The 144,179-nt window shown below is 38.0% G+C and overlaps 1 protein-coding gene across 1 annotated transcript; it reads left to right on the forward strand.

Annotated features, from left to right (window-relative positions):
• Positions 1-2,230: 2,230 nt before the first annotated feature.
• On the forward strand, positions 2,231-76,929 carry hip1rb (huntingtin interacting protein 1 related b). The gene is made up of 32 exons (XM_079419093.1): positions 2,231-2,495; positions 26,721-26,784; positions 26,906-27,048; positions 28,508-28,564; positions 28,672-28,758; positions 34,740-34,816; positions 35,505-35,566; positions 36,225-36,365; positions 36,505-36,562; positions 39,316-39,391; positions 39,525-39,683; positions 39,813-39,865; positions 40,007-40,079; positions 41,393-41,576; positions 41,661-41,749; positions 41,853-41,969; positions 42,053-42,154; positions 51,285-51,479; positions 54,601-54,748; positions 54,876-54,962; positions 55,074-55,181; positions 56,084-56,220; positions 57,564-57,674; positions 59,754-59,812; positions 59,930-59,960; positions 60,206-60,268; positions 60,504-60,604; positions 61,541-61,646; positions 63,018-63,141; positions 63,255-63,316; positions 70,876-71,109; positions 74,561-76,929. Exons 1-32 carry the CDS (start codon positions 2,403-2,405, stop codon positions 74,567-74,569), a joined length of 3,210 nt encoding a protein of 1,069 aa, XP_079275219.1. The 5' UTR covers positions 2,231-2,402; the 3' UTR covers positions 74,570-76,929.
• Positions 76,930-144,179: the final 67,250 nt, after the last annotated feature.

Raw genomic sequence — 144,179 nt, forward strand, 5'->3', positions numbered from 1 at the left:
ATGGCAGATTTGGCATTATGATTGCTCAGATTGCCTGTTAATCAAACTCCCGGTGAAGGGTCAATTGAGCAGCCAAGGTTGGGCAAAGTTTAGAAATAACTGGGTCTAAAAAAATTACTGCAGTTAATGCCATATGCTGAACTTTCACACATTTCTTTAAATAGATTTTAAATTATGTAAGGTCTTTGTGTCATTTGGAGCGACCACTCATCATGTGGTGCGACCAATAATAGCAATAACTGTATTAAATTAAAAAGAAATTATCCAATTTCTGTGGCTGAAATATTAATCACTGCTATAGTATGCTTAAGGTATTTTAAAAATATTTTTCTCAGTTTTATGCAATTTACAGAAAAAATAAGTCTGCTAACTACAATTAAGAAGGCAACTCTGAAATTATAGAACAAAAATATGAGATCATTATGTACAAAAACTCAAAAGAAATGCAAATACTTTGTTTGTAAACACTTCAGTTACTGAGAGCATCTAAAAAAATGTTAAGCATGTTAAGGAAATTACTTAATTTTAATATAAATCATGGTCGCACCACATGACATTTTTTTAAGGCTACGGATGATTCACCTTGCCTTAAAACACTAAAATCACTTAATTTAAAATGTTAATATGAATTTGTGTACACAACCTTCTTAATCTACAAAAGATATTGTTTTTTGTATTTTAAAATTTGCCTGTCGAAAATCCTTACACATCAATGACCCATATATATATATATATATATATATATATATATATATATATATATATATATATATATATATATATATATATATATATATCTGTATATGTGTGTGTGTGTATATATATATATATATATATATATATATATATATACACACACACACATATACAGATATATATATATATATATATATGTACATATATGTGTCAGTCCTGTGTCTTGTTTCCCCCTCCTCTCGTGCCCATATTTGGCCTTCCTGTATCTGTCCTCGTTTGTCATCATTAGTTCATTTGTCTCCAGCCCTGTTAATTTCCCCGCACCTGTTTCTGTTCTTCCCTGTTGATTTCCTAGTGTTTATAAGCCCTGTGTTTCCCTGCCCCTGTGTCCGGTATTGATCGTCATCTATGTTCGTCTCTCCCCAAGCTCCTCGTCTGTCTGTTTCAATAAAGGATTATTATTATTATTATTATATATATATATATATATATATATATATATATAAATATATAAATATGGGATCAGTAAGTTTTTTAAGGAAGTCTCTTATGCTCAAGGCTGTATTTATTTGATCAAAAATACAGAAAAAAACTGTAATATTGTGAAATCTTATTGCAATTTCTAATATTGGTTTCCTATTTTAATATACTTTGAAATATAATTTATTTCTGTGGCACAGCACTGAATTGTCAGCATCATTACTCCAGTCTTCAGTGTCACATGATCCTTCAGAAATCATTCTAATATGCAGATTTATTATGAGTGTTGAAACTGTTGTGCTGCTTCATATTGTTTTTTTTTTAACATGTGATACATTTTTCTTTGATTCTATCTATCTATCTATCTATCTATCTATCTATCTATCTATCTATCTATCTATCTATCTATCTATCTATCTATCTATCTATTTTTTATTTCTGCATTACTTTTGCTATGTTCTCAACTACAACAATTATTTGGTAATCCTAGTGTCCTGTCACTATCTGTTTTTCTTTTTTTGTTTGTTTGTTTTGTTTTGTTCTGGCAAAGAATTAAGTCTGACAGTTCTCTCCGAACTGGTACCATTGTTGTCAGCATAAGTCTGAGAATAAATGTCAGTATAGTCCTATTTAAATTATTTGGTTCACCATGCTCACGTGTTGGTCAAAAATTGTCTTTATTTATTTTGTGGACAGTCATCTGTGCAACAATAATTATCACTTTGATAACAAAATCTTTCATATTTTTATTATTTTCCCTATTAATAGCCTGTTTTGGGTAACTCGATCAGACTTGCTGGATATCTTCACGGAACATAATGCTTTTTATGTAACGTTAAAGAGAAATAACGAATTTGTTAAATTTCAGTACTTATTTATCCTGTACTACTGTATGCGCGTATGACGTAAAGGTGTGACCTTTGTGGCGATTCATCGTCTATGAACTGTTTTGTCCTAACGTGAATTTAAGGGGTATTAAAACGCGCATTATTACTCCTCCCACAACAATGCTGTAACGTTAGTACGACTCAAACCGGCAAGAAGTCACGAAGCCAGAACAGGTTTTTCTCCATGTCCTACTTAGGGTCGCGGTGTTCCTGATATAACCCACCAGAAAATAAACCTCACACAGCCACACTGGATTGTCAAACGACGAACAATTGGAGTATAACACGCTTTCGATACGCAACTATTTGTTATTAATAAAAACCGTGAGCATATAAAGGATGAATTCAATACGTCAGGTGCCTTCGCGGGTAAAAAGCAAAAGGACAGAAACGATTTTAGGAGCCGAGAGGGAGCATTTCGAAAAACAGCAGGTATGGTAACCTGAATAGTTGATCTGTTCTGCTGCCATGCTAATGGATGCTAAGCGTTCCCATGTGTACTGTGCTAGCATTGACTACATTTTACGACATAATATGGTGTACACTCGCATAATACGTTATTGTGGACATTATTTTACTAATATTAACACTTGCGTAGGCACTGTAAGCTACATAATTGCGTATTTCCATAAGTGCTGATCTTAAAACGTAAATGCATTGACGTAAGACATAATTAATTTATTTAATGATTCATACTTGAGTACTAAACTGACTGTCGAAACGAAACAATTGGTTTTCAAACAACTGGCAAGACCAGTTCATATTGACATAACGTCATCCGGGAACTCGCTGAACCTGTCCATACAACTACGTTGCCTACAAGATGAAAAGAAATCCAGTGTTCAGCGCGTAATGTTAACATACGTCTGCAATGATTATTGTTCATTTTAGACCAGCACCATTTTAGACCATAAAGCATCTGACAGACACATTTGTGATGCACATATGCCCTGTAAAAGTAAAAATAAATGGTGCGATGCGATGTAAAATATAGATCAAAGTAAAACGCAACAGACGTTTGTCCTGGCCATTTGATTTCATAGTTGTTTGCAGCTCTTTTAGAGATGTAGGTTATAATATAAAGTAAACCACCATCATCTTTGTCTATTCTTTGCCAAATTAAATCAACCAAAACAACAACTTATGTTTACACAGACTCATGTTTTTATCTTCCTATTCCAAAAAAAGGCATATTGATGTATTTATGTATTAGGCCTATATTTAGAATCTCGAGCCAGTCAAGAGAATTAATTAAGAATCCCTTAATAAGACCCAATTGAATAAACAACAACAACAACAAAAAAAAGAATCATATATGGGTCATTGAAGTATAAGGATTTTTGACAGGTCAATTTTAAAATACAAAAAAAAAAAAATATTTACTGTAATTGTTCAAACATTAAGAATGTTGTGCACATAAATTCATATTAAAATTTAAAATTAAGTGATTTTTTCATCTAGATGAGTTGTGAAATGTCACGTGGTGTGACCATGATTTATATTAAAATTAAATAATTTCCTTAACATGCTTAACATTTTTTTAAAAAATTCTCAGTAATTAAAGTGTTTAGAAACAAAGTATTTGCATTTAATTTGAGTTTTTGTAAATAATGATTTCTTATTTATGTTTTATAATTTCAGTTGCCTTAAATGTAGTTAACAGACTTATTTTTCCTGCAAATTGCATAAAACTGATAAAAACGTTTCAAAAATACCATTCACTTAAGCATACTGTAGCACTGAATCATATTTCAACTACGGAAATGAGATTTTATTTTTATTTTAATAGTTATTGCTATTATTGGTCGCACCACATGATGAGTGGTCGCTCCAAATGACAAAAATACCTTATATCATTAAAAATCTATTTAAAGAGACACGTGTGAAAAGTGCAGCATGTGGCATTAACTGCAGGCATTTCTTTAGCCCCAGTTATTTCTGTACTTTGCCCAATATTGGCTGCTCAATTGACCCTTTCGCTGGGAGTTTGCTTAACAGGCAGTCTGACATATAATGCCGAAAAACAAACCAGACAGGAGAGTAAATTAACATCGGTGGGTTTGAACTTGAAAAATGGTGTGTATTGACATCTTTTCACGGTTGAAAGAAGATACCTTCTGATGTTAAGTCATGATTATTTCATGCTATGACTAGTAAAGATGAAGAGATTATCAGTTCATGTGCCGCTTGAACTGAGGCGCTACAGTGATCTGTCACTACATGTTAAAGAGCCACAAAACAGTATTTGTTGTTTGAATTTATTTTTAAAAATGACAAATTTGAGGCTTTGTTTCATACTAAAAGTAACCAGCTCTGTCTTGTCTGTCGATGTCCTCTTTGCGCTGTGATGTATTTTTCAATGTGTGGGAACATGATTTGTGGCATAAAGGTCCTTTGCAAAAGGTTAGTTTAGAGTAGGCCGAGGTTGCTGGCTCAGGTTCAGAGATGACAACATGAACATCTTTCTTATAGTAGAAAATGGCTTCTGGAGTTTGTGCTAGACTGCAGGGTCAGAATTAACATGCTGCCTATGGTGAGCGTTTATTTTACTTTGCATGGCAGTATAATCTGGTAGAAAAGATTAAAATAGTTATTAATAAATAAATGATAAATTACTAATAAATGCATAATTACCAAACTAAATATACATGCTCTGAATTATTATAATTTTATTTTATATAGAAAGATTAAACATAATCTGAAATGAACCAAATTGCATAAAAAATATTCCAAATTATACTAAAATAAAGTATTCTATGTATATAAACCATCAATTGAATATAAAAGCAAAAAACTTCCAATCTGGGACATATATCTATAATGGAAAACATTCTGCAGTGGTCGCACCACATGATATTTTCAAATTCAATCAAAATCAAATTTAGTAGGTGTGTTTGACTTGATGCGGCGCTGCGCAGGACCGATCTAATGGTTGTCTTTGGGCTCATTAATCTATTATTAGTTGCAGAGAAGATAGTTTAGGCAAAATCTCATGTTTATGTATATTCAGTGCTGTATATCAGAGCCTGCCTTTGTACTTTTGACTGAATTGCCTAGCAACTTTTATGATGGCTGTTGTTGTTGTTTATTGAATATTATTATTAAATAATATTTTATATAAATAATATTATTTAATAATAGTGTTTAGTATTGAGAAACGGTGCATGTTCGTGATGGCGATTTTAGTTACATTGTTCTGCCTTTAGATGGCGACGAGACTGTTTTTATGAGTCAGCAGTAAAGACTTTTACATTGAAAAGTTATAAATGCTATAAATGGAAGTTATTTTTAGTTTCAACAACAGGTTGACACAGCAAACAAATGCACTGAGCAGCAAAATCATCCTTAACAGATGAAAGGATATTAACGTTACGACAAAGATAACTCTTTCCTCAGCAGATATTCAAACTAATGTTTATCGTGAATATTTGAATCCATGGCGGAAGGAAGTAGTTCACACAGAAGAGGGCTCTTAAAGACACTCTGTTGTTATTTTTTATGTATTTACACACTCAAACTGTTGTATAAATCACACTCGTAGACGCCAAAACACAGCCATGCCGATATACAGCAATAACTCATGTCTACTCGTGTGAAATTTTTATATATGTATATATGTGTGTGTGTGTGTATATACACTGACCAATATTATAAACGCAACACTTTTGTTTTTGCCCCTAATTTTCATGAGCTGAACTCAAAGATCTAAGACTTTTTCTATGTACACAAAAGGCCTATCATAGATCTTAGATCTTTGAGTTCAGCTCATGAAAAATGGGTGCAAAAACAAAAGTGTTGCGTTTATAATTTTAGTCAGTGTGTGTATATATATATATATATATATATATATATATGTGTGTGTGTGTGTGTGTGTGTGTGTGTGTGTGTGCGGTGTCAAAATTAGCGCGTTAACGCAGGCGATTAATTTTTTCGGTTTAACGCGTTAAAAATATTTAACGCAGGGGCAGAGCTAGGGTTATCCCACTCACAACGGTTTCTGCCACTTTTTCTCTTGACAAGAAGTGCTTTTATTCAGTCACAGAATGCTTTACGACCACATCAAACGGGAGACATTTCAGACGCGTGCTCCACTTAACTCCAGCACCAGGCGCGAGTCAAACGAGTGCGGAAACAGTGCTGTGCTCGCAGCGCGTGTTCTTCTATTGCACGCACAAAGGTGCCAGCGCGTGCTGTAGCCTTTATCATTTCATATCAAAGTGCGAAATAAACTACGTGCATGCAATGTCGTGGTCCGTTAAGTCATGATGTTACCAAATAGGCGATTAAAGCTGCCTTAAAACTGTGCGTGCATGTAATATATTTAATATGAGTAACATTTAAGAACATGTCTCTGAAATGGTTTTCAAAACTGTCCTGGAGCAGCCCAGCACTCTCTCACTCATCTAACACACCCGATTCAACTCGTCAGTTCATTAATAGAGACTAGAAATATTCTCAGAAAAATGATTGCAGGAATCTCATTTTTCATGGTATCATCTTCAAATTGGAAATAAACCCATGAGACATATGACTTTCAACCCATTACTTTTCTGGATTGCTCCAGGACTTATTTCATGTATTTGTATATGAAATAAAAAAAAAAACATTCAGTGTGGTAAAACATTTTTCAAGGCACTTCAGTGTCTATAACTTTTGATCTTTTTGAGCATTATCAACTCTGGATGATGGATAGTAAAGCCTAGAGTGTCTTCTTCCCAAAGATACCTAAATTGTGTGTGTAGCACATTATTGTCAGGAACTGTTACCATTTTAATTTAGGTAGGTCATTTTCAGCTGTGCTGGCTAACAGGTTAAATTAGGCAATCAGGATTTTATATAAAACTTTTGAGGCCACAAATCTCAGTAACATTGTCTGCTCTGTATCACTTCAGTGGCAACCTTGCATGCCAAATGGTTAGGGTTTTTTTGTGAGCTGGCCTTTGTGAGATCTTTTGTATGTGACATGACAGGTTCTTCCTGTTCTATTGTCTTTTTATTTATTTACTATTTTTACCTCCATCATGTTCAGTGTGTTTATTTATTTACTTAATAGGTAAATACTAGTCTATAGTAAGTAATAGCAGTTTGTGATTTGATTTTGTGAGTCATTTTGAACAGTTCCACCAAATAATGCTACAAATGAGCTGAATAATAAATTTTTGCCCTAGAAGTAATAGTATATGGCTATAAGTAATTAAGTGAAATAAATAAATGAATGAATGTTTACTGAGGTAAGTCCATCAGTTTTGTTTTGATATTTTAAATAGGTATTTCATGTTGGTCTCTGAATAACAGCTATAATTTCCACGTTATTTATTAAGTTGTTATTACAGGAGAGGGGTAGAATTTGTGTGTGACAAGGCATCATACATTTGGTTAATTGTATGACAAAAAAAACACACACACACAAGATGCTGGAAGGCTGCAATTGTTATGTTAAAAAGTTATGCAGACCCGAAAATCAGGTTTGGCAGGTTCTTCTTCCCTTTAATGTGATTTGTACTCCACACATCAATGAAAATAAACTTAAGAGCTGACAGTTAGATGGTAGTTTTGTGTTTCTCTTACAAAAAAAAGAAATATAAGCATTAAATATTTTTTTAGAATGTGCTTCCAGTAAGATATGTAAGTCGAAGGGATAGTTCACCACAATTTAAATCCTGTCATTATTTATTCACCTTCCCAACTTCTAGAATTTCCTTCTTCCATTAAATAGTTGTTAGGCAGAATGTTAAATGACTGACAGCCTCAGCTACCATCCACTTTTACTTTTGTTTGTACAATGAGTGAATGGTGACAAAGGCTGTCATTCTGTCTAACATTGCCTTCAGTAAATGAAAGTCATACAGGTTTTGAACAATACAAGGGTGAGGGTGTTATCAGATCTTTTTAATAAAACTATTCATTAAAATACACAAAACATCAAAAATTATCTGACACACAAAAAAAATTATTTTCTTTTCTCACTGACAAGTCAAATATGCCACAGCTCTATGTGTTTTGTGTCAGTTTGCTGCACCTCTCACGTGAGCCGACCCTGCATTGACAAATGTTTCCAAGCAACAAGTGCCTTTTTGTTACCGCTCTGTTAAGCAGCTATACAGAGCTTGTGAATATATGTAGGCCTCTCATAGGGATGTCCTTGCACATGTTACTGTACTCTCAGTGCAGTCTCAGTGTAGGTTGCGTCAGTAGATGTGTCAAGCATAAAACGTGCCAAATAAATATGCAGTTAATCCACTGTGATGTCCCCTAATGGGAGCAGCAGAAAGTCAGTGAGAGATTGTATGGATATTCTTTTTTCAGGTGGATTAGATGCTGCACATGCAGAGGAAGTTACCTAGAGAAAGCAGGGTGTATGTGTATACAGAATGTCATTGTAACAATATAGACATTACTGTAATGATATTTAACATGTGTGTAATATTGCTGTGGCTAGGAGGAGGATCTTTAGGAGTTATTAATGGTATGTTGAAAGTAATTTGTTTATGCTTTTACACTTTTAAATTGGCTTTTAATGCTCGATGGTTGAAGAATCAGAATCAGAATTAGCTTTATTGCCAGGTATGCTTGCACATACAAGGAATTTGTTTTAGTGACAGTAGCTCCACAGTGCAACAGAATGACAGCAACAGGACAGGACACAGACCATAGAGTGAGTAAAATAGTCACCTCATTGTACCCAGTTTTTGAAAATGCTTATTGTGTTCATAGAGCGAACCTTTTGCTAATTGTTTACAGTGTAAATGGAATTTACTCCCATAATTTGGGCAAAGCATCATGGGACATAGGAAAAAGGTGGATACACTATATGATGTTATTTTCACATGTTTGCACAATTGAATTATCATTAGTAATCAGCATATGACATGATTTTTTAGCAGGAGGATAGTGTGTATAAAATTGCAAAATGAATATTCATCAATCAGTCATTTTGATTTTAGTACTTAAGTACATCAAACATTTATTACTTTTGTACTTTTACCTAAGTAAATTTTAAAAGGAGTACTTAATACTTTTACTGGAGTAATATTTTATTAGGGTATCTGTACTTTTACTCAAGTACTTGATTTGTGTACTTCATCCACTTCTGCATACAAGTGCTAAAACATAACAAATGGTAGCAGTAAAACAATAAAAGGCCCCAAGGACCATACATTACAGCACTTTTACCATAGATAAGAGGTGTTCCTAAAAACACAAAACAGATTGCAATATGATAACCAAGTACATAAGACTAACTGTTGGATTATACTGTCGGTTTATAATTACCAAACAACATTAAAATAGATTGCAATCAGGTGTGTGTATTTCGACTATTTTGTAATGGTTTTGAAATACGGCTAAACAAACCATTTGAAAATGAAATATAGGGAAAACTCTATGGATTCTTCTGTGAGTATGCAGTGTTCTTGGCAGTTCTTTTCCATAAAGTAGGTTAGAGTATGCAATTCCTTAACTGAGAACAGTGCTGAGACAAACCCAGTTCTGGTTCAGGTTTCCTTCAGTGTTGGGTGACTGGCGCCTGTTGTTCAGTGACCCAAAAAGACAGTAGGCAAAATGAGAAGCATGTGAAACATTTAAGTGGTGTTTGCAAAGACAACATCACTATTATTATTTCACATTTTAATATTATCTCACATTCTTATGGAAAATAGTCTTTAAATATCACTCTATAGACTGTAGCTACGGCTTATCAACTATTTAGAATACACTAGCAACTGTGCAATGCTGAGAAGTTAGCCTAAACTTTTGTACAGCGAACTCAAAACATGTTCTGGCCAGGGTTGTATGGAAAAAGGTTGTTCCGTAACAGCTGTTGTGTAAAGTTCCTATTATCATTCAAAAAATCCATTATTATCCCTGTGCCGAAGAACAATAAACCCTCTTGCCTGAATGACTATCGCCCAGTTGCCCTCACATCTATAGTCATGAAGGTTTTTGAGAGACTTGTAAAGAGCCACATCTGCTCCTCCATCCCTGATACTTTGGACCCTCTTCAGTTTGCCTATCGCCCAAATAGATCCACGGACGATGCCATTTCTCACGTTCTCCACTCTTCCTTCACACACTTGGACAGCAACAATGGGAATTATGTAAGGCTGCTATTCATTGACTATAGCTCAGCTTTCAACACTATAGTCCCCATCAAGCTAAGATCTAAACTCACAGACCTCGGCCTAAACTCCTCACTCTGTGACTGGATTCAAGACTTCCTCACCGGCAGACCTCAAGTGGTGAAAGTTGGCCAGTTCACCTCAAACTCCATCACTCTGAACATAGGAGCCCCACAGGGCTGTGTCCTGAGTCCCCTGCTCTACTCTCTCTACACGCACGACTGCGTGTCCTCTCACAGCTCCACATCTATTGTCAAATTCGCTGATGACACTGTGGTTCTGGGCCTCATCTCCAACAACGATGAGACCGCATACTTGGATGAGGTAGAGAGACTCACATCATGGTGCCAGGACAACTGTCTCTCTCTGAATGTGAGCAAAACTAAAGAGCTGATCATGGACTTTAGGAAGAGACAGCAGCAGCCGTACTCTCCTCTCAGGATCAGTGGGACCCCTGTGGAGAGGGTGAGTAGCTTCAAGTACCTCGGCGTAAACATCTCCGAGAACCTGACTTGGACTACACACATCCAATCACAGGTTAAGAAAGCCAGGCAAAGACTGTACCATCTGCGACAGCTGAGGAAATTCAGGGTCTCACCAGCAATCCTGAAAACTTTCTATTCAGGGACCATAGAAAGTGTATTGACTCAGTGCATCTCAGTGTGGTATGGAAACAGCTCCAATCAGGACTGCAAAGCACTACAGAGAGTTGTGCGCTTAGCTGAGCGCATCTCAGGGTCTGCTCTCCCCTCTCTGCAGGACATCTACCTCAAACGCTGCAAAAATAGAGCTGTTAAAATCATCAAGGTCTCTAATCACCCTGGTAACCGACTATTCACTTTGCTTCCATCTGGTAAACGCTTCCGTAGCCTGATGGCAAAAACTGAGAGACTTAGGAGGAGCTTCTTCCCCCAGGCCATCAGGCTCCTAAACTCTAACTCTGTGTCATAACATCACTTGACTCCATGTAAATATCACCATATCAATAAGCTATTCATAATTTTTCTCTACCTCATACTGCTGCTATTCAAATACCCTGTACAACTTTTTGCACATTATTTTTGCACATTCCTCTTATTACTATTTAAGTCAACAACATACTGACCTGCACATTTATATTATATTTTTTATCTTATTTTATTTTATTATTTTATTTTATTTTATGTTTTGTACTTCTCCTTCTTAATATTTGTATTCTATATAATTGCACTGTCCTTGGAGCGGACCTGACCTACATTTCACTGCTGGTTATACCCTGTATAATTGTGTATGTGACAAATAAAACTCTTGAATCTTGAATCACGTGTGACCTAGCAGTGTCAATAATGGCACTTTACTGCCATTCACAAGTCCTCTCCTGTGGCTGCTGCAATTGTCTTTAGCACACACATGCCATATGTGGGAAAAAGCCATGCTCAGAATCGATTCTGAACATGTTTTTTTTTTTTGGGGGGGTGCGGGACGCTTCGGATTCTAAAGCATTTGATTGGGCAGAAAGTTTGATGAGAAGCTGAAGTGCAGGGTGATGTAATTAACCAAATTATTTTTTAATTACCTCATATGTAAAGAGTTATACAATGCTTTAACAACTTATTAACCATAAACAGTAACTTTAGACTAGGTCATGAAAAATAGGAAAATGTCATTTAAGTGCTTTAAACAAGAGATTAAACCGATAATAATATATATTCTTTTAAAATTCCCGATATTTAAGATTTTTGCCATTATCGGATATAAGTTTTATAATATCGGATTTACTGATATATACCCTGTGGATGCTTTGAGACTTGAGTGCAAGGCTGCCATTACGCCACTGTATGTTGAAGAGAGATGAGTCAACAACAGTAGTGTGGATGTGAGGGCCTGTTAGCAGATTCCTATTCATATTAGTGATATAAAGTTAGGAGTTTTGTTTTTGAATTTATTCTGTATCTATAATCTGCTGCCTAGGTTTTAGGAGTGTGAGAGATCAAACTCAGGAGAATTCATATCTGTTGGAAGTTTAATTATTAGTACTGTATATAATACTGAAAATATTGTAAATGTCTAATGTGTTTGTAGGATATTTTTGTATTGCTGATGATTATTTTGCATTGTAGGGTCTAAGATAATACTATTATCATATATATGTGTCTGCGATATTCAGATGTCAAGTGAGTCTCACTCCAACCAGGCAATCAAGGTTGACAACCCTGGCCATAACACTTAGCATATGCACTTACACCATCAAAATTAATGGTCACTTAATTCTGAAGAATTATTTCATTTACAATTGTGGCTTGTTGTCAGTCAGTACATATTAATATTTTTTGAAGGAAATTACTCTTTATGGACCAGTAGGTCGAATCCACCTCCCGTCCCCCACCGGAAATGGATGGTCCCTTCTCCCTGGGTCACATGTCTCAGGAACATTTCGAAGCCTGCCAGGGGTTCTTAGTGCCCTGAGAACAAGCTGGCGGTGCCACCTGCCTGCGAGTGGTGGGCCGTTGTTCAGACCTGATTGCTGGCCCGGGCTGTTGCACGGCCTCAGCAGTCCTTGCAGGTGATGAGCAGAAGAAGGCTGCTGCTTCAGGGGTGCAGGGCCTGCCCCCACCGAGCCAGGATGTGTTTGATTGCCTCTGTCTTCTTCTTTACCATGGAGAACTGCTGTGCAAATTCTTCCACTGTGTCACCATATAGACCAACCTGGGAAAATGGGTGTGTTAAGAAAGCAAATTTTCTCGGCTTTCCACATCTCAGCCATGTTGAGCCACAGGTGGTGCTCCTGGACCACTCAAGTCCAATGCTTTTGTCTGCCCAGGCAAGCACTGCCACCTTTTCAGTTTACCTCAGATTGAAACTCAGCCCCTGTGGAAACTTGCTCAGTCGAGGCATCAGTTTCTGATGTTGCTCATATGTTGCTCTAAAAACTAGGGTTGTGCGATATGGACAAAAATTCTTGAATTTTTGTTCGATTTCGATTTTAATCACGATCTTGACACAAAAAGACATGCTTTACAGTTATAAATGCATTCTGTGTGAATTTGAAACATATTTCCAAAGGAAATCAATTAGAACTTTACCAAAAAGTTGTAACATGTCTCTAGAACAGACATATGGCCAAAAAAAAATAAAACAATTTATATATACGTATATCTGAGTAATCAAACCAACAAAACAACCTAGACCAGTGCTTCCCAAACCTGTCCTGGAGGACCCCCTGCCCTGCACATTTTGTATGTCTGCCTAATCAGACACACCCAGTTTAGTTCTTGCAGTCTCTACTAACGAGTTGATGAGTGGAATAAGGTGTGCTAGATAAGGGAGACATACAAAAGGTGCAGGGCAGGGGGGACCTCCAGGACAGGTTTGGGAAGCACTGACCTAGACTAAAGTCTCTCAAATAACTACAATTAGAACAGCGGCAGAATCTAGCTGCTTTAAATGTTTAAAGGTTTTCTGCTAAGAAAACCAGAATGTCCACCATTTCTGGTTTGAAGCATGAACGTTGGCATGTCACCACATTCCCTCCAGTGCTAAACACCCTCTCAGATGGTGAGCTTGTAAATGGAATGCACAGATATTTTTGTGCAAGCCTGCTCAATCTTGGGAAGTTAATTTGATGTAGTTTCCACCATCGAAGAGGATCTTCCTCACTGTCGATAGAGGGAGTAAGTAGGTAGCTGTTCATCTCAGAGGCAATGGCTTCTTCAAGCTGCAGAGATGCTGGCATGGCTGAGACGGTCTTAAAAAAGCTGCCCAGCTTTTTTGCTGATGAAGGTAGAACTGTGTCTCCCTGTGGTGCTCTCAGAATCCACTGCATCCTATGAGAACAAACATAACAGACAATAGAAAAATATTAAACCATAATTATGCATATTGACCTGTGACACTACCACTCAATTTACCCATACACCAACTCACCTTGTGTGATACCTCTTTCATGTCAGACATAACCTTGGCCTTGATGTTTGGAAGTTTGTCTTCAGCGATGTAATTTGTCTTGAATCTTGGATCTAGGAATGACGCCATATCCAGCAGTTCTTGGCTATCTTCATCATGATAATTTTTATTAATGTACTCAAGAATTTTGGATTTTATTGTGTTGGTCAGGTCAGAATCCTCATCATTCACAGCCAGTATCTTTGTGTTGAACAGATGAAGAACTGGCTTCAGATATGACACGCTGACATATAGTCCTCGCCAGACAGGGCATCTGTGAACTCCTGCTGGGGTTTCAGTGCCTTGCTCACAGATTCAAGGACATCTGTGTCCTGCCATTGTGGAACCAGGTGTCTTGTTTTGCGATCAGCTGAAAGGATCTGAGACAGAGCCTTCTGTTGTTCCAAAACTCGTTCTATCATCCGTTGCCTTGAGTCCCACCTTGTTGGGCACTCTTGTTATGAGTGCATGCTTTGGAAGCTGAAGTTTTTCCTGGGCTTCAGTTAATGCCACCTTCTTCTTCCAACTATGAGAAAAATGCCCAACCAACTTTTTGCACAAACCTGTGGCTCTGGAAATGCGAGAGTCGTCCTTAACTGCATTTTCTAAAAGAAATAAATAAGACAAAGTGCGTTTAAATAAAAAAACATTATCATTTAAATGAAAATCATCTTATATCAAACCTTTAAATAAGAGAAAATTGTGAAGTTATACACAAAAATAATTACATTTGAATATACAAAAACCAAATACATTTGAAATTGCTGTTAAAACTAACTTTTTGTTCTATTTATTACTAATAATGATTACAATACTGATTACATTATTAATGATGATTGCAATATTTATGGCTGTGTAGAATACAATAGCACCTCCTAATGTAGTAGTCTGAACATGGATCCTATTTCAATAACTTGATTACAAATTTAGAAGCTATTACAATGACTAAAGATTTCTAAAATGGACACTTTTATGTGCATTACATTTTTCACTAACGAAAACAAGCAGGATAAATTATCAGATGAATAATGATATTGCCATTAATAAATTACATTTTCATATTTTAAAGTAAACTGTATATGTAATGAAACTTACCGATTGCAAGATGCAGTCTATGTCCAAAGCATTGTAATCTTGTCCATTTGTTTAGAGCGACAGCCTTCACAATGTTCGATCCGTTGTCTATGGTGATTGACACTTGCTGCTCCTCACAAAGTCCCCAGGAAGCCAGAGAATCTCTCAAACCCTGAGACAGATTCTCTCCAGTGTGGTCATCAGGGAAGTATGACGTTTGTAAGCATCGGCTTTTAATTTCGAAGTCATCATTAATAAAGTGCACCGTTAAACTTAAGTAAGGCTCCGATGTTCTGCTTGACCACATATCTGAAGTAGTTGCGTAGTATTTCCCTTTTTTTAACTCCAATTCAACGCTGGCCTTGCATTTGGAATACATTTCAGGGATGGCAACTCTTGAAAAATAACTTTGTGATGGCAGTTGGTATCTCTTATCAAGGGTCTGTATCATTTTTTGGAAGCCGGCTTTACTGACGATATTTGCGGGCACCATATCTTTGCATAAATGATACGTGACAGCGTCGGTTATTTCTTTATGCCTTTTTGAACTTCTTTCGTATGGTGTGCAGCTCGCAAATGCCTGTATTATTGATTTTTGTTCACCTCCTTCTGAATGTGTTTGGGATGTACTTTCGTTCATGTCCAAGGATTGTTTTGCCATGCATTGGTCATAGAGCTCTTTGTGGCGCTGCCTCAGGTGTTGAAATAGATTTGTTGTGTTACCTTGTTTTGCCGCAACAACAGATTGACAGGCAAGCACTGCCACCTTTTCAGCGTTTACCTCAGATTGAAACTCAGCCCCTGTGGAAACTTGCTCAGTCGAGGCATCAGTTTCTGATGTTGTTCATATGTTGCTCTAAAAACTAGGGTTGTGCGATATGGACAAAAAAAACCTATCACGATTTCTTGAATTTTTGTTCGATTTCGATTTTAATCACGATTTTGACACAAAAAGACATGCTTTACAGTTATAAATGCATTCTGTGTGAATTTGAAACATATTTCCAAAGGAAATCAATTAGAACTTTACCAAAAAGTTGTAACATGTCTCTAGAACAGACATATGGCCAAAAAAATAAATAAATAATTATATATATGTATATGTGAGTAATCAAACCAACAAAACAACCTAGACCAGTGCTTCCCAAACCTGTCCTGGAGGACCCTCTGCCCTGCATATTTTGTATGTCTGCCTAATCAGACACACCCAGTTTAGTTCTTGCAGTCTCTACTAACGAGTTGATGAGTGGAATAAGGTGTGCTAGATAAGGGAGACATACAAAAGGTGCAGGGCAGGGGGGACCTCCAGGACAGGTTTGGGAAGCACTGACCTAGACTAAAGTCTCTCAAATAACTACAATTAGAACAGCGGCAGAATCTAGCTGCTTTAAATGTTTAAAGGTTTTCTGCTAAGAAAACCAGCATGTCCACCATTTCTGGTTTGAAGCATGAACGTTGGTATGTCACCACATTCCCTCCAGTGCTAAACAGTGTAAGCATCGGCTTTTCATTTCAAAATCGTCATTAATAAAGTGCACCGTTAAACTTAAGTAAGGCTCCGATGTTCTGCTTGACCACATATCTGAAGTAGTTGCGTAGTATTTCACTTGTTTTTACTCCAATTCAACGCTGGCCTTGCATTTGGAATACATTTCAGGGATGGCAACTCTTGAAAAATAACTTTGTGATGGCAGTTGGTATCTCTTATCAAGGGTCTGTATCATTTTTTGGAAGCCGGCTTTACTGACGATATTTGCGGGCACCATATCTTTGCATAAATGATACGTGACAGCGTCGGTTATTTCTTTATGCCTTTTTGAACTTCTTTCGTATGGTGTGCAGCTCGCAAATGCCTGTATTATTGATTTTTGTTCACCTCCTTCTGAATGTGTTTGGGATGTACTTTCGTTCATGTCCAGGGATTGTTTTGCCATGCATTGGTCATAGAGCTCTTTGTGGCGCTGCCTCAGGTGTTGAAATAGATTTGTTGTGTTACCTTGTTTTGCCGCAACAACAGATTGACAGGTTTTGCAAATTACCTGGCTCTGTGATAAATCATCTCTCCTGTATTCAAAGTACTCCCACACCACAGATGTTGATTTTTTTTTTTTGGGCACCAAGTCCTTATCCTGTTCTGACCTCATCTTCCCTGTTTCTGTAACACACTATCTGTATATGCCCGGTCTGTTCTGTTCTGCATTCTGATTGGTTCGGATAGCATACTGCGGGAGGTTGGAGCCGGGCGCGCGGAAAAAATCGTGCTATAAAGCGATTTAGAAATCGCGCAAGCTCAAATCGCGATTTTATTCCGATTTCGATTAATCGCACAGCCCTACTAAAACCTTATATACCTTTCAGCATTCATAGTGCCATACAAAACTTGCAAGCTGCCCATACGGTATGCACTAATGCACCCCCATACCATAAGAGATGCTCGCTTTTGAACTGAACACTGATAACACGTTGGAAGGCCTGCCTCCTCTTTAGCCCGGAGGACACAGCGTCTGTGATGGGCATCCAACAAAAGTCTTCGTCCTTGTCCCTTATATACAGAGATTTCTCCAGTTTCTCTGAATCTTTTGATGGCTATGCACTGTAATGCATATGCACTGGCAATTTGACATTGAGGAACGTTGTTTTTAAAGTATTCCACAATCGTTTTTTACGCACTTTTACAGATTGGAGACCCTCTGCCCATCTTTACTTCTGAGAGACTCTGCCTTTCTAAGACATCCCTTTTATACCTAATCATGTTACAGACCTGATGTCAATTAACTTAATTAGTTGCTAGATGTTCTCCCAGCTGAATCTTTTCAAAATGTCTTGCTTTTTCAGCCCTTTGTTGCCAATTTATTTGAGACCTGTAGCAGATATCACATTTGAAATGAGCTCATTTAGTGGATAAAAGTGTTACATTTCTCAGTTTAAACATTTGTTTATAGAGAACATTATGTTCTCTATGCTCTATTGTGAATAAAATATTTATTTTTAAAGAAAGAAATACACACCTGCTAGAATATTTCACAAGTTTGTTTGCCCTGACTTTATTTATTTATAGCTGAGAGATGAAAACTCTTCAACTTTGGGTAAAACACAGTGCTTGTAACAGTTTTTACTCAGCTGTAAAATAAATGGAGGGGCAGGACTAATTCTACACTGACTAACTATCCTACTTGTACAATGACTGAACAACAATGGAGAAGTTAACATTGCTGGTGACTGCATTTTTATATTCAGTAATATTCTTCAAAATGAGATGCTAGTCTCAGCTGGAAAAACGCTGTGCCACCAAAGCATTCTCAAGCGTCACCAGCTGGCCATTTTCAGAAAAGCACCTGGCATTTTTTCAACTGGCTAAAAACGCTTTGGTGGACACACCAAATATTAATTGAGTATTTATTGTTAGGCGTATGGCCTATTCATCTTTTTTGCATTTATGCAATATACAGGAGCGAAACCTGAGAAGATAGTGCTGAAGACTCTACAGTGTTCTCGGACACTTAACTTGCATAGTTGTAATTCATAGGTGGGGATTATTTTAATTGTGAATGAAGTGCATACATGCCCTATTTACGAATGATTGGAACTCATTAACATATGTATAACTATCAAATGTTTATGAAGCATTCATGAATCCAGAGTTTTCAGGAAGGTCTGTTTTATGTGCAAATTACTTATTACTCACTAATTTACTCAGATATTTATGCAAGTTTCATGAATGAGCCCAATGTGGATAAGATACAATATGCAAAAATTGGTCAGCTGTGTGGATGCTAGGGCTTGGTTGACTATTGATTTCTTGTTTTTAATCCAATCTTCATTTTGATCAACTGAGATCTTTCAGCATTTTTCAGTTAATGTGCAAACACAATTTAACATTATTTGACAGTATTTATCATCCAATAATCCAGTTATATATTTATAGTGAAGTGTCATTTAAAGGGATACTCCACAGCAAAATGTAAATTTTGTCATTAATCACTTATCCCCCTGTCGTTCCAAACCTGTAAAAGCTTCGTTCGTCCTCAGAACACAATTTAAGATATTTTGGATGAAAACCTGGAGGCTTGTGACTGTCCCATTGACTGCCAAGTAAATTACACTGTCAAGGCACAGAAAAGTATAAAAAACATCATCAAAATAGTCCATCTGCCATCATTGGTTCAATCTGAATTTTATGAAGCAGCGAGAATACTTTTTTGCACACTGCAACATCTAGACTAGTCCATTTTCAGCGAAGTAACATATTCAAAAAACAAACTATTTACAAAGTAGGTAAGTGTATGAAGCCTAGTGTTTTAAAAATCCGTTCACATTTTAAAAGTCGTGTAGTGTATTCCAGCCTTTAGTTGCTTTTGTCCTGGACAGATATGACAGGTTTCTGTTGGCTCCTTCTTTGAATGAAAGACATTTTGTCATCTTAAAACTGTTAAAATAAGTTATTAATCATTTTATTAAGATCAACTTAAAGTGATGACCATCAGTTAATATTTAAATTCTGTTTATGAAGTATTTACATATAGACGTTCAATGTGGAAGAGCTTAACACTGATAGAACACACTGAGCTTAATGGGAGCAGCAACAATTTGTAATAAGTTTAATGTAATATTTATTAAAATGACAAGATTTTGCTAAATAAATAATCTAGGTCAGGGGTTCTCAAAGTCTACATTCAAAGGTCCAAATCTGAATTTTCATCAGTGTCAAAGGTCCGGAACAATTGGTTATTACAAAACGTGTTTTTAATAAACATGCATAACATATAACAAATAAACACTCATTTTTAAAAAAAAAGGTTCCCTTTGCATTCAAAATACTTTAATAACAAGTGCAAAAGTGGCAAAACAATTAATTTAAGTGTCAGCAGTAGAAGTCGACCTATAATGTTTTTTCTCTGGCCAATGCCGATATTTAGAATTCAGGGCAGCCTATGGCCGATATATGATGCTGATTTTTTGGGCCGATTTTCTCTTTTTTTCCTTTTATATCAAAAGAGAGTTTGCGTAAATGGTTATTGCAGGGCACAAGATAGTAATAGTAGTAGTAGTAGCCTAATTCATAGTAATAATACATGGCTCAAAACTTAAGCACCTTCTCAAAACAGTTCTGAAGCATGCTTTTTTGTTTATGTTTGCTGACAGACACCAGTGTTTCCCGCAGACTAGCAAATGCAAGTTGATTCTCTGCCAGCAGGAGGCGCTGTTGGAGCGTGATATATAGCTGTTTCCCCGGTAACGACTGTAATCAAATAAGCGCTACTTTATCAGCCATTACAAGGAAAGACCAAATGAAAATTGACATCGAAGCTTTTCTGAAGAAAACGGACGGTTCTTTTAAAAGATACATTCATATAAAAACACCCGCGCAGCATTTTATTTTTGAAACGCGCAGTGCTCAGTATATTCAACGAAGTATAAACCTTTTGGAAAATCTATTTGTAGCGGTCAGTTTTGATATTGTGACAAGCCGCCACAAATAAATGTATACACTGGGCACTGCTATAAGACAAATTGCCATAATATAAGTGATAGCAAAACAAAACAAAAAAATAAAAATATTAGCGGTGAAATGTCGCCCGATTACGTCAAACGTCATACGCTCACTGGATGTCATGATGACAACAAATGTCATGAAGGAAAAGTTTCAATATCTCGCCTGCAATTTCGGACCTTCTCCAAAAGACATAAAAAAATAAGAATAAATAAACAAATGATTTACAAGTTTAACGTGCGTTTATCAAAGTAGAAAATATAATTAGTGTTCTTGAAATATGAAATAGAAGCGGGTCCGGATTGAATTCCCTCCGGGTCCGGATCCGGACCGGAGTCCGGACTTTGAGAAGCACTGATCTAGGTCATGTATTAAATCCACACATATTTTAATATGAACAACTACTATTAACAATATCTATGAAATTATACTTTTTTCTTATTGATATCACACTGAAGCTGTGTGATTTTCATAGCAGTGCACCCTTTAAGTTCACTTTACAGCAGTGTAAAATCACAGACCAGCAATAAGCTGTCAATTTATAATATTATAGATTTAAAAGTACAAGCCAGTAATGCCTGTGAAGTCATATTTTAGCGCAGCACACAATCTTATACAGCTGGTCAGCTAATTGTGTTCTGTAGCATCTGTGCTATCTTTTGGATCTAACTGTAATTATGTCCCACATCCAAGTTCCAGGTTATAATATGCAAAAGTCTAAACTTTAATCTCTTAATTTTACAGTAAGTAGTGAAACTACTTTTTATAATCTGAGCTCAAAAATGAAAGTGTGCTTAATGGGTACGTGCGCTTAATAGGTACGTTTACCCTACATATTCATTGTTTTTACTGAACCTGTTGTCTTCATTATTTTGGTTTTCGACTGAATTAAAACTTTACATTTGCTTTCAGTGTTTAGGTTAAAAATAATTTTTGTTCATCTCCACTTACCACTCACACAGTGTCTCAACTGTAAGGGAAACTTATCATATCATTCATAATTATTAGCTGTTTTTAATAAATATAACTAAACCAGGATATTTTCACATAAACACTGATTTTTATTAAGTTTTAGTTTACAGTTTCAATGGTCATGAAGAAAGATTTCTTTATTAAATGTCATACCTACTCAGACAGTATGTGATTCAGATGGAGAAAAAACCTGGCAGGAAGTGGCCCTAAAGGGACAAAATTCATTAGACCTCCCCCATAGGGCCTGTTATAAAAGTTAGCCAATAGGAGGATCATCTGTCTAAGATTGTGTGCCAGCGTTTGGCATCTAACCAACCTAATTCCTCAGGCTGACATGTTTTGCTCTGCACAATCTACTCTTTGTGCTGTGTATTGCATTCATTTAGTTCTCACAGTTTGGTGGCAAACTACACAGTCCCACTAAAAAAACAGTGTGACGTAATGTAGCCTGTATATGCTGATTTTCAGTTTATACAGTGATACATTATTAATAAGACAATAAGTGTGTCATCATCCCGTATATGGGAATCCTAAATTTACTTCACTATATTACAATTAAATCCTAATGTAATCATGACAAATTATATATCACTGGAAAGGTCTAAGACTCCTAAATAGATATTTTACCATTTTATGTTGTTAAAAATGATGTAGTAACAGTAATAGATTCATTTATGACAAGAGTGCACCAAGAGTCTATGATAAAGTTCTGACCTTTGTCACAAAAAGTCTTTTCCCTATCATGTGTTTTAGCAATCATCATATGTTATATACCATTTGAAAGCTTAAAATCTCAAAATTAATCCTGTGAAAACCATTTTGAAATCGGACTTTGCGTTACCATAGAACCATTTTGAAATCTTTGCGTTACCATAGAACTTGTACTTCAAAATGTTTTAGCGGTCTCCTCCCCCTTAGCGGGGGTGTCATATTACAAAATGTATTACGGTCTTTTAGAATCAAACCTTTTTATAATCTTGACAAAATATATATCGTTGGAAAGGTCTGAGTCTCAAGATTCCATATTTGGTGGTTAATTTGTTACAGATGTAATATTGAGAGAGAAATTGATAGACTTGTGACAGCAATGCACCAAAAAATTAAAATAAAATCAATGGAGTTTGGATGGCACCCGGCTGTTTTTGGTAAAATGCCTAAACAAAATTGCATATGAACCTCAATTTTTTTTATATCAACTTCAAATTTGGAACACGACTTATGTAGACATATGGCTTTAATTTTATAGCAATTTGGGATTTTTAACTATTTTTTTGAAATATTTGTTTTATATAAAATACAATAAAAATAATATAATACATTTTCTTTAATTTTATTAAATGATTTCACTTCTATAATAATCTGCTAATTGTCTTCTTTAAAAACAGACCACCCTTAGGTCTGTATTCAAAAGCGTTCATGAATTATAATAATTGAAGTTCTCGTGAATTTTCTGAAATGGGGATGACAGTTAAGGGGTTAAAGTTGATTCTGCTGATATAAGGAAACAGTTGAAGTGATCGCGCACACACATACAAAACATATCAGTTCCAGCATTGCTAACTTGACAGCACAGTTGGTACTTTATCAAAATAAAATACAGTGAACCAAACATCAGTGCGTCCCCGTCTGTATGTAAGTGTTGGAATGCAACTGAAGTACAGAGCCTGTAATTTACATAATAATTGATACAATTATTAAAATTACCATTTGTATTAATTGATACAAATAAATTGAAGAGTTTTTAAGGCCTTAGACAGTTTTAAATACGTTAAATTGTATAAGAAATAACTTTTCAAATTGCCTTAAATAGATTTTTAAGAATTCTGCAAATACCTTGTAAATAGTAAAATAAAACACTTTCCTTGATATTTGTGTATTGAAAATGTTTTTGATTGACATTTATGGTCTTTATTTTATTTGGGCTAGTTAAATTAATTTTCGGGCTACTAAAATCTGAAGAGTACTTGTCCGAAGGGCTACCGGGGATTTAGAAATTTTGCGAGCCCTGATGTAAATGATAACAGAATTCTGGATTAAATATACTTTTAAGTAAATTAGTAGAAACCCTTTTCACTAGTCATCACCGTGCAGAAAAATAACAGTGGATGCCACAATAAAATGCTTTATACACATTCAGTAGATCCATAGCTTCCTGTTGGTCAGTTTGTCTCTTCAGTTAAGATTCCCCGCCCCCCCAATTGGTTCAGAAAACATTATATATAATGTTTATATAATGTTATATATTACATGGTATAATCATGGTCAGTGCAGACATTTACTTGAACTTACTTTCTCATTGGCTCTAACTGCTCCGTGCTCAGAGAAGTCAGAGAAGTATAATAAAGATGAAGTCCACTGTTTCACTCCAACCACTGCTCGGTGTTCACAGGTGTCTGAAGAGTAACATCTGCCATTTCTTCTGCGATGACACTTACATTTTTTTTTGGCACATTAAGAGAAATATTCAGTTATTCCTGTATGTCTCTACATGCTAAATGAAGAAGCATCTAAAGTAGCAACAAAACTGTGATTCTGTGTTTTGTTATAGTCAGTTACATGTGTTTTTGGCAGTGGTGAGCACCTGAACATAAGTCAGCTTACATTTAGCAACTGTAAAAGCAGGAAATATCTACTACAGATTATCTCAGACATATTGATGCATATAAATTTGATTGCTGTACATTCTCATCGTTAAAATCACTGCAACTAGCTTATGTATTCAGTTAACTGAGATTATTTGAAAAGAACGATCTTCTATAGAATTATAATACCAATAGTACAAACAAATACTCTAACATCCTTGACATAATTACATTAATTTACATTTATAAAAATAAGAATGTGGAAACTAAAACTACAAACCTTTCTCCTCGTATGCGCTGCTGGATTGTCATCATCCTCCTCTTCATCTGTTTGTTTGCTGATGGGAGTGTTGCTCGTCAAAGTTTAGTGCAGCGTAAACATTCTAGACTCGCATAACTGTTCTTAGATCAAAGATCAAAAACATCTCGTTGATTTATTAGCTTTTGGTGGAGCATAACAAAAGTTTTCTGGCAAATCAGCAGTCTCGCACGCGAATGTAACTTATTCCAACTTCCTTTATGAACTTGCTAAGTAAAATACTAAAATGTAAAAAAAAGTGCATAAATACGAGAAATATTTAATCAAAAGGATTCCATACATCCGCATCTTTTGGTAAACAATCCATTGTGATTTGCTGTTATCACAGTCCAGAGCACAGCACAGCAGATAGACATAATTACAATTCGGTCCTACTAATGGCGGCCACATCACTGTGTGACGTCACATGAAATCCATGAATTGGAAGAGAGCTGAACTGGATGATGATGACATCACAGATTCATCAATAACCTGACTTTAACTGAAAAATTAACTATTTTTCATTGTTCTCTTGCATTATTGACAAACTATTTTCCTGTTTGACACTGTAAAGCTGCTTTGCCAATCTGTATTGTATAAAGCGCTACATAAATAAGGTGACTTGACTTTGTTTGACAGCCTACATCCTTCATCCTAGATGGACGCTGCTGTGTTAAGGTTAAAAATGCCTAAATACTACTCGGTACATATCAAACGATCTGTAATAACAGACAAAGCAGACTAAGGCGAGTATTGTGAGTGCACCTGCGGCACATGCTGTACTGAAGTTGTGAATATGATGTATGAATCTTAAAGTAGTGTCGTATAACTTGTGTTGATTGCGCTTGGGACGGAGTATTGGTGATAAAGCGCAACGCAGTGTTGTTGACAAGCTACTGGAGAATGCGGATATTGTGTGTGTGCAAGAGACTTTTTTTATCCAAGCAAGATTTAGATATCTTCTGGCGTAAGAAGTATGAACCATTGATTAGTGTGATCAGATTTGATGTAGACTGGTGTATAGGAATTAAAGTGGAACATAATAGGAATTTTTTTATCATTTTGAATGTGTATACTCCTTATGAATGTTGTCAGAATGAAGATGAATATAGGCCTATAAATAGACTTGCTTTTCTCAGTTGTTTCATAAAAGCAAGCGTACATACATGTATATTTATAGTAGGGGACATGAATGCTGATATATCGGATATAAAATCCTTGTTTGGTCCACATGTAATCAGGTTTTGTAATGATAATAAGTTGATGCTATCAAGCCAAATATTGATGCCAGAAGACAGCTATACTTATATTAGTGAAGCATGGAGTACAACATACTGGCTGTACCACTGTATACTGCTGATGCACATGATTGTTTAGAAAAACTTGAGATATTGTATGACTTGGTGATATCAGATCATATACCTGTTTTAATGACATTAAATGTTGAAAATCTACCAGAACTGAGCAATTATGAGAATTATGAGCCTAATGGAAAATTAGATTGGGTAAAACTTAAAGCAAATGAGCTTTGGCAATATAAATTAGCAACTGAGAAGAATTTAAGTAGTAAATGTGCGTCTACTGATACCATTAGGTGTAATGATGTTAATTATAAGAACCCTAAACATATTCATGATTTATATTTGATGTATGATGGAATAGTGAAATGTTTAAATAATGCAAGCAGACCTTACTATAAAAATGTAGCTAAAAATCTAAGGGCTGGATGGAATGATTTATTTTCAATGATTCTGAATTGCATTCGGAGGCTAGAGAAGCATTTCAAAATTGGGTATTAACAGGTAAAGCTAGGTTTGGTCCAGAATATGAGAGAAAGAAACATGCCAATGCTAAATTTAAGTATGCCGTTAGGTTTTATAAAAAAAAAATAGGCGACCATGAGATCAAATTCAATGGCCAAGAAACTGGTAATAATAATGTGTATGAATTTTGGAAAGAAGTGAAGGTATTAGTATTGACGGGGTTGTTGGGGCTGAGAATATTGTTAAATTGTGGAGAAAATATTCATAATATTAATAATATTAATCTTGCTTTACCTTTTAATCTAGGTTTGGAAAGACAGAATAAATTAATAACAGAAATCATTTTTGGGGGTACTATTCCTTTAACAAAACAACAAAAGACATTCAATCTCAAGTCACAATGATTTTTTTTCTGTTTCTCTTTTTCTTTCCTCTTCAGCTTAGCAGTATCAGTAAGGCCATCAATTCCACAGAGACGCCACTGAAGGAGAAGCATGCACGCAGTATCCTTAATTTAGACATTTATTATTGTTTATTCAACTATTCTCCAACCATGATGTATGAGTATGAGTATGTTGTGATTATACACTGTGCTTGAGATCTTTTCCTTAAATGCATGAACAGGAATTATTTTGGGAACCCACAGAGAGAAGGGGGCCTGTACCTTCTGGTCATATGCTGTCGGTCTGCCCTTGCCAAGCAGTGCTATCCTTAGCTGGAAGTTCTTCCATGTAGTACACAAAATCTTGCGTGATGGTCACCGAAATGTAAGCATGCTTCCATTTGAATTTTGGAATTATCTATCTTAATCAATTTTCAATTGTATATGCATGTATCTCTTTCTCTCTCTCTCTCGCTCTCTCTCGCTCTCGCTCTCGCTCTCTCTCTCTCTCTCGCTCTCTCTCTTTTCTTTTAACAGCGTCTGCTTGTTTCAGAGACCTAGTGCAAAACACACTGTTAACAGTTATTTTATTTTATTTTTCATGACAACTAAATATAAGCTGAATATACTGTTCTCCCCAAGGATAACTCATTTACTTAACCCTCTATGAGACCGTGCTGCCTCCAGATAACATATTTTATTTTAAGGGTTTTTAATAAAATGAGACACCCATTTAATTGATAAATGCTATCTCAGGGTAGTAGAACAAAAAAAGTGGTCACATGACCCACAGGGGTCCATTTTGCTTCCAATTCCAGGACGTGTGCACATGTCACATGGCCCTATTTTCTCCTGTGAAAAGTGCATTTGTCATCAATTTTCATCCATATCAAAAATCTGAGTCACCTTCATTAGTAAGTAAAAAAGTATTTCCAAAAACTTTACATTATATATCATCAAATTTATTTTAGGAAATTGCAAAAAACTTCATGTTGCCTCAAGGCAACATTGTACCATAATGGAATCAAATGAGGCCATGCAGGCCTGCTAGGTTATAATACAAGTATATGATATTTGTAAGGAAAAGAGTTAGAATTATCTAAATGTATTTGCATTTTTGCTAAATTTTGTACTGCATTTGTAAAAATAGTAATTCAGTTACTATAACTGCACATATTATGATTTTTCTGTTGAGAGGAATTGCTTTCTCAGCTTTCACAAGCAGTGAGGTGTCATTAGTGAGGAAGGAGATTTTACATGCATGTGCTTGTGTGTTTATGTGCATGCTTGTAAGGATAAGGTGCATATTAGGATAAGGTTATGCTGATTTTAAATTTTTTACCTTGAAACAACTCTGATTGTAATGTTTTGATATGATAACTGATATGATGGTTTGGTTATACTTGTGATCCACGATGGTACAATGTTGCCTGAGAGCAACAGCTGGATATGAAATTGCATTTAAATAAGTATGAGATATGCAATATATGAAAAACTAGATAAAAATAACTGTTCAAGTATTTGGTTATAGAAAATAAATTTTTTATACATGAAAATGTCAAATGTTTTAATTTTTCCGTTGTGGTACAATGTTGCCTTGAGGCAACAAACTTTAAAAAATATAAAAAAATTAATGAAAATGTTTATTGATATGGTTATAGTGTCCAATTTTAAGCAGGAAAAACATAAAACATATTTTTTTCCTCGTTGATATCATATTGCGTACCGTAGAGGGTTTTAATAGCAGATTATTATTATTTAAATTATTATTTAATCTTAAACTAGCCTAATGACTCTTTTTTTTTAACAGATTGTCTTGTTAATTGTATTATTTGTCTTACCAGACTTTACAAGACTGCATGAGACACTACAGCAGCATTGCTGAGACAGGGTTACTATGGGTAAGTCAAAGTTAATTCACAAATTTCAGCATTCAGAACAAAAACTCTTTTTGCCTGGTTTGGCAGAAAATTTGTAATGATTTGTTGTCATTAATTTCCGTTGTCAGAGTAACACACGGGACAGACATGGGTATGGACAGCTGGTTTCTCTACATTCCAAACTCCTCTGCACCAAGATGGAGTTTCACACTAAGGTAGATTTCAATACATTTCTTGTGCCCATAATACAGAAGTTCTAAGTGGCCATGCATTTTTATTTTTTATTTTTTCCTTCTTGTATTCTTGTGATCACGACTTAATTTTCTCATGATCTTGACCTAACAACAGTTGTTTTCTTATGAAGGTAGATCAGTAGCAAAAGTCGAGAGCTTGTTGATCTGAATGTGAGAACTTGTCATATTAAGGCGAGACACTATAGGTGAATAGGGTAAAATTTTTAACTAGCAGATATCACCATGAAACTTTCCCAGTTGATTACCTACATTAAGATGAGAAAAAAATGTATTACAAAGTTTCTGTAATTTTATGTTTAAATATGCAAATTACACATTATCTAATTAAATATGCACTAATTTGCATATATTTTAAAAAACGAAATCTCAGAATTGGATAAAGCCAGGTTCAAAATTCTTTTTTCATTGTGTTCACATATTAGATGGGAAAAAAATTACAGAGGGCTTTATGGATATCTACTTTTGTTATCCTGTAAATCAGAATATACTGTCAATAGCCTTAAAAAATGTATTTTCGCCATGTTTTTTGGAATAAAATGTTATATAAATCAGGCTAGGAATAATATATTTACAAATCCCTCTGTAATTGTCTTCATAATATAACTAGGTACAAGACTGGAAAGTTTGGTGTATATAGGTGCTACTGAAGTGGAGATTTCGGACTTGGAGTATGAGAGAAAAGTCATTTTGAGAAAACGGGCTTTAAAGATTTATATTGTAAAAATCCACACATTTTTATATGAAAACATGGCTAACAAGCAAAACAACTGGCCAAGTAAATGTTTATAACAATGTAGACCATGAACAATGACAACTGAATAAAACAACATTGCCAAATAAGACCTTCAACTAACCACAGAGAAGCACAAATACAGACACAAACTTATCATCAGAACTGCAACTCTAGTCATCTATGTTCATCGGAACACAAAGTTCACCCATGAGGGTTGAAAGCCTAGCTCTCCATGCCTGCACCATATGTAGGCCCCTCACCCCTCTCTTGCTGATGCCTTTTCAGCTTTTTAGCTGTGCTCAGAGTCTTAAAAGTTGAAATGGCCATACTTGCAGCTGCCTCAACTCTACTCTACCTACAAACAATGTTTTTGGACAGCGGGCCCAAATGACGGAGTTGAGGAACTCATTCGCATTTTGAGTGCCACCATGCTGCATGCGCTGCAGCAGGCTGTCACTTGACATGCGGTAGTATACAGGTATCAGCTTCTGGCCCACCTCCCGAGACAAAAAGTTTCCTGCATGGAGCCTGTGGCTCTCTGGAGTTTCTCCATTTTCCTCCGCTCTCCTATACCAACACCAGGACAGGCTGCACCTGGTGTGCAAGGGGACTTCGTCACAGGACATGCTATGGAGGAGACCAGCCCAGATCTCATTTTTCATTTTCTCTATGGAACCCTGGTTATTTAAAATTGCCCCCCTGCAATAATTTTGTAATGTTTTACATTTTTTGGCCGTTAATTTTCCCAGACCCTTCCCCCCCAATTTGCGTTCAGCACTTAATTTTCGTAGTGCTGTGCCCATACGTTTATGGGCATGGTTGATGCATTCTAATTTTACTACCTCATGCCCAGGGTATGGGTTGAGGGATACCACCTCCCTGAATGCAGCACTGTCCCCATCTGACAGCATTTGAATGTATCTCAGCTGGTGGCGACTCACAGACCTGGCCCACATCCTCTTCGCTGCCTCCTGCTCCATAGCCTTGCTTGAGCCCCTAAAATGTTGTGCACAGTCATGCGTTTCTCTCCAGCTGTCAATTTCCTCATCTGTAATCTTTCCCTCATGCCTGGCAGCTTCTTAAAGGGCACAAGCATGGCAATAGGAGGATAGAACCTCAAAGTCGATCACCAGTCCCGTAAAAATATCGATGCACACCCCGATCCCATAGTGTGATGTGAACCCTCTTTTCTGCCAAGTGCCATCAAAAGACACACTGATATCTATCACCGCATCTGCATCCTCTCTCAGCAACTCTGCCACATCTGCATCAATATCTGCATAGGCCTGCCTGACCTGCTCCCTGGTCCTGTGAAGTGACTCAAGACCTCTCAATTTCTGCCGCTAAAATGAAATGTGTATTGTATCAATAACTGTTCATTTGTTTTGTTTTTATAGATACAGCACACAGAAATCTGTACTGTAAAAGTAAAACTGACCACCGCAACACAACATAATGAATGAGATGGCACTTTATTCTATTCTTTTAAATCAATAAATAATTTCATCCATAAAAAACAAATATTGTTACAGTAATGTTATAATATGTTACAAGGTGGTAACAGCCACACGTATTGGGCTATTTCTGACATTAGAAATTCTAAACCTCCCATCGACAGCTTACGTTCAGATGCGCTTCCCGAGGGCATTTCACTGGGTAATCCATCACTAATTTGCCTTTTCCCCTTTGCAAGTGACAACTGCTGTACTCTTTTCGATGATTGACGCGAAGTTATTTTCATTAATTCACTCAAAAGATCCCGCGGAAAGCTTAACCAAACAAGGAAGCGTCAAAGCATACCATGTCATGTGACGATTCTGAACGAATCACGTTGTCAGAAATTGTCTTCAGCCAATGAGATTGCGCATTTAGAGTTAAATCCCCTCTTTTACTTTCACGATTGGTTGCTGATAGAAAGGAAATGACCATATTTGGATCCGACAGCATTGTAGAGAAGAGAGAGAGCTTTCCAGCAGTATACGTGATGACTGGGTACAGGCAGAGATCGCGGAGCAGCATGTTGATTTAGAACGCCAACTTTTGTTGAATTTATGAGAAATCTACAGACGCAAACAGACAAAGTGCAGTAAAATAAAGACCTAAATGTGTATTTCGGACTTTTTTTCACCACAAGTCTGAAAGAAGACATGTTATTGAAGACAAATATCCAAAAATCTCAAAATTGACCAATAAAAAAAAAACGATGTTTTTGCCTGCCGTGTCTCGCCTTAACATTCGTATTTGTAAGTTGAAATTTACACTCACAGCTCTGATCTGAAAAGCTGAATCTTTCGATTTGCACACACAGACAATAATCAAAACACCCGTGTTTTGAAGTCGAAGTTGCAGATTAATAGTTACACATGTGTAGAATGACATTCACATAAACAAAATGACACACACAAACGTGTACTTTTGCGCTTTACTTCAGTTTCTCTGTAAAACCTCAAGTCAGCACTTGCAACCTCTCAGATCTGGCAGTACAACTTCAAATTTTAGCGCTTTGACTTTTGCTACTACTCCTGCTTGAGGTTTTACAGCGAAACTGAAGTAAAGCGCAAAAGTACACGTTTTGTGTGTGTCATTTTGTTTATGTGAATGTCATTCTACACATGTGTAACTATTAATCTGCAATTTCGACTTCAAAACACGGGTGTTTTGATTATTGTCTGTGTGTGCAAATCGAAAGATTCAGCTTTTCAGATCAGAGCTGTGAGTGTAAATTTCAACTTACAAATACGAATGTTAATATGGCAAGATCTCACATTCAGATCAACAAGCTCTCAAGTTTTGCTACTGATCTACCTTCATATTTTCTCATTATCGTGACTTATTGTTCTCGTGATCTCGACATAACAAAAATTGTTTTCTTGTTATCAGAACCTATTTTTCTCTTGATCTCGACATAACAAAAGTTGTTCTCTAATTACACAACTACGCGAATAGGTGCCAGTATAGAACTACTGATGGGGATTTGTATACACTGTACGCGTTTGGAACAGAGGACCTTCTACATGATTGCTATAATTTGTGCAGTTAATTACTGACATTTAATTAACTTAACTTAAATAAATATTAAATGTTTGAATAAATATGATCATTTTGCTTGAAAGTATATCTGATATCATTGTTATTACTGCTGCAGGACTCATCACAGTTTCACATTTACAATGACGTATTTGCAATGTGCATCTTTATTCTTATTTTTAATCTTTATTGTTAATAAATGTATATTGATAAGAAATGTGATTTTCATGTGTGTATAATATAGTTCAGTGCTGTGTTTTACAGTGTTGTAGCCTAATCTTTTGTATTTTCTACATTTCTGAGGAAACCACGCACACACAAAAATCACAAACAAATTATGATAATATATTATTATATATAATTTTATTTCAAAAGTAAAGCGAGTTGAATCCAAGCAGCTTAAGATTTTTAGAATAGTTCTTCTCTGCATTCTTCTGAAGGCGCTCCGCCTGCACTTGTGGTGTTGAATGCTTTGTTGGACCATTTAAACATGTTAATTACACAAATAAAATGTTTAGCATAGTCTAACTGAACAATCAGCAGTGCTTGTTTACCCTGTATTTATTTTAGACATTATTTCTAAGTGAAGCAACATTTGCTGAAATATCCACAAGATACAGTAGCAATAAGAGCACACTTATCTGTTGATCATTTGTGCATCAAAGGAGACATTCCAAAATGCTTAACGTGGCTTAATGTGTTGAGTGTTTTTAAAAGACCAAACTCAGTAAACACATTATTAATAAGTTATACTATGTAGCCTACAGACAAGCAGATGAGTCCAGGATGTGAACGTAACGTGTTTTTCTTATAACGATTTTTTATGGGTAAAACGCTTAACGCGTTTAACGCATTGCGTTCTTGTTATGGGCTCATTTGCTTGTTTGTTTTTTATTTTTATTATTAGAATGCTTTATTAATGATGTGTTTACTGAGTTTGGTCCTTTAAAAACACTGCCTTTTAAGCCACGTTAAGTGTTGTCCGTACAGTAGCCTGTTCTATGGGAGGAAAGCGCTTAACGCGTAATTAAACACATTACATTCTTATTATGGGCTCAGCTTTTTGTCTGTACATAATGAATTACTTATAATGTGTATACTGAGTTTGGTCTTTTAAAAACACTCTCAATTAACGCATTAAGCCACGCTGTTAAGCATTTTAGAATGTCCCCGTCAAGGTTGCTTTTGTTACTATAGCAACAGTAGACTCACCATACATTGTGTTTTTAAAATGAAACAATCATTGTTAAAAGAACCACTTGTGTTATGTCGAAATCACAAGACAAATAAGTTGTGATATCGAGAAAACTATTTTATGTCATGTCGAGATCACAAGAAAAATTAATGAAATTAAGTTTTAAGAGTTTTTCAGGCGATAATGTAGTTGTTTAAAACTCAAATCTGCGGTTTATTTATAAAGATAGTGCCTATTTGGAAAATTAGCTGTCACCTGTATGGTTCTGTTGATGGAATATTCTTCTCTAGTAAACCACTGAACTGTCTCGACTCAAAATGAGATAATCATATTACTCTCATTTCTATGATGTTAATTCTTAATAATGTCACACTTTAAGCTCTTTCCTATCTTTGGGACATGATCCTCTCTATGTATTGGAGTAGGAGGATATCAAATAGCAAAACAATAATAAACAGTATTGTCAGATCTTCACTATTGTTACTTAAATAGGGTTTTTGCAGTATGGTATTTGCTTAGTCAAGCTACAGTCTTCATCTCTCTGTTCATATCATATATTTGTGTATATCACAATCCATGATTTTTTTTTTTTTCCTCAAAACAATTGCATAACACAGTTGTATTCTAATTATTATTATCTAGGTCTATTACAGACTAAACCATTTACATGCCATTTTTAGAAGACAAGTTATTGCTTTAATTCAACTGAAAAATGGTTCATTTGAAAGGGGTGTTCACATATGACCATAGCCAAATGGTGCATGATATTGTATGGTATTAAACGATTTTGTGAAATTTGTTGATGATGGTTGATATGCCAAGGAAGGGTATCTTGATACAGGCCAAATGCAAAGCTCATGTGAATAACATAAAAATAAATTTGAATTTGTTCATAAAATAAAAATTCAGCATTTTGGAATCTAGTGTGTAAACATGAGGATAGTCTCATTTATTTGAATTCAAAAGTTCTCTGTGTTCTCTTTGCAGCATTCTGAAATCCCAGCCAGTCTAGAAGCCACAGATGAAGTCCTGGAGCGTACAGCAGGAACAGACATCAATAATGTGTAAGTGAAATTCCATTTATTTAGTATTTATTTCTTTTGCATTATATCTCAGCAGCAATAGATTTTTGGAATTTTTTTTTCCTCATTCTCATTCTTGACATCTGTCGTGTCTTTTTGGTAGGTTTTTTCCCCCCTCACATTCCATAGTTATGTGGTCTCCTTTCCAAAAGATTACTGTTAGAATTAAATAAATAAAGAATCATAGAATTATTTTTATAATAAGTAAACCAACCTACTCCATGGTGGTCCTCCGAAGGCTTTGCTGGCTGCTCCATTGTGGTGGTCTTCTCCACCTGCACCATCATGGAGATCACCTCATCTTTTTATCCATCCCTTCTGAGATCCATAATCCTCTCCTCTTTCCACTTATTCATTGTGGGGGCATGGGGTGGCTGGGTAATGTCACAAATCATCTGTTGTTTTGATGTTTATTGTATGTTCAGGACCTCACCATTATCCAAAATTCTATAATACTTTTAGCGCTCTTTAGATTTGTTTATAAATAATAATATATAGTTATAAATTATATCAAGTATATTTGGACAGACAGCTCAATTACACAACTGTAGCTCTATTTTTATTTCACCTATAAATGTACTTAGTGTGTTATCTTACTATTGGCATTTTATGTTCTACGCAGCTAACGTTAAGACATTAACTAAAAGGGTTTCTTTGCTTCCTGCTCCAGGTTCCAGCTCACAGTAGAAGTGTTTGATTACATGGATGCAGAGCTTCGATTAGCAGAAGCTGGTGAGGGTTCAGTTTTTATGATTTATATTTAATATGTCCACAACCCTTTTCAATGCAATAATTAAATATTGTAACAGTCAGTAGTGGAATACATAATATGTATGAATTATAAAAAGATTATTCTATATAATAATAATAATAATAATAATGATGATAATAATATACTACTAGTATATTACATTAAAATATGGCTGAAATGTTTTTTCAGAAATATTTTAAATAATGATTTTCATTAAAATCATTTACATGTTACTTTGTTGCGTGAAATATGTAGTCATTATATTAAAGACTTTTTAATTATCATTAGGCATCTTCAATTATTTATTTATTTATTTATTTATTTTCTCTTTCCACAGTCGCCTTTGGCTTTGGCTCATCACTGAATTAGCAAATGTGGTTGTAAATGTTTCTGGCAAACCAAAATCAGCCTAATTTTTCTAAGCAGTGCAGTAATTTTTATAAAAAAAATTTCCACCAAAATAATTTGTGTGATTTAGTAAATATACAAATCAGCAGGAAATCAAGTTTAAAAAAGACATGCTAGATATTTAAGTTCCCTATTTTTAGTTTTCTATGTGTGTGTGTGTGTGTGGGGGGGGGGGTAATCTTGCATTATCTGGTACTAAATTAAATTATACTTTATTTTTTATATTTCTAGTGCTTCGCCAGCTCAATATGTCCATTGCTATCTCCACACTGACGTCAGGCCAGTGTAAACTAGCACCACTTATCCAGGTCATCCAGGACTGCAGTCACCTCTACCACTACACCGTCAAACTGCTCTTCAAACTGCATGCCTGTAAGAGTTCTCGCTCCGTCATGGGCCTAAGATTCACCCAGTAATAATATTAAAATGTCTTAATAATAATGAAGCATTGTAGACACTTTCTGGACCTGTTTGTTATAAACTCTGGGATAATTAATGTTCTTGTTGAAAGGTTTACCAGCAGACACACTTCAGGGACACCGTGAACGCTTCCATGAGCAGTTCCACAGGTACATTCAAGAATTTTCAAATTTGATTAAAGCAGAAAATTTTATTTTGACTGTAGCTATTCTGCATTTACCATACAGAAGTGCTTGCAGGAAACAGAAATGCAGGGAATAGAAAACTAAATGTTACATGTAGATAAATTCATTCCTATAATTCATGGTTGATTTAACTTTCACTTTAATTTCACCCCAAAATGAAAATTTTGCAATCATTTTCTCACCCTCATGTTCCCTGCAAGAAATGTTATATTCCCAGAATGTTCTGGTGTCAAGGACGTTGCCTAGTAACATTCCCAGAATGTTCTGAGACGGTCATGCTGTGGAGTTCTTTTAAAGGGTTGGGGGACGTTATTTGACAGACCTTCAATGAACATTCAGGATGTTCTGGGAATGCTTAGGGGACCGTTATTATAGGTCCATTTGCGATCTCATGTGGATTTAATGCTGTAAAATCACTTCTCATTAGATCCAGTTTTTGAATTACATCCAACTTTTGGCAAGCGTTGACACAAGTTGCCTCTTCCTGAGGTGTGCTGCATACGGTATCTGATGAGCTAGTGCTACTAGCATCCTCTTCATGTTCCACGACTGGAGAAGAGTCCAATTTTGGCTTTTCTTTGCGTGACAGCATCTTGATTGTTAAATCACCACGAAGAGTTAATAAAACAAATAAAGATCGTGTCTGTGAATAAAGAGGATGGTATTCAGGATTTTAACAAACAACGGCAGGAGCTCACAAAAAAGCGTGCACCTAGCTCGGAGTCATAACCACGCCCACCTAGGGCTGGGCGATAATTCGATAATGATCGCGATATAATTTTCCTCGATAAAACGATATGAAGAGTTCGATAAATGTTTGATATAATGTTTAAGCGGCAAAAGCGGAACGAAACAGCATGACTCATTTGAATCGCGCCACACGGACCGTTTATGCGCTCGGATAAAAGTCAAACTGCCGCGTGATGCGAGCTCTCTAGAGCAGATGCATTTACTCACGGATGAGACGGTCACGCGAGCACTAAAAAACAGTGCTGTGAGATCAAAGCGCTTGCATTCAGCAATGAACGCAAATGACTCTGTGATTTAAACTAATTTTGAGCCAAAAAGGAGAAACACTGTGTGCAACAAGACAGTCAGAAGGCTTTAAAGTTTACACATCACCATCATTTACCATGGATTTACTGTAACACTCACTGCTGCACCATGGTATTGTGGCAGAAATGTGGGATATTCACATTGAATTTTATTACAGGAGTAATGGTGTAAAATTATATTATGTTTTTGCGATTAAGCTATAGCATGTGTGCATTTATACTGAATGATTATAGACTACTGTTTTTCATACAAATAGGCTACCTAAAAACCATTTATATTTTTTACCATGGTATTGAGGTGTTATATATGTGGTTTTAACTGTGTTTATCATGATTTATATGTAGACTACTATGGGAGACCAATGCTTAGTTAAAAAAAAAAAAAAAAAACTTGGTCAGAATAAATGTAACCATATGAAACTGAGGTTGCTCAAATTTTTACAGATGTTGCTGATTTTGATAATGAACAAAACTTTACCTCTGCATCCTCAAGCTACTATCAAATGTGCATTAAAAAATTTATATTATTATTATTATAATCAGGCAACCCGAAACTGTTTCTTGATTTGAAACAACATCACTCATTAGAACATGCAGCAACTAATAAATTAATTTTTCTAGTTAGATATTTATTTTGTTAAGGAAAATTAATGGTCTGGCTTCTACAACTTTCACTTTGGAGCAAAATTCTGGCTTTAAACTTGAAAGAAATAAAGATTTGACATTTATCGTGATAATTATCGATATCAACTGATATGAAAAAAATTATTGTGATAATTCTTTTTGTCCATATCGCCCAGCCCTACGCCCCTCAGTTAATATACATTTTAGTTCAATATTTGAATTTGAATTTATTGAAACGATATATTGTCATCGTTGACTGTTTTTGCTCGATTTGGTTAATGAAAATAGTTCTAAACAAAGATCGCAGCAGAACAGTTGCGCATCTCTGAGCAACACACAGCGGTGTTTCGTTACTGAATGATTCACGTTTTTGAATTTTGAATCATTTGAGTCAATGATTCAGTGGTCCATTTATAAAGACAGGCACTTGCTCCATTCTTGAATGAATCAGCCATCTGAACGAATTGTTTGAAGGCATGCTTCAATGACTCATATACACATTATTTATGCTGTTATAATTTTGCAGCTACATTGAACTGTCTGTGTAAATGCATCTGAATGCCACTCCAGTCACACAGTTTATTCTGCAGTGGAAAGATCGGTTTTGTAGATACTGATTTCATTTTATTGGTAACAGCCCTATATTGTCTTATTTTATTAAGTGACATTATTAATAAAATGTAAGAATTTGATATGAAAGATGATGCAATGCATTTAATACCCTTAAATAGGCCAAAAATGACCTGGAATTCAATTATATATTTTTTTATATATATGCAGTATTAAGTCGTATAAAATGTAATTTCCCAACAACAAAACTGTGGCCAGTGAAAATGCTGAGTGGCTAGTAAATTTAGAAAACCACTAGCCACAGTGGCTGGTGAGCAAAAAAGTTAATGTCAAGCCCTGTTTCTTTTCCTTTTCCTTTTCTTTTCTTTTTCTCTTTTCTTTCTTTTTTTCCTTTCTTTTCTTATGTGCAATTTATAATGATTATTAATTATCATTATGATGTTGAATATATTTGTTTATTTTTTTAAGCCTCAAAACATTCCTCAATAAAGCTCGAGACATGCTATACTTCAAGAGGCTCATCCAGATACCTAGATTGCCTGATGTAAGGAAATTATCTTTGATTATTATATTGATCAAGTATATTGATCTTATTAACAGATACTGCACACTTTACATCCATACATCCAAAAAAATCTTTGATTATGTATTTTCAAAACCCCTTTTTTCTGTTTAAGTCTCCACCCAACTTCCTTCGTGCATCTGCTCTAGCAGAGCATGTTAAACCCATGGTTGTCATCCCAGATGAAGAAGAGCTTGAGGAGCAGGAAGAGGATGAACCCGAGCCTCTGGTAGATGTTAGGGAGGCGCAGCCTAGCATGGCCTCTCAGCCACAGGTACTTGCAAGAAACCAATAAGATGTTATGCATCTTCATTGTGTTGGGACATTGACATTTTTAGAGGCTGGAGCTTTCTTGAATTTCTTGGCTCTTATTTATGCAACTTCTTGTCCTGTTTTCTTTAAGGGTGATATATTTGATCAAGCATTTGGACCACCAAATGATGGATTTGATGATAGGCAAGTCATACTTGATAATCGTCCCATACATAATTTGTTTAAATATGAAGGTGACATTTTGTGATATTTATGGAAAGTTTATACTTTGAAGACATTCTGTATCTCTACAAGTATGTACCTGAAATTTTCTCTGTAACACAGAGACCTCCAAATCGAACATCTGAAACGGGAAATTGAACTTCTGAAAGCTGAGCTTGAGAAGATCAAAGGAGAGGTGAGACACTGGCCATAATATTTTCAAGTACAATATTCAAGCCACAGTCTTTGAGATGAAAAAGGACTCTAGACTACCACCTAGACTTTCCAGAATATCACAATTTTCATAAACCAGTATCTACGTTCAAACTGGTAATGCCCTAATTAGTGCTGGTTGAACGCTGGGTTGTGTTGTGGGGTAAGTTTTGCTTGTAATGTAAAGCAGTTTGACTCAAAACACTTTTTTTTTAAATTGTAACTAAAAAATGTTATGGGTCACAATCTCTCTGGGAAGAACATGGAACGAGGTGACGCAGGAGAATACTTCAACAGAGACTTTAATCAAACAAAACTAAGGGATACAACCACTGGAACTCAGGGATGACATATAACACTGGACGCTGGAGACAAGGAAACACAGGGCTTAAGTAACTTTGAACTTAACGAGGAGTTTACGGGACACAGCTGAAAAAATGGAACTAAATGGGGACCAAACGAGAACAGGAACACCAAATATGGACATGGAGGGAGAAACTAGGTCAGGGAAGGCACAAGGGGAGCAAAACACAAAACAAGACAGGAACACAAGTCTGACAGTATGAAATTAAAAAGTAAAATAAATTACATATACTCTTAAAGTTTAAGATCACAATCATGTATTTCATAAATAAGTGCAATAATGTTACATTTTGGCCTAAACACATTTACAGTAGTATAAATACAAATGCTAAAAATAGTTTCATAACCAAAATTACTGTAATTATATTCCATTATACAAAATACATTGTTAATAATATAATAGCATTCAATATGAATATACCACATTACTGTCAAAATACCATTGTTACAGATAGTGTTAATACTACAGTAAAGCCATAGTAAAATTTAGTAATTTGTGGATTGAAAGTCTTTTGAACTTTTTTTAACTTTTTATTTATTTTTTAGATTTTTTTATGACACAATGTTTTTTTTTTTTTACTGTTTTTCAATGTTTAAACTAGTTTAAATCACAGATAAATTTTTGAGAATTCGGTACCAAATTCAAGGCTTATCACTAGAGATCGGTCTGTGAGTACATGCACCTGTAAACTCTAAATTTGCCCTACGTTGTGTGTAAATGGCCCATGTGATATGGTTCAAATGAGTAGTTCTTTTGTTCCGCTTTTGGAGAGTTTGCTGTTTGATATTTCTCATAGGCAACACAAATAGCAGAAAGCGAGTCACTATTCCACTGCCATTGCACTAGAAATTTTCTTTTTTTATGCACTGCACTATGTATGTACTAAGGTCTCACCATTGTGGTCTGTTGTTTCACCTCTGCCCTGTGTTCAGGCTCAACGCTATATCACACAGCTCAAGTCACAGATCAACAATCTTGAGACAGAACTGGAGGAGCAGCGTGTGCAGAAGCAGCGTGCCCTGGTGGAGAATGAGCAATTACGCATGGAGTTAGAGGCCCTCCTCCGCCGCAACACTGAACATGAGAGTATGCAGACCAGCTTTGTTGAGTCTGAAAGTAAGTCTGGGCTGCATGTACATACATATTCTTAATTAAACAAAAATGTGGCAGCTGATTCTCATGGTAATTTCTCGTATACAGAAAAAGCCCAAGCGACAGAGTTGCGTTATAATAAACTGAAGGAAAAGCATGCTGAACTTGTTGCCAATCATGCTGAACTCCTCCGAAAGGTATGACAAAGAATGCACTGGTTTAAATAAACAATATGCCTCTCTATATATAAAAAATGTGTTCAAATGATATAGTTGTGAATGTGTCATTTTTCTTTTGTAGAGTGCAGACACAGTGAAGATGCTGTCAGCCACACAACAGACTCAAGAGGAAATTGAACGAACTAAGCATCAGTTAGCCTTTGAGGTAGAAAGAGTCAGACAAGAATCAGACATGAAGGTAAGTGTGCATACGTGTCTTTCTTCCCTTGAACTGAAACAGCCCCCAAAGACTGATTGTAACATGTTATCCTGCTACTTTAGTTTGAAGAACAGAGGTTTGATATGGATAAGCTGAGGAGGGAGCTTGAAGGGAAGAATGCAGAGATCCAGAAAGTCAAGAGTTTATTACAGACTTCTGAGAAGGTATAGTATATCTTCCATGTTAATATAACTTTCCAGATGCATTAGCTCTGTTCCAAAACCTAGTGAACTGCCTACATAAACAGCATTTTAAGGCATCACAGATTTGTTGTACCATTAAGTACCATTAGGCCTGCTTTATATGAGACTGATCTGGTGGTGGGTGAACAGTTGAGGAGTTCGACAGATGCCTCATCAGTAGATTGAGGTGCAGTTTATGAAGGTTGTCCAGCCTTCAATGTCTGGAATTGCAATCATCTCACATGACAAATAAATTAACTGGAGGTGATGTCGACCTTTCTAGCCTTAAGCTTTTTCCTTCCAGACATTTGAGACTGTCATATGTGACCCTGGACCACAAAACCAGCCTTAAGTCGCACGGGTATATTTGTAGCAATAGCCAACAATACATTGTATGGGTCAAAATTATATGTTTTTTTTTTTAATGCCAAAATCATTAGGATAAGTAAAGATCATGTTCCATGAAGATATTTTGTAAATTTCCTATCGTTAATATATCAAAACTTAATTTTTGGTTAGTAAATGTATTGCTAAGAACTTCGTTTGGACAACTTTAAAGGTGATTTTCTCAATATATATATATTTTTTTTTTTTGCACCCTCAGATTCCAGATTTGTTTTTCTCTGATTTTACTTGTATCTCAGCCAAATATTGTCCTATGCTAACAAACCATACATCAGTGGAAAGCTTATTTATCCAGCCTTTAGATGACGTATAATTCTATAAAATAAATAAAATAAATAAAAAGAAAATAGACAGAATAGAAAAAGAATAGAGCAAGCTAGTGTTAGAGTCTCTTTTTTGCTTTTTGTTAATTGCATAATAAATAAAAAGAATACAAAAAGAATAAAAAGAATAGAGAAGCTTCAGGTGCATCTCAATAAATTAGAATGTTGTGGAAAAGTTCAAATATTTCAGTAATTCAACTCAAATTGTGAAACTCGTGTATTAAATAAATTCAATGCACACAGACTGAAGTAGTTTAAGTCTTTGGTTCTTTTAATTGTAATGATTGAGGCTCACATTTAACAAAAACCCACCACTTCACTATCTCAACAAATTAGAATACTTCATAAGACCAATAAAAGAAAACAATTTTAGTGAATTGTTTGTTGGCCTTCTGGGAAGTATGTTAATTTACTCTATATGTACTAAATGTAATTTACTCTATAATACTTGGTAGGGGCTCCTTTTGCTTTAATTACTGCCTCAATGCGGCGTGGCATGGAGTCGATCAGTCTGTGGCACTGCTGAGGTGGTATGGAAGCCCAGGTTGCTTTGATAGCGGCCTTCAGGTCATCTGCATTGTTGGGTCTGGTGTCTCTCATCTTCCTCTTGACAATACCCCTTAGATTATCTATGGGGTTCAGGTCAGGCGAGTTTGCCATGGTCATTAAACCAGTAACACCATGGTCATTAAACCAGCTTTTAGTACCTTTGGCAGTGTGGGCAGGTGCCAAGTCCTGCTGGAAAATGAAATCAGCATCTCCATAAAGCTTGTCAGCAGAAGGAAGCATGAAGTTCTCTAAAATTTCCTGGTAGATGGCTGCGTTGACTGTGGACTTCAGAAAACACAGTGGACCAACACCAGCAGATGACATGGCAGCCCAAATCATCACTGACTGTGGAAACTTCACACTGGACTTCAAGCAACATGAATTCTGTGCCTCTCCACTCTTCCTCCAGACTCTGGGACCTTGATTTCCAAATGAAATGCAAAATTTACTTTCATCTGAAAAGAGGACTTTGGACCACTGAGCAACAGCCCAGTTCTTTTTCTCCACAGCCCAAGAAAGACGCTTCTGACGTTGTCTCTGGTTCAGAAGTGGCTTGGTAGCCCTTTTCCTGAAGACGTCTGAGTGTGCACACGTCTGAGTGTGCTGACTCTTGATGCACTGACTGAGTGCACACGTCTGAGTGTGCTGACTCTTGATGCACTGACTCCAGATGATTTCCATAAATCAAATAAACTTTTTTTTTTTTTTTTGGAAATAGCATATTTTATCCATAACTAACAAAAGATTTAAAGTAGTTAATAATTACATTTAAAAAAAAAAACATGAAAATAAAAAAGCCATCAGCCTTTCGATTTTCTTTCCGTTCGATTGCGACCCCTGAGGTTATTACAACAGATTAACGACACACCAATAGCATCAGTTGCAGCAAATCAATTTACAGCACCATGTTAAACATTCCGACATGTGCACGTAAGTAATTTTTTTTGCTTTAGGCTTATGAGATTATTTCTGTTGAAATGAAACGTTGTTTAATATCGACTAAAGACAAAGCAGGGAGGCCAGCAAAGAGGAAAGCGGAGGAGCACCTGTCAGAAAGGCCATTGACCTTAGGTACAGAAAGAGTGTACATAAAGAGGACATCCATAAGCAGTCGGATCAGCCTTACTCTAGGTGTCAAAAATATCGACAGGAATTTATCAGTATGGATTCATATGCGTCATTGTCAACGAAGTACAACATCCCCAATGTGTAGTGTGCACTGAGGTGCTTGCACATGAAAGCCTAAAGCCTGTAAGAATGCTACGACACTTGAAAACCAAGCAACCCTCTCTTGCTGCTAAACCAGTAGATTTTTTCCGGTGAAAGGAGAGAGAGTTACAAGGCCAAAAGAAAGTCCTAAATTAACAAACAACAATCCCCGCCAAAGCTCAACAGGCATCATATGAGGTGGCATATTTAATTGCACAGGCAAAAAAGCCACACATGATCGGGGAAACCTCATTTGCTTTACAGTTAGATGAATCCACAGATGAATCAAACTCTGCCCAGCTGGTTGTATTCGTCAGATACAGTTTTGACGGAAAACTTAACGAGGACATTCTGTTTTGCACCCCACTGGAGGGAAAGCGCACAGGTGAGGACATTTTCACAAAACTTGACAACAAACTAAAAGAAGATGGACTGTCTTGGAGCGTGTGCATCGGTGTGTGTACAGATGGTGCTGGAGCGATGCTGGGGAAAAAGAAAGGTCTTAAAGCAAGAGTCTTACAAGTGGCGCCTCACGTAAAATTCATGCATTGTATTATACACAGAGAAGCTCTTGAAAAACAATTGACCCAGAACTTAAACGTGTTCTTGAGACTTCGATAAAAATGGTCAACTATATAAAAGCGTGTCCACTCAGTATCAGACTTTTTGACACTCTCTGTAACGAACTGGGATCGGAGTGTGAGTGCTTGCTATTCCATACAGAAGTCAGGTGGCTTTCTCGAGGGAATGTGCTCAGCCACCTGTTTAAGCTGGGGGACGAAGTGCTCTTATTTCTGATGGAGCATGGGACCCAGTTTGCTGACCACCTCACTGATCCTGACTGGTTAACCAGGCTAGCGTATTTGGCTTGCATATTTGAAAAACTAAATGGACTTAATATGTCGTTGCAAGGTGAAAACACAAACATCATGTCACTGAACGATAAAATCCACGCATTCAAGAGAAAACTTGAGCTGGACGAATTCATGGAGGAAAATGAACTGAGTTTTAACAGTGAAGAGGTCTATCACGGGAAGTCGTGGCCTAATGGTTAGAGAGTCAGACTCATAACCCAAAGGTCACAGGTTCGAGTCTCAGGACCGACAGGAATTGTAGGTGGCCGGAGTGAATAACCAGTGCTCTCTACACCCTCAATACCACGACTGAGGTGCCCTTGAGCAACCGAACCCCCAATTGTGAATCCCCGGGCGCCGCAGCATGCTCTGGGTGTGCGTTCACTGCTGTGTGTGGGATAAATGCAGGGATGGGATAAATGGAGAGCACTAATTCCGAGTAAGGGTTACCATACAGGTTACCATACATTTAATTTAACAGGTATTTCCCAGAGGAAACAGCTCCAGAACAATATGACTGGATAAGATCACCATTCACTGTAACGAGGGCAAATCATCTGACATTCGACCTGGAGGATGCATTGGTTTAACTGTCAAGCGACTGAACCTTGAAGACAGTGTTCAATTCCAAGATGTTGGCTGAGTTGAGATTTCAGTCGAGCTACTGATGCTACTGATTCAGCTACTGATGCCGTTTTGCACTACCTAACGGCGCGAAAAGACTTTTTCGGCACTCATGTACATTAAAAATAAATACAGGTCGCGACTGAACATGGAGGATGATCTCCGAGACGCGGTCTCCAAAATTAAACCAAGAATGGACTTTCTGTGCTCCAAGCATTGTGCCCACTCATCTCATTAGGTGAGGTTAATGTTGAAATTAAACAAATGAGTAAATTACTATAAAAAATTATATGGTTGTTAGACAGTTCGTTTGTGTTGTCATTATGCTCGTATTTGGATTGGCCTATCGGTGCGTTCGCGTTGCGCGTAACTTTTGTATATTTTAACCACCTCCGAGGATAGTGGGGGTCACGAGTCACTGGCACAGTCATTTTTGGGGTCGTGGGCTGAAAAGTTTGGGAATCCCTGCCTTAGCGGACAGCATAACACCCACAAAAAATAACAGAGTGAATAAGTTATTTTCTCTATGCTGTTTTTCAATGTTTCAAGTGATGCAGTAGTTTTTTTTTCTTTTCCCTGTAGGTTTAAAAAAAAAAAAAAAAAAAAAAAAAAAAACATTTTTGTCAAAGTTTTGTAAATTTTTTTGATAGTCTCAAGGTGGGATGTGGGGGGTGGTACCTGATTTTTTTTTTTACATGTTTAAGGGGGGGGCACGACCAAAAAAGTTTGAGAACCACTGCTGTAAACAATACAAAACATGTGCAGTTTGCATACATCTTGTGAAGAATCTGCTAGGCTGTTTTGAACAAATGTGCATAAACCACTTGTAGTGAACAGCGGTTAAGGACTCCTTTCCATCCAACACGTGGAAAGTTATATTTTGATGTCAGGCTGGGACTAAACGGATCTCTGTGCAGCTGGATCCTGGACTTCCTGACAGGCAGATGTCAGGTGGTCAGAATGGGCAACAACACTTCATCCCCGCTGACCCTCAACACTGGTGCTCCTCAGGGCTGCGTCCTCAGCCCACTCCTGTACTCCCTGTACACACACGACTGTACAGCAACACACAGCTCCAACGTCATCGTCAAATTTGCTGACGACACAACGGTGATAGGCCTGATCACTGACAACGATGAGACGGCCTACAGAGAGGAGGTGAGAACCCTGACTAAATGGTGTCAAGAGAACCACCTCTCACTCAACATCGACAAGACCAAGGAGCTGGTGGTGGATTTCAGGAGACAGAGCAGAGAACACACACCCATCACCATCGACATGACACCTGTGGAGCGAGTAAATAGCTTCAAATTCCTCGGTGTTCACATCACTGAGGATCTCACATGGTCCGCTCATACAGATGCAGTGCTGAAGAAGACACACCAACGCCTCTTCTTCCTGAGACGGCTGAGGAAGTTTGGAATGAGCCCCAGCATCCTCAGATCATTCTACACCTGCACTGTGGAGAGCATCCTGACAGGCTGCATCACCGCCTGGTTTGGAAACAGCACTGCTGGCAACCGCAAAGCTCTGCAAAGGGTCGTGCGAACTGCCCGTCACATTGTTGGAGGTGAGCTTCCCTCCCTTCAGGACATCTACACCAGGCGGTGTATAAAGAAAGCCCGGAGGATCATCAGTGACTCCAGCCACCCGTCCCACAGACTGCTCTCTCTGCTGCCATCAGGAAGACGTCTCCGCAGCATCCGATCCCGCACTAGCCGACTGAGGGATAGCTTTTTTCCTCAGGCTATCAGGCTAATGAACAGTAAAAACTAATACACCCTACAGCACACTCCCACTTTACAATATACCACGCACTGCACTTTAATTCCATACAGTTCAAACTGGACTACCAGTACACTACTGCACAAATACAACAATCTTTTTGCCAGCACTGGATACCATCCAATGCACATCCATGACATTTGCACATCCGGTTTATATATAATCTGCTGCATCTCGCATATTACTGTGTGTATATAACGTAGAATGTGTACTGCATACTGTGTATAATGTGTATCGGTAACTGTATGTCTGTCTAATAGTACACTATGTGTACTGAGTATATGTATGTGTATATTACACATTGTCATCTGTATAAGTCTGTACGTATGTATGGTAATGTATATATGTAAATTGTTTATATGTAAATTGTCTATATGTAAATTGTTTCTGCAGTGTCTGGAGCACGCTCTCAAGAATTTCACTCACGAAGGCACACGTGCTGTGGTGATGTGACAATAAAAGTGATTTGATTTGATTTGAGGTGCTGTGGAAAACAAAGGATGCCTTTTGTTTTAAGATAAAAACACTACCTCTTGTGGAGAGGGGGGTTAACATTAACATACAGAACTGTGATCAGTGAAATCCTGTAATCCTGTACTGTATGTAACCCCCATGAAGGAACTGCCTTAGTCTCCCTCAAACTTTTTGTCAAATAGTTTGTGGAAGGATAAGGATGTCAGCATTTCATGGATCAAAGACTGATCCAATCACCATATGGTCTTTCACTGATCACAGTTCTTCATTCTTGAGACCTAAGTGTGAACAATTACTCACTACCTCAGACTGACCAAACCAGTTTTACCTTTTGGAGAGGGGGGTTAACATTATCATACTGAAACCCCCACCCAGAAACTGCTTTGTTCTCCCTAACTCTTATCAAAGTGTGAATGAACATAAATTCCCCTCACAGTTTTGACCTGTGGCCAAAGACACAGAGGAAAGACACGTCTTCACATGCATTCATTATCCACCAGTGCTTTGTGTTCAAGACTGTGAAACGGATCCAACTCCTTTACTTCCACTGCAACGACAAGTGGAAGACGTCGCCGCCTAGACTCAGTACATGGCCAGGCAGAACGTAAATGTATCACTCTTTCCAAACCTCTTTCCAGAGACTGTTGGCATTAGTGTATTGTCAGTGTATGATTATATAATTTGCATTAGATTCTATAAAACTGATGTCAATTTATAACAAATAATCTTTTGATTTATTTGTTGAAACTAGAATAAGGTTTACCTTACTACTTCTAGGAAACTTCAGTTTATATTTCCATAAGATAATGTCCATAGTAACATCCAACTCAGTCACTTGCATTAATCAATCTTTTTCACTTTATCCATTCATTGTATCCATTTAGTCGTTGTTAATTACTCTTGTCTATCCCTTTTGTTAATAAAACCCCTTTTATTACACTTGTCTTCCTTGTGTTGATAATACAGTGAAAAGGCTCTACAAGTTAACGATATCTCACAAATCCTTCAGACTGGTCAGACTACAACTTCCTATAATTTAAATGTAACTTTTATTTATTCAACATTCTTCCATTATTTTTATTTATTGTCAAGGTGCAATTCCTTGTCTGGTGCCCTGTAAAAAAATAGTATGACCAAGCCTATGCGGGGAAGTCGTGGCCTAATGGTTAGAGAGTCGGACTCGTAATCGAAAGGTAGGTGGGGGGAGTGAATGTACAGCGCTCTCTCCACCCTCAATACCACGACTGAGGTGCCCTTGAGGCATGGCTGCCCACTGCTCCGGGTGTGTGTGTGTGTGTGTGTGCATTTGTTCACTACTCACTGCTGTGTGTGTGCACTTGGATGGGTTAAACGCAGAGCACCAATTTCGAGTATGGGTCACCATACTTGACAATACGTCACGACTTTCACGACTTTTTTTCACTTTTTAAATATTAATATTTAAGTTCAACGCCATTACACTGGTGGTGCTACTTAAATCTAAAATCACTGCATTTAGTGGTGCCCCGTGTTAGGCTGTCTAACATCTAATATTGCTACACACATCATATAGCCTACAGATACATGCTTATAATTCTTCATAAATGAAAAGAACATATTCAAAGCCTTTACTGTTAAGTGTGATTGCCTTTCCTGAAACCTGCAGTGTATATGTAGCTTTTGGTCCTGTAGAAGCATTAAAAATAAAACACAGAGCGTGAGCATAAATAAGCACGGGACTGTTCGAAGGCAGCTATCAGCAGATATCGAATTGTATAAGTTAATTCTGCTAAACTTTAATTACTAAAACTGAATGTAAACTATATAATAACTAAATAGAAATGTTCACAAAATGCAAACTAAATTAATAATTTATCAAACTAAACAAAAAACTAAACTGAATTTTATATCAAATTTAAAAACGATATTGAAATAAAATGAAATTAAAAATTCCAAACTATAATAACCTTGATATGGAGGACCGTTTTTAAACATCGTAAAAGCAGTAGGGTCTCAGTGATTCTAGTGCCTAAGAAATGTTATGGTACATATTTTAGTTATGAAGTGCTTTTAGAAGCTGGTGAAGACAGAGATTATGAAAAAGGCCCAGACTTCTAATTATTACTTTACTGAGGACACTTCATGGCCCTGTTTAAGAAAATCTATGTAATACAAATAGAAGTGAGGTAAATTGACTCACTTCTATTTGGAGGAGAAACCTTTCTTGTAATGGCAAAAGGTCAAAGAGAAGATGTCTTGATTGGGAGGGATGCAGAGTGATTTTCACTGGTGCCAAAAAGATCTCTCTTTCCAAGCTTGGTGCCAAAAATATCTCTCTTTCCAAGCTTGGCAAAGCTTGAGGCATCCCCGGCTGGAAATATGGAAACTTTGTCTTGCCTTTGAACGGAGATCCTTGATTGGTTCTTGTCTTTCATTCCAAATTAAAATTTTGAATGGAAGTGCCCCCTAATAGGAGGCTCTGTGCTTTTAAAGTGGTGGTTACTTATGTCATGGCATAGAGAGTGACCTTTTGGTTCAGTGGTGGCATTCTGCCAAGAGTGCTTTCCTGTGGGTGTGGTCCCAGCCACGTTCAAGGTGTATGTTTCAGCATTGCAAAATGTGCTCTCTGTATGAAATGTACTCCATTGTATGAAATTCTACATTTGTTTTTCACCATCTCAACAGGGAAGGTTTTAGGTAAAAACTAAACATTAAAATAATGCTAATTAATGCCTGTTTATCTTCCCCGCTGCTGGAGCAGTTTCTGTATGTTTGCATAGCGTTCTTAATTCATTTTTTTACATTGCCTGTAGATTGATACAGCAACTGTATATTATTTCTAAAAACACAACGCATACATACATACATACCGCAAATAAATAAATAAATATATGTATGTATTTCCTTTAGGCAGGAGAGCAGCTGAACAGCTCTATGGCTGCACTTCAGACAGAAAAGGATAGACTAACGCAGTCTATAAGTAAGAAAGATGCTGAGCTCTCCACCCTGATGAAGGAAGCTCAGCTGAAAGAGTATTCTTTACAGCAGGAGCAAGACAGGACCATCAGGGAGCTTGGAGAACTACAAGGCAAACTCAAAGAGAAGGTATGGACAGATCTAAATCTCTAAACAGAAGTGGAGTTTTTTTACTCAGAATTTTACTCAGGAGTTTTTAAACAGAAACAGAGTTTTTTTTTTTTTTTTTTTTTTGAGTGCCTATCTAAGATATTTTTGTCTTTTGTCTTCTGCTAATAAAGTGATGGATTGATCTGTATCGTGCCAAATTCACTGCAATTGTTTTGAAAATTAAACGGTTATCAAAGTCACAGTTTATAATGTATAGAGTTTAACACTGTAACGCAACGCCTTAGCAGTCATCCAGACCCGCTTGAAACCATCTAGCAACCACCCAGAAAACCTTGACAACCGCATCTATCTATCTATCTATCTATCTATCTATCTATCTATCTATCTATCTATCTGAATAGAGTTGAAAAAATTACCCATAGTTGCATCCTGATTCTTTCTTTAACAATTAAATTCTAAATCGACCCATCAAACAACAGGAGTTTATTCTGCCACACCATGTATATGCGTTGTTAGCTAAAGGGAGACCCAGGTTCAATTTTGACTTGCATTCCTATCACTCTACACTGTCCTGTAAGAATTTTTTTATTATTATTGCAAACAGTTATAATTACGAATTATTATTTTTATTGAGTGCAAGTGTTCTTAAAATCTTATGAAAAATATAGCCATGATAATACTATATATGTTAGTACTACATGCGTTACATGTGTTTCTTTATGATGTACGGCACACCTTTTTAATATGATAACAGATATAATCAATACGATCAAAAGGAGGATCCATACTCCACCTCTGGCATAATTTGATGGTTGTCCTGTAACTCCTTGTTGTGGCAATTATCACACACAAAGTTTGTTCTCAGTATTTGTTACCATTGCAGAAATATTCCATCACAATCAGTTTATTATGGCATTATGTTATCAAATTTGTTGATGTGTTAAATGATACCGTTTGTATCAACGCAAAATGTATCCCTTTTTGCTTGTGTAGTACTAAGGAATTTCTTAGTCAAATTTGATGAAAATTGAACCAACGGTAAGAAAATGGACATTAAATGGTTAGTTCACCCAAAAATAAAAAATTAGCCCATGTTTTACTCACCCTCAAAACATCCTAGGTGTATTTATTTCTTCAGCTATATTAGTTATAGTTATATTAAAAATTATCCTAGCTCCTTGCTTCCTTTGCTCCTGTAAACAAACTCGCGAGTCTAGCATGTCTCACAGGCGTGTGCGCAAGTCCTACGTCATCCTCCCAGAATGACTTGCATGTATGACAGTCAGTGGCAGTGAGATAAAAATGTTTATAACATTTTAAATATGGACAGGCCCTATTTTTCTTACAAAAACGCATCGATTCACTACAGGAGGCCTTTATTCACTCCTCTGGAGCATGTTTTATTATGGATGCGCACACTTTATTTTACTACTTTTGGACTGTTGAACAAAAACACCCACCTACTCCCATTCTAACGCTGGGAAGAGCCAGGATAATTTAACATAACTCTGATTGGATTCGTCTGAAAGAAGAAAGTCATATACACCTAGGATGCTTTGAGGGTGAGTAAAACATGGGCTAATTTTTGGGTGAACTAACCCTTTAAGTTCAGCCAAATATGGCATAATTGGTATCACTATTCTCGGCATGACAAGTGGAATCTATCAAGACCAGTGTCATGACAATAGGCACAATTTTGAAATTTCATAGTAATAGGTGACCACAAGGTGGTGCTGAAACTTTGGGAGTACCTGACAGAATATGCCAAAGCATTGCAGACATACAATTTCAGAATGCCATTTGTGTTTCTAAAGATACCTGACTCATCATGGACTATGATGGTAAATCAGACAAAAACACTGCATCAATCTGTCAGTTGGACAAATGGTTGTTTAGTTTCCTAGAGTCAATTTCATGTGTTGCATTATATTGCCATCAAGTGGCCAGTCAGAAATGTACACCTGCTCCCTACCACGTATAAATGGTGCTTAAAACATTCTGTGCTCTTTTTGGTAAACTGATGACACTGAATTTTGATGCACTGCCATCTTAATATTTTACAAGTTTGTTTGCTCTGTTATTTTTATTTTTTTTATTTTTTTTGTAGCTGAGAGTTAATAAACTGTTTGGCTTTGGGTAAACGCAGCGCTTGTCACGATCACTTTTTACCCAGCCGTCCAATCAATGGAGGAGTGACGGGACAAATACTTGTACAACAATTGAACAACAATAGAGAAGTTAATATTGCTGGTTTTATATTCAGTAATATTCTTCAAAAATACTAGTAATACGTTACTGCCATGGATATTCCACATCATAGCAACCAAAGCATCTTAGTTGGAAAAACGCTGTGCCACCAAATCGTTTTTCAAGCACCACCAGCTGGTCGTTTTAAGAAGAGCGCCTGACATTTTTCAGCTGGCTAAAAACGCTTTTGTGAACATGCATAATTGAATATTTATTGTTAGGCATATATATATATATATATATATATATATATATATTTTATTTTTTTTGCATTTATGCTATATACTGGAGCCAAACCTGAGAAGGTAGACCAGAATATTCCACTGCGTTCCTGGACACGCAGTTTGCATAGCTGCAATCAGAGGCAGGGATTACGCTAATTGTGAATGAGTGTGCACGAGCGCCCTATTTACAAATGATTGGAATTCATTAACATAAGCATGTTTAACTATCAAATCGGAAGTTTAAGAAGCGTTTGTGAATCCAGAGGAGAGTTTTCAGGAAGGTCTGTTTTACGTGCAAATTACTCAGAATTTACTCCTATATTTACGAATGTTTCATGAATGATATGTCAACAAACTTGATGCTGCACCAAAAATTGCCCTCTGGGCTTATAATAAACTTTTAAACTTGAACTTGAGGCCCATTGTGTGTACCATACCAAAAGCCCTTTATTTTCGGTGCACAGATACATGTATTGTTGCAGCCATTGCTATTACTTGGATATGACATTTTCTCCACATGCATATTGCGGTATTACTGTTAATGTTAATTTGAATGGAAATAGATTTTTGGAATTCCTGAAAATTGGCATCCCTATTTTGGGTCTACTGTAGCTTTTTACCCATGTACTTGCATTGTGATCAGGTAGCTTTGTTCGATGTGTTTGTAGTTAAGTCATGAAGAGCAGCTGCAGCAGAAGTTGCTGGATGAGCAGTTTGCACTGCTGCAGGCGACAGTCACTGAGGCCGAGAACATCATTCAGCATGCTGTTGCTACACTAGATGACCCCCTGCACATCAGCTGTTCCAGCTCCCCAGGTAGTGCCACTCATCAAAATTACATTTTATGTAACAGTTGTTTACATGTTAACTGAATGGTCTGATTTTAGTTAAATATCAACTTGATGGTCTAATTTTAGTTAAATATAAACTTGACTGTCACTAGATTACCTCATTAGCCGAGCAGAGGCTACGCTCAACTCCATTGATAAGGTGCAAGTGGGCCACTCTGAGTATGTGAAGAGTATGAGGGGTATGTTCAGTCTCTCTCTCCCTCTTTCATTCAACAATTTGTTTGTGTGTATGTTTGCATAGACTTTTTATGCTTGTATGTTATTTCTAGTTTCCTTTGTTTTTGGTTCAGATGCTGGGAGTCTTGTTAGGGCTCTTACCAAGTTTTCGCATCTTACTGCTGACACAATAATAAGTGGAAGTGCAACGGCAAACATGGCCCCTACTGACGACGCTGACCGTAAGAGCACACAATTATAAAAAATACACTTTGTTGAAAACACTTGCATATGCACAAACCCACAGCTCTGTTGCCATAGATTATGGAAAGTGTTTTGTTATGTGCATGGTTTTTTTTTTTTGGGGGGGGGGGGGGGGGGGGGGCGGCTGAATCTCAAAAAACCTGTTAAGAACATGTTCAGGTGGCATTTTACTCCAAAGCCAAAAGAAAATATTTATTTATTTTTATTTTACTTTATTTTATTTGATAAAAGAATATAATTAATATTAATTATTTAATATATTAAATAAAATAATAGATATTTTTAACATTAAGAGGACCTTTAATACTTTTTGCAGCATGGCATTATTTCATGACGATTAAGCTCTTAAACTCATTACTGTATTGCAGACATTATGTAATTCTCATTGTTTGTAAAACAAAAATGATAAATATTATTTAAATTGTACAGTATTTTATTAGGGCTTTGCTGATACAATCACATTAATATATCAAGGTATTTTTTTCACAATATTATATTATATCAGTATTTGAATTCATTTATATAATTTCCTACACATTTGCTATCAGTATGGTTTAAATTATATTTTTGTAAGGCATGAAGATGTACTGAATCATGCTGGATGTATAATTTGTGAGGTAGTCTGCCTTTTTGCCTTTTTATTTTATTTATTGGAAAAAGGTGTAGACTTGAAAGTATGGTTGAAAGAGGTGGAGTGGAACAGGACATGAGTGCAGAACTGGTTCCCAATGACAGATTCTATGTGTCAACAACAGCTTTTTATCTTTCTTTTGGGGTTAAATATGAACCTGAACATATTCTCATGAAACTTCCTTTTATAGAACTTCCAAGGTGTATATTTGTGTCAACATACTGTGTGTATATGCATGTCTATCTATAGGTTTGACAGACCACTGTAAGAGTTGTGCCACCCAGAGCCTGCAGTATCTTAGGAACCTTAAATCAAAAGCATCTCTAAAGGGGGCTGATCCTACATCGATTCAAGCATTGGTGCAGAAGATTCTTAGAATAGGACAGGTGAGGAATTGCAAGCACACAAGCTCCATTCCAAAACTTAGTAAGCTGTTTTGCTGTCTACTGTCTATATAGGGATCTACTTTAGGCTGCATTAACTAAGAAAAGCTAGTCAGTGAATCCACATAAAACTAGTAATAGAGAGATGAAATGGATCGTACTCACCCACCATGGCTCCTGTGACCATGACTCACCATGACTCCAGTTCACGGATATACAGTGCGGGGAAAAATTATTTGATATTTGATTATTTGACTTATTTCACTCATTAAAATGCAAATCAATTTATAACTTTTTTGAAATGCGTTTTTATGGATTTTTTGTTGTTATTCTGTCTCTCACTGTTAAAATAAACCTACCATTAAAATGATAGACTGATCCTTTCTTTGTCAGTGGGCAAACGTACAAAATCAGCAGGGGATCAAATAATATTTTTCCCCACTGTATTCTGAAGGTGAAGTCTGAAGAACACTTGGGTCCAGACCATCAGTAGATAGATCTATGAGACATAGAAACTAACCAAAAACATAGGTCAGCATGAGAGACTGCAATGCAGGCTCAGGAGGCTCCTGCCTAACCTCGGTCAGAAGGAAATTACTGATAGGGAAATTATTTCCCGTTAGGTCCATTTGATGTTCTGCCCATCAACCGCGAATCGTGGGCATTGGGCAGACAATTCTCACTGCAACCGCAACGTGCAGCGTGCATTCAGCTCCCGCGGGAGATAAACATGCTCCGGCCATGTGCTAGATTACCTCGGAAATCAAGCGAGAATGGAAACCGCTGCTGCGAATGCGTCACTACTCACACGAAAGGCGAAAGCAGTCATGTAAATGCTAACTACAAACTCGGGTAAATGGTGAATTACACACTTCCCCCTCAGTAGGCCCGCGAATGCATCATGATGAGAAAAAGCCGTCTCCTTGTGAGTCAAGCACGTTCAATTCATGCTTATCCCTCACAAGAAATAAGCAATGAATGCAGAGCGCATTCAACTCCCTCGAGAGTAACCGGCAAGGAACAGAACATAACAGCAAGTATGTATATAAAAGCAAAGAGGGGGACTAATGACTGACTTAAAGAACACAGGTGAACAGAATAAACTAATCAAGACAACATGAGAAACTAGGTCAAAGGAACTAAACAATACAGGAGAACAGGAACAGAAAGAAACACAAATAAAAGGCCATGACCGTTACAATTAAGACATAAGATATATTATATACCATCTGAAGGCTGACAAATATTGGAATTTTTTTGTAGCTCTACTGTACCATCTAAGCTATCTTTTTTTTAATTCTCGTTTTTCTTTCTTTTCTTCCTTTATTTATTTTTTCCTTGTACAGGATCTGAGGCCAAAAGGCATAGATGTTGGTAAGGAAGAGCTGGGTGACATGGTGGATAAAGAGATGGCTGCTACCTCTGCTGCTATTGAGGAGGCTGTTAGGAGAATTGATGTGAGTAGAAAGGGTACAACATGATTTATTAGCTGTTTAAAACCTTCCTGGATTATGACAACTTTTTTATTGCAGCATATTGTGCAGATTTACTCATATTACATTGAAACTTCAAACTATAGACATATTCGCAAATATCTGCTGTACTGTCCAAGTAAAGTTTTGTCACTGGTCAAGTCTCTAGTCTTAAGGCCAAGTTGAGTCCTATGTTCCATTATTTTGTCACAAGTTCAAGTTAACAATGAAATTGTTTTTGGTAATAGTTTTCAGTATACTGCAGAGTATTTGTTTTTATACTGTCACAAAATGTTAAGATTTTCTTGTTCATTAAGTCATGAAAGTATATGAGCCCCGAGGGGTGCTAGATTTAAAATAGGTCAGTAGCTATTTAAATTATCCAAGTTTTAAGTTTTGCCTCTTAAGTACAGAGGTAACAGCAGTAATTGTTACTGCAGCTGGAACAATACCAGGACAAGGACCAGTTGTGCTGAACTCAGATGCTCAAAACAAGACATAAACAAGCCTGTAGGTAGGGGATCAAGCATGAAAGTGGTAGTTGTCATACATCAAACCACTGTAACAAGTGAAGCAAAGTCAGGTTGCACAAAATTAAAAAATTAACTACCCCAAAAATTGGACAAACTGGAATAAGAAGTAGGAGAAGATTATGGACATTAGCAATTTTGGTATTAAAATTTTTCTAAAAACTCATTACACAGCTGAAACAAGGCTGTCAATGTAATATCATTATTAGCTTTGATCAGACCACCAAAAAAAAAGATGTCTGGGATTGTGTTGATGTTCCTGAATTAAACATGCAAAATAAGCAGATCCAACAGATTCAATTTAGCTCTAAGGAGGTCCTTCTAAGCAAGATGGTGACTGTTTAAGCCTGAAATACACCACTTTCTCACCATTTTTTGACAATCGTCCTTCTTTGATTGAAGATTGTTTTTATACCAAGGAGCAGAATGGGTATACTTGATTTCACAAATCTTGAGAGGGGCAAATAAATCCAGGTTTGTAGCCAGCACATTATTTAGCTGTGATGATTTATAATTAAGCCCAGTTCAGTGAAAGGTGAAACAACAGGAGTTTCAGGAGTAAATTCAGTCTGATCAATTGATTTTCACTCTCGAAACTTAACAGTGCATGATATAGGTACAATGAAAATAATAATTCCAGGTTGAAAAATTCAACAAAATGGTCAGAAAGACCAATATCACTAAAGAAGGCTGAGACACAAACAACTCATTTGCAATCACCAGGGGCCCGTTTCAGTAAGGAGGTTCAACCAACTCTTGACTTGAAAACTGAGTTGATTTACCATGAGATGGGAAACTCAGGGTTTTCGGTTTCAGAATGGCTGAATTGTGTTAGTTCATTCAACTCTTGAGTACGTTGACTCTGAGTTTAGTGTGTGCACCACGACTATGAAAATTCATGATTAGTGGAGCTCCGAAATTACGATTCATCATGGCAACAGCACTCGACAAAAAGACATCTGCGTACTTCCGAGTCAGTGTGCAACTTTAATTCTTAATAACTGTTTATAACTTAATAATTTATATTATCAGAGGTGAAAACTGTAAATTATTGAACTAATATTCATTTTAATGGTATCCCATGGCAGGGCTCTACGCTTAGTGCACAGAATGCACAGAATGGATTTTTTTTTGCAATCATCATACCATACTGTATAGGCACTCGGAAAGCATGGTTAAGATGCTGCAAGGAGGCTGACCAGCCAAGAACAAGCAGTTGCAGGATCTAAGGGAAGCTCACATGCATAAGCTGATTTAATAAACATTTAACATTCTTATTTAGCAACTGCTTGGACATCAATGCTACAAAACAAAAAGTCATAAATCACTTACATACTAGTGAAAAAAGGGAGTTCTAGGCCTGAAAAAGTAACAAATAAACGATTGATTGATTGATTGATTGATTGATTGAATGAATGAAAATCATGGAATTATTTATAGCCTTATTCATATTCTGTCCTAAAATGCTTTTTTTTTTTCCTATTATATGCTGTTTTTTTGATCATGGTTACTGTATAATTGTTTGGATGTATAGGAAATGATGAGTCAAACCAGAAAGGACACAACAGGAGTCCGACTGGAGGTCAATGAGAGGTAACCAGTTGAATTTTTAAAACCAATTGTTATTTTTTTAATTGTCACTCATTTAACATACAGAATGCTTTCATGTTTTCGTTTATATGCATTTTGTCTTCTATTTGTTTTTTCCAGAATTCTAAATAGCTGCACTGATCTTATGAAGGTAAGATTAAAACTTATGGAAGTATAGATGATAGAATAACATTTTCTGTTCTATTTACTTCAATGACATGTTTATTCAGTGAATAATACAAACATCATCTACAAACGTCAGCATCAGGCTACATTTTATTTTAAAACATTATGTGCTGCTTTATTTGTCATTACATTGTAATTACACAAATAAGTACTGAGTAATATCACTTAAAATATGTACTTACTACTTATTTTATTGTTAATACCCTGCAGGCCATCCGTCTTCTGGTGTTGGCATCTACAGACCTGCAGAAGGAGATTGTGGAGAGTGGAAGAGTAAAGTGTTGTTAAAATTATTATTATTATCCTTGTCATTCTTGTTTTATCTTTGTTATCCTTGGTGACCTAAATTTGTACTTTAAAGTCAGTTTGAGTATGTATTTGTCTGTTTCTGATATGCATTTTACGCATGTGTAATTTCTGAAGACAAATCCTCAGGGAGTTTTATTTCAATCTAGTGATGTCACCTGAGTGATAGCTCAACATGCATTGCTGATATTTATCTCTCTAGGGTGGAGCTTCGATGAAAGAATTTTATGCTCGTAACTCGCGCTGGACAGAGGGTCTTATTTCTGCCTCCAAAGCTGTGGGATGGGGTGCAACACAGATGGTGTATGTATCTTTGCTACTGTTTATCAGGGTTAGTTCATCTTGAGTGGTCTAAAATTTGTAAAATGGAACTTTTTCTTGCTGCGCAGAACCATTCTCTATTGGGCAGGTGTTTCAGCCACCTGAGTAAAAACATTCTTTCAGGGATCCATCATTTCAGGCCATTTGAACACCTACAGTAGTTTAAGAATGTCAAGCTGTCTCAGGCTGATGTAATGTGCATATGTGAACAACCAAAATGACCTCAGACCCCATAATAATCCCACAAATAGGTCTTTGTCCAGATCTTTGTTTATTTGTTTTTGTTTGTTTTTTAATATCTATCTAATATCATTAATTATTCATTTGTCATTACATTTTTGGGGATTTGCTGCACCACATAACATTAAACTAACTTCTCTTCAAATTAGCAGTCAAAAGGTCAAATTATCTAATATTTCAAGACCTTATTGACAGGAGTTGAGAAAAGGAGCTGCCTGTAGACATTTACTTGGTTTTATTAATGTTTGAGCTTTTTATTAGTTAGTCTAGTAGTTTGCTGTGGCATCAACAATAGAATTGTGAAATTACCATAACCATTTATTAGAAGGTTATATATATATATATATATATATATATATATATATATAATTTAGTTAGTTGTCCACTGTCCTCAAACAGACAGTTTTTTTTTCTCCCATATTGGTTGGACCACAGAACTTTGAAAAAGGATTTGAGACTTTTTGAGGAAGAAAAAGGGGGGAAAAGTTTATGTGCCAAGCTGGCCCAAACTAGAATTTCATTCTTCATTATGATCTCTGGACATTTGCTTTAAGTACAGTATTTGATATTTGTTGTCTTTGTTGAGGATCATAACTTAATAATCAATAACTGAACCAATATGTTCTAGACACTTCCAGACATTTTTATTAATGAATCTGTGCTTTCCCTTCTTAACAGTGATTCTGCTGATAAAGTGGTGTTGCACACTGGGAAGTACGAGGAGTTGATCGTCTGCTCTCACGAGATTGCTGCTAGTACTGCACAGCTTGTTGCAGCCTCCAAGGTTTCACTTTTATACCATAATATAATGAGCTATGAATTACAAATCAGTAAATTCCTCTTCCTCTCATTTCAATTTAGATTGAACTTCCTATGGGGGTATATGTTTAATTCATTTCAGATGTCAACTGATAAATTGAAAGGGAGCAAATTTTTTGTGAACTGGAAATCTCTCTAACATGTTCATGCACAGTAATTGTTTTTGGTGTTTTCCACCTTAAGTGCTGAATAGAATGGTGGTTTCATATGGAGATGTAAATAAAGATTTGGGAGTAGCCTTTAAACTGATTTCATTATCCATTAACATAAGTTAAGTTGAACTCTTGATTGGTTTTCAACTAGTTCAATCATTTGGGGTTTGTAATAGAATTCTGGACAAATTCAAATTGTGAATTCTTGCAGCTTCCACCGTGCATCAATAAGTGTTGTTTAACTGAATCTTTTTACACACTGTCATGACATATTACTGTAACAATTATCATCGTACAAAATAATTGCAAATTTATATAAATAAAGTGTACATTGGAGCTGCAAAAGTATTTTTTTTAAAAAGACACTTTTCATCCACACATTGGGCCTAATTCATGAAACACGAGCAGAACAAATTTTTGTTCCCTTGCCGCCACCGTGTGGCGTAATAATGAAACTGCACTCACTGAAAGCGCAGGTGAGATATCAACAGAAACTCTCATTTTCAGTCAGATTCGAGGATCAGCACTAACTGTTATACATATAGGTTAAGAATAGCCTTACAATCTTATCATCAGGTTTATGTGCTGTTATGTGTGCCGTTATTTTGTCATTCTCTTCTGTTTACTTCACTTCCTGTTTCAATGCTGTTTAGTTTTGATTTCATTGATTTCTGAACATGACCTTGTTATTATATATATATATATATATATATATATATATATATATATATATATATATATATATATATATATATATGTGTGTATGTGTGTGTGTGTGTGGTGATAATACCGCATATTATTGAGCCACTCAAAATTACCGCAAGGGAAATTTCTTCACCTTGACAGCCCTACACCCCAATCACCACTAAAAAAAGAGCAAGTAAGTTTGCTTCAGGGTTGGGCTAAGACCATAATAACTATAAAACTATATTCTTTTCCCAAAAATAATTAATTGTCCTAACTAACTAACTAACTAAATTAATTAATACAAAATAAATAAATGGTAATAATAATACAGAGTCTGAAAAACATGCACACATACAACAATGTCTCTTGACATAACTTTCTTCTGACTGCAGTAATTCATCTGTCATTTTTCTTCTTTTGCATAGTACTAATGAAATGCTTTTATTTGTGTTTTGATTTGCTCTTTTTGCTTCATATCTTTGCCTTTCCATTTACAGGTGAAAGCTGACCGTGGCAGTAAGAAGCTCAGCGCTCTTCAGCAGGCCTCACGCCATGTTAATGAGATGGCTGCTAATGTGGTGGGGTCCACCAAGACCGGGCAGGACCAGATCGAGGATAAGGGTCAGTGTGATGTTACAGGGGCTGTTAGGTCATGGTTCCTCATGCTTTTCTTCAATAAGAAAGTTATAGTGATGCTATTTATTCACATTTTCTTCTCTCATTTCCATATTAAGACACCATGGACTTCTCTGGCATGTCTCTAATTAAGCTCAAAAAAGAAGAAATGGAATCACAGGTTTGTTTTGATTTTTTTCCCTCCGTGGTCACATCACATTAAATTTGGGTAACACTTTATAATAACTGCATGCCATGAATCATTAGGTAAGCATTAGTAAATAGTCAGTTCATCCTTTATAAAGCATTGTACCAACATTAATAGTCATTATTAAGCAGTTTATAAATACAGTTATAAATGGCTTGATCTTGATTTATAAGCATATCTATTACAAAGGAGATTTAAAGGCTCAGTTATCTTCCTAACAGAAAAAAAAAATAAACGCAACACAGAGGGATACAGAACTATGCAAAATATATGCAAAAATAAATGAAAGTGTACAACTGTTTTTTTTCTATGAAATTGCAGATGTTTATTTTTCATTTTTTATCAAGTGTACAGTTGTACAGTTTCATTTTTTGCATCTTGAAAAAATATTTCTGTGTTCTGTATCCCTCTGTGTTGCGTTTGTTTAACTTTGGAAGATGGTAACACTTATAATAGGGAACACTTATTCACTATTAACTACAACTTTTCCTAATAAATTCATAATTTGCTGCTTATTAATAGTTAGTAAGGTAGTTGTTAAGTTTAGGTATTGGGTAGGATTAGGGATGTAGAATAAGGCATTAATATGTGCTTAATTACTACTAATAAATGGCTAATATTCTAGTAATATGCATACAAATAAGAAACTAGTTAAGAGTTCCTAAAATAAAGTGTTACCTGGAAGATAAATGAGCCTTTAAATCCCCTTTGTAAATGCTTTACAAGGTATAAATAGTCCTCACTTTAGATGAGCTCACAAAAGTAGATGACTGACAACTACTAAATGTTTTATAACTACCTGACTTAATCATGAATTACAGCAGGAATATGTGTTAATAAAGCATTTATTAACACACTGAGCAACTATTATCATGCGTCTAAATAATAAGATTTATATCTTATGAACCACTGAAAACTCACAAATAACTGGTTTGTAAATAACGTAATAATTTAGAAATGATAAATTGATCATTAATAAAGTATGAAAATACAATCATTAAACATAGATATGCTCAAGAAAACAACATTTATAGCTGTATTTATAAACTGCTTACTAATGCCTATTAATGTTGGAACAATGCTTTATAAAGGATTAATTGACTATTTACTAATGCTTAACTAATGATTAATAGTGTGCAATTATTATAAAGAGTTACCTAAATTGGTAAAGTAGATGTATACGTGAATGCATAACTTGACATATTTTTTCTGTAGTTCATGTTAGGGAATTTAAGGAATGAGTTATATGTATGCTTGGTTAAAATGATGAGTCTTTAAGTTAGATCTAAATTGACAATGTCTACTCCCTGAGCAATGTTAAGAAGACTGTTTCAGGGTTTAGGAACTGAATAGGAAAGGATGTATCATCCATTTTTATACTCTAGGTATTATCAATTGGCCAAAAATTGTAAGACTGCAGTGAACATAATCGTCCAAAGTACTGAGAAACTAGACCATTCAAGGCTTTATAAATAATGTGCAACATTTTACAGTTTCAAGAAATCAGCAGTTTTTCACTTAATAGGCAGCCAGTGTAGTGTAGAACCAGGCTAATATGATCATACATTTTGGCTCTAGTAGCACATTGTTACGGGGCTGACGAGATGTGAGACGTGCGGATCCATATGCAAAGCTTTATTATAAAACATGGTCAGTAAACAGGCAGGGTCAGACAGTGGCAAACAGGTATGGCAAGGGCAAGACAAAGCAATCCGTGGAACAAGCGTGGGTCGATGATCAGCGAACAGTATCCAAAGGGCAAGGCAGAGAGATAATCCAAAAGCGAGAGCAAAAGTCCAAACGGGGAGCGAACAGACTCCAAACGGCAGAGGCTAAGGGTAAATCCAGTAAACACGGGCAGGGTCAGACACGGCAGGAAAACAAGGCAAGACGAAGACTAGGACTATGACTATGGCTCTGTAAAGTTGCTATCGCTAGGTGAGTGATAAATGCTAACAATACTCGGCCCTGAGCAAGAGCAAGTCCCAGACTTAAATAGTGAGTGAGTGATTGTGAAATGATAATCAGTGTGTGTGATGTGTGAATGGTGACAGCTGTGATCTGTGCAATGGATTGTTGGAACTGTAGTCCAGTGTGCTGTGTAGTGTAAGAGTCAATGTGGTGAACGGGTGACCTCTGGTGGTGATTGTCCGGAAGAGCATGGACCAGATTCGTAACATAGCCCCCCCCCCAAGGAGCGGCTTCCAGACGCTCCTAAACAATCCAGGAGGGCGGTGGAGCGGAGGCGGAACAGGGGGAGGGACGGAGGGCCAGGTCCTTGAGGAAGTGGGAAGACCGGGGATTAGGGCAGAGCAGGATATCCAGCCGGAACCGGAGACCAGGACAGAGCAAGAGCCCACCAGGGCAGAGCAGACGACCACCAGACCGGAGCAGAAAGCCACCACGGCGGCACAGATGACCACCAGACCCGAGCAGAAGACCACCACGGCGGGGCAGACAGGGCAGGAACCCATGACAGAGACTGGGATCTGGGGAGAACAAGGACAGACAACACAGAGAGAGCAGAGACAGACAACACTGAGAGAGCAGAGACAGACAACACTGAGAGAGTCTTCGTTGCAGGGCAGGACGGGACCAGAGCCCACCTGGGCAGAGCAGGAGACCCCCAGAGCCAGACAACTGACCACCACGGCGGAGTAGACGGAGCCGGAGCCCACCAGTGTGGCGTAGACAGGGCAGAGTATCTCCACGGCAGAGCGGACTGGTGAGGAAGCCATGGCAGGATCAGGGATCTGGGGAGAACAGAGACAGACACCACAGAGAGAGTCCCCATGGTCACAGGAGCTGTGACCGAGCAGGTCGAGAGTACATGGACGGTCTCTATGGCTGTGGCAGGACAGGACGAAGCTTCGCAGACGGCCTCCATAGCCGTGACTGGCCAGGACGAGGATTCGCAGACGGCCTCCATAGCCGTGACTGGGCAGGACGAGGATTCGCAGACGGCCTCCTTGGCCGTGACAGGACAGCGCGTGAGTTCACAGGCGGCCTCTTTGGGGCGCTCAGGAGGAGCGGGCGCTTGAGGGCGCTCTTGCAGCGCGGACGCTTGAGGATCGGGAACGGCACTCCTGGCCGTGACTTGAGAACTGGATTCTCGGGATTCGGGATCGGCACTCCTGGCCGTAGTTTGAGAACTGGATTCTCGGGATTCGGGATCGGCACTCCTGGCCGTGACATGAGAACTGGATTCTCGGGATTTGGGATCGGCTCTCCTGGCCGTTGCTTGAGAACTGGATTCTCGGGATTTGGGATCGGCTCTCCTGGCCGTTGCTTGAGAACTGGATTCTCGGGATACGGGATCGGCGCTCCTGGCCGTGACATGAGAACTGGATTCGGGAGTAGGTGCCACCACTTTGGGAGGTTCTGCAGCGGAAGCCGCCACCTCTGGAGGCACTGGAGCAGACTCGTGAACAGGAGAGACCTCAGGAACAGACTCGTGGACAGGAGAGGCCTCAGGAGCACAGTGTGCAGCCCACACACTCAAAATGGCGACCGCCATAACGGGAAGCACTGAGGTCAGGGGAACAGTCTCTGTAACAGCCAGGGTTGAGGCCCTGGGAATGCCAGCTACTCGCACCGACATCAGTGGTGGGTCCATCACACTGGATATCAGAACTCGAAGGACTGACCTTGAATCTGTGGTAACAGCCTCTGGCAGTTCGGCGGAGGCGTGAAGAGACTCTGGCTGAGGAGCTGAGACGGGGTGTGACTCTGGCTGGAGCACTGAGACGTGGTGTGACTCTGGCTGGAGCACTGAGACGTGGTGTGACTCTGGCTGGAGCACTGAGACGTGGTGTGACTCTGGCTGGAGCACTGAGACGTGGTGTGACTCTGGCTGGAGCACTGAGACGTGGTGTGACTCTGGCTGGAGCACTGAGACGTGGTGTGACTCTGGCAGATCAGCGATGATGTGAGCAGACTCTGGCTTGACAGCGATGACGTGAAGGGGTGTTGTTGTTACCGCCATTTCGCGAGTGAGTGCGGTGCCGCGTTCCTCCGCGACACCCACAGTGAGCCCACACACAGCAAAGCATAATCCATGAACTGACTAAGAGATGAACGGGGACCCTCGCGGATTAACTGAGCCTTGAGCGGCTGATTAATGCCCTCACAAAAAAAATCTATGAGTGCGTAGTCCGGCAGATCAGAAAAATAGGCGAGGTCTAAATACCCCTGAATATAATCCTTGAGCGGTCGCGAGCCCTGCTCGAGGGTTAATAACAGTCGTGCAGAGTCCATACCTGGCCAATGTCCTCTTGAAAAGCCGCTGGATCCTTGTGTGGCCGAGTATTCTGTCACGGGGCTGACGAGATGTGAGACGTGCGGATCCATATGCAAAGCTTTATTATAAAACATGGTCAGTAAACAGGCAGGGTCAGACAGTGGCAAACAGGTATGGCAAGGGCAAGACAAAGCAATCCGTGGAACAAGCGTGGGTCGACGATCAGCGAACAGTATCCAAAGGGCAAGGCAGAGAGATAATCCAAAAGCGAGAGCAAAAGTCCAAACTGGGAGCGAACAGAGTCCAAACGGCAGAGGCTAAGGGTAAATCCAGTAAACACGGGCAGGGTCAGACACGGCAGGAAAACAAGGCAAGACTATGACTATGTAAAGTTGCTATCGCTAGGTGAGTGATAAATGCTAACAATACTCGGCCCTGAGCAAGAGCAAGTCCCAGACTTAAATAGTGAGTGAGTGATTGGGAAATGATAATCAGGTGTGTGTGATATGTGAATGGTGACAGCTGTGATCTGTGCAATGGATTGTGGGAACTGTAGTCCAGTGTGCTGTGTAGTGTAAGAGTCAATGTGGTGAACGGGTGACCTCTGGTGGTGATTGTCTGGAAGAGCATGGACCAGATTCGTGACACACATATTGGGTAGAGCAGCTTGGACCAGTTGGACATTTTGGACCTGTTGAAGTTAATACATCAGGAGGAAATCCACCCAGTAATACATTATCAAGCAGAGGTGGGTAGAGTAGCCAAAAACTGTACTCAAGTAAAAGTACAAGTACTTGTATAAATTATTACTCAAGTAAAAGTAACAATTCTAATAGTTACTTGAGGAAGAGTAAAAAAGTATCCAATGAAAAATCTACTCAAGAAGCGAGTTACTAGTTACTTTGGATATACGCATATATGTATGTGTGTGTGTATATATATATAAATATATACAGTATATATACATTTTCTCACAGAAGTGAGTACATCCCTCACATTTTTGTAAATGGTTTATTATATCTTTTCATGTGACAACACTGAAGAAATTACACTTTGCTACAATGTAAAGTAGTGAGTGTACAGTTTGTATAACAGTGTAAATTTGCTATACCCTCAAAATAACTCAACACACAGCCATTAATGTCTAAACCGCTGATAACACCAAATTTAACACACCTGCTCCCCATTCACACCTGAGACCTTGTAACACTAACAAGTCACATGACACCGGGGAGAGTTTCTTTTATGGCCAGCGGGGACAGCAAATTTACACTGTTATACAAGCTGTACACTGTAGCAAAGTGTCATTTCTTCTGTGTTGTCACATGAAAAGATATAAAATATTTACAAAAATGTGAGGGCTGTACTCACTTCTGTGAGCTACTGTGTATATATGTATGTATGTATGTGTATATATATATATATTCCATGGTCTGTCTGAATACTGGATTCTGATTGGCTGGCAGGTATGCAGTATAACCGTTTAATGCACAGGTAAAACCAGGTAATATCTCACAACATCAAGCGCAGAGTATTTAACTGAGATCCCATCGCAACACATGTCAGCAGGAGACTAGACCAGTGGTCAGGTTGCATAATCTGCTTATTTTGGAATTGGATAAACCAATGCCGATTTCAGTCATTTATCATCCACCTAAACCAAATAAGGACTTTATTAACATGTTTTATGTTTTAGACTTTTTAGGGGGAATTATTGATGTGATTTTAATATACATGTGTGTTGCCCAGCTAATTTCTTTGCCAAATACTTTTTGAGCCTTATTGACTCTTTTGATTTGGTACAGTCTGTGAACATTCCTACTCATATGCATGGTCACACTCTTGATTTAGTGCTTTCACGCGGCCTGTCAGTATGTGATTTTGCAATAGATGACCATGCTATTTCTCATCACAAGCCTATTACATTCAAAGTCTCCACTAGTTTTAACATTATTAGATCTACTAAGGCTGTTTGATGGTCTCATACGATTTTGAGGGGGTTATATAATATCCAAACTTAAAATATGTAATTTCCATACCTAAAATGCACATTTTACAGTCACTGTTATGCAGATTGATCATAACCAAAGCTAAAAGGCTTCTTATCAGTGTCAATCCTTCACAAACCTTAACATCTACCACAGTTTATCATGGGTAGAATGCAAAATGTTCCAATGTTACGAGCATTTCAGTCAAACGTAATTTATGCAATATTTCAAACCTTTAACCCATGGGGGTAACTCAACCCATGGCAACAGTTGCCCAATTCCATGGGGAAAAAATTTATAAAATGCTGACTTATTTTAGGCCAGTCTCAAATTTTTCTTTTATGTTTAAAATTGAGAGAAAATTGTGTTTTACCAACTACAGAGCTTTCTGCTTAATAACAATATTTTCAAAGTGTTCCAACTGGATTTTAGGAAAAACCATTCCACAGAAACAGTACTGGTAAAGTACTGATATTTTACTGATTCTCCATTCTGGCAAGTCTGCTGTGTTGGTGCTGTTAGATCTAAGGGCGGCATTTGATGCAAGTGACTACTCTATAATTCTGATCTCTCCTTTGGAGCACTGGGTGGGTATTCTCTCAGATGGTTTCAATCCTATTTTAATAATAGAATGTTCCCTGTTAGTGTTGGTGAATTTACTTCAGATGCAGTTTCTCTTACGTCCGGTGTCCTTCAAGACTGTAGTCTCGCTCCAATTTTATTCTCCTTATGTGCTGTTAAAGGCTGATTTACAAATTGGAAAAGTAATGTGTTTTTATTTTCCTTTTCTGGGCAGATGAAGAAAACAATGCAGCATACGTAATTTCAGATGACAGGCATCACAGAGTTTACCAGTATTTTTGTCAACATAATAAGCTTAATAGTATAACTGATTGTTGGCTTTAAGCCAACATATTTATAATGAATAACATTAAAGTCCTTTGTTATGGCCATATGAGCGATTTCCTTGACGTAATTCCGACTGAAGCATATCATATATGATTCCCTTATTTAGGAACGATAGGAAAGCGGCTAATATTTTTCATTAAGTAATACCACTGTTTATAATGAACATTTCCTCTGCTTTTAAGAATCACCAGCTGCCACTGCTTGAAAGTGCTTCAAAAGTACTTGAATTTTACTCTTAAATATTTGTATGAACTGTATGAAACTCTTACACCCCAGTAGTTTGGCACATTTGTGAATGCTATTGTTGGAGAAGTTCCTGAAACCAAGCAGTAGTTCTGTGAGTAATCTTGATATAGTGCATATAATGTAACCTATGTTTTTATTTCCTCTCCCAGGTGAAGGTTCTAGAGCTTGAAAACATGTTGGATAATGAGCGTCTGCGTTTGGGTGAACTCAGGAAGAAACACTATGAGATAGCAGGTGTCCCTCTAGAGCAACTTGCTCAGGACAATGGTCTCAGAGCCTCTCCACATGTGACTGCTGCCCCGTCTTCTCCCAAACCATCTAAACCCACTCTAATGAAGAAACCAGCTCTTGCACAAAAACCCAACATCCTACCCAAAAGCACGGTAACACTTTTTTGGAAATGTTGCACTCTTTTCCATCTGTTTACAGTCACTTATTGACTTTGAAGTCTTTTCACATGTTACAGGGAGATGTCGCTGCTAACATGATTAGTATGTCTTTTATGGCTATAAGTGGAAAAAAAAATCAAATAGTAGCTTTATTTATTTTTAATAGTCATTTTGCAACAAAGCAAAGCCATGCATAGAATCATTACAGGCATTCTACTTTGTTTAATTTTCTATATACTTTTATGAAGGAGTTCCAAATGTGTTGGTCATTTATGGCTCGTTTCCACTGAGCGGTACAGTACGTTACGGTATGCAATTATGTCGGTTTCCATTGTCAGAAGTTGTGAATGGTACCAAAATAGCGAACCATACCGTATCACTTTTTTGGTACTCTTTCGTTGGGGTACCTAGCACAGCAAAGGGTACAAAAAGGGTGGAGCCAAACTCACTGCAGAAGTTGATTGGTTTAACAGAATTGTCACTTTTGCGTGATACAAGTGGATAAAGCTTCTCCTTCACTCGTTCCGTTCCGCTCTGCTGTGTTCTGCTTATTAGAGTCCGCAAACACACAAAAAAAATATAACAGTGTATTTGGACTTGTGAAACGTCATTGCCCAAAAACCCACGTAATTTTCAAAATATTACTGTAATTCTGTCATGAAATGGAGTTTTTCAGGCGAGAATGTAGTTGTTTAAAACTCAGATCTGTGGTTTATTTATAAATATATAGCGCCTATTTGAAAATTTGCTATGCCGATTTCAAATCTCCAGGCGATCACCGGGTGCTCCGTGCTCATGCATCCGCCTCGAGCAGCCTTACGCTCGGATAGTCCTTCTGACATTTGCCACTGGCTCTGATGTCTCTGTAGGGATTAAACGAGAATCGATTTGTTTTGTGCATATTTAACAGCCATTCGTGGTCTCGTTGAATTTATTAGTTGTTCCTGGTCATATCGTTTTGACTGAGCACAAAGTTTAACTTTATATTTATTTTGAACTTTACCATAGTAACTTACAGCGCTGACTTTGTAGCAAAGGTTTGACTGTGAATTGTTTGCTTTTGTCTTTATTTCCTCTTATATAAGCCTCTTATACTTTGTACTTATACTTTTATAATGGTTATTATTGTTCATTAAAACTGACATAAAAGAGGCAAAGTTGTGCTTATTGTCGTGCTTTATTGTCGATCGCTACTTTCCCGCATACACCATGCCTATCAAGTAAAGGGTACTGTTGGCAGTGGAAACGCAAGCCTGATCAGGGTTAACTGTACCGAATCGTACTGTACCGTACCGCTCAGTGGAAACGAGGCATTATTTGCATTACACTTCCAATCATAGAAGCGCATAGCTCACCATGTCAAAACATCTAAGACATTTTTTCTTTTTTTTAATTTCCAAAAATGTATTATCTGTGGAAAGTACGCTCTTGTTCTTGTTCTCTCTCACACACACAGTTTTGCCATTTATAAGCTTTATCGCTTCAAAAATATTAACTAGCCACTGCAGTATGTACCAATTAATAGCTTCTGTAGAGCTGATACTGCCCAACACTACAGGGGAGACACAGGTAATACCACACATAACACGCACACAAATTTGTTATTCCAAATTTTTTGTCTGACACACAAAACCAGTTAACAACAAGTCTTATCTTATAATCAGATAACAAAACTGGGTCACACTTTATATTAGGTGGCCTTAAAGGAACACTCCACTTTTTTGGAAATAGGCTCATTTTACAACTCCCCAAGAGTTAAACAGTTGAGTTTTACCGTTTTTGAATCCATTCAGCCGATCTCCGGGTCTGGCAGTAGCACTTTTAATTAACAGTGTTATTATGAATGTAGTTACAGAAATTAATTACAGATGTAACTACATATAGGTATTTTTAAAAATATAAGTACAGTGTAAAACCACTTATGTACACAATAAATGCATTGTGTCAAATGATTAATTTAAATGTAAGTACATAGTAGTTAAGGTCACTACTATCTAATATAAAGTGGGACCCAAAACTGAGAGGTTTACACAGAGGTAGCCATGAAATAGTGTGAACCAAGAGACAAAAAAAAAATATTATTTTAGCTGTGTATTATTTTAGCTGTGAATGTTTCAGTGCTCAGACTACTGTACTTCATTCCTACTTCACTTAGACTTCATCCGAACTTTGTCTGAACTGGATTCCATTCTGTACTTTGTCTGACCAGCACAAATTCAACAAGTGTTGTTATACCAAAGAAAAATAACTATGGAAAATTACTGCTTCACAACATTGCCCTGTGATGATAAAAACTGAAATGAAGCCATTCTCCTATCTTTACCTTGTGAACACAAATATCCCTTGAAACAACAGAAAAGTAAATGACATAAAAAGCACTACAAAAGGAAAATCATAAAAAATGTAATATAAAATGTTATTAAAATTATATGAATAAATGATTAAATAATAAGTAAATAATACAAATAAAGAAAGATACACAACACACATATATGGTCAAAAATGAATGCACACTCAATAAGTAATAGATATTTTCTATTTTTATTTTATTTTCTGTTATTGTGTATTTTTGGTCTGCCAAAAGACTTAAACAGTGGTAACTTGTGAAAAAAAAAAATTTATACATGTATTACGTAAGGAATAATTGACGACGGGCCGTTGAATTATTAGAAAAATAATGCACACCCGAGGTGGTGATGCGGCCACGACGCGAAGCGGAGTGGCCGTTACACCTCGGGTGTGCATTATTTTTCTAATAATTCAACGGTCCGGAGTCAATTATTCCGCTTATACTACGGTTGCCACACCTCAAGACATCGATCAGATTATATATTTCAAGGGATTCGTCCGGTTTTTCTACTTAAATCGCTATTGTGAGTAGGATTATTTCTTCCGCATCTCATCCAACGACTCTTTTGCTAGTTCCAAAACGTCATTTTAAAGCTGGCAATGGAGGCTTGAGCCGTTGATAGCAGACTAATGCAGTTAATAATGAAGTTATTAGAAAGAGAGCGAGAGAGACAGAGACACAGAAAGAGAAACAGAGAGAGAGAGAGAGAGAGAGAGCTTGTATGAATTAGGCTACCTCTGTGTGTCCCTCAACAGTGTTCTGAAGCACCGTCTCTAAACTGTAAGTCTGCTTTAAGATGCAGCGCTGTTATTACCTCGCTAGTGAGAAATGTCTGTCATGTTGTTGTTTTTGTTAGTCCTGTGTGCTGTATAGGTAACGTTAGCACTACTGTATGCTAATTTCCGTTATTACAGTTAACTATGCGAAGTGATATGGAACTGTAATGCGGTCAAGAGAGCTGCCTGGAACTACGTTCGCCGTGCGTTTCCCTGAAAATAATTGCACACCTCAGAACGTTCGTCAGCCAATCAGATTCAAGCATTCAACGGCCCCGTAGTATAATATCTAATAAAGCTTTCTGTTGTTTTCTTACAGTTGAGGTGAGCACATCTGGATGAAGATATTTGAAGACTTGCTGAATCTCAAAGCCTCATGGATCCAAAACTTTTGTTAAATCTTCCTATTATCTTTCTTTTTTCCACTTTCTATGTCTGCACACGCAAATGTTTTTTCCATATCTTCCATGTAAGGCCTTTGACTTTTTTCCATTTCAGAGTGCCTTAGAGGCTACAGATTATTTGTATCTTACATATAGAGCTATAGTACTGGGTGTTCATCATTTGTACATTTTCAAATAATTTAGTTTTTAAATTACAGATATTTTGTTTTATTTACATTACACATAGTACATAATAGGGCAGAATAATGAATAACATCTGGCTTAAAGGGATAATTCACCCAAAATAATGAAAATTCTAACATAAACATAAAAAAGTGCCTCTACCTACATTTTTGCAAATCTCCAAAAACGTATCTATACATTAGTGATGCGCGGATGGCGGTTATATCCACGGGCGCTGCGGATAATCCGCAGGTCGGGTAATAAAAAAATGCATTCTGATTATTTGCAGGTGAGTCGCGGGTGGATAAAATATAGCATTAATGATGCATGTATTAACTACATTTTTAAATATGAATGTGTTTTAAATGGGCTACAGAAATTGAATAAACTGTAAATTAACATATTAGAATTATTCAACAAAACATTATTTAGTCAAGAGCAGTGAGGGATTTTCTCTGTCTTTTGTTATTTGATTAACATTAATGACAGACGGCACAGCTTTATTAGGCTGCTGTCACAAGACCTATTTCACGGATCCAATACTAATACACATGCGTTTTCTTTTGCAACTGTTTACATTAACTTAAGGCAAAACCGACAGTTCTTATGAGGATACTCGCCAGGACTTGTGTGTATTTGGCCACTTCAGCGCAACAACGTGAAAATAATACATTTTTGTGACGATGCAACAATGACCGACTAGGCATTTGACAACTCTGTCAACTGTACCGAAACACGAGCTAAAGTCTTGTATCGCAGCGTGTAGCAGCTCTAGATGCACCGATGTGCAGAGAAGGTCAAAGAGAAAGGACGCGGTACAGCTGAATCGCTCACGCTGTTTTCAAATGACTGATTTGTCTGATGGTTTGTGTGGATTTGTTTACTCATCTAACCTACACGCTATATTGAATAAATGTTTTGCAGGAATTTCCCTCATATTAAAGTTGAAATCTGCGGGAATGAGTAATCCGAAATTCAGGACCTGATTAAACATAATTCTATTATACAGAGAATTGTGAAATAGATTGCCATGACTTTTCCAAAACTTTCTGGGTTTATTTGTTTTTCCAAAACTTTCCAGGCCTGGAAATTGCTGTTTTAAAAGTCCATGACTTTTCCAGGTTTGTCATGACTGTACAAATGATTGGGTGCGGTTATCTAAATCAGACAAAAATATAGGCGCAGGCGGGTGAATAATTTATTTGAAGCTGTGGATTCGGGTGACGTTTTAGCTCATCTGCGCATCACTACTATACATACAATTTGTTGTAGTTTCTAGCTGAAATGAACACTAGAGGCATTAAAACCAGTGATCAATAAAATGGATCAATAAAATATATTCATGCAGTTCTTTGCATAACACTATGTTACTACCTCAAAAACCCTTTTACAAGTAGTAATATAGTTAACAATTATATTTAGGTGAACTATCCCTTTAAGGTAAGAGATAATATTATTGTAATGGATTTTTTCCTTTGCATTCACAAACATTATTTTATGGGTAACACTTTACAATAAGGTTCATTAGTTAACAACATTAGTAAACATGAACTAAAAATGAACAATACTTCTACAGCATTTATTAATCTTAATGTTAATTTCAGCATTTAATAGTGCATTATTAAAATCACAAGTTGTGTTTGTTAACATTAGTTAATGCACTGTGAACTAACATGAATAAACACTGAACAACTGTATTTTCATTAACTAACATTAACAAAGATTAATAAATAGTGTAATAAATGCATTGTTCATTGTTTATGGTAGTTAATACATTAACTAATGTTAACAAATGACACCTCATTGTAAAGTGTTACCATTTTATGTGTGATTCTTATAAAATATATTTAAAATGTACTCCATTTTATGATAAACAAAAGGGTATTACTATGTTGGAAAATAATTCTGCAATGTTGTGCATATCTACCAAGTACTGTATAAGCAGAATATTTAATTGTGATGTTTTTCCTTTAAATTAGGGTCTTAAAAAAAATATTTAGCTTTTTTGGTCTGTCTTAAAATGTGTCAGTGTCTTTACGCATCAACATCTATATATTAATGACATATTTTAGTCATGTTTGACACTCCCTTGTGAAAATATAAAATGAACAATAAATATTTTAAAGAAAAATATTTGAAATGGTTAAATTAAAATGACATTTTTGATCATTTATGTACAACAGTATCCTCCACTAATATTGGCACCCTTGGTAAATAAGAGCAAAGGTGACTGTGAAAATAAATCTGCATCGTTTATTGTGATGGGGGCCAAGAACGAACATAATATTCCATCAAAAATAAAAAATGACAATGAAATCCACCGGAGCAGATCTAACATAAGTCCAATCTAACATAGTCCAAACAAACTCAACTCAAGAGAAAGAAAAAGAACTGAAATTAAACAGGTCTACAAATAATAAAGCTGCCCTGCTAACAAAGTAACAAAAAATAAAAATACAAACAAAGGAAGGAAGAACTGGAAACAGCCCAGGTGAACTACAGACTGACTGACTGGGTAGTACTAACAACCTCTAGATATACCCATGTAGCCAAACAAACATTAAAGGTAAACAATCAGATAACACTTTAACAGCTAAACCCCAAATAACAATAATATTCACAACAAAACATACATTTTAACATCATTAACTAACATAATACAACCAGTTACCTAAATCAAAATAAGGAAACTGTTCGGACAAATTAAAAAAGAAACAACTAAATGAAATGAAATAAAGGATCCCCCTCAGAGTTTGAACAATGATGGTACAGTCTAATATCCTGTGGCACAGCACAAGTTAGGGAACTGAAGCCCCACCTCTTCCTTTGTTTGGTGACACATGGAATATGGCCGTTCACTCCATGAACCAGAGACTCTAGAATTCAGGTGAAGTACAGACAAAGAAACATAAGAAGTGTACACCCTTCTATGTTCAATAAATTGTTCAGCAATCTTTGCCTTGTGTGTGTGTTTTTTTTATTTTTTATAATGAATAAGGGGATTTAAACTAACAAATGACTAATTTAACCAATAAACAGTAAAGTAAATTTAAATAAATATAACCAAATAAAATTGCCCCACTTTATATTAGGTGGCCTTTGCTACTATGTACTTATATTTAAATGAATAATTTGATACAATGCAATTATTGTGTACATACATGTTTTTACATTGTACTTATGTAACTACATACTTATTTTTAAAAATATAAGTAATTGATTTCTGTAATTACATTTATAATTACACTGTTGACCCATCCCTTACACCTTAACCCTAACCCTACCCAACCCTTAACCCTACCCATACCACCAAACCAGTCCCTAACCTTATATATAACCCATATCCCACCTCAATAGCAGCAAAAGTGTTTTGCAATGCAATATGACCACAATAAGTGCATTGTACTTATTTTTGATGTAAGTACATAGTAGTTAAGGCCACCTAATATAAAGTGTGACCAATAAAACAGTGGTAGAGGCTAAACATGTGAGGTGGTCTACGCACCCATCACACTCTCCTCCGCCTCCAATTCCTCGCTCACATTGCGGGAAAGGAAGTCAGCAGCAAGGTTCTCTTTTCCTGGCCGATGAAGAACTGTAAATTGATAGGGTTGTAGAGACAAGTACCAGCGAGTTATCCTGGAGTCCTTCATTTTATTCATCCATAAAAGGGCTCGGTAGTCTGTCTCCAAGGTGAAATGTCTGCCCAAGAGATAATATTTAAAACAGTCCAAAGCCCACTTTACTGCTAAACATTCCTTCTCAATTGTGGAATAACGCATTTCCCTAGGAAACAGGTTATGGCTAATATAAGCCAGATGATGGCGATTCTCCCTTCTCCTTGAACTAACACTGCTCCTAGGCCAATTCCTGAAGCATCAGTCTGTAAAACAAATGGTTGATCAAACTTAGGACTGTACAACACTGTGCTTCCCTGTAGTGCTCCCCGAATATCCTGGAAAGCTCTCTGGGCCGGCTCTGTCCATTGAATCTGGTTAGGAGCATTCTTTTTAATCAGATCTCAGGGCAGCTGCTCTAGAAGAAAAATTGGGCACTAATCGACGATACCATCCTGTGAATCCGAGAAAGGACCTCATCTGTTTTTTGGTCTTAGGTAGAGAACAGGACTCAGTGGCTTGCACCTTCCCCACTTGTGGCTGGATGACCCCGTTTCCCGGGGCATAACCCAGGTATTCAGTCTCCTCCTTTGCCAGGGCATTACTAGGATTGATGGTCAATCCTGCTTCTTAAATAAGAACCAACACCTCCTGCAAATGCTTCAGATGCTCTTCACTAAATTTTTTTTAAAAATCAATGTCATCAAGATATGCAAAGGTGAAACCAGATAAGCCATGCAATACTTGATCAATCAGTCTGTGGTGTAGCAAATTAGCTCAAAAGGGAAATATTTACAATTAATTATAACTGGTTATAATTAATAATAAATATTTAGATTAGATCTTAGAATTAACTGTAGCAGAATCGATATTACAATTATTTGATCCGTCCACCGAACAGACAATATAATTATTTACCAATTCTAGGAAAGATTATTTTCCTGGCCAAGGAACAATAGCTTTCCTACTTTATACAGTACTAGCAGTATACGCTATTTTTGTAGGCATTAAACTGCCAGAATTTTAAAAGACATCTCCGTTTGTATGGAACTTTCAGCGCTGCAACTGTGCAGATATTGTTTATGCTCAAACAGCAATATTACACACTATCGTTTAAAAAGTGAAATCGCAATCAACCACCCCATTAACAATTTATCAAACATTTTTTTTTACTAAATCATTACTAATATACACTCACCTAAAGGATTATTAGGAACACCTGTTCAATTTCTCATTAATGCAATTATCTAATCAACCAATCACATGGCAGTTGCTTCAATGCATTTAGGGGTGTGGTCCTGGTCAAGACAATCTCCTGAACTCCAAACTGAATGTCAGAATGGGAAAGAAAGGTGATTTAAGCAATTTTGAGCGTGGCATGGTTGTTGGTGCCAGACGGGCCGGTCTGAGTATTTCACAATCTGCTCAGTTACTGGGATTTTCACACACAACCATTTCTAGGGTTTACAAAGAATGGTGTGAAAAGGGAAAAACATCCAGTATGCGGCAGTCCTGTGGGCGAAAATGCCTTGTTGATGCTAGAGGTCAGAGCAGAATGGGCCGACTGATTCAAGCTGATAGAAGAGCAACTTTGACTGAAATAACCACTCGTTACAACCGAGGTATGCAGCAAAGCATTTGTGAAGCCACAACACGCACAACCTTGAGGCGGATGGGCTACAACAGCAGAAGACCCCACCGGGTACCACTCATCTCCACTACAAATAGGAAAAAGAGGCTACAATTTGCACGAGCTCACCAAAATTGGACGGTTGAAGACTGGAAAAATGTTGCCTGGTCTGATGAGTCTCGATTTCTGTTGAGACATTCAGATGGAGTCAGAATTTGGCGTAAACAGAATGAGAACATGGATCCATCATGCCTTGTTACCGCTGTACAGGCTGGTGGTGGTGGTGTAATGGTGTGGGGGATGTTTTCTTGGCACACTTTAGGCCCCTTAGTGCCAATTGGGCATCGTTTAAATGCCACGGCCTACCTGAGCATTGTTTCTGACCATGTCCATCCCTTTATGACCACCATGTACCCATCCTCTGATGGCTACTTACAGCAGGATAATGCACCATGTCACAAAGCTCGAATCATTTCAAATTGGTTTCTTGAACATGACAATGAGTTCACTGTACTAAAATGGCCCCCACAGTCACCAGATCTCAACCCAATAGAGCATCTTTGGGATGTGGTGGAACGGGAGCTTCGTGCCCTGGATGTGTATCCCACAAATCTCCATCAACTGCAAGATGCTATCCTATCAATATGGGCCAACATTTCTAAAGAATGCTTTCAGCACCTTGTTGAATCAATGCCACGTAGAATTAAGGCAGTTCTGAAGGCGAAAGGGGGTCAAACACAGTATTAGTATAGTGTTCCTAATAATCCTTTAGGCGAGTGTATGTCATATAAATGAACTTACAGCATTGCCTCTATGATGCTTTATAGTGGATTCCATTTATTATTACTGAAAGCACACCATGTCTCATTGTTTTCATGCAGGAACTGGGAAGACTTATAGGAAGCGACTAAACAAGAAGGGACATCATCACATGACAAAAATAATATGAATTTTTACAAATGAGGTAGATTAATGAACTTCATATTTTTATCAGAGACTAGCCTTGGTACCAACAAATATTTAAAGATATTTTAAAGTTAAATTCCGTAAAGAACAACACATTAAGGCATGTTTAATTTGATGTGCGACTTTGATCATTTGAAAATGTACCTTCCCAAGCTACAGGTTACTGCTGAACATTTACAGCAATTTAACAAACAAACAAACAAACAAACAATCAGCAGATGATGCAAATCATTATCATAGCAGTATTAGCAAGCTTGAAGGGGACCTATTATACAAAAATCACTTTTATAAGGTGTTTGAACACAGTTGTGTGGCTGGAGTGTGTGAAAACAACCAGCCTGGTAAAAATCCACCCACTCATTTATTTAATAATCTTAATAAATCATATACAGTCTCTCAGAACAAGCGATTCCAGATTTCTCCCTAAGTGCACATCATCGTAGAGAAAAAGTCCCATCCATTTGTGATGCTTTCTGCCCTATTAGAATAGACACAGCCCTGAGTGAGAAGCAGCAGTCCACCATTACTGTTTTCTTGCTGTAGCTACAGGAGATATAAGCTGTGTCTCATTTAGAAGGCTGTGCCCTCCAGAGGTTGAATCCTTTGGAGGCCGCATCCTCTGTATGATATGGTACGGAGTGTCCTCAACCTAAATTAAACGAGACGGCTTTCATAGGATGGGCAAAAACGAAATAGGAAGTATTGGCTATGCCAACAGATTTAGAGCGTTGTGCTCTCACAATACTTAAAGGAAAATTATTTCTAAATTTGGAAAGTAATTTGACAAAAATTTTGTACTTGTTTTATTTTGCTAAAAGTTTGAGGAGCTGCAGTGTACGTACATGTCATCTGTTAGAGAAAAAAAGGAGGAGGATATTATGAACAAAGTTTATCTGTTTTTACTGGAGGCAATTTAAGGTAAGTTGTAAACACCACATCTGCCGGCGCTGGCATTTTTCAAATTAACGACGGTTGTTTACGGCAACGCAAAGAATTGTGGGTTATCTATGGCAGTGAAGGATACACCTCATGCATCCTCCGAATTCCTGCGAAAGAAGGTCGCATTCGGAGTGTTCTACTTGCTTTTCTGAAATGAGACAGCTTTGATGACGTATGCAGCCTTCAAATGCGACCTCTGGAGGACACAGCCTCCGAAATGAGATGCAGTAATACAATGTCTGCGCCAAAGAGGCATTACAAGTGTTGTGTTTTGGGATGCACCAACGGACATAGGAGTCTCCATAGACTCCCCTCCATCTCAGCCCCTGAGGACACTGTGGTTAAGTTTAATTTTCAAAGGAAATGTCCCTGAAAAAAATCAGTTAAGTCCCCTATATGTTTAGGGATCAATACCAATGCTTCATTTGCGAACGTCAGCTCCAGACAAAGTAAGTATCACACGTTTGTATTCCAAATTACTTTTCTGAAAGAGCCTCTTGGCACTCTGTAAGGCTAATGTTGCTAAAGCTACCATTGTCTCTGCCTGTTTCCACTGGTGCTGCCTTCACATGCTACCAGAATGATCGTAATTATGTGGTAGTTAAAAATTGCATATGAATGCAATGTGAAGTCGACCGCTTGAATTTCTTGAGCTCATAATCATGTTGGACTTATAAAGTGTGTGATTGCACGTGATGGCACCATGAGACCAACTATGTCATTATTTTTATCCCCATCTGTGTAATTCATAAATGTGCATTTATTATGCACAGTACAATCAGATGACTGACTTTTAAGCCGATTCCTGTTCGAACATATAGGGCCGAACACTGCTACTGAGAGTTTCTGACATTTTCAGTGTGTGAGATTGTCCTGTTTTGCCAGCTCTTCTGAAAAGGGGGCCGGGCGCATCAGCTCATTTGCATTTAAAGGGACTCATTTGCAATTAAAGGGACATTTAAACACAAAAATGGTGTGTTTTGGCTCATACCCTAAAAATGGCAATTGTAACAAGTTATAATAAATTATCTGTCATCTATTTTGAGTTAAAACTTCACATACACACGCTGTGGACATCAGAGGCTTATTTTACATCTCATAAAAAGGGGCATAATAGGTCACCTTTAAAATCCAAAGTTAAAATCTCAGTTAGGGGGTGGAGTTGTGACGATAAGGGAATTTTCCCACCGGTTAATCGACGTGCGACAACACCGATAATACCGGTATCACCGTGGGGTGGAGGGTAGGGGGTTTCCCTCTTTGTCTTGCTTTCCTTCGCTTTTAAATAGCTTGTAAAAGTGGCGTGCACATTTTACTTTCACTTTTAAATTAGTGGCAATTCGCCGTAAAGCAATTGTTCGTTTTTGGTTCGTTTGAGTTTTTCCTCTTTTCCTTGCTTCCTTCACTTCACAGCGTAAAAGCGTTGAGCGTATTTTAATTTCAATTTTGAATTAGTGGCAATTCAGCATCAGTTGCTTGAATGCAATTCAAGCAACAACAAAATACAACGTCAAACTCACTCAGCCTATATATATCATAGATCTTTTATTAACAACAACAAAAAAATGCACCATGCCTTATATAAAATAAATAACTTACACAATAGGTATACAAAACTGAAAATAAGTAAACACTGTGGAACCAAATAAATAATATGTTTATAGAATAGAATGTTTATTAGCAAAATGAATAAGAAAGCTTGGAGGCACAGCATACACACTGATGTCAAATAAAATAAATGACACAAAGTTTAAATAAGGTAAGAATCAGCAAACTCTAATTCCCACCCCTGTCCAGTTAGGGGCGAGTGCACTCCAGTGTGGCAGCAGAGTGCGGGATCATCAGCTTCCAGAACAAAAATAAAACTGACACAAGTCTTTTGCAATGTGTTGGCTTATGCACTGGCAAGTACCTATTAGTAGTAAAGCGAAAGAGATGATCAGTTCACATGCGCTGCCGCTTCGCTTGATCTGAGGTGTATAGACAGGGATCTATCACTCCACATAAAAGAGCACCAAAATGGTATTGGACAGAATTTGAAAACTGGACTTTGTTTCATATCAAAATTAACAACGCACAAAGCTTAGCCTATTGCGATTTATAGGATGGGAGGTGCACAATACGCTTCATTCATCAACTGAATACAGAAACAATTGTGATTTAAGAATCAATATTGGTTCATAAAAATGAGAATCTTTTAAAATCGAGAAATCAATTTCTTTTTTTTACCCAGCCCTAGCATATTTTGTTGTTTTTAGTGGCTGCCGCTGTCACAAAAAAATACAAGCAATTAAATGTGTTATAATAATAAAAATATGAAAATGACGGGTAACAATTGATTATGACTAAATCTTTACGACCCTGTCTGTCAAAATGATGGACGATGTTAAAGTCAAAGTCTAACGCAACCTCTGGGTTAACCAAAAACTATTTAACTAACAGAAAGCCCAAACAAGTATGTTAAAATATAAGATCTGACCTGATGCCATTAATATTAATTAAACAACAGTAAGATTTAGCAAAAGAGAAAATCATACACTAGCAACCAGTCTTACCTAATTTTGATTACAGGGCTGCTTCTCTGCAGAGGTGTAAAATGTACTCAAATATTTTACTCAAGTGAAAGTACAAGTATCTGGCCCAAAACATACTTGAGTAAAAGTAAAAAGTACAACTTTAAATTGTACTCAGGTATTAAGAAAGTAGAAGTACTTTTTTTCTAACAGATATACAGAAGATACACAAAGGGAGAAAACAAAACAAAATGCACAGGTCAAACACATACATCTAGTGCAACAACAACATTTAAAATGCAGCACAGTGGAACACACAAATACAGGTAAAGGGATTTAAATTAAACTCTATCCTTTCCACCCTCATGCCGTCATATATGACTTTCATTTATCAGATGAACATAAACTAAGAGTTTTAGAAAAAAAAAATCTCTCTTTGTATAATGCAAGTGTATGGGACGTCTAAAAATGAATGTAACTCATACAACCCCTGTTAATGAATCAGTGTCGTCTTAAGTGTAACGATAAATACAAAAATTACAAATACCAATATTTTAAACTTAACCGTCGTGTTCACTTTGTGTGGTTTCTGAAGTGGTCCTGTCCCCTTGCATTATACAGACTAAAAATCTTTTCTTGTGTTCATTTGAAGAAAGAAAGTCATAAACATCTGGGACGACGTGAGGATGATGAGTAAATGATGAGAGAATTTTCATGTTTCGGTGAACTATTCCTTTGAATAGCAAGATGTGATGCAGAGGCTAAAACATCACAGACAGAATACAAGAATGTGTTGAATTAATGAGGAGAGTCATATAATTAAAACATACAACATTTTTGAAAGGCCATGTTTTTGTGTTGTTTATTCAACATCACTGTCTAAAACAGGGATGGGGAATTTTGATACTGGAGGGCCGGTGTCCCTGCAGAGTTTAGAATCCAACCTTAATCAAACACACCTGAACAAGCTATTCAAGGTCTTCAGGATACAGGTAGGTATTTTTTTTCAGGGTTGGAGCTAAACTCTGCAGGACAGTGGCCTTCCAATATATTCACAGTATGAATAAAGTCTACATTAACATATTAAAGATATTCAACAAAACATTATTTAGTCAAGAGCAGTGAGGGATTTCCTCTGTCTTTTGTTGTTTGATTCACATTAATGACAGACCGCACAGCTTTATTAGGCTCCTGTCACAAGACCTATTTCACGGATCCAATGCTTATAAACATGCGTTTTCTTTCGCAACTGTTTGCATTAACTTAAGACAAAACCGTGCTTATGAGTATACTCGCCAGGACAACCATTTTGACTACATTGTGTGTCTATCCTATATAAGATCAGTGTTCCTTCGTGGTGTGCTTCTTTTGGGTTTATTATATGTACTATGGCAGTGTCTGGATGTCTTCTTGATAATCTAGACTGTAGTAGTGCCCACACATCCGTTCTGTTGTCGGGTGGGTACGTATACACTGTGGTTACTTTGACAAAAACAACCTTCTCAGCTGGTCGTCCGAGATTGGTTAATGCTTTTAAGGGTACTTCACTCAACGTTTGTCCTAGTACTATTGTCCATTCATTTAATAAGTCCAGCTCTGATATCAGTAGTTTAGTTTATTCTAATCTATACAGCTTCAGGGTCCCAATTTATGTCGCTTCTGTACACTTCGAATGTTCCATACTTTTTACTAAACAAATAGAAGGATCCTCTATTTGGATGCAGTTTCTGAAGAATTATGTGTATCACACTTGGGTTTGCTTCCAGAGAATTACTTGCTTGATAGACAATATGATCTCTGAATTCTGCTACTGCTTCTGCGACTGGACACTGAATAAAGCTCTCCAGCGGCAGAACATTCATTACTAGAATTTGGCCCTTAGTGCGTACAGGGTTGTGTAAGGAGCTAGCACTGATTTGACTCAACGGGTCACCTATCTTCTTCGCTTTGGACAAACCCCACCTCACTATAAGAAGTAGTTCCTTTCTTGGCTTAGTCGGCGTTTTTCCTCCTCCCTGTTAAGCAGTAAGGTGAATCTCCCACCTTTGTCGGCTTCGGGCTTTTGATGAGTACACTCTGACCTGGAACAAAGAGGTGAGTAGGTCTGTCTGAGGGGAGGGGAAGACATAGAGAAACATCCGCACATTATGGAATTAAGTTTCTCAATGAGGGAAGTCACGTAGTCCGCCTGTATCACCTCCAGATCACCTAAGGAAGAAATGCCGGCACGACCTTTAACCCATGGAGTTGGGAAAGGCCTACCCATTAGTATTTCAAATGGTGAGAACTTAGTAGTGGAAGATGGTGTCATTCTCATCTCTGTCAATACAGCGGGCAGCAAATCTACTCATTTCTTCCCCGTATCTATTGAGGCTTTTGTGAGCCTCTTCTTAAGTTTATCATGCAATTGAAAATAAACTACCAAATAACCCATGTACTGTATGTTTAAAGTAACACAGGGAGTAAATTTAATATCTGTACCTAATTCTGAGGATCTTTCTTGGCAGTCCAAACAACTTTGCTTGTTGAACTCAGAATGTCCTTTTAAGTTGATTCAAAAAGGCCATTTCAAGGTTAAGCTCATTAATTTTTATTGGTATTTCACCCATATCTACCTGCAGTAATCGAACTAAAAAAAAAAATAGTTATTGTATTATATATTTGTATCAAAGACAATTCACTGGCACCCAACTCAACATCTGCCAAACATCTTAAAACATTTAAAAAAAAAATGTAATTGCTCTTGAACATGCATCCCAAAAGTTAACCCTGAGTTTATCCATAATTCCAAGGTATCTAAATACAGTACTTGGTCATACAATTTTACATTTATCTTTGGCATAATGCTGCTTTTTATAAAACTGATATGCAACATCTCCACTTAAAAAGGGGTCATATGATGCTTTTTTAAAGATCATTATTTTGTATATTTGGTGTAACAGAATATTTTGACATGATTTAATGTTCAAAAAACACATTATTTTTCAAATACTGTACATTATTGTAGGTCCTATATGCCCCGCCTCTCTCAAACGCTTCGTTTTCTACAAAGTCCCTCCTTCCAACAGGCGCAGTCTGCTCTGATTGGCCAACTGGCACAGTGCATTGTGATTAGCCGAACACCACAAGCACGAGTCAGAAATGTAACGCCCCTTTCCATAATTGTGAGCTTTAGCTTTCAAAATAAATGTAAAGACAGTTAATAATGTCCTTAGTTTTACCATCAGTTCAAGCCCGAGAGGGAAACAGAGTCGCGGACAGACGATGCTTGTATGTGTTTGCAGTACACAAGCCACGGTTGTGTGACCGTGTCTCCCTCTCTCACACAAGCACACACACACACAAACACAACGCGCAAAACTCCGTATTTGAACAGTCAATAGTAAATACTTAAACTAATAACAAAACATTGCAGTCGCTGATTCAGAAGCGCCAGATTGTCATAGCAAAGTCAGAATTACCTCCTCTCCTAGGTTCACGAAACGGTCATCCATAAAATGTGTTGTGATAACATCTGGGTTGTGCTGTTCTGTTGTAAGTAATCTTAATGATTCCTAAATGCATCTACTTTCGGAAGGCCAAATAAAGTGCTTTTGCTTTCGCATAGAAACACAGTGTCTCCCTGACATGACTTCATCAACACTACTGTGGTTACTGAAACCACGCCTTCTTTCTTTGCGTGAACATTTGGGCAGCATTACGCAAATATTTCCACATTGTGACGTAGACGTGGGGTCGTGTTTTAGGGGGGCGTGGCAGAGTCTTAACTTTGATAAAGAATATCTCTTTGGTTTTGAGACTTTAGTCTTTGCAACTTCAGGGATCTTATCTATGCACAATCAGCTTGGGATCTTATCTATGCACAATCAAAGAGAAAGGAAAACTTGAAATCGCATCATATGACCCCTTTAAACCATTTTGCTTTTTGTTGCCTGCAGGCCTGGTATGACATAAGGGCCCGGTTTCACAGACAGGACTTCTTTTTTTTTTTTTTGCCTTTTTGAATAAAACAAAACATTACTGGTATGAATCTTGAGACAAAACAACGGCAGTGAGATATTGTAAGATATGTCAGTGCAAGTTGCTTTCAGTTAAAACAGCTCAAAAATGCATTTTAGTCTAGGACTTAAGCCTTGTCTGTGATCATCCTATTTGCATGTATTTGTTTAAAAATAAAAATTATCATAATTTCCTCAATTGCTTAAAAATAAAATTTATTTTATTTCCCTCAATTGTCAATTCTATTACTTATATTTTGGATATAGAGTTTTTTTAAGACTATCCCACTATACTGTATGTCACAGTTTGGTTTGGTTCAGATGAAGATGATGAAAAATGTTCATACAGGTTTATACAAAAAAAAAGTTAATTAATAAAACAAACTGAGGTAATACAAGTGCAAGTAGGCAACATAACAGAGTGTCTACACACAACATGTGATGATAAATTAATCTCCATAATAGTAATACATTGTGGGAAACTGAACAAACGAAGACAGGTGACTGAAAATAACAAACTAAAAGTCCATGGTAATGAAACAGACAGAACATTATAACTGTTTTCTCAAATTATTCCAATAAGCCTATCCAGTTGTGCACTCTTCCCCCTCCTCCCCACCTACAATGCTCATATAGGAAGAAACTCATATCAAATAGTCAGAAAAGTCTAAAAATCCTCCTTTTTTTTTTTTTTTTTTTTTTTTACAGATATAATTTAACTGTCGTAATTTCATTATCACTTTTTTTGGTCATGAATGCACAAAACCATCACTGGTATGTGCAATATTTTATTTTTTATTTATTTATTTTTTACAAGAAAACAATATACACTCACCTAAAGGATTATTGGGAACACCATACTAATACTGTGTTTGACCCCCTTTCGCCTTCAGAACTGCCTTAATTCTACGTGGCATTGATTCAACAAGGTGCTGAAAGCATTCTTTAGAAATGTTGGCCCATATTGATAGGATAGCATCTTGCAGTTGATGGAGATTTGTGGGATGCACATCCAGGGCACGAAGCTCCCATTCCACCACATCCCAAAGATGCTCTATTGGGTTGAGATCTGGTGACTGTGGGGGCCATTTTAGTACAGTGAACTCATTGTCATGTTCAAGAAACCAATTTGAAATGATTCGAGCTTTGTGACATGGTGCATTATCCTGCTGGAAGTAGCCATCAGAGGATGGGTACATGGTGGTCATAAAGGGATGGACATGGTCAGAAACAATGCTCAGGTAGGCCGTGGCATTTAAACGATGCCCAATTGGCACTAAGGGGCCTAAAGTGTGCCAAGAAAACATCTCCCACACCATTACACCACCACCATCAGCCTGCACAGTGCTAACAAGACATGATGGATCCATGTTCTCATTCTGTTTACGCCAAATTCTGACTCTACCATCTGAATTTCTCAACAGAAATCGAGACTCATCAGACCAGGCAACATTTTTCCAGTCTTCAACCGTCCAATTTTGGTGAGCTCGTGCAAATTGTAGCCTCTTTTTCCTATTTGTAGTGGAGATGAGTGGTACCCGGTGGGGTCTTCTGCTGTTGTAACCCATCCGACTCAAGGTTGTGCGTGTTGTGGCTTCACAAATGCTTTGCTGCATACCTCGGTTGTAACGAGTGGTTATTTCAGTCAAAGTTGCTCTTCTATCAGCTTGAATCAGTCGGCCCATTCTCCTCTGACCTCTAGCATCAACAAGGCATTTTCGCCCACAGGACTGCCGCATACTGGATGTTTTGCCCTTTTCACACCATTCTTTGTAAACCCTAGAAATGGTTGTGTGTGAAAATCCCAGTAACTGAGCAGATTGTGAAATACTCAGACCGGCCCGTCTGGCACCAACAACCATGCCACGCTCAAAATTGCTTAAATCACCTTTCTTTCCCATTATGACATTCAGTTTGGAGTTCAGGAGATTGTCTTGACCAGGACCACACCCCTAAATGCATTGAAGCAACTGCCATGTGATTGGTTGATTAGATAATTGCATTAATGAGAAATTGAACAGGTGTTCCTAATAATCCTTTAGGTGAGTGTATATATACAAACCAGTGTATACTTGAGGAAACCAATTTATCTCAACCAATATATAGTTGAGGAAACCATTGCATATTTGAGGAGCCCAATGTTTACTTAAACAAACCAACGTATACAGGAGCAAACCCATGTGCATGTGATCAGACCGATGTATCTAAACCCATATATGTCTAGTGATACCAATGTATTATAAACAAATGTGTGTGTCATTAAACCATACATTGAACCAGTGAACCTATCCATATTCACACAATACACATGCATTAGTTCCTGAACGGCTTGCCATAGCAAAGGCTATGTTATATTTCTATCTATTATATCTGTCTTTTTAATTAGCAGTCACAAAAAAAGTGTGCACAATAAACACTACAGACCAAATTAAATTGTCCCACTTTTCTGGAAATTTATCTTAGAGTATTTTGTATGATTGTCAGGTTAGCTAAGTTGTTAAATGAGTTTTAAATTGTAATTTCATGTAATTCAGCAATCTGTCCTTTTTGTCTGCTTTCGACCACTTCTGTGCTGGGTTGGTAAATGCCTTTCTAATTCTTCAGCTGACAAAGTTTATATCCCATCTAGAAGGTGCACTTCCCATATGTTTATGCATTAGTAAAATCAGTAGGCCCAGAGGAGGTGGTCTTTTGTGGCTATTTGAATGCATTTGACTGCATTTGACCACATTAGCATTTCCAAGAAAGCAAGCTGGTCGACTGCATTTTCAGCTACCTCTTGAAGTGGTTGAAAGTGGACAATCTCAAAATGTTTTAGATCCTGTTTACAGCTGTATTTAGTGTTGTCCACTTGCAATGAAATCAATGAAAATGGATCATAATACCAGGTGTAAACAGGGCCTTTGATAGTTAATGCATTTATTAACAGTTAGGGACAAACTAAATCAAATATGCTCAATATAAAAAAAAAATTGTTACTCTGTGTCAGGATTGTGGACTGTTTTGTTTGTGTGTTGCTCCCCATGTGTTCCCTGTGACCCAGTCTCCCTCATGTTGATTCTTAATTTGATTCCAGTTGTGTCTCGTCTTCCTCCCCGATTACCCTGTGTATAAAAGCCCCAGTCCTTTCAGTTAGTTTTGGTCGGTCCTTGAATGTCTTCCCTGTGATATGTTCTCCCGTTGGACTATTAAAGACTCTAGATTTGCTAAATTCCTCGTCTCCTTGTTCCTAGTTCCGTGCTCCTGGTAAAGTGTGACAGAAGGACCGACCTACAAACAGTTACCTCTACGTCTACCCTCCGTTTTTTTTCCGTGTTTTACCCAGTGTTTTTCTTTCCGTTGTGTTCCTGATGGATCCCCTCCTCCGGCCAGAATTCCTCCTCCTCCTGCTGGAGCAGGGGGACCGATCTCTCGAGGACCATACCAGACTGTTCTTGTTATTAGCTAACGCCTCCAGCTACCCGGACGACATGCTCTGCTCCTTCTATGATGCAAGCCTGAACACCACGTGCAGAGCGCTGTCGTCCGAGGATGGTCCTCGAGAGGATTTCGCTGCCTTCGTGGAGTGGACTCTAGCGAGAAACAGATCGCCCCTCACAGTCTCCCAAGAGGATGATCTCGCCAGATCCACTCCAGACCCAGAGCCCAGCCCACCATCTCCCCGCGGTGCGGAGCACCAGCCCGAGCCCACCGATGACGGAGAGCCATTTCCCGCTGCAATCAGTGAGCCAGCACAAAGCCGAGGGACTGAGCGGAAGATCGCCCCAGAAGTTGAGCCCAACCCGTCAGACCAGGAGCGAGAGCCGACGACAGTGCCCATCACGAGGGAGCAAGCGTAGATGGTGTGAGCGTGGAGTGGAGCTCCGCTCCCTGCACCGTAGCTGGGACTGCTGGACAGGGAGGGGGCATCAGATCCTCCAGTGCCCGATCCTCGAAAATTCCCTCCAGTGCCTGCTCCTCGAAAATACCCGCCCGCTCCTGCCTCCTCCACCGCTGTTGTCTGGAAGATCGCCCTCAGCCCCCTATCTGTATGGTGTGAGCCCCGTGGGTCTGCCATCCTCCAGTGTCACCGGGGCTGGAGTATCCCTTGCCTCCGAGTCCCACACTCTGCCTCAGCCTGTAGACCCAGTAGCTCCACCTCGGCTCCTAGCTCTCTCGCCTCCACTGTCACCCATCGATCTACCAGCTCCACCAGGCTCCCTCGTCCCTCCGGCTCCGCCTTGGTCGGGCGTTGACCCGCCATCGCCTCAGGACTTCTCTCCTCTGGCTGTGCCTCGTCACTCCGCCGTGGGCCATCATCACGGCTGTGGCCTGGGTCCAGCTGTGCGCCTCCTGCTCCGGGTCCTTCCTGTCTCTTCCCTGGCTCCTCCCTCCTTCATCGCCTCCCTGGTCACTGTCTGCCGGCCCCCTCCCGGGTGTCCGTCCTCCTCCTGAGCCTCCTCTTTAGTTCCCGCCCGCCCGCCCCTCCCCTTTGAATGTTACTTCCTTCGTGGATGATTCCCATTTTTTCTTTGGGAACCAACTCTTCTTGAACTATTTTACAAAAAAATAAAAGGTTATTTATGTATGTGTTTATTTACTTATTCTGGTTATTGTCACAGAGGAGCAAGACAGCAATAGTGCTCATGAATGATTTGACAGTCAGAATTGCTAAGTGTGTTTAATCAACCAGGGCGTCCCCAGGATGATGTGTGCAGCGGAGAAGTAAGAGAACAATTATTTTCTTTGTGGAAGGCACAAAGTTGATGTTGTAGTGGTGGAGATTAATATGTGATGCTTCCTTTACCAAGGGACTGTCCAACAGCTGACTGGATGGCTATCGCTGTGGTTAGAGTGATGGGTGGGAGGCATAATTTCTCACTGTCCAGCCTACCCTGAGTCTATGAGAGGATCTACAACACAGAAGTAGATAGAAGCTGCAATGATAACTAGCATTTGGAGGTGCAAAAAAACAGGAGATGCAGGGTGAATGGAAGACACAACTCGATTGCATTGATGTTGGTGAGGTTCACTGGTGGAAGTGACCCCTTCCATGCCTGTCTCAGTGGTTCTATGAAGCTGGTTGGTCTTGTCTTCTCTCACAGGTGGTTGTTATTTATTATTTATTGACAGAGTCACAGGTGAACACAAACAGGGAAAGTTTCATAATGAAGTAGAGTAGATAGCAATAAATAGACATAGTTCCAAAAAACTAACACTTTCTCTTACTGGAAGTTCACAAAGGAGAAGCAGAGAATGTGTAGTGTGTAAAGGTTCACACTCAGATAAGACAAGAAAATAATGGTAAGTTGAAGGTGAGTATAAATAGTGTCTGTGGTTAGAGATGAGATGGAAAATAGGTGATAATGATTAATACTCTAATGAACGAGATGGTACTGGCAGAGGAGAACCAGGCAGAGACATGTCAGATACAAGCCACAGTGGGAAGAGAATCACACAAAACAGGTTGAGATCAAATTACTGGTGGCAGTTATTAATGTGTAAAGTATTTGGGTCAATAATGGCAAACCAAACCTGTGCCATCCAATGGCTGCAGATGGCAAACGTTTAAATTATAAAGATATTGAATTATTTACATTTAATTCAAAGTCAAAATAGTTCATTATTTGCTCTAATTACAAGTACTTATCAAGGACAGGTAATTGTCACTGTTTTTCAAAGCAAAAATGTGTTCTGTGTGAATGTCCCTTAGAAATAAAAATCTCATTAGCATTTTAACAACAACCTTTGTGCACGAAGGTTTGAAGTCAGTACAAACTTTCATTGGGTCTTGTGTGTTTCATTAGTGATGTGTCATTTTGAGAGCTATGAATTAACCTAACCTTTTCCTGAGAAAGAGCATTGTATGTGTTTTTTGGGTCTTGAAGTGACTTTCATTTAGGCGCTAAAAAAAACAAAAAAAACACTGCCAGTGCACTGTGTAGAATTACTCATATTGTATAGTCTCTTCTGACCTTGTTACAGATGTTCTTGCAGAACTCTGCATTTTTATAAGTTTTAAGATGTAATAGGACTGTAACATGAGTATTTGAATCAAATATTTTAAAAAAAGAAAAATATTGATTATCAGCATCAAATTGTACATGTTAAGTAGGTCAGTGTCTTCAATTGTCTTCAGTCATGATACACTCCATCTAGCCATAATTAGCTCTGCACTTAGCTCTGCTAATACCATGCCTTAAAAATGAAGATGACAAAAAGAGATACAGGAGTATTTGGAAAGGGGGAGGAAGAAAGAGATAGGAAAAACTTCTGAGGAGGAAATCACAGCATTGATGATTTATAAAGAGAGAGGCAGGATGAGCTTTTAAATGATCCCATGCTGCACTAGCAGCTAAGCATGGAAACAGAGCATCATCAAAAATGCACAAGCACACAAGCATAAAGGCACAGAGACACTCACAATTAAACAACACTTGCACATATGCACATGCAGACAGATGCTGTTCACACATCTGAACTGGACATAACTTGCTTACCCTGCCATCTGCCTACTCTCCTTCTTGTTTACGTGTCCTGTCTCCAGGTCTGACTTGTTAGCATAATTGCCATTCCACACTCTTTCACAGCTGTCTACCCTCATACAGACTGTCACGTGTATGTGTGTGTGTGTGTGTGTGTGTGTCTGTATATAATTAATGGTGCTTCCAAAGGCAATGAATATTACGCCGTGAACATGAGGTCTGTAGAAAGTAGTCACCATAGGAAACAGAATATGGCTCTAATCGACATGAATGATCAAATCATTGATCATCAATGATCAAATCTCAAATTGTGTGACTTAAGGAAAAGGAGGAAAGTTTACGGTTTTATTTATTTATTTATAATGATCATCCATAAATTATTATTTTTGACAGCTGGATGGTAAATGAGTAAAGAATCATTTACCGACAGAGGCCGTAGCCCCTCACTGCAGAACAAAGATCCAGGGGGCGGTATTGGATCCACATCTAGGGAGTGGAGATGGGTGGGTTTAGGGATTAGGGGGTGGAGATGGGTAGGTTTAGGTCTATGTAAGGTGGGAGGAGTTGGATCTAGATCCAACCACACCCCCTGGATCTTGTGTTCTGCAGTGAGGACCATCTTGACAGAGGCTTCATTCCCATTCAAAGTGATTTGAATTTTGATTTGATTTTGATTGAGTTTTGAACAGATTTTTGAGCCAAGTGGATTTTGAATGCAGCTTCCAAAAGACAAAAAACAGCCGAATAATATTTTCTATATTTGATACAACCACACCGGCGTGATTAAATCGTTCAGTGCGTCATATCATCAGCTGCTAAATTCCAATCTGCCTTCTCTGACTGGCGCTGAGCCAGAGAGAGACGCGTTTTTACAGCACTGCGCATTATAACCAATCACACTCGATTCTGTTGAGCTTATGGATGCAATGGCCGATCAGAGGCGTTCAGATGAGTCATCGCTAAAATCTCTGTGTTTTCTTCACTTGCTCGCTGACTGACTGAATACCTTTCTGGCGAATCCTCTCAGAAACAACAAAGTGCAGATGTGTGTATGAATCTGTAAGTAAGATATTCGTTTCACAGTGTAAACAGCTTTAGTGGTTTTAATGGGAGATTTTGAGAATGCTTGAACTCTAGACTGTCAGTGAAAATGTTATTTGCTCTCTTTCTGTACAATGAAAGTGTTATGATAAGTAGCCTAACTTACAATGTTCTTAAAGGGGTGGTTGATTGCGATTTCACTTTTTTCATTTTAAATAGTGTGTTACTGTTGGTGCATGAACAGTATCTGCGTTGTTGCGCTGAAAGTTCAACGTAAGCAGAGATATCGTCTTTTAAAAATCAGGAAGTTTAATGCCTACAAAAACGACTAAAATGGGACTACAACGAGATACTTCCCGGGTTTCATACGTAACAAACCCATAAATTTGCATCAACCCTCCCTCCAGAACATGTAAAAAAGGGGGCAAGGCCATGTTCTGTGGCTTTGTCGAAGAGGAAGAGTTATAGTGGAGAGCTGTAGCCATGCCGTCGAAAGTGTGTTATTTTCATCCAGCTGTCAGGTCTTCTGTGTTCGGGCTTCCTACGGATTGTGTATGTTCCTGACAATTACAATCGTAACTTAGCTCTCTGTGCTGCGCATTTTACGGAAGACAGCTTCCAGAATCTACACGAGTTCAATGCCGGATTCAACCAGAAACTATTACTAAAACATGGAGCAGTTCCAACTTTAAAACCAGAGGCAGCAGTTGTTGGGCCACAACCTGCAAGTAAGATTTAATCATTTTAAATGTATTTGCATGTATAATTTCAGACGTAATGTTTTAGTTTTATCAAGGACGTAAACAAATGCCAACGCTGGCTTTAGTAGCCAGTTAGTTATGCTATTTCTTGTGTCTATGACAAACGCGTACAAACATTTTGGACCCGAATTTGTAATTATGTACTAATTTTGTAAATGTATTTTCCATGTATACTTTATGACGTAATAATTACTCAGTCATGTATTCGGTTGTATTAAATGTTTAATCAGGAGAAAACCGTATCTCAAAAGCTAACAAACAGCAGTAACATTTCAAAGTAACAGCGTATCGAAATTCTTTGAGAGAATAATAATAATAAAAAAAATGTACCATTCAGAAACATTTTTGTTCTGATCTGCTGTTGCTTCAAAACTTATTTTGTAATATTAGTTATGCGTGTTGCTCAATAACATTTAACATTTAGAATTTATTGTGATTCATACAGATGTTGGTTGTTGCTGCAGTTTCTCTGATGTTGTGTCTTCTGTTGTGTCTTCTGTTGTTTTCTCTTTTTGTCAGCAGGTATCGAATATCAAATTGTCTGTTTTTTTTTTGTTTTTTTTGTTTTTTTTCCTCTCTCTCTCTATCCCCCATTCTCTTTTTTTTTTCTCTCTCTCTCCCCCTTCTCTGTTGACTTTATCCACAATTTTTTTTTTTTGTTTGTTTTGTTTTCTAATTCCTTTTTTTTTATTATTATTATTATTATTATTTTTATTATTATTATTATCATTATAATTATTATTATTTTTTTTTTTTATTATTATTATTATTATTATTATTTTTTTTTTTTTTTTTCTTTTCTCTCTCTTGTTTTCTCTGTCCCCTGGTCTTGTCGGTCATAGTATGGTTAAATAAAAGGGTATATAAAATTTAATTAATTAATTAATTAAAAAAAAAAAAAAAAAAAAAAGGCTGTGAATGATGATAGCATAGCTACACATACGTACTGTCATGTGTTATCTGTGTTACTGACAGGCCGGAAAAAAAAAGAAAAAAAAAAGAAACATTTTGTAAGAGCCGTGTTTGCGGAGGTTCTGCTTGACTCTCTTCATTACCGCTTTCTGGGTCTGATTCTGGGTCAAACTGATACAGCAATATTGACACCATTATTTACATTTGACCGGAGCACATGCAACTGTCGCCCGTAAAGGTAATGGGCGTGAAGTTTCCGGACAATGTGCAGTATGCAGTTTAGCCAATCACAACACACCGGCCCAACTAACCAATCTGAGCCCATTGCCTGTTTCTGAGTGAGTGGTTTCATAGAATCAGGAAGTCAACCGGTCGTTCAAATGACAGAGGAGAAAGCGGCTTACAATAAAGGTGAAATTTATGAAAAATAAGGCGTTTTTTAACAAACGAAACACGAAGACATGTTATATTGCACCCCATAAACACAATCAAGCAAAGAAAAAAGGCAGTAAACCACCCCTTTAATATTCACATTAAATAAAGTCATTCATATTAAAAATATGTAATGGCATGACACCCATATCTGTTACTTAAGTAAACAGACAGGTTTTTAGTTAATAGCCATTAGGCTACTTTGACCATCATAATCTAGGTGACTATCGAGATATTTCATGATATATTTAATGGGTTTGGGAATGTTTAGAATAGTTATGTCCCTCAGTCTGAACTCAACCCCGTCACACTAACCATTCTACGCCCATAATAATTGAGTCTCCACTCATATGTGACATAATTTACCAGAAATTACATCGTTCAGGTCTCTTTAATAGTGGTGCAGAAAATGATTAGTAGTATCATACATGTTTTTGAGGCATGTTATAGGCAGAGGGTACTGTCAATCCTAAAACTTAAACCCGTCACATAAAATGAAGAAATAAAATTATTACTTTGTATTACTTGTTTTTTGTTACGGGGTTGTAAACTTGTGACAGGGTTCAGCTATTTGCTTCATTTTTAAATAATTTTAATGAAAAATATATAAAATAGTCATGGTTTCAGTAAATATATGTATGCCAAAATCATGACAACTCATATTTTGTTTTAAATAGAATGTTTGATGTAATATGTCCACTTAAATGTTGACAAGCATCATACATCAGAAATTGCTCCCACATTTGCAGCAGAAAGACAATGTTGGCCATGCAGATATGTTGAGCCAGAAACAAGGGGGAAATATGATAAAGAAAGAAAACCAAAAATTTAAATTTAAGGCAATGTATCCCTTCAAATGTTTTACAGTCTTCAACCCCGTCACATTGATATTTTTAGAAAAATATAGGGAAGACAATTAAGAACAAAAGTATTTCTTGCTGATTACATCTGACATGTTAAGGGCTAAAACAATGCAATTGTGGTTTAAGTTAAAATTTTAAATTAAAAATATTTTTTTGAAAAAATAAAGAGACCATAGACACAATTTGTATAGTCTATTTTTAGACTATGACACCACTATAAGATCTATATTACATCTATATTAGCCCATCTAAAATCACCACGATCATGTATTGACCATAATCTAGTATGGAAGAAAAGGTTGATAATTAAAACTTTAGACTTTCACAGTGCGTGAAGCACATGCCGTATGGAAAGCGATTTAGGAGATGATTGCTATTAGAAAGCAACAGCACTGGCATTATATGAGCACATTCTTCGGATAACAGATTTCTAATATAACCAACTGAGGTTCAAGGAAATATTTAGCGGTACGTATCAGTGTGATTCAATTGATTGGAGGCGTTGAGGGACACTAGGCTGTATGAAGATGCAGGCTATAACAACCCTGCGGTTTCACCAACACGCGCAAGGTCATCACTGACATCAAACGGTGTCGTGTCTTCCGTTCTAGAATTTTTAAACGTTTGTGAGACTACCTGAGAAAGGCGCGGATTAAAAACGACAGTTCACTTAGGCTAATTGTCGTTGCTAGGTAAAATAAACTGAAATTGCGTAAATAACGTTTTGCTGCTTGAATCCGCTGAAGATTCAGGTGCTGCCACTCTCGCGCGACACTCACGACGTGAGACATAGGCTACATCTGTGTTTTCTTCCTGGATACTCGAAGATGATGAAATCGACATCTGCACGTTATGCTGCTGTCGTGCAGAACTGCATTTGTTGTACAACACCACGGGGAGACGATAACTGAGTAGTTCCGGTTTCATTTCAGTAGCCTATATTTTAATACCACAAACGGACTATCCTTTTTTCATCATGATAGATGAGCGAATCATCTGGAGGAACTTTTTCACGCCTACACCCGAAGATTTGTCTAGACTTTTGCAAAATGGTTCAACCGAGGAACTGATTTGGACCACTACCGTGGCGCACGTAGGACGTCCGGACCCCACATTGCCGAGTTTATCCACATATCTTGGACTTTTTGTGTGTTTGCTCCTGTTTCTTCTGGCCCTAATGATTGTGATGCTTTACCGGATGAAACACACTATCGCTCCCTTACCATCAGACGTGGAGAGCGCGGGGCAAACAGAGATGTTTCCTGAGGTAGAGTTACGCGCTGTCTGATGATGTGGATCCAGACGCCTCGCTATCTTTTTATTATTATTATTATTATTATTATTTTTTTATAATAATAATAATGTAATGTAACTGTTGACTGCTGGCACCAGTTAGGCTACACAGATTTCGACATTTCATATACAAATAAAAAAAGAAAAGAAAAGTAAAGATCTAGCTGTGAAATTGATTTGATCGCGGCATATACATTAGCTATCTAACGAAGACCATTTGATTAATAAGGAGAACCAATAAGCTAATGAGATGCTTATGACGTAGGCCTACACATGGTGAGTGTTTGATGGTAAACGTATATTATTATTATATCATATTTTGCATTGATATTTTTGTAGCTTTTACCTTTTAATATTCTAACTTTGCTGTCAATCGTTCAGTTGATGAATATGTGTTTACAAAAATAATAATAATAAAAAAAGGTCAGGGTGACAAACCTAAATAAATAATACAATTGTGATTAATGTTTACAAATGAAAATAAGAAGACAAAGAAGAATTGATGTGTTCGAAATCATTTACTGCCTGAGTAGTTGCTGCTAGTAATATTTCCAAATTCCATGAACGGGAGAAGATTTGTTAATGACAGTGAAGTGCTGGTAGGTCACATCATGACAATGACAACATGGCGAATATTGTACATCTGGATTAAATTCATACTACACTCATACTATATAAAACTGTTTTAATGGTCACAAGTAATTACTTATTCAAAAGTACCACCTACTCAAAGAGCATGCAATTTCGGATGCAGCCTTACTATGAATGCAGTATAGGCTACAGTATAAACCCAATCCAGATGTAATACATGTTAGCTTTTGTCATGTGATCTATGGCATCAGTTGTAACTCTTACATGCCTCTCCTGTTGCCTTGTGGGGTAGTAAAGTGTTCATCGAATGTATATTTAAGAATATGGTCAAAAGTAGTTGGTCATCTGGTTACTCTTCGTCTACTGCTTCTTTTTTTGAATACTATCTATTAGAAATATTACTCTTTTGACATATATAAAAGAGAGGTAGGCATATTTGGGTGCAGCATGTGATTTATTTATTTATTTATGCATACCATATAATAGAGAAGTAGGCATTTTTGGGTGCAGCATGTGATTTATTTATTTGTTTTCCCTCCCAAACCAGTTAAGCACAAACTTTGCCCTGTAGACAATTGTATTGGTGAACTTAATCATGCCATAAAAAAAAAATAAATAAATAATAATGTTATCTATCAGGATGTGCTATTAATGCTATACTAAGTTTGCGCTTAATTTCTTTGAAGAAAATGTTTAGACAATATGACCTGCTGAACAGACCACAGACCTATACACAATTGCTGAAATAGAAAATTTTATTTATAATATTTGAAAAGCAAAAAGGGCATTATTAGATATGAATTATATTAGATAATTTAATTTATTGAATCAAATACCCACCCAGCTAATACACAATTTGCACGTGTGAAATGTAAAGATTTTTATTGTTTCAGTCTTATTCATTCCTATAATATCTTGAAAAATCTCACAAAGAAGTATGCAAATTGAATGGGGAGAAACCTGATATGCTCCAAAAGAGAGAAAGGGCAAAACAAATCCTGACTGTCAAACTGGTGCCCATCCAAAGACATATGCAGATGGGCAGGACAGAAGAGGTAAATGAGCACAAATGAAGTAATGCTCATTATTGGCGGATCTCCTGGGACATTTGTGGTCAAATATCGAGTCAATACTTTATTAGTTGATTCTATGCTAATATGAGATGACAATTGCAGCGTCTCTGTTCAATTTAAGGATACATTAGGCAGGGACATTAGTCTAAAGTAATTTTGAGAATCAGTATCCTGAATATTTACAAGGAAGCACTCATTGTGTGTTTAAACACAAGGGGCTTGTTCATACATTATTTCCAGCACAATTGTGGTTCTTTGCTTTTTTTTATTATTTATATTAAACTCTCAATGCAACAGAATAGTCTGTCTTTTCTACAGAACATTTTCCCCTCTAACTGATTAAACATTCTTTCATTCATTAAAACATTAATACATGAATCTGGTTTTAAATAAAACTATATTTATCAGTATGAATCAAGTCCACCTAGCTACAATGGGTTATATAAGTGAAAATGAAAATGGTCAGATCAGAAAACAATTTTACATTGTGACATTTTCTGAAATTTAAGCATTAAACCAATCACTAATATAGGTTTGAAGCAAATAATGCAAAAATGATACTCAGTTTATTATGCTACACAACCATCTAATATCTGACAGCCATTAGGAACACAGGGTGATTCAATATGATACAGGAGTACACCTGTGTCTTATGTGCTAATGAAATGCTTAATTAAGGTGAGCCTGTTTGAAATTAATATTCAAACAACATTGTTGTTATAGGAGAGTGGGTGACATGTTTGTAGGGGTATAAGTGCTTCTGAGCTAATGGAACTGCTCTTTGTGTTCTCTAGAGCATGAAAGATAATTGATTGAGAGTGTGCCTGGTTTAGCATCCCTCTTTTTTCTCTTTTCTCAGGATGGGAGCGAAGTATTCATCTATTCTGCTGACTGATCTCATCCAACCCTCATTTGCCACTAACATGTGTGGAAGGCGTACATTTTGTGTGTTTGACAGAATATTCGATTGCAAAACAAATGTAAATATACTGGAGTATATTAATTTATATCAAATGTAATATTGCAATTCTCTACTATTTGTCCAGTTCTGAGTGGAGAATATGAATATGAATGTGTGTATATGGGTGAATCTAATGAAGAAGGGGGAAAAAAATAAATCTGGGTTGTTTTTCATCCCATAATGAAAAAAGGAAATAAATTATATTTTGCATAAACAAAATTAAGCTGATTTAGGAGCATCAATGTGAAAAATAAAATTGTCAGTACTCTTTTTTTTACTATGATACAGTAATTAAAACCATCATATGCTGACACAAGTATTTTTTGTAAAATTAGCATAATTTCAATTCAATACAAGCAAAAACTGCCACTACCAAGATGTATACTTACTATTGTACTTTACAAATGTTCTTATTTTGACACAATAGACATAATTATCATGACACAATATAATGCTCTTTCTTCTTTTCCTGACCTACTGAAACTGGTAGGTGTGGTTGTTTAATTGTAATGAAAATAATGTCACAAAGACTAAACCGCTGCCAGTGCCACAGCAGTATCATATAATATTCCAACCACAACAGTACCGACTTAATTATAAGTATATTTTATAATAATAATATTTTCTTAATTATATTTGAATGCTGAAGTGTCTGAGCGACTTTTCATCTGTGACAACCGATCATATTTTCATTAATAGATTGAGAATCGTTTAATCTTGCATAGAATAAAACTGACCAATATTTAAATCTCTTAATAGAACATTACCGACCAATAAGTCTATTAATTGTATTTGAACACTCAGATGTATGACAACAATATAAATATAGTATAGCTAGATATAAATCCGGAAGAGAATTTGTACTTACATATTGTGATACTGCCCAGTCCTAAAACTTGTTGACATAGTCATTGACATAACAGTATGACTTTCTGTAAAACTTCTTTGAAATGATGAGTACTGGTAAAAGTGCCATAGAAATAAATTAGACAATTTAACATTTTAAACATTGCAAATAATTGGTTAATGGCCGGGCATAGACAGCACGATTTTAGCCTCAAAAGTTTTGTGGAAATTGCAGACAAATGCCTGAAATCAGAAGCAATTTGGTGCTTGTTAACGTTAGTGACAATCGTGTAATATGTTAGAATAGAATAGAATATACTTTTATGTTCCATTCCTGGGAAATTTGACACCATAAAAAATGGGATGAGAGAAGCACTGAGTTTTCGCCAATGCCTGTGATATATTTAGCATGCTAAATATCTGCACCTGTCTGCGACTCACAGACCTGGGGTCCATCCCAGACAGCAAGCAGTGTCGGCCCAGATCCGGCCCACATCTGCCCCGCATGGATTTCACACAGACCAGATGTGGGCCGGATCTGGGCCTTCACTATGTTGCTGTTTGGGATTCTTTGTATGTGGATTACCCAGATAGCTGAATTTTTTTTTGATAGTGATTTGACATGAGGATTGTTAGGTTCATAGCAACAGTTTTCTTTTTAGCTCAAGCCAGTGCCGTAACCACCACAGACATTGAGAGGGACAAGTCAACCCCCAGTAATTAGAAATGGACAAATTGTCAATTAGGTGTCAAAAGCAAAAAAAGAAAAAAAGGTAAGGTAAAGTTTCATTTAAACTTATTAATAGCCATAGAAATGTAGTTCAGGGAACTTACCACCGGGGGTGGGGGCTCAGATGTAACATTCCTGACTGTAATCCTCAGGTCTCCCTGGTCTCTAACCAATGCAGTGTCGGAGTCTTTACGACCCGCAGAACCGGATTGGGTAGAGCCTGAGGGAAGTCTCATAATGAATGAGAGCTGCCACCACAGCATAGCCATGGACATGCGCTCGCAATGCAGGCATGAACCATCCAAGAACGCCATCTCAGCATGCTTATGGCCTAGACATGCAAGACAGCGATCGTGCCCATCCTCGGAGGTAAGGAAACTACCGCACCCATAAGCACATGGTCAGAAAGACGTCTCGAAAGACACTCATGACCGTGCAAGCTGTAGGAAATTGCTCTTTTAGCTAGAGTGCGCAGGGGAGGACCACAGCACTTATCTGTGCTTTGCAGGGCGATCTCTCTGCTGAATGCACAGTTTTCTCTTGGAGAATGCAGCCGAAAACTCCTGCCGCATCTTCTTTATCCTTGTAGAAGTCGAGAGATGTGTTCAAGAAGCGATTACCTCGCTCCGAAGCAAAAATCTGAATAATTGGATGCACACCAGCATCTTATATACCTGAATGTACGAGGAGTGGCTTGGCATGCAAATTCCACTTGCCAATTGTCATTGGCCTTTTCTTGTAATGTTCAGAGGTGACTGGGGCTCCCAAGTGAGACCCCTAACGCCAGTTATGTCGACATAACTTCGAAAGTGACTGAGAGGAAACACAACTTTAACGTGTAGCCAATCTGACAGACAGATAAACGGTACACTTTTATTTCAGAGTTGATTTATATTTTGTGGATATTTCAGCAAACAATTTGCATTGTACAGTCAGTTTAACAACATTAAGATAACAAGTGTTTGAAATCCCTCTGACTGTTGACAGCTGCACCCTATTGTGACTTAAATTAGTGGCCTTTAAGAATTGTTGCTTCAGAGCAGCAGTTTACTCCTTGTTTGTTTGCTGCTCTGGTCTTTTCTTATGGTGTTGTAGCTGTGTACAGATATTGTAGCTGTGTACAGATATAAGTTATTTTATGTTGGATCATTTGCATGGTTTGAATTTTGTTATGCAATTTGTTAACTTAAATATTAAGTTAACAAATTAAGTATTCGTATTTTTGTGTATTTAAGTTTAGAAACCAGTCTGATACACCTATGGAATGACTTATGTGCTGGCATTGGTGAAAATAAAACTTGAAAATGGATGTTGTCTCAAAGTGTTTTAACTGACACCAAAAAAACCTCCAGAGTTTTTGGCTTGTGACATCGCTGTTATCTCCACCTGGAAACTTTTTCAGGCTTCTGATTGGCCAACCTGGCTTTACGGTTGAGATTATATCACCACCTGTTCGTTTGACATGCTCTTGACAGTGCTTCATAGCATACTTTTGTGTTTTCATGTGTTCATTTTTTTTTATAACTGAAGAAGGAAAATCTGTTTATAAAAATAGCCGTGTACATGTAGACATGGCCTAAGAGTCTACTACATAAAGACTGTCCACGGCGACTGTTCCAAATCCTGCCACACCATAGAGCCCCACTTCCACTTCCACATATTTGTCCCAAATTATTGACTTCACCTCATGCTTGAAGATTATGTATTGTGCATCTTTCACCACAACATTTGTCGTTCTGTGCCTTGAATAAAGTCTGTATGCTTTACAGATTGTACTTTCTCTTTCCGTTTGCTCTGTTTTGTCAAACGCCATACTTCAAACTCATCAACGCAACTTTGTTTATTCCTGAAGTGAACTTCTGACTGTTAGGTGATTACATTCAGAGGTTTCATGTCTATTCAAACTGATTTTTGATTTTTGGATTTTGAATGCAGCTTCCAAAAGACAAAAAAACAGCCGATTAAATTTTTATATTTCTTAAGATCACACCGGCGTGATTAGAACGTTGAGTGTGGCACATTCTGCTAAATTCAAATCTGCATTCACTGGCTGGTGCTGAGACAGAGACAGATGCGTTTTAGCGGTTATGCACATTATGAGGCTAATAACACACAATTCTCTTGAGTTTATGAATCCAATGGCCAATCAGAGGCATTCTAATGAGTCATAGCTGAAACACCAGTGTTTTGTTCAGTGGGAACGCTCGCAGACCAGTGGTGGTCAGTAACGAAGTAAAACTTCTTCGTTACTGTAGCTACTTAAGTAAAATTTTCAAGTATCTGTACTTTACTGGAGTAGTTTTATTTTGAGTAACTTTTACTTTGTTCACTACATTCCAAAGCATAAGATCGTACTTTTTACTTCACTACATTTCATAAAACATATCGTTACTCCTTATAATCTTTTCAATAATTATAACATTATAATATTCTTTTCAATGAACCAATTTTTAATTGAAAACGAACGCAACGAACGATTCATTCACGAATTGGAATGATCCGATTGCAGCTGTTCTCGAGTCGACAACTCACTGATTCAAATGATCCGTTTAGAGCAGTAATTCTTAAAGTGTGGTCCTCCTACCCCCATCGCCCCCTAGTGGTCCGCGAAAAGATGACCTAAACTAGGCAAGTGTTTATCAAATCGTCACTTATTTTAGTAGATTTTTAATGCACTTGCGAAACTGTGATAACAGTTCTTGCCATTCTGTTTTAACCCTTTCGCACGTACGATCACACCGGTGTGATTAGAACGTTCAGTGCGTCACGTCATCAACTGCTGAATTCAAATCTGCTTTCGCGAGTTGGCTGGCGCGGAGCCAGATCGGACGCGCTGACTTCTCATATTATCACAAATATTCAGTGTTTTCAACCATATAATGCTTATTTTAGGTTTCAGACATTTAAATACACTTAAGTGCTAGCAAAACCATACATTTAAAGTGCTGATGTCTATGGAAGCAACAATAACGGTCCTTACAAATATAATCTGAACTGAAACTCTCCTCTTTGGAGCCAGACATTCAGAAACTGATGTGTGATAAGCAGCACCACTCGTCTCATTAACATTCACGTTAAGTTTTAGATGGAAATCTCAAAATATAAAATCCACAGATCTATTAGTTTTGTAATGTACTAGTTTTTGTTTCATGTGTAAAATCCCAGAAATTTCAGTGATATTGGACATTAAGGGGAACATTTTTCAGCATTTTATTGTTACCATGGTTACAACCATAGACTTCCTATACCCTCCACCTCAGTTTTAAACTAATGGCTCTTTGGAATGACATTAAGTGGGACCTAGGCTGTTGCAGTATGTTTAATTGCAGTTTTTTTTTTCACATGTGCAGTTTGTTGTTCATATTAAGCGGCAGCTCATTTCACATTTACTTTTTCAAATGAAATAAAATTCATATAATAATTTCTGATCATATCATTGCATTTGTGTTCGAATAATTATTTTTTGACTTAACAGTTGCATATTAAACATAAATTTAGCTGATCCTTCCTATTTTGTTGTTTTTTGGGGGCGTGTTAGAGTGGGATTCTGTTAGGTGGTCCTCAGAAAAAATTGGATGATAAAGTGGTCCTTGGGCTGAAAAAGTTTGAGAAACACTGGTTTAGAGCGAGTCTCCAGTGAACTGAACTCACAAGAAAACACTGGAGATCTTGTGAGCGCCCGCGCGCGCTACTGATGCTGCTAAAAGTAAGTTACTAATGTCGAATTTTAGGATTAATTATTGTAACTGAAAATCATATTTAAGTCAAAACTGTCAGTTGTTTGTGAACTAAATCTGCTATAAAGGGTGATTTATTTAAGCCCACTGAAATGCTTGAATGCACACAGATCAGTGTCTCTATGTTTTAGGTAAAAAAACAAAACATTAAAATAACACAGATTAAATAAAATAACTCATGCACGTTCATATTCCCCGCTGCTGTAAAGTTAGCAGTTTTATTAAATTGCTATGCATTTAGCCCTATGTGACGTCTGTTTTTATATTGTTTATCAACAGTAGTTACAAATTGGTATATTGTTTAGATCATCGAGCTGAGCAGACAGATATGAATGTTTATTCATAACCATACTGAAAATAAGTAAATATTGTTAGCTAATGCTAACTGTCTAGCTAACAAGCTTGCTGGTGCTAAGTTGAGGAATTTTTTTGATATAAAGTCCAAATATTTTTATTCAGCCACCTAGATAGATTCCATCTGATGTAAAAAGAAAGGATGTGATGTTCAGAACACAGTAACTACAGTAATTATCAAAGTGGAAAGTGATGCCCTCTTGGGGCATTTGGCCAGGGGTGTTTTTACACCACAGACAAGGTTTGAGAAGAAAAAAATCATGAAAATATAATGATATTTTCCTTAAAATGTTCTTCCTAACTTCAGGCCTAATTCTCATGTCATATATAACTCACGTTCTGCAAAACAAGAATTTTTTTAATTAGACGGTCAAATCTGTTTTCTCTCAGGTACATCGCAGTGTAAGCTTCACAGTGAACATCACTACATCACTCTTATCAACGTAGTCCATATCAACAACAAATATATATATCTTGACTCCATATAGTGGTCATTTTGGGAAAATTACAGGTATTTTGGGCAGTAGGATTATAAAAATGTGCTAATATAAAATTTAATTAAGTAGTCTACATAAAATTGCAAAATAAATCTATCTATCAGTACTTTTTACTTAAGTACATAAAAAAATGAGTACTTTTGTACTTTCACTCGAGTAAAATTTAAAAAGCAGTACTTTGACTTTTACTGGAGTAATATTTTAGTATACGTATCTGTACTTTTACTCAAGTACTTGATCTGTGTACTTTGTCTACCACTGTCGTAGACTGAGGCTGCATCCGAAATGGCATACTCGATGAGTAGGCACTTAATTTCGATAAGTACTTACTTAATGAGTGCTAAAAGAGTACATACTCTACAGCCAAATCTTGTTGAGTTATGAATGCGATCCGGACATCATCCACCATGTTGACGTTATCATGACCTATGACGTTAACAAGCACAACAACTTAAGATATGAGCGCCAGGTTTAATTCATCTCTGTAAATATTTTGGTGTTGATGAAATTGGCTAATTTTGTGACTTGTTGAAGAGACAGCTGCCCTTTTATTGTGATTGTAGTATAACCAATAAATTTGGGGTTGATTCAAGTTTTTATATTTTTAACTCTACTAATATGTCCCACAGTTTAATCCTTAAAGATATATTTTTTTGGGGTTGATTCAAGTTTTTATATTTTTAACTCTACTAATATTACCCACAGTTTAATCCTTAAAGATATAATTTTTGGGGGGTTGATTCAAGTTTTTATATTTTTAACTTTACTAGTATGACCCACAGTTTAATCCTTAAAAATATATATTTTTTTATTACGAAAGCTCAAAATCGTTGAAAGTGATTCATTTCTTTATTGTATGTATAAAATTATTAATCCATGCACAAAACTGGCTTAAATCTCTTTTGTTTTCCTCTTTTTTTCGTGTTGAATTTCTCTCTCGTTTCATCCCTGAGGCTTATAAATAACAAAAACAACAAATGCATTTTAATGCATTACGATGAAGTGCTCAAGCCCGAGTCTACCATCATAGGCTGAGAGATTCAGCCGCAGAAAGGGCTCCAATCCTTGTCAATAGGTGGTCAACAGGGAGCGCTCGTTCCAACTGCTGGATGCTGCGAGGGTGCGGAAACGAAGAGCATAATCATGTATGGAACTATTGTCTTGCTTCAGATGATACAGCTGCTCACCGATCGAAGCAACTCCCACCGGTCGTCCGAAGACTTCACAGAAATGAGCCAGAAATATTTCCAGAGATTGTGTGGCCAGTCCATTCTGCTGCTACAGGGATTCCGCGCATTGGAGCGCTCGACCTGTTAATAAGGACAATATGAAAGACATTTTAGCCCTCTGTTGGAAAACGGTGAGCTTGCATCTCCAAGGTGAGTGAACACTGCAGGAGGAAACAGTTACAATTGCCCGCCGAGCCAGAGTAGGTGCTGGGTTAACCATGGGACTGGCGGCGTAGATCGGTCCAGAAGGAGAAGTAACAGGTGATAGTAGTGGTGACAGATGGGTTTAGAACACGTCGAAGAGAATCCACCAGCTCCTGGAAAGGATCCGAGTCTGTTTGGTGTATCTTCTGTAACAGGAAGTCAGACTACAGACAACGACAGGTTAGAACCAAACAGACAGGTTTATTGAACAACTTAGTAAATGTCAACAATGGTAGGTGAGTACTGGCAGATATAGAGTCTTTGGCAGATAGAATGACTATACTGATGATACGGTTCTCTTTACCAGATGCTGGAGCACCTGAAGTCCAGGAGCTGGTTTCCAATGACCGGAGCAGGTAAGTAGTTTGAGACAAATGCAGGAACACACAAGGGTAGACATGGGAGAACAGGAGAGATGTGAACGGCTCTCACAGGTAAGCGATGTTTCAACAATAAAATGTGTGTGCATGTGTTTAAACATGCTTAGACAGTATTCATTATTATTCTTTAACCCTTTCATTTCTGTATGTTTGTGTGTGTGTGCATATTATCCATTGTGAATGTGTTATGGCGTCAGCCCTGCATTTTGGATCAGCCTAGACCTTAACAGCATAGATGGCATGAAGGTCTTAAACTGCTTGAAACCCGATAATTGCTGCTCACAGCTATATTTATTATTAATATTATTATTCCACCATAAAACTTATCGCGCAGCCCAAACTGTAAGGCCTAGAGACTTGATCATTTTTGCAGGCTGAAAAAAATGATTTCCTTTGTAAGTCAGTTGTCCCTTTTAACACCAGCCTGTATTGCTAACATTAAACCCAAACTATCATCCACATGGGACATTTATGCTTGGACCCTGATGACTGCCACTTGCAGCTATATTCATTAATATTGTTATTGTCTTTCTTCAAGGCATTCATGCGAAACAAGGGATGCAATGTCTCAAGGTGGACATGTGACACAGTCTCACATCCCAAACAACCAGATGGTACCTCGTGTGGAGTCTTTGCCTTGAAAGTATGTTTACTATTCAGAGCAGTGTCCTCACCCTCACATTATAATGTGACTATTGTTCAGTTAAATGTGTTACCCAAAAACAAAACATAACATTTATTTTACAAAGTCAATGACTAAAACTATATAGTTATTCACTGATGGCAGATGTCTCTGTAACATGCTTTTTTAATATAATCATAAAATGTCTTTTTCAGTTTGCAGAGCAACTCTTGAAAAATGAGAGGTTTTTCTGCTACAAAAGAGGCCATCATCGAATACAGGCTGCAAATCGCTGTCACTCTTCTCCTAGAGACTGGTAAGTAATAAGCTATCGGGATGTTTTGGCAAACCAAATAATTGTCCTTACAATTGCTGTAATTACTTTGCAGCTATCAGAATTATTCCATACTTACCTAAATAGTATTACAGTGTGGGAAAAGGACAACTTACAGATACATGCTCTGTGTTTTTTGTTTTGTGTTTTGTTTCCAAGATGACCTAACTGACACTTCTGTGGGGAAGAAGAGTCTGAGACAGACTTGAGTTGGGTAAATCAAACTCAAATGTTAAATTAAATATGTTTTGTTATAAAGTTATTAATAATTATCTTGTATTATGTTGGATTCTTCTATTCTGTTTCTTCTGTTTTACCCAGGACTTACAAACATTTTATTATAATTTTATCTCCACATGAATTATTGTACAGTGCATCTAGAAAGTATTCACAGCGCTTCACTTTTTCCACATTTTGTTATGTTACAGCCTTATTCCAAAATTGATTCAATTTATTATTTTCCTAAAAATTGTACAAACAATACCCCATAATGACAACGTGAATGAAGTTTGTTTGAAATCTTTGCAAATTTACTATAAAAAATAAAATCACATACATAGGTATTAACAGCCTTTGTTCAATACTTTGTTGAAGCACCTTTGGCACCAATTACAGACTACAGATTTTTGAGTGTGATGCAACAAGCTTGGCACACTTACTTCTGAGCAGTTTCTCCCATTCTTCTTTGCAGGACCTCTCAAGCTCAATCAGGTTGGATGGGGAGCGTCGGTGCACAGCCATTTTCAGATCTCTCCAGAGATGTTCAATCAGGTTCAAGTCTGGGCTCTAGCTGGGCCACTCAAGGACATTCGCAGAGTTGTCCCGTAGCCACTCCTTCATTATCTTGGCTGTGTGCTTAGGGGTTGTTGTCCTATTGGAAGATGAACCGTCGCCCCAGTCTGAGGTCCATAGTGCTCTGGAGCATGTTTTCATCAAGGATGTCTCTGTACATCGCTGCATCCATCTTTCCCTCGATCCTGACTAGTCTCCCAGCTCCTGCCGTTGAAAAACATCCCCACAGCATAATGCTGCCACCACCATGCTTCACTGTAGGGATGGTATTGACCAGGTGGTGAGCGGTGCCTGGTTCCCTCCAGGCATGACGCTAGCCATTCAGGCCAAAGAGTTCAATATTTGTTTCATCAGACCAGAGAATTTTGTTTCTCATGGTCTGAGAGTCCTTAAGGTGCCTTTTGGCAAACTCTAGGCGGGCTCTCATGTGCCTTTTACTGAAGAGGGTCTTTCAAATGGCCACTCTACCATACCATACATAATCCGATCTAGAAGTTTTTAATGCTTTTCTGTAGGATAGGGTACTATCCCGCCAAGCTATACGAAATACCTCTAGTTTTGTTTTCCTCCAGCTGCGCTCCATTTTCCGGGCTGCTCTCTTTAGGGTGCGAGTGTGCTCATTATACCACGGAGTCAGACTGTTTTCTTTGATCTTCCTTAAGCGTAAAGGAGCAACTGTATCTAAAGTGCTAGAAAAGAGAATTTCAGTCCATAGTTTCTGTTACATCATCAAGTTGTTCTGAGCTATTGGATATGCTGAGGAATTGAGATAAATCAGGAAGATTACTTACAAAGTAGTCTTTTGTGGTAGAAGTGATGGTTCTACCATACTTGTAACAAGGAGTAAAATTTACAGTTTTAGCTATATGGAGTTTACACAAGATTAGATAATGATTTGAGAAATCATTGCTTTGCTGCAGAATTTCAACACCACTAACATCAATTCCATGTGACAGTATTAAATCTAGAGTATGATTTCGACAATGAGTAGGTGCTGAAACGTGTTGTCTAACCCCAATAGAGTTCAGAATGTCTATGAATGCTGATCCTAATGCATCTTTTTATACTTAAAGCCTGCCCTCTGAGAAATACTGAGAATATTGCTATAAATTGTAGCAACACCTCCCCCTTTACCTCTTGGACGTGGCTCATTTTTATAGCAGTAATCTTGGGGGGTAGACTTATTTAAAGTAATGCATTCATCTGGTTTTAGCCATGTTTCTCTCAACCAGAGCAAATCTAGGTTATGATCATTGATCAAATTATTTACAAAAAGTTATTTCGTAGAAAGGGACCTGATATTCAGTAAGCCAAGTTTTATAAATTGTTTCTCTGTATTGTAAGCATTTTTTATTTGTTGAACATCAATTAGATTGTTACTCTTAATTTGGTTTGGATGCTTTCTGTATTTTCTAGTTCGGGGAACAGACACAGTCTCTATTGTGTGATATCTAGGTGAAAGAGTCTCTATGTGCTGAGAATTAACTGACTTCTGTGACGTGAGATGGCTAGCATAAAGAATAAAGATCAATTTACAACAATATCTAGCTGTATTTTCTAAACATGTATTTGATAAAACAATAATAGTAAAACAATAACTTAAAGAATTCACGTGTTATAGCTTTATTAACCTTGGCGATATTATCATGGTCTGCCTGAATGGGGCAATGTTGCCAGATTGTGCGGGTTTGATTGTGCGGGTAAATATTGACTTGGGTGGGTGGACAAAATTTGGGCTGGTTTTTGGTCAGTTTTTGGTTTTCAAAACATATAAATTGCATAGGCTAATTGGTTAACAAACAAGCCCAAGTGTGCATATATAGCCTACTGCATGCATCCAATCAGTCATCACAACGTTACTAAACACACACTGCAAAGACAACTGGTGCTGATGTTGACATCGCGGCCGCAATTTTAGCAAATCACTAGGGATCAGCAGACAGACGTGATGATTCATGAGCGATGGGTTTTAGCGCGATAATGGATCTGATTTTGAATGTATAACTGTAAGTGACCATAATGCCTATATATAAGTTTGATGGTAAAGAGTGGAGAGTGTTTTAACTATCAAAGCGTGAATTACACCTGTTGAGGGAGATGAAATGAAGGCTATATCACTGCAACTCCAAAATCAGAGCACAATTAAATGATTTAATGAAAATCTGTTTACAGGTACATCTAAAAAAATTTGAATATCATGAAAAAGTTCATTTTTTTCTAAATTAATAATAATTAATAAACTTTCATATATTTTAGATTCATTACATGTAAAGTAAAACATTTCAAAGGTTTTTTGTTTTAATTTTGATGATTAGAGCTTTCAGCTCATGAAAGTCAAAAATCAGTATCTCAAAATATTAGAATATTTACATTTGAGTTTCAATTAATGATCATCCCTACCGTAAAAATTCTGGGTCTCTTGTTCTTTGAAACCAAAATAATGGAGAAGACTGCTGACTTGCCAATGATCCAGAAGACGAACATTGACGCCCTCCATAAAGAGTGTAAGTCACAGAGGGTCATTACTGAAAGGTGTGGCTGTTTACAGAGTGCTGTGTCAAAGCATATTAAATGCAAAGTTGACTGGAAGGAAGAATTTGGGTAGGAAAAGTGCACAAGCAACAGGGATGACCGCAAGCTTGAGAATACTGTCAAGCAAAGCTGATTCAAAAACTTGGGAGAGCTTCACAAGGAGTGGACTGAAGCTGGAGTCAGTGCATCAAGAGTCACCACGCTCAGACGACTTCAGGAAAAGGGCTACCAATCCACTTCTGAAACAGAGACAATGTCAGAAGCATCTTACCTGGGCTGTGGAGAAAAAGAACTGGACTGTTGCTCAGTGGTCCAAAGTCCTCTTTTCAGATGAAAGTAAATTTTGCATTTAATTTGGAAATCAAGGTCCCAGAGTCTGGAGGAAGAGTGGAGAGGCACAGAATCCATATTGCTTGAAGTCCAGTGTGAAGTTTCCACAGTCAGTGATGATTTGGGCTGCCATGTCATCTGCTGGTGTTGGTCCACTGTGTTTTCTGAAGTCCACAGCCAACGCAGCCATCTACCAGGAAATTTTAGAGCACTTCATGCTTCCTTCTGCTGACAAGCTTTATGGAGATGCTGATTTCATTTTCCAGCAGGACTTGGCACCTGCCCGCACTGCCAAAGGTACCAAATGCTGGTTTAATGACCATGGTGTTACTGTGCTTGATTGGCCAGCAAACTCGCCTGACCTGAACCCCATAGATAATCTTTGGGGTATTGTCAAGAGAAAGATGAGAGACAGCAGACCCAACAATGCAGATGACCTCAAGGCTGCTATCAAAGCAACCATGGCTTCCATTACACCTGAGCAGTGCCACAGGCTAATTGCCTCCATGCCACGCCGCATTGATGCAGTAATTCATGCAAAAGGAGGCCCAACCAAGTATTGAGTGCATAGAAATGAACATACTTTTCAGAAGCCTGACATTTCTGTTTAAAATATCCTTTTTTTTATTGATCTTATCTATATTCTAATTTTCTGAGACACTGAATTTTGGGTTTTCATTATCTGTAAGCCATAATCATCAAAATTTCCAGAAATAAAGGCTTGAAATATTTCACTCTGTGTAATGAATCTATATGATGTTTGTGGTGAGTGGGGCGGGGCCGAGAGCCGTGGGAACGGATCCTCCGGAAGGATAAAAGGAGGAGTGACGACAGTGGAAGACGAGACAGGACCAGGCCTGGATTTTATTTTGTGTTTTGTGTGCGGCAATCGTCCGTGAGGGGCTGCCGCTGTACTTTTACATTTGTTTATTTTGGTTATTAAATCTTTGAATGTTTGCCGGTTCCCGCCTCCTTCTTCCCGACCTACGAACTTTGTTACATTGGTGCCGAAACCCGGGAGGAAGGAGGGACACGCTGTCAGAGAGCCCTCGCTGCTGAGGGGGATCGCGTTGCTGAGGAGATCGGGCAGCAGGGAGTAGCGGGGGCGGCCGCTGGCTGCCCGAGGCGACGGTGCTGGAGCGATGGAACAACAGGTGGGACGGAAGACTCGCTGCCATGCTCCTGGGTCGAGGAGGGGGGCTGCCGTCCGAGAGGGAGCGGAGTAGTCCGCGTCATTCGCCGAGTGGCCGTAGCCTGCTGCCATCCGCCATGTTGGGGAGGAGCAGGGAATGGGGGACTCGCTGCCGGCTGCCCTCGACCGGAGGAGCCATCGCCGTCCGCCAGGAGGCGGAGCGTCGAGCCGTCCACCAAAGAGGTCCAGTACCATCGCATGGCACCGCGAGTGAGAGCCTCTCAGCTGGTTGAGGACCAACCAGCACTGTGTCTGGGAACCAGACCAAATTTTTTTTTTCCTCTCTCCCCTCTCTCGTCTCTGTCACTCATCATCCTTCCGTCTCCTTTTCTCTCGCTTCGTCTGTCCTTCCTGACGGGTCCCCCCCAGGAAGGGGGGGGGGGGGGGGAGTAGAGCGCAGTCTCGAGTGTACCCCCCGGCCTGCGAGGGGGGTATGTGGTGAGTGGGGCGGGGCCAAGAGCCATGGGAACGGAGCGAGGCCGGTGGAGATAATGATAAGGAGCGACACCTGCGACACTCACCGGTCTCGAGTCCCACAGAGGAGCTCCGGAAGGATAAAAGGAGGAGTGACTACAGTGGAAGACGAGAGAGGACCAGGCCTGGATTTTATTTTGTGTTTTGTGTGCGGCAGTCGTCCGTGAGGGGCTGCCGCTGTACTTTTACGTTTGTTTATTTTGGTTATTAAATCTTTGAATGTTTGCCGGTTCCCGCCTCCTTCTTCCCGACCTATGAACTTTGTTACAATGTTTTATTAACAAAGTTCGGGAGGAGCACATCAGATACTTGGCCTAATTAAACACAAGTGGTACGCAATCAAGTCAATCAACTCACGGACATAAATACAGCTGACATACCTCCACTCATTTGACGGTCTATGAGCATTCGGTCCGCACCTCTTGCCATTACATCACAGACTCAGCTTCTCCCGTCCAAACCACGAGACCTATGCTGGGGATCTTTTTGGATCCTCCGGCCAATCTGCCGGCCCCAGGATCGGTCTTTCTCCAGCAGACGCGGCCGCTGCTCTCTACTCAACCAGCTACACGCTCTCCTCCACCGGCGTCTTAAGCCCGATTCTGACGGTAATTGTTTCTCAGGGGGATGTAAGTGATTTTCACCATATACAGGGGGTAGTTGGTGATTTAATTGCCGTCGAATCCAAGACGCCTGTGTTTTTCTCTCACCACCTCCGTAAAAATCCCCGGCCGAATTATCTACGGTTTTTGACAAACACCAAGGTTGTGTGGTAATTTAATTGCCTTCCGAATCCACATCTCTGAATAAGGATATATTTTACATAATAAAAATAATAATAATAATACATTTGTAAATAAAATTCTTTCTATTTACAGCACACAATCATGTGACTGGCCACGTGAGCAGCGCGTTCGCAAGATCACTGAACTCACTCCTCCACTGTGAATAAATCGCCGTCCGAATCCATGAGTTTATCACTGAGGTGATATGTAAATTAATCTTTACAGACGTCCATATGAGAAACAATTACCGTCCGAATCTGGCTTTATTCGGATGCAATCGGAATGTAGATCCTATTTAAGCCTGAGGCAAACACTGATTAATTCCGACGCACCGTCCTCGCGGAAGGTAAACAAGCAGATTTACACGATCTTCCATCACCCCGCAAACCAGCCAACCTCACCCCCAAACCCCCCCAAAAAAATTCACTTTACCACTTTAATTTTTAAATCACCACATTTGCTGCAAGTTGCTTGAAAAACAAGTTACTAGGGTAGTGCAATAAATGTCTAAATCGGCACCGCCGCAGGCTGACTGGACATTCCGGCATGTCCAGCTAAAGATCTCAAGCCACTTTTCTCTGGCCTACAGCAGCAGAAGCAAGCACGAGGCTGTCTCCGCTTGCTACACAAGCCCACACATCTCAGTCTTTTTCCTCCCGCTACTAATAACCCCTTTTGTCCTTTTCAGCAGCCTCCAGCTCCAGTGGCAGACACTAGCGCGAGGCCACCTCCGTTAGCAGAGCAGGCTACACAAGTTTTTCCGGACTCCCTTCCTGTGGCCTACAGCCACAGCAAGCGACGCAAGCGCAGGCTGCGTCCGCTTGCAACACAGACCCACACATCTTTTTCTCATACTCCCCTTTTTCTCTAACGCTTCTATCAGTTTCCCAATAGGCCATAATCATTTGTATAAAGTATCAAGAGTAAGTAACATATGGTTTTGTTAAACTTAATATAATGTATTAAACAATATCATGCACATACGCATTACACCAAAGCCTACAGAGGGCTCCAATAGCTAGACAATCGTCTATATCGGTGGTTCTCGGGGGGCCCCCGGCCACTGCGCGTCTTTGTGTGTCTCTCTCACGGGCTGCGCCCATTTCAAGTCTTGCAGACTCTATCAATGAGCTGATGAGTTGGATCGGGTGTGTCAAGTGGGGGGGGGGCATGCGGAGCGTGCTGTGGCTTGGGGTCCCCGTGATGAGTTGGGAACCACTGGTCTATATGCCACCGTGCGATCTTATCCTCGTTCGGCTAAAACATTCATACAAATGTCCACCTAATCTCTAACATTTGTCCATTTCTTTACGACAGTAAATTATTTTACCTAGCTTGTCTTCTACCATGCTGGGGTCCAGCCCGCTCCCTAGGGTCGCAGGGCTCTGGAATTTTGGTGGTGCCTAGGATGGCAGAGTCCACTGGGGGAGGTGGAGATTTTTCACGTTTGGCTCCCGGGCTCTGGAGTAGCCTTCCTGGTGGCGTTCGGGGTTCGGACACATTCTCTCTGTTTGGATCTGGATTGGGGACGCATCTCTTTGGCCAAGCATTCACGTGATGCATTTTGTAGTCTTGTACTGCAGTTATATCTGATCAAATGTACATTATTATTATTCCTTAGCTTGGGTTGAACAAATCATTTTTGCTTGGATGGAACAGCAGCTACGCTAATTATGTCTCTATTTGTTTCTCTGTTTCTACCACGGGATTAGATTAGATTAGATTAGATTCAACTTTATTGTCATTTATGCAGAGTACAAGTACAGAGCTAATGAAATGCAGTTAGCATCTAACCAGAAGTGCAAGAATATAGTGTTTTATATACATATAAGTGCAGAGTAAATGAAGATATGATTTACAGAATGTACAGTGGAATTGCTATATACATTATTGAGCAGAGTATATACAGAATATAAATAGGAATGCAATGTAGGGATTGTATATACATTATGAACAGAGCAATGTGGGATTATATATACAAATTATGAACAGCAGAGACGTGAGAACAGTGGTAATAAATAAATAAATACAGCTGGATGAGTGTGTGCAAGTATTGATAGAACAATGTATTCTATGCAAAATAACAATAGTGCAATATTTTATAGAAATAGTTTACTGTGCTTTGTGCAGTAACAACTTTAGACAGTTTATATTGTAATAACTTTAACAATGTGCAAAATATGAGTAGTGCAAATGCATGTGTGTAAAGTACTGTGACCAGTGCAGTAATAATAAGCAGGTGCAGGAGTTAGATTAGTGGTGTGGCGTTCAGAAGTGTCACAGCTTCGGGGAAGAAGCTCTTCCTGAGCCTACTAGTGCGAGAGCGTAGGCACCTGTAACACCTGCCGGATGGAAGGAGGGTGAAAAGTCCATGGTTAGGGTGAGAGGCATCCTTGATGATGTTTCTTGCCCTGCCCAGACAGCGCTTATGATAAATGTTCTCAATGGAAGTTAACTGGGTGCCGGTGATCCGTTGAGCAGTTTTCACCACCCGCTGGAGTGCTTTGCGGTCAGATGCGGAGCAATTGCTGTACCATACTGAGATGCAGTTCGTGAGTATGCTCTCAATGGTACAGCGGTAGAATTCCACAAGGATCCTGGGATTCAGGTGAACTTTCTTAAGGCTCCTTAAGAAGTAAATGCGCTGCTGTGCCTTTTTGACCAGAGTGGAGGTGTTATGGGACCAGGTGAGGTCATCAGAGATGTGGATGCCAAGGAACTTGAAACTCGACACACGCTCCACTACATCTCCGTTGATGTAGATGGGTGTGTGTGCATGACTCCTAGTCCGCCTGAAGTCCACAATGATCTCCTTTGTCTTCTGGGTGTTTAGTTCTAGATTGTTGGTGGCACACCACACAGCCAGGTGCTGCACCTCATCCCTGTAGGCTGATTCATCGTCATCCTTGATCAGACCTACCACCGTGGTGTCATCTGCAAATTTGATTATGGTGTTGGAGCCATAAACAGGAACACAGTCATGGGTGACGAGGGAGTACAGGAGAGGGCTCAGTACGCAGCCCTGTGGCACGCGGTGTTCAGGGTGATGATGGAGGAGGAGAGGTTATCTAACTTAACGGACTGAGGTCTGTTAGTCAGAAAATCTAGAATCCAATTGCAGATGGGTGTGCTGATTCCAAGCTGGCTGAGCTTGGAGATCAGCTTGGAGGGGATTACAGTATTAAATGCAGAACTGAAATCTATGAACAGCATTCTCACATGTGTGTTTTGACTGTCCAGGTGGGTGAGGGCAGAGTGAAGTGCTGTTGAGATGGCATCCTCTGTTGACCTATTGTGGCGATAGGCAAATTGGAATGGGTCTAGTGTAGCAGGGAGACAGGATTTTAAGTGGGATGCAACCAGTTTCTCAAAACACTTGGCAATGATGGGGGTGAGTGCAACAGGACGGAAGTCGTTAGGGACCGAGGCAGTGGAGTGTTTCGGTACTGGTATGATGGTGGAGGTTTTGAAGATAGTGGGGACAGATTTTTGGGCCAGGGACAGATTGAAAATGTCCGTGAAGACCTCAGCTAGCTGCTCCGCACAGGCTTTAAGCACTCGACCAGGTATTCCGTCAGGGCCAGCTGCCTTCCGTGCATTCACCTTACGCAGAGTGGAGTAGACATCTGATGTGGAGAGTGTGAGAGGCAGTTCACTGGGTTGATGCTCAGCTTTGAGTGAGATCTCCTTATTATTTTGATCAAAACGAGCATAAAAGTGGTTGAGCTCGTCTGGGAGGGAGGCAGAACTGGAGGGGGGCACAGAGTTAGGTGGTTTGTAATCTGTGATAGATTGTATGCCTTGCCACATACGCCGGGGGTCTGAAGAATTGAAGTGATCTTCAATCTTCTGTTTGTGTGTGAGTTTGGCCTGGCAGATACCCTTCCTCAGGTTGGCTCTGGCTGAGCTGTAAGCCTCCTGGTCTCCAGACCTGAAGGCTGCATCTCTTGCTTTGAGCAGGAGGCGAACCTCTCTGTTCATCCAGGGCTTCTGATTGGGGAAAAATTTTATTTTTTTTGTGTGTGGTCACTCTGCTCACACAACTGTTGATGTGCTCCAGGACAGAGTTGGTATAAATGTCAATGTTAATCTGAGAGTTTGTGGTGGCCTGGGCAGCAAACTCACTCCAGTCTGTGTGCTGGAATTGATGTTGAAGAGTGGAGTCAGCACCCTCCAGCCAGATTTTAACAGTCCTTATTGTAGGTTTCACACGTTTGATGACTGGGGTATACTTGGGGAGCAGGAACAAAGAGAGGTGATCAGACTGACCCAGGTGGGGGAGGGGTGTGACTTTGTAGGCATCACTCACATTAGTGTAAACGTGGTCCAATGTTTTATGTCCCCTTGTAGTGCAGGAGACATTTTGATGAAATTTAGGGAGAACAGATCTAAAAGTGCAGTGATTGAAGTCCCCAGCAACGATAAAGGCTCCATCCGGGTGCAGGGTTTGTAATTTGCTAATAGCAGCACAAAGTTCTTTCATAGCCACATTAGCATTAGCGTCCGGAGGTACATAAACTGCAGCAGCAACAATGCAAGTGAACTCACGTGGTAGATAGAATGGCCTGCACTTGATAATCAGGAACTCCAGCTCAGCAGAGCAGTAGTTATCAACAATGACAGAGTCTTTACACCATGATTTATTTACATAAATGCATACTCCACCACCCTTGTTTTACCAGAGGTTGCTGCTACTCTGTCAGCCCTGAAGAGAGAGCGTCCATCCATATGCACCACGCTGTTTGGGACATCGTTGCAGAGCCATGTTTCAGTGAAGAACATAACATTACAGTCCATAAGCCATTTCTGTGTGAGGGTCCAGATCTTTAGTTCGTCCATCTTGTTCATCAGAGACTGTACATTGGCAAGGAAGATGCTGGGCAGAGCTGGTCGATGTGGGTTTAGCCTTAGCTTAGCACGCAGCCCTCCACGCTTTCCACGTCTTTGTTTACGGTCCCGACGCCGAGCACTTCCGGTGCGAGTGATCCGCCTGTCTGCGGTGATCTCAGTAGCTCCGGTGGGAGTTCGCTGAAGTCGAAAGGATGATCTAAAACTATGTTGGAACACTGTTTGTTGATGTCCAAAAGTGACTGTTTAGTATAGCTGTAGTTCGCATAACTGAATCGCGCGAACACGAGTGAAATAACCAGGTAAATTAACACTATTTTCCTAAATCTGGTAAGACGCTGAGCCTCGTGATGTGTTCGCGCCGCCATCTTGGTCATGACCTAGTTTCCTCTGGATTAACATCCTGTGGTAACTAGGAATTACTTTTTGGGGGATACTCTGGGTTCGGGACATTCCCGAGCTCAGAGCCCTTCCCCAGGACAACACGCCAACTACGTATTACCATACTAGCCAAATACGCATTACGTAACTCGTGCTAAATATATGTAAGTGTGAACTCGTGAAATGATGTTTTATTAACAAAGTTCGGGAGGAGCACGTCAGATACTTAGCCTAATTAAACACAAGTGGTACGCAATCAAGTCAATCAACTCACGGACATAAATACAGCTGACATACCTCCACTCATTTGACGGTCTATCAGCATCCCTCCACCACCCCTTCTCCACCAATATCACTAAGTTCTCACCATACCACGGGGGGATACTCTGGGTTCGGGCCATTCCCGAGCTCAGAGCCCTTCCCCAGGACAGCACGCCAACTACATATTACCATACTCGCCAAATACGCATTACGTAACTCGTGCTAAATATATGTAAGTGTGAACTCGTGAAATAATATATGGGCTTCATTTTCTGAAATGAGTGACAAAAAATATTGACCTATACCTATATATCTATACGATCCTGTCTTTTATCTTTTAAACGGTCCAAATTGGTATATAAAGATTAAAAGATGCTGGACTTTTTAGTTTTGACTGTGCACAATTCTATATTATGTTCAATGAACTTCACAAAAGACAAAAGTAAGAGCATTATTGTTGTTGTTAAATTTTTTTGTTTGTTTTGACTTTCATGGTGTATGCATGAACGAGTGTGAAATACCCATAATTATGATGCTTATTCTGATCACTTATGTTGGACACTGTTTTGCATTTAAATTCTGACTGTTGACATTGAAAATCTTGCATGTGTTTTTCGAGGGTATCGGTTAATTTCTTGATTGCCGTTTTGACAGTGTCTGCTTGCATATTTTAATCCTATTTGCTAGTTCTCTTTAATGTATTTGCCCCGTTTTGATCCATGGAAAATGTATCTAGCATTATATTTATATTATTTTGTCATCGTTATTTCATTATAAGGAGTTAAAATGGCTCTTATCAACCTTGATTTACATTCTATCACATTATTTTGACAGTTAAAGTTTTGGGCGGTTTTTGGGCAGGTTTTTGTGAGCTTTTGGGCTGGAAATCGTCCATTCAATCTGGCAACACTGATCAAGGGTAAGTACTTGGCACGACACCGGCAATCATGCACTTCCGATAGACCCGTGTGAGCACAAGCACTTGTGCCATTGTGGGCATTTTCAAAAGACTTGCGTGCTTTTTGCATATTGTCAAAAGGCGTTTAAAGTGTTGTCAGGTGGCAATTAAACCAAAATAAACCCTGTGAAATCAGCCGCAAAATGAGCGTCTCATTCTGAAGGGACATAAGTTAAACATGATGGCTCAAGCAACCGCGAAGACGGAAGTTATTAATTCTATATTACCAAAGACCTAAGATAATACCCCCGCGAAAGATTCTGTATGTTTTTGTCGATTTTATTCTACATCAGGGACACTTTATAAAACCTACAGAGGATGGGACCCAGCGGCCTTCATGGTGCAGTAATGGTCATCTGACAGATGGACGGATGGGTGCTAAGCCAAAGGTAAGCATTAAAAATTTACTTTTGTTTGTCGTTTTGTCCATGTAATGTTAAATTTAAATCTAAATTTATATCGTTCTGTGGTAATACGTTGTTATTTTACATATCTCTGTTGGTCAGTGGCGTAACTTTGCTTTGAAAAGTGGTGGGGACACCGCACAACCCGTTTTGCTATTTGTTTATTTAATAACCAAATTTACTTGGGGACTGAGTTCAGAGTTGGAAATGCACTTAATTTTCACTTTGATGTACATGCATCACATTCACAAATATGTCTATAAACATCCAAATAAGCAAAACGTAACATTCACAATGTGAATGTTACGTTTTGCTTATCACAACACAACCAGGGTAGCTAATATCAATCAAAATACGCAAGATAAATATGGTGAACTTACCATTTCATGTTCAGCTCAGCTGCAGCGTATTCATTAATTGCACAATTGTGTGTGTGTGTGTGTGTGTATTACGATTCATTCTACTTTGAATTACTTGCATATGTTCTCTTAATACCAGCCGGACAACTTGCTAAAAGCAGGTGTGATCGATTCATGCGCTGAACATGGAAGAATCAACATTACGTCAAGAGTCAAGACAAGCCCACAAAATGTTTCCTCATCCAATCAAATAATTTAACCAATCCTGAACTACGCAAAACCTTGTGTAAAACATGAATGAGAGTGAATTTGTGTTTAAAATGGTTAAACTACCTTTATTAATTAAATAATTAAATAAATGAAATTGTTTTGACGAATCTTTTTTTTTATTACGTTTTAATAAAAGCTTTATTTTTTCCTCCCCCACCCCACATGTAAAGGCTAGTTAACGGTAAATGTTGTTACCTATAGCATAAATGTTAAAACATCAACAAAATGTCCAAAAGAAAGTGTGGAAGTGATATAAGAAGCTTTTTAGTGAAACAGCCACGCACAGTAAGTTACTCTTTTTTTTTTTTTATTACGTTTTTATAAAAGCTTTATTTTTTCCTCCCCCACCCCACATGTAAAGGCTAGTTAACGGTAAATGTTGCTACCTATAGCATAAATGTTAAAACATCAACAAAATGTCCAAAAGAAAGTGTGGAAGTGATATAAGAAGCTTTTTAGTGAAGCAGCCACGCACAGTAAGTTACTCTTTTTTTTTTTATTACGTTTTTATAAAAGCTTTATTTTTTCCTCCCCTACCCCACATGTAAAGGCTAGTTAACGGTAAATGTTGCTACCTATAGCATAAATGTTAAAACATCAACAAAATGTCCAAAAGAAAGTGTGGAAGTGATACAAGAAGCTTTTTAGTGACGCAGCCACGCACAGTAAGTTACTTTGCTTAACACGAAAACACATTATATTTAACTTACGTGAATATAGACATACTGTCACTAATCATGTTTTTTGGCGGCCACTGGAGCATATAACATAGAATTGTCCTTTTGCCTAAAAGTGCTTTAACTATTATTCAGCCTTCAATGATGGACACATGCCAATATTGCTTATGATTGCAAATGTAAACATTTAGATCCTGGGTTGAACTAGTCATTTTTTCCCCAGAATCAGACAAATGTGCCTACTGACAAAGAACAAGAACAGGGAGCAGAAAATGTAGAGGTAAGAGTAAAGGCCATTGCACACGGAGTCCGAATTTTCCGTCCGAAATTTTCGCACGTTGAAAAATAAATACGACCTCACGTTTTGTCAATCACGTTTGCACACTGCCTCCGAAATTTTCGTCTGTCAAAAACAAATTCGGATCGGGTTCGATTTTTTTTGCGTTTTTCGCATCTGTATAAAGCATTTTGAGATGCTTTGAGAAGGTGTTTTGACCATTCAGAGCCACCGTACAAGCGAAAGCCAAAATCCAAAATAGTGTCAGACAAATTAATACACTTCGTCTTGCAGCACAGAGCACTTTATGACAAACAAATTGCGGAATACAAAGATACAGAATATAAAGAACTGCTGTAGCCTATTTTTTTATGCCTGACGCGCACCTTTCCGATGCCGCAGTTCGGTGTGTGTGTGTGTGTGTGTGTGTGTGTGTCTGTTGGTGTATCCACACCTCAGACAGTCTCTGTTCAAGATAAATTGGTTCACGGAAATTGGTGGTCTTCTTTTTAATATGTGGATTCAGTATCGCTAGCAAAGTATCAAACTGAGGCACTGACATCCTGAAATAAACTTTGAATCTCTCGGGATAATCCCGCTGCTTTTAGATAAGGAGGTGGAACTCTCCTTCCTCTCTGCGCAATCTAAGGATTGGATAGACCCAATATTTCCTTTTTCTTTTTTTTAGAAAGAGATAGGACAACAAAATCATCCTCACTGCTTGAAGACATTTTGTATAGTTTTGCGAATTTTTTCGCAACGGATTAATTAAAACGCATCGGACTCAGTGTGCAACGTCTCTGTGCGTGACGAATTTCTTAAGATTGCGAATGCGAAAAAACGCATGCGAAAATTTCGGACTCAGTGTGCAGAGACCTTAAGACTAAAATACAGTATTAATATTGTAGACTACAAATAAATTTTAAAAGAGGTACAGGATCTGTAGACTAATTATAGGGAAAGGAAACTACATATCCCATGACGCATATCGCGTATCTCGCGATAGTTTCACAACGAGACTTAATATTCATCTTTGAGGACGTTGAAAAGCTTCTGACCGGCGAAAAAAATTGTTAAATGAATGAATTAGATTATGAAGAGTGACGATTTGTAGATGGTGCTTTTCCTTTAATACATACCTTACGCAATCTATTTTTCAGTTACTTTTTAAAAGTGGTGGGGACAATATCGAGCCTGGTAAAAAGTGGTGGGGACATGTCCCACCCGTAAATTACGCCTATGGCTATATATAAACAAGGGTGAGTTGACTTGCTTTTGACAATTCTTCATAGAAATGTTTGTATGCAGTCTGTTTTGAACAATTTTGTATTTTTTTGGTTAAAAATGATCTGAAATCAATATTTGAGCAAGTACATAACTAGCCAGTGTTCAAAACTATCGCCTTACTTTAGCCAGATTCACAATGGTTAGCTTATAATAATGTTTTCTAAATTGAGTGGTACAGGTAGGTTTTCGCGGGACATTTGAGCATGACACTGCTTCATTACAACACGTCTGTAAACATAAAGAAGTTGGAAAAATTCAGCAGCTGGAATAATGAAATGTATCATTTTGATGGCAGATTGTAATCCAGAAGGTATTATGTGTTTATGAAACACATGTGAATGAAATTAAAGTATATTCCAGTTTTAAATGTGCTTCTGATTACAGATTGCCTGAGTTTACACAAGATTTGTGTTTTAAAGAAAACCAGTTCGAAGGCAGCATAGTTTTTTGGGTTAAAATAATTTCTTAATATGAAATTTGAATGGTATGACAATTAGATTAAACTGTACAGAAATTGAAATCTACACACTATATACGCATGCTGATGTTGTTAATTTAAGAATAAAGTATAGCGATAATAATAATTTGCACAGTTTGATGTGATATGAGCTAACCTTTAGCTTTAAGCTTTAGATTAAATTATGAGCTTTAATCTCTAGATTTAATCACCATTGGTAGCACAATTTATTGTAAAGTTTTTTTCCTCAGTTGGTCAGAACAAATGGGACTGACTTGTAACTTACTTGTTCAGATGACAATATCTGGTGAAAATTCGTATTGGGGTCATAAATTCCAAGACAGACTAATCTGTGATTGTGAGGTACAGTATCCACACGGTTACAGTGACTGACTGCCACACATTCACCTCAAAACATTAGATTCATCTACGCTGGAGCCGTGCCGACTCACAAGCAAGATAATTTCACAAGTAACTGCAATTCCAGGTTTTAAAACATAGGTGGCGACAAAGAGGTAAAACTTATGGACTGCAGCTTTAAAATAAAAATAGACCTTAACACATTTTCTTTTGTTTATTTGTTAATGTAACTCAGAATTGTCAAGTTCACTTAACTTTTTTCTTTTAGTTATGCATGAATTTCATTTACTTAATAATTTTAATTCAATTCAAGTTCATTTGTATAGTGCTTTTCACGATACAAATCGTTGCAAAGCAGTTTTACAGGAAATTAAGTTTCTACAATATATTTAGTAGTAGCTTATCAGTGGTGACTGTCAAATTGTACACATTGCAGAAATGTACGGTAAAAATCAGTTAATAACGTAATCAAACAGATGATGAACACTATTAACTATTAACACTATTAACTATTAACAATGATTATATATTGCAGTCAAACTTAGCGTTCCAACCAAGTAAAAATTATTTGTTCAACCCAAGCTAAAGAATAACAATGTGCATTTGATCAGATATACCTGCAGTACAAGATTATGATATACATTATATGAATGATTGGCTAAAGAGATGTGTCTTTAATCTAGATTTAAACAGAGAGCAACAGCAACGGGTTTCCTCAATTTTTTTTAAAGTAAAGTCAACTGATCGCTTTTTACAGTGTAGGCTCACAGACACACACAGAAACTATTACATTAATACTCAATAATCATGCTTACACACACAGACACACACACACACACAGACATAAATGCACACACATTTTGTTGCAGATATAGATATTTGAAATAAATGATAGGTGACAATACTTATTGCAAGTCTTCTCTTTTTAAGAGTTTATATGTCATTTTTTTCAGGTTTCACTGTTATCATAATCTGGCATAATTGTAAAAACTGATATGGCTGTATGGACAAAATTGTAAACTTTGACTAAATGTGATTTTAAATGTTATAACAGTAATTTTTTTATATCTAAGCATGAATCCATAAGAAAACCCATGAACAGTACTGTTTTAGTGAGTTGAATGAGCCAATTAGTTGTCTTCTGTTGCCATCTAGTGGTTATAATTGCAATTTCATGCAATTTCTCATACAACAATTCGTTTTTAACCTTTATAACTATTACAGTGTTATTTTTTGCCCAATCTCTCTTAAATTTTGCATGCTTTTTTAGAATGAAATTATGCATCATTTTGCACAGTTTTGAGAAGTTGTGGGCTTTCGTGTTGGATTTATAGGCCTTTGGGTACACTATTTGTGTCTTCTCGTTTGGCTCTCAGCGAAGGCGGACGCATTTTCTCTCCCTCCCTGCCCTAGCCTTCCTTGCTTTTGCTTCTTCGTCTCGTCTCACTGAGAGACTCTTTCTGCAATGCTCACCAAACTGAAAAATCATGGATTTGATCAACTGGTCTCTCAACGAAATTGACACCATCTTCTCGACGAGAAGCTTCGACATCCGACATCCACGATAACGGGTTTACTGCTGATTGGATTAGGCTTTGCTCTGTATTATCAAAGAATTAAGGAGACGGAAACAGCTGTCCAAAGCCTCACAAGACTGCCCGTCATGATTGAAGCAGTGGGCAGGAGCGGTCAGCTCTGTCTGAGACTATTAACCGAAATATGGATACCATCACGGAGAAGCTCACGGCTTTTGCAAAGGAAAATTTGATTTGGAGACCAGTAATGGACTAAGAGAGTAGCCGTCAAATTGGAATGCGGCTACTCGCCCCAAGACCAAACAATCGAAATCTTATCTTCTTTCGGCTCCCCTCAACCAGCTGGCTCGGCAAGGTGTGTAAACAGCCCCGGAAGAAGCACTGCAGTGAAGATGCTCTCACGTTCCTCCCCCCCTCCAGACACCTGCTGTTGACGACTGTCTGGGACCTGATCAAGGCTGTTTCCGTGGCAACCTGCTGTGTCGCTATTACAATCTGCGGACTGAGGCAACTTGATTTGAATTCCAGCGTGACGACACACCAGGCCAACGAACACAGGAACTCCATCACATTTACTGATATGCATTCACCTCCCAACGCCTTCGCCGCTTCGCACCGCCACTGTGAATAAGCGGGTCTGTGACCGGCGCCTTGGAAGGCCGCAGGACCAGATGGCTGCTTGCCAGAGCTGGATTACCACCCCCCGTTGCTAGACATGTGTCTATGTTATGATTATGTGCTTCTGTTGCTGAGTTTTTTTTTTCCTGTTCTCATACTGTACTCCCGCAGGAGCATAGTCTGGGGGCTATATTTTTTTCTCCTCTCCCTTCCTCATGTTTATGCTGTATTATCTTCCTAAATTCCCTGTCTACCTGTCCTGTCTACCCCCTTGTCATATTGTATGTATGTTGTGTATGTATGGACAGGTTGATGGCTAATTTCGCTGGTACTTGTGACTAGTGACAATAAAGGGCTACTACTACTACTACTACTACTACTACTACTACTACTATGTAAAGAACATATAATAAAATGACCGGTTTATAGTGCAAATGTTCAACATTTTTTTTTTTTTTTATAATTATTGAGCTAGAGAGTCTAGAGAATAGTACTGCACTGATTTTATTGATTTTGAGTTAGGACTAGTTCACAAATTTCTTTTTTAAAATAATCTCAAATACTTGAACAGGCAAAATTGTTCAGAATGAAGGGATCTATAATATGATATGAAGTGTATATCATATTATGATATAATGTGTATGTGAATATATGACCATTTTATTGCAATTTGAGATCATTTGAGGTTGATGAAGCCAAGCCGAAAAAGATGATGGAGCGGACGCACATTATGGCAGGTGCTGCGGAAGTTTTGCGGAAGATTAATCTCAATAAGAATGGCTTTTGTTGCAAATCAAATTTCAAACCGAGAACTGGAATTGGATTAAGACAATTTAGTGGAAACATGGCGTACAGAGACGGCATGATTATTTACATCTTTGCTCTCCTGCTGGTTTCGCTCCGTTGCTGCTGGTCCTGCTGAGTTGGCGGTGCTGAGCGGGCAGACCTTGTTGTCTTCACTCAGTGGAGTCATCAAGCTGCATATTCAAATATCCTGAGCAATGGAAGGGCTAATATACCAACTGCTGCCCGGCCATGCTCTGTGATGAAATCTTCAAGCCCATGCTACAGGCTAACCGGCTACCTGCTAATTACGATTCTACTGGCAGGTGACGTTCATTTAAATCCGGGACCAGTTTGCAAAGATGAACGAAAGCCACTTTTGCCGGATACACCTGAGCTTGTAAACGCCACCGAATTACATCAAGGAAGCGACAACCAATCTGTAAGTCAGACTCTGTAAAATACAATTCTTAACCTGAATGGCTGTATGCATAAAGAACACTTGAGTAGAATGACGACTAAAAGGAAGTTTGAACTCTTTCAACCAGTAAACCAGGCTAAAGTCTTGTGGGATAAACGACTAAAACCCAAAGGACTGCTCGGCGGACATTTGAATATTAGAAGTATTGTATCAAAGACTGAACAAATTGAAGGTTTGCTGATGGATTCGACTTTGGACTTTCTTTTCCTCTCAGAATCATGGCTAACTGAGTTATCACCAAGGACTGTTTTTTTTCTGTACCCTGGGTATCATGCTTTTAGAAAAGACAGAAAATTAGGTAGAGGAGGAGTCCTTTTGTATGTTCGCAATCATTTTAAATGTGTTGAAGTGCATCTTAATTCCACGCAAGTATTATTGTTTCTATTGTTTTATCCCCCCAAATGTATTTTACTGTGGTTGGATTATACCGACCAAAAATATTTTATGACAAATTGAAATCCATATGAAAGGAAATCGGTTCGAAAATTGAATTAATTGTTTTAGGTGATTTTAATATAAACTGGATGGAAAAAGCAAAGAGACATCAACTCAAAAGTATATCAGATCAGTATAATCTTACACAAATGATCCTTGGCCCAACTAGGGTTACTCAATCAACACAAACTCAGATAGATTTAATTTTTAGTAATAAACCTGAGAGAATTACAAAATTTTATAATTTGGTAACTGGTATTTCAGACCACAATTTGACCTTAATTGTAAGAAAGTTGACAAAACAACGATTTTTATATAAACAAGAGGGCAAAAGCTTTTTTAATATTATATCAAAATCTTTAGTCGGTCAATTTGAGGAGAAATTAAAGCACCTGGACTGGAATGATGTTCTACAGTCTGGGGATATAGAAAAAGCATTTAATACTATGATGGATAGAGTTAATAGAGTTTAGTTAATAAGACTAAAAATGAATTTTGTAAAAATGTCTCTTACTCGAATAAAATACATTTGCCATGTTTAAATGAACATCTCTGGAAATTAATGAAGCAGATAGACTTGGCATTAAAGGCTGCTCTTAAATCTAAATTACCACATGATAAGAGAAAATTCCAGGAACTGCGAAATAAAGTAGTAAAACAATTAAGGCAGGCCAAAGCTGATTATTTTATTAAATTAATTGATGACTCTAAAGGAAATAGTAAATTAATGTGGAAAAATATTGATAAAATTACAAAGAAGGCTATAAAGGACCGATCAAAATTAATAGAAGATAAAGAACAAATAGCTAAAAGTTTTAATTAATTCTTTTTTAATTCTGCACAGTGTCGGGCTAGGAAATTTGGTGCTAGATCAGGAGTACTAGAACCTATAAACAATGAAACTCCTGTCTTCACAATTGAAAATGTCTCAGAATCTACTGTAATGAAAATATTTGATAATTTAAAAGGATCTAAATCTAAAGATGTTTATGATATCTTTTTTTTTTTTAAACTTATAAATCATCTCTTTGCAAACCTCTAACACATCTGATAAATCTGTCAATAACAAACTCCTATTTGCCATCTTACTGGAAGGCGGCAGTAGTGATACCTATTTTTTAAAGCAGGTGATAGGACTCTCCCATCAAATAATAGACCCATAAGTATCCTTCCAATAGCATCACAAATTGCAGAAAGGGTAGTTTGTGACCAATTAGTTTCTCATTTAAATGAAAGTGAAGTAAATTTACATCAGATGCAATTTGGGTTTCGAAAGAACCATTCTACAGAAACGGCTAATTGTTTTTTTGTCGAACAAACTAGAAGTCAACTTGACAAAGGTGGTGTTGTTGGTCCTGTGTTTTTAGAGCTTGCAAAGGCATTTGACACCGTTAATCATAACTGTTTAATTTACAAACTTCTGAATTTTCATTTATCTGCTACTGCCTTGACCTGGATGAAATCATATTTGATTAAGAGGAAACAATGTACAAGAGTGGTTGGTAAGTGTTCTTCTTTTGCTAGCTGTCCTATAGGGGTCCCTCAAAGGTCTATTTTAGGATCCATTTTATTTAGTATTTACATTAATGAGCGCCCTATGTCCAGGTGTTAACGTTCTAATGTATGCATATGATACTGTGCTTTTTGTTCATGCAAGAACTAAAGAACTCGTTGCAAGCAAACTGACATCTGCAATGGTGGAAGTCTAGGATTGGTTAAATAAGTCTTGTTTATCTCTTAATGTAAGCAAGACAGTTTGCATGTATTTCACTGCACGAAAACACAACTCGGTGAATTCAGACATCGTACTTAATGGTGAAGCAATCAAATTTGTGACACGTCAAATATCTAGGAATAATAACTGACCAACACCTGTCTTTTAAAAAACAAGTAAGAAAGGTTATAAATAATGTTAAATTTAATCTAAATAAATTTTAAAAACATCAGGCACCAACTGTCTCAATCAGCAGCACTACTTTTTGTACATACTTTGATTCTCCCTCACTTGTCATATTGTATAACAACCTGGTCACAGGCAGGTGCGACCACACTTAAGCCTGTGTACTCTCTTCATAAACAAATTCTGAAAGTGCTAGACAAAAAACAAGGGACTATCATTATTGTACCATATAGAAAAAGTTCATTTTTTTTTATTTTGATCATTTTGTATTTTACAGTGATGTATGCCTGATGTACAAAATTATCCATAATCTTGCTTCCCCTCCTCTTAGGGGATGCCTGACCCATAATGGCAGTGCCGGTAGGACAAGAGCATCTGCTAGGGGAGATTCACCTTTGGTCAAACATCATTTTCGGTTAGAGTAGTGAGGTTATGGAATTCCTTACCTACAAACATCCAAAGCATTAACAGCTTCACAGTTTTTAAAACCAATCTTAAGCACTGGCTACTATCAGCACAAATTTGTAACCACTAGTGACTGTGTTGTAAGTTCCGTTTTTTTTACATATTGTTTTTATTAATCTTACATTTCTGGATATATGTATTGTGATGTCCTATGTGGTGTATATGTAATATTGTATGTTATTGTATTTGTTTACGTGCCCAGAGACAGCAGATGTAAATTAGCTATTAGCTAATTCTGGTGCAATTACTTTTAATTGTGCATTGTCCCTGTAAAAATAAACAATAAAGTAAAGTAAATTTACTATAGAAATACTGTGTTTTAAAATATTGTGTTTTAAACTGTTATAACGCCACCTATGGTCTGATCTCTATGCACATTTGCATGCTTGTTAAGTGTCTTCTGTCACATGTTGCGTAAAGTTTTGAGTTTTCCTTTAGGTTTTATAGGCTTTTGGGTATATTTGGCCATACCCCTTTTCTAAATGGCCCCATTACAGCTAACTAAAGGACAAAATTCAATTTTGTTTTGATAATTATTGATCTAGAGAGGCCAGAGAATTGTGCTGCAGTAGTTTGAGATTCAGTGAAAAACCTAGGACTAGTTCATATAAGTAGGTTTTTAACATAATCGAGAATATTTAATGAATGATTTGATTGACAGCAATGGTTCTTGAGGCAACATTGCTCATTATGAGGAGATCTATCAAATTATATGCATATTGTGTGGATGTGTGAAACTCCACGTGATTACAGAGCCATAAAATTCATAAGTGCCAATTAGTGGCCGAAAATTACTTTCAAAATTCTTACAGACCTTTAGGGCCATGAGTCAAACATGCCCACCGAATTTAGCTCTGATTGACCTCTGTTAATCTTGTCTAATAGGTACTTGAAATTCTTTGGCCAATGGCGGCCATGTTTTTTTTAGATATGTGAACTAACCCAGCAGGCACCGGACGTCAATATGACGTCAGATTGACGTTGGACCCCAACGTCGGAGAGACGTTGTATTTTGGTTGAAAGTGAAAATCGGGTTGACGTCAGAACCCAACGTCAGATTGACGTCAGAACCCAACGTCAGATTGACGTCGGAACCCAACGTCAGATTGACGTCGGAACCCAACGTCAGATTGACGTCGGAACCCAACGTCGGAGAGACGTTGTATTTTGGTTGAAAGTGAAAATCGTCAAACTTTCACTTTTTAATACTTGGTTGCAAATCCTTTGCAGTCAATTATAGCCTGAAGTCTGGAACGCATAGACATCACCGGACGCTGGGTTTCATCCCTGGTGATGCTCTGCCAGGCCTCTACTGCAACCGTCTTCAGTTCCTGCTTGTTCTTGGGGCATTTTCCCTTCAGTTTTGTCTTCAGCAAGTGAAATGCATGCTCAATCAGATTCAGGTCAGGTGATTGACTTGGCCATTGCATAACAGTCCACTTCTTTCCCTTCAAAAACTCTTTGGTTGCTTTTGCAGTATGCTTTGGGTCATTGTCCATCTGCACTGTGAAGCGCCGTCCAGTGAGTTCTGAAGCATTTGGCTGAATATGAGCAGATAATATTGCCCGAAACACTTCAGAATTCATCCTGCTGCTTTTGTCAGCAGTCACATCATCAATAAATACAAGAGAATCAGTTCCACTGGCAGCCATACATGCCCACGCCATGACACTACCACCACCATGCTTCACTGATGAGGTGGTATGCTTAGGATCATGAGCATTTCCTTTCCTTCTCCATAATCTTCTCTTCCCATCACTCTGGTACAAGTTGATCTTGGTCTCATCTGTCCATAGGATGTTTTTCCAGAACTGTGAAGGCTTTTTTAGATGTCGTTTGGCAAACTCTAATCTGGCCTTCCTGTTTTTGAGGCTCACCAATGGTTTACATCTTGTGGTGAACCCTCTGTATTCACTCTGGTGAAGTCTTCTCTTGATTGTTGACTTTGACACACATACACCTACCTCCTGGAGAGTGTTCTAGATCTGGCCAACTGTTGTGAAGGGTGTTTTCTTCACCAGGGAAAGAATTCTTCGGTCATCCACCACAGTTGTTTTCCGTGGTCTTCTGGGTCTTTTGGTGTTGCTGAGCTCACCGGTGCATTCCTTCTTTTTAAGAATGTTCCAAACAGTTGTTTTGGCCACACCTAATGTTTTTGCTATCTCTCTGATGGGTTTGTTTTGTTTTTTCAGCCTAATGATGGCTTGCTTCACTGATAGTGACAGCTCTTTGGATCTCATCTTGACAGTTGACAGCAACAGATTCCAAATGCAAATAGCACGCTTGAAATGAACTCTGGACCTTTTATCTACTCATTGTAATTGGGATAATGAGGGAATAACACACACCTGGCCATGGAACAGCTGAGAAGCCAATTGTCCCATTACTTTTGGTCCCTTAACAAGTGGGAGGCACATATGCAAACTGTTGTAATTCCTACACCGTTCCATTGTGGTGGTGTATAGAGCCAAAAATGTTAGAATTGTGTCGATGTCCCAATATTTATGGACCTGACTGTATGTCCCTTTGGAAAAAGACACTGCATACAAATTTTCAAGTTGATTGGAGCAACAGTTGCGTAGTTATAGCCGTTTTTATGTTTGTTTTTTTTCACCTTATAGTGGCAGCGCTGCAGTTTTTTTTTTTTTAATGATTATTATTTGACCAAAGATTGAGCTTACACGTGTTTGACAGCGAGTTTGGTGAAGATATCTCATTCTGTTCAAGAGTCATAGCTAAATTTAGCAATTCGCTAAAATTAACATCTAACATTTTTGCATATTGTTGCACGCGAAAATCTAAATTTCAAGATTTTGCACTGCGATTTGCACTGGTGCAAGCTGTTAGTAAAACTGGCCCTTAGTAATCGTCTTTAAGATGTATATAGTATATGGTTTGTAAATGCACTTTGGAGATGTACGTGTGCTTACTGGAGCTCCCTAGTTCGCTATACATAATAAAACGTGTTTTTACAGCAAAATCACAAATATACTGTAACGTTACTGTCTATTGTCTTTACACCTTAAGCAAATCAACAGTTTACTATACAGTAGCTTAACAAATATGATTTTAACACTGGTAACCGTGTTTTTTTATTTATAATACTCACATTTGTAAACACCCTCATCACTGTTCTCCATCACGTTCTATGATGACGTATCCTCTCCCGTGGGCTTCTGGGATAGAAAAGTGTCTATCGATGAACACTTCAGAATCTGGGCTGAAGCAATAGGACATCCGGGGATTTCTCGCCTTCTCTTTTATGAATACTGAGTTTTCAAACATACTTCTTTCTTCACATACTCTTTTTTTACATACTATATATTAGGCAAGTAGGCATATTAGAACGCAAATTAAGTATACGTATGTCCGAATTGCACGAGAATTAGTGCTATTTTTGCCTACTCTTTTATGAATACTGAGGATTCAAACATACTTATTCGCTCGCCTACTGCTTTTTGCCTACTATATAGTAGGGAAGTATGCCATTTCTGATGCAGCCTAAATTCTGCTCTCTGGTGAATTCTCCCATCTGAAACTACAAAGTGTAGATGTGCGTACGATGCAGTTAAGATATTCATTTCACATGCAAACCTCTTCAGTGATTATAATAGGAGTGTTTGAATTCTGGCTAGACTGAAGTCTTGATAATGAAATGATAATGTAAATTTTTTTTGCTTGTCTTTCTGTACAATGAAAGTGTTATAATTAGTAACTTGCAATGTTTTATTAAATTCAAATAAAATAAAAAGTATTAAAAATATTTTTAGGTATGACACCCATGAGTGATACTTAACTTATATTAACTAAATATGAACTTATATTAGCTTTTGCTCTAGGTGCACTTGCACATAGTTTTTTCAGGTAGATTTGCAGGTGGTCTCTTGAAGCATCTTGGAGACTTTGCCACAGTTCTGGATTTAGTCTGTCTCAGTTTGTTTTGTTTCTTTATGTCATTTCAGACAGACTGGATGATGATGAGATCAGATCTCTGTGTGGAGTACTAACTGTTGTCAGACTCATTTTGCAAACAAAAATCTCACTGGATTATTACAATTAATGGCAAAATGAATGTTTGGAAATGTAAACTGATATTTCCTACTGACACACTACAGCAAGAGATAGAAATAACTGACTTAAAGCCAATTTTAGCTGGTGAAAATACTAGTGTTCTAGTAATATTGGCCACCACTGTATATGTGCATTTATGTTTTTGATTCATATGAGCATATAATAGGACATTTCGTATATATTACATTTACATGTACATTTAGTTATTTAGCAGATGCTTTTATCCAAAGCAACTTACAAATGAGGACAATAGAAGCAATCAAACCAACAATATGCAAGCACTATGACAAGTCTCGGTTAGCCTAACGCAGTACACGTAGAAAGTGTTTTTTTTTTTGTTTTTTATTATAAAGAAACCAAAAAGATAGAATAAAAAAGAAAGCTAGTGTTAGAGGGTCAGATAGATACAAAGAAGACTAATAAATACAAAGAAGACAGATAGATAAAACATAATTAGAATAGAGAGTGCTAGACTTAGAGGGTCAAATAAAGATGGAAGAGATGTGTTTTTAGCTGTTTCTTGAAGATAGCTAAGGACTCAGCTGCTTGGATTGAGTTGGGCAGGTTATTCTACCAGGAGTGAACAGTTAATGAAAAACTCTGTGAAAGTGCAAGCTTCTAGAGGGCACATAGGTCTGAAGTAGTGAATTTAGGTAAAGGGGTGCAGAGCCAGTGGTGGTTTTGTAGGCAAACATTAATGCCTTGAATTTTATGCGAGCAGCTATTGGTAGCCAGTGCAAATTGATGAGCAGAGGTGTGATGTGCGTTCTTTTCGGCTCATTTAAGATTAATTTTGCAGCGGCATTTTGGATTAATTGTAGAGGTTTGATGGAACTGGCTGAAAGAACTACCCAGAGAGCATTGCAATAGTCCAGTCTGGACAGAACAAGAGCTTGAACAAGGAGTTGCGTTGCATGTTCCGAAAGAAAGGGTCTGATCTTCCTAATGTTGTATAAAGCAAATCTGCAGGACCGGGCAGTATTATCAATGTGGTCTGAGAAATTCAGCTTATCATCAATTACAACTCCAAGGTTTCTGTCTGTTTTTGAAGGAGTTATGGTTGATGAGCCTAACTGGAAGGTGAAATTGTGACGAAGTGATGGGTTTGTTGAAACCACAAGCAGTTCTGTCTTAGCCAGGTTGAGTTGAAGATGATGGTCCCTCATCCAGCAAGAAATGTCTGTTAGACATGCTAAGATGCGAGCAGCTATCATCGGATCATCAGGATGGAATGAGAGGTAGAGTTGAGTGTCATCAGCATAGCAGTGATATGAAAAGCCATATTTCTGAATGACAGAACCTAGTGATGCCATGCAGACAAAGAAGAGAAGAGGCACAAGAACTGAGCCCTGAGGCACCCCAGTAGCTAGATGTTGCGATTTGGATACCTCGCCTCTCCAAGATACCTTGAAGGGCCTATTTGAGAGGTAAGACTCAAACCACTGGAGTGCCTGGAAGATAAGGGGCAGAAAGTGTCTAAAGACGTCAGAATGGAGCAGAAAGTATCAGTAGCCATGTTAGCATCAAGAGATAATAACTGTTTAGGGGGAGGAAGCGAAGATGAAACCATAGCAGATAGCCTGGAGGGTGAGAGAGAGTGTAGGTTACGTCGAAAAGTGACATGTGGATGGGGTATTTCTTGTGTCAGGAATCATGTTGAGGTTAAGAGTGAGTAGGAAGTGATCCGAGGTGTGCAGTGGAGTAACCAGCACATTATCAGTGGAGCAGTGTCGTTTGTAAATAAGGTCCAGTTGGTTGCCTGATTTGTGAGTGGCCGTAGTTGACACTTCTTTGAGATCAAAAGAAGTAAACAGAGTGTGGAATCTGCAGCCTGAGGCAGAGATGGGCACTCGAGTTAGTAAGGAAAAGGAAAAGGACTCGTGAATATTTTAAAAGCAACTCGAGTCTTTTATCCTTAAATACATATACAGGTCCTTCTCAAAAAATTAGCATATTGTGATAAAGTTCATTATTTTCTGTAATGTACTGATAAACATTAGACTTTCATATATTTTAGATTCATTACAACACAACTGAAGTAGTTCAAGCCTTTTATTGTTTTAATATTGATGATTTTGGCATACAGCTCATGAAAATCTCAAAAAATTAGCATATCATGAAAAGGTTCTCTAAACGAGCTATTAACCTAATCATCTGAATCAACTAATTAACTCTAAACACCTGCAAAAGATTCCTGAGGCTTTTAAAAACTCCCAGCCTGGTTCATTACTCAAAACCGCAAACATGGGTAAGACTGCCGACCTGACTGCTGTCCAGAAGGCCATCATTGACACCCTCAAGCAAGAGGGTAAGACACAGAAAGAAATTTCTGAACGAATAGGCTGTTCCCAGAGTGTTGTATCAAGGCACCTCAGTGGGAAGTCTGTGGGAAGGAAAAAGTGTGGCAGAAAAAGCAGCACAACGAGAAGAGGTGACCGGACCCTGAGGAAGATTGTGGAAAAGGACCGATTCCAGACCTTGGGGGACCTGCGGAAGCAGTGGACTGAGTCTGGAGTAGAAACATCCAGAGCCACCGTGTACAGGCGTGTGCAGGAAATGGGCTACAGGTGCCGCATTCCCCAGGTCAAGCCACTTTTGAACCAGAAACAGCGGCAGAAGCGCCTGACCTGGGCTACAGAGAAGCAGCACTGGACTGTTGCTCAGTGGTCCAAAGTACTTTTTTCGGATGAAAGCAAATTTTGCATGTCATTCGGAAATCAAGGTGCCAGAGTCTGGAGGAAGACTGGGGAGAGGGAAATGCCAAAATGCCTGAAGTCCAGTGTCAAGTACCCACAGTCAGTGATGGTCTGGGGTGCCATGTCAGCTGCTGGTGTTGGTCCACTGTGTTTTATCAAGGGCAGGGTCAATGCAGCTAGCTATCAGGAGATTTTGGAGCACTTCATGCTTCCATCCGCTGAAAAGCTTTATGGAGATGAAGATTTCATTTTTCAGCACGACCTGGCACCTGCTCACAGTGCCAAAACCACTGGTAAATGGTTTACTGACCATGGTATTACTGTGCTCAATTGGCCTGCCAACTCTCCTGACCTGAACCCCATAGAGAATCTGTGGGATATTGTGAAGAGAAAGTTGAGAGACGCAAGACCCAACACTCGGGATGAGCTTAAGGCCGCTATCGAAGCATCCTGGGCCTCCATAACACCTCAGCAGTGCCACAGGCTGATTGCCTCCATGCCACGCCGCATTGAAGCAGTCATTTCTGCAAAAGGATTCCCGACCAAGTATTGAGTGCATAAATGAACATAATGGCCATTCTTTTATTGGTCGGATGAAATATGCTAATTTTTTGAGATAGGAATTTTGGGTTTTCATGAGCTGTATGCCAAAATCATCAATTTTAAAACAATAAAAGGCTTGAACTACTAAAGTTGTGTTGTAATGAATCTAAAATATATGAAAGTCTAATGTTTATCAGTACATTACAGAAAATAATGAACTTTATCACAATATGCTAATTTTTTGAGAAGGACCTGTATAGCTGATTTTCAAAAGGCGGACCACATCTACACTCCGGCTTCCATCCAGACCGCGAGCCGTAAGAGCAGAACCAAGTGAGCAGTGCGTCAAAACAGCGGAACGGATCACATAACAAGCGCTCAGGGTTGTTTATGGCAAATATCTTTCAGCGCTATATTCTCTAGTATTTCTATCTAAAGACAAACGCGTTTTATTCAAGCCCTTTCTGCTCCATGCTCTTTCTCTCTCTCTTCGGGCGTGCGCCAGCGCGGATGATGCGGTTCTTTTAACAACAACAGAAACACGGTGAGCAGCTAAATTATAGATTACTTTCACTAAAACACAGCAGGAAAAAAAAAAACAATGCTACAAATATAGATATTTTTCTTATCTATTTATCTATCTATAACCTATGACTCTGACTGTCCAAACCAGATGTGACAAGACATTTCTGATCTACATTTAGCATTATTAATCTGTAGGAACATTTCAAAAGAATCATGTAATTATAATTGGGAAAATTGTTGTTAGATGGCTAGGATAGAACTTAAACTTTGAAACTGCTAGTTATCTTTCTTTTCTGGTCAAGATGAGAACGTTTTGATTATTGTAGCTAGGCCTACATTGTTTTTAGCAGATAATGCTTTTCAGTAAAATATTAAAATAGTATAGATTTCAGGAGGAAAACCGTGAACAGTATTTTTTTATTTTAATTTTTGGGTTAACTATCCCTTTAACACTTTTTTTTTTTTTTTTTTACAAAGCAGATCATAGCTCATATATTTTGTCTATAGCCTATAAAACAGCTTCATAAATAGGAAGATTTCAATACTGGGATTTTCAAGTAAAATAAAAAGTCAGTCGTATTAAAAATATTTTAAGGTATGACACCCATGTGTGATACTTAACTTATATTAACTAAATATGAACTTATATTAGCTTTTGCTCTAGGTGCACTTGCACATAGTTTTTCCAGGTAGATTTGCATGTAGGTCTCTTGAAGCATCTTGGAGACTTTGCCACAGTTCTGGATTTAGTCTGTCTCAGTTTGTTTTGTTTCTTTATGTCATTCCAGACAGACTGGATGATGATGAGATCAGATCTCTGTGTGGAGTACTGGCTGTTGTCAGATGGGATTTAATGGGATTTTTTAGCGAGCCATTAAATGACTTGAGACTTGACTCAGACTCCAGGTCAAAGACTTCAGACTTGACACAGACTCCAAGTTAAAGACTTGTCAACATCTCTGGCCTGAGGTTTAAATAGGTGGATGTTGAAGTCTCCAAGTATAACTAGGGAAGTACATCCTCAGGGAAGGTTGAGAGCAACACATCTAATTCTTCCACAAAGTTACTTAGTGGTCCTGGAGGTCTATAAACAACTACAAAATGGATTTTAAGAGGGTAGATAATAGTAACTGAATGTGATTCAAAGGAACTGTTCATACCGAGAGATGGTAATTAAAGGACTAAATTTCCAATTATTAGAGATGAGCAAACCAGTACCTCCACTTCTTCCAGTCAAATGGGGGGTGTGGGAAAAGGATAAATTATTTGAGAGTGCTGCAGGTGTAGCATTGTCCTCTGGTTTTATCCACGTCTCTGTCAGGGCCATGAGGTTTAGCCTTGAATGAATAATAAAGGAAGTAATGAAATCAGATTTGTTGACAGCAGACTGACAATTCCAGAGACAGTAGTGAAATAAGTTGTAGGAAAAAGGACAAATAAAAAGTGATTCTCATGTCTCTTGCCGGTGTCCCTGCACGGTAGAATCGATGGTCTTTACACTCTTCGGTCTTCACATGAGGAGGGCTTCACATGACGGCTGCCACAGTATACAAAGCTTTTTTTATACCCGTCTAACAACACACTAATTGAATTCAGCTGGACACACTTTCCTGTTTATCACAACAAATGACCAAGCAAACGCACAGCACTGATAAGTTACGCGATACAGTACAAGACCAAACGTGATTT

The sequence above is a fragment of the Barbus barbus genome (genome assembly GCF_936440315.1).
Source record: "Barbus barbus genome assembly, chromosome: 6".
Taxonomy (NCBI): domain Eukaryota; kingdom Metazoa; phylum Chordata; class Actinopteri; order Cypriniformes; family Cyprinidae; genus Barbus; species Barbus barbus.

Excerpts from the sequence above, each read along its gene's own strand:
- hip1rb (XM_079419093.1), top strand. The coding sequence starts at position 2,403 with ATGAATTCAATACGTCAGGTGCCTTCGCGGGTAAAAAGCAAAAGGACA. Across the intron at positions 28,565-28,671 it reads CTGAGACAGGGTTACTATGG|AGTAACACACGGGACAGACA; the intron begins GTAAGTCAAAGT and ends TTCCGTTGTCAG. Across the intron at positions 41,750-41,852 it reads ATGCTGAACTCCTCCGAAAG|AGTGCAGACACAGTGAAGAT; the intron begins GTATGACAAAGA and ends TTTCTTTTGTAG.